This window comes from Siphateles boraxobius, unplaced genomic scaffold, assembly GCF_051911475.1.
Source record: "Siphateles boraxobius isolate OS27281-9 unplaced genomic scaffold, OSU_SipBor_1 26, whole genome shotgun sequence".
Taxonomy (NCBI): Eukaryota; Metazoa; Chordata; class Actinopteri; order Cypriniformes; family Leuciscidae; genus Siphateles; species Siphateles boraxobius.
The window spans coordinates 7,237,389-7,381,567 of NW_027508876.1; the positions used below are offsets into that span (position 1 = coordinate 7,237,389).

The 144,179-nt window shown below is 38.7% G+C and overlaps 6 protein-coding genes and 3 long non-coding RNA genes across 9 annotated transcripts; 2 read left to right on the forward strand and 7 right to left on the reverse strand.

Moving 5' to 3' along the window:
* Positions 1 to 12,618: 12,618 nt before the first annotated feature.
* On the reverse strand, positions 12,619 to 15,667 carry LOC143751457 (uncharacterized). Its single transcript, XR_013207228.1, has 3 exons — positions 15,579 to 15,667; positions 13,656 to 13,702; positions 12,619 to 12,736 (listed from the first exon to the last, which is right to left on the reverse strand). It is a non-coding gene; the product is annotated as an uncharacterized LOC143751457 (long non-coding RNA).
* A 1,040-nt stretch (positions 15,668 to 16,707) lies between these two features.
* LOC143751645 (uncharacterized) lies at positions 16,708 to 18,834 on the reverse strand. The gene is made up of 4 exons (XR_013207282.1): positions 18,733 to 18,834; positions 17,844 to 18,039; positions 16,831 to 17,002; positions 16,708 to 16,737 (listed from the first exon to the last, which is right to left on the reverse strand). It is a non-coding gene; the product is annotated as an uncharacterized LOC143751645 (long non-coding RNA).
* Positions 18,835 to 23,646: 4,812 nt separating this feature from the next.
* Positions 23,647 to 24,420, reverse strand: LOC143751646 (extracellular superoxide dismutase [Cu-Zn]-like). The gene has a single exon (XM_077244265.1). The coding sequence runs from the start codon at positions 24,403 to 24,405 to the stop codon at positions 23,749 to 23,751; it is 657 nt and encodes a 218-aa protein (XP_077100380.1). The 5' UTR covers positions 24,406 to 24,420; the 3' UTR covers positions 23,647 to 23,748.
* Positions 24,421 to 45,255: 20,835 nt separating this feature from the next.
* LOC143751649 (uncharacterized) lies at positions 45,256 to 104,623 on the forward strand. The gene is made up of 7 exons (XM_077244268.1): positions 45,256 to 45,532; positions 103,769 to 103,810; positions 103,877 to 103,938; positions 104,022 to 104,075; positions 104,160 to 104,228; positions 104,357 to 104,498; positions 104,593 to 104,623. The coding sequence occupies exons 1-7, from the start codon at positions 45,493 to 45,495 to the stop codon at positions 104,598 to 104,600; spliced, it is 417 nt and encodes a 138-aa protein (XP_077100383.1). The 5' UTR covers positions 45,256 to 45,492; the 3' UTR covers positions 104,601 to 104,623.
* LOC143751650 (uncharacterized) lies at positions 45,525 to 46,372 on the forward strand. The gene is made up of 5 exons (XM_077244269.1): positions 45,525 to 45,687; positions 45,771 to 45,824; positions 45,909 to 45,977; positions 46,106 to 46,247; positions 46,342 to 46,372. Exons 1-5 carry the CDS (start codon positions 45,652 to 45,654, stop codon positions 46,347 to 46,349), a joined length of 309 nt encoding a protein of 102 aa, XP_077100384.1. The 5' UTR covers positions 45,525 to 45,651; the 3' UTR covers positions 46,350 to 46,372.
* Positions 58,306 to 59,074, reverse strand: LOC143751647 (extracellular superoxide dismutase [Cu-Zn]-like). The gene has a single exon (XM_077244266.1). The coding sequence runs from the start codon at positions 59,062 to 59,064 to the stop codon at positions 58,408 to 58,410; it is 657 nt and encodes a 218-aa protein (XP_077100381.1). The 5' UTR covers positions 59,065 to 59,074; the 3' UTR covers positions 58,306 to 58,407.
* On the reverse strand, positions 77,908 to 79,172 carry LOC143751458 (uncharacterized). Its single transcript, XR_013207229.1, has 3 exons — positions 78,981 to 79,172; positions 78,698 to 78,886; positions 77,908 to 78,589 (listed from the first exon to the last, which is right to left on the reverse strand). It is a non-coding gene; the product is annotated as an uncharacterized LOC143751458 (long non-coding RNA).
* On the reverse strand, positions 88,822 to 90,499 carry LOC143751648 (extracellular superoxide dismutase [Cu-Zn]-like). Its single transcript, XM_077244267.1, has 2 exons — positions 90,355 to 90,499; positions 88,822 to 89,595 (listed from the first exon to the last, which is right to left on the reverse strand). The coding sequence occupies exon 2, from the start codon at positions 89,578 to 89,580 to the stop codon at positions 88,924 to 88,926; it is 657 nt and encodes a 218-aa protein (XP_077100382.1). The 5' UTR covers positions 89,581 to 89,595; positions 90,355 to 90,499; the 3' UTR covers positions 88,822 to 88,923.
* A 3,317-nt stretch (positions 104,624 to 107,940) lies between the features above and the next one.
* Positions 107,941 to 108,647, reverse strand: LOC143751652 (extracellular superoxide dismutase [Cu-Zn]-like). Its single transcript, XM_077244270.1, has one exon. The coding sequence runs from the start codon at positions 108,635 to 108,637 to the stop codon at positions 107,981 to 107,983; it is 657 nt and encodes a 218-aa protein (XP_077100385.1). The 5' UTR covers positions 108,638 to 108,647; the 3' UTR covers positions 107,941 to 107,980.
* Between the last annotated feature and the right edge of the window lie 35,532 nt (positions 108,648 to 144,179).

A 144,179-nucleotide genomic window follows, 5' to 3' on the forward strand; every position in this document is an offset into this window, starting at 1 on the left:
GCAGGCTATATGGCATATTGGTCTTTGTGTGTTGTTGCTGGTTTTGCGTTATATGTATATGGCATGTAGTTTGGTGATCTATTCTTTTTTGATTTGTTCTTCTCTTTCTCTGTAGGTTCCTTAATCCCTGTCCTTTAAAAAAAAACAGCACCTCATTAGATCGAAAAAAAAGGCACTTTTAAGAGCCACATTTGTCTTGTATCTTTACTCTCTCTACTGTTGTATTGTGTTCTCTCTCTCTCTCTGGCTGTCTTACTGTCTCTCCCTCCCCCTCTCTTCCTCCCTCCCCCCCTCTTCCTCCCTCCCCTCTGAGTGAGGTTTTTGTTTGTTTGTTTGTTTGTTTGTTTTGTCTTTTTTTTTGTCCCTGTGTGTTTATAGTGTGTTTATATTTTGTGCCATGTCTGATCCTGAGATGGACCGTCTCCTGAATGAGATGAGTGACCTTGTTGATCAGGCTGAACATCAAGCTCACCTACTAAATTCAGATACGGAGGTATTACTTATTGGTCCAAAAAACTACCCACAAACTCACTTACAATACAACTTTAATATAGAATGATGTCCTGTTACTTTATCCACTACAGTAAAAGACCTGGGTGTTATACTAGACCGCAACTTGTCTTTCGAAAATCATATTTGATATGTTACAAGAACAGCCTTTTTCCACCTTAGAAACATTACAAAACTACGTAACATGCTATCTGTTTCTGATGCAGAAAAGTTAGTTCATGCATTCATGACCTCGAGACTAGATTATTGTAATGCTATATTAGCTGGCTGTCCTGCATCCTCAATAAACAAGCTACAGTTGGTGCAAAATGCAGCTGCTAGAGTTCTTACTAGGTCAAGAAAATATGATCATATAACACCAATTTTATCATCTCTACACTGGTTACCTATCAAGTTCCGTATCAATTACAAAGTACTATTACTGACCTATAAAGCCCTAAATGGTTTAGCTCCTGTGTATTTAATGGACCTTCTATCGCCCTACAATCCATCGCGTTCTTTAAGATCACTAAATTCGAGGCTTCTGGTCATTCCAAGGATATCTAAGTCCACTAAAGGAGGAAGGGCGTTCTCACATTTAGCTCCAAAACTCTGGAATAGCCTTCCTGATATTGTTCGAGGCTCTGACTCGCTGTCCCAGTTTAAAACTAGATTAAAGACGCATCTCTTTAGCCAAGCATTTACATAATGCTTACCTTTTATACCACTGCTGAATCAGATCAAATGCATTTAATATTATAAAACTTGAAGAGTCTGTAGGTTATTTGTATAGGTTGCATAGTATTTACAGTCATTACGTTCCTGTGTATATTGCGTGAATGACGGGTGGTTGGGTAGATATTGTGTTTTGCGGTAGGTGGTATGCCATACGGAAACGTTGCCACTGAACCTGCTTTAACGACGACAGTGGGGCTCGACAGCCTGATGCCGGGCGTACACCAAAGGATTTTCACAGTCCCAGACTAAAGACTGGCAGTCTTTAGGAATCTTACTGGAGTCTCGGCGCGCTCCCGTCGTCTCGATCGTTAAATGTGAGTTGATAATCTGCATTCAGCGACCCGATTTATGCCAGTCTTTCTCTAGTCTTTCATATCAAACATGTTTGATATTATCGCAAGTCTTTAGTCTGAGACTAAAAACTGTGAACCCAAGTCTTTAGATGTGAGCTGATAATCTTATAAAGTCTTTTCTAAATCTTTTCAAAGTCTTTAGGTGTACAGAAAGCATTAGTCAAATGGGTCGGGGCGTATGTTTGGGCTGCGGAGAGATTGTGAGATTGTGGTTGGGTCTCAGCAGCAGGAGGGATGTAGAGGTCAGTAAGAAGGGCTGAGTTGAGTGGGGGACGGAGGGGGGTGACTCTGGGACGCAAGAATCACTGTCTTCATGTTTTTTATCATTTACCCCCGTGTTATGGAAATCATTATGAACAGCAGCTACGCTAATTATTTTCCCTTTTTGCTTTTCTGCTGTTATCTCGGGATGCGAGTCCCGAGAAAAACGGCGTTCGTCAGCTCCAGTTTGTATTCAGCCTTTCACGGAGACTTCAGATACCCCAATCACAAAGCCTGTGAAGAGACGACTCAACACCGGCGATATGGACCCTCTATGGTGGACGGCACTGATCCTCAACAACTCGTCTCAACACCGGCGTGATTACTTGGACTTCCAAAAGATGGAAATGGATAAGTATTCTAAATGTTCCGATCCAATCTGACTTGTAATGCTGCCCGAATCATAAATCATGCACTGTTCCTTCGTTGGCCAGAGGAGAACTGGCCCTCCGACTGAGTCTGGTTTCTCCAAAGGTTTTTTTCTCCATTCTGTCACCTGATGGAGTTTTGGTTCCTTGCCACTGTTGCCTTGGCTTTTGGCTTGCTTAGTTGGGGACATTTATTATTCAATAATATTATTGATCTGCCTTACTTAAGGTGGACGTTGACGCAATTTTCTTTTAGAATCAAACTCTGTTATATTATTTTCATGTTATCACTGTGAAGCTGCTTTGATACAATCTGTATTGTAAAAAGCGCTATATAAATAAAGGTGACTTGACTTGACTTGACCTCAAACAGCTCATTAGCATGCACCAGGAAGCAGAACCATCCACCAGTCAGCCTTCCACCAGTAATCCATCCACCAGTCAGTCATCAAACAGCAAGCAAGATGTTAGGTGGATTAAGAGGGACAGTGATGGAAACATTATTTACGGCAGGCCCAGATCATCCCGGAAACAAGCGGGTATTATTTTATTTTTTTACATTCATGTTAATTAGGAATGGTATACAATATGATCTCAAGTCATGGGTCTGAATTAGAACATATCTGAGGTTATTATTACGTACCTGTGCCTGGCATCAGGTAAAGTTTGTGTCATTGAGTGTAAAAAGCAACAGCTTTTTTGCTACAGCAGGTCCCAGTCAAGCCAGAGTCGAAAGACTGGTGTCGATCATGTCAGGGCTCCGGAAACCAGTGCGGAAATGACCAGTGACTTTCTTTCCGTTACTGCAGGTGTGTTATTTATTTTGACTTCACTGGTTCAAAACTGTATGTTCATTTATTATAAAATGGCCATTGTTCAATGCTATTCTCTTTTGTTAACATAAACTACTGTTTTTAAATATTTTGCATTGTTTTAACAGAGTCCTTCCTTCAAGAGCTTAAAAGCTCACTGGGTGAGGACATACATGAGGATGAAACGGCACTTCAAGCCTCAACAGACTGGTCGACCCGAAAGAGCCTCATATAAGGGTGGTGGGAGAAAGAGAGACCCCGACTGGTCAACACCATGGTGGCTCGACAACATGCGGCAACTCGGATCTGCCAACATTGTGGAAATAGTCCAGCCGTTATCCGTTGTTCTGACTGCCGACCACACCCATTCCTCTGTGGCCAGTGTGATGTCAGGGTCCATCGAGGTCAAGTGTTCCACAACAGGGATTCGATGACACATGCGTTTTTTCATCCATTGCCTCCCACAACTTGTGTTGTGGAGAGAGTTCTAACCCAGTGTGGTAAGTTTTTAAAAGTCACATTCTTAGACTTGACTGAAAAACGAAATACTGTTTTCTGATAGGTCGATGAAGCCGTCAAGTACATCTTGTTTAAAATAGTTGCCAGTAAATAAATGTTATTCTTTAATTCTCATCCATGTTTTTTTTTTTTTTTTTCAAGAGCGTCTTGTACCTTTGGAGATGCCAGAGACAATATGCGGTTGTCTACGAGTATCGTCCAGTGTCATCTTGGAGTCCTGGAGTGGATGACCTGATCCGCAATGACTACTGGCCTGCCACTTCTCACTATTCAACTGTGTACGCAACAGATGTCCTTTTTTCTTTTGAAGAGCTGAAGATGGCAGCACCAGGGATGTCTAGCCAAGCATTTTTTAGAATGCTGGATCAACGCACTGTTCGCTTTGGCCGTGTAAGTATTTGTGGTAATAATTGTGTAACTCCATAAATAATACTATGAGGGCATGATGATGATGGTAGTACACATAAACATTTGCACTGTTTAGGAAAAAAAGTTGTTAAATTTAGACCCTTTATAAACAACCATAAACTCATGGTCTCTCATCAGCAGTTTGCACTGAGACATTTCTGAAAAAACAGGTCATTCTGAAGATCTCAACTTCAACTCCATTGGCTACAGACTTTGACATCTTCTCCCCAATATCATTTCCTGATCCCAGAAGTGATCCCTTGGATTAATGGGCCAAACATTGCACAGGCTTACTTCTAAACAATATGGAAGCTGTTGTAGCCCTCTTTGCATATATATTTAGACTGAATGTCAAACAATATCCTGTATTTTTAATGGCCAGGTCCCCCAAATACGCCAGTGTATAGTGTATGAGTGAAGTCTACACATTGTTTATTTCCTTTGATATGTATTCTAAGGAGTGTTTACGAAGTTAGTACAAACATCCTAAAATGTATCCATTTAGAACATTTTACTTCAGTGTAGTATATTGTTTAATTTGATCCGTTTTACTGTTCTCTTTTGTTATCTTTTACTGAACTCTTCTTTGAAACAGTGTGGAAACATCACAGCGGACAGCGTCCGGAAAAGCTTCTTGGAGTGGGAAGCTGTCCGATTCGAAGTGGACAAATTATGCCAGGTGGATCACTTTGACTGCCCAGCGTGCAGCCCAGATATGCTTGCATTATCTGTTGATGGAAACCGTAAGCACTACAGATTCAAGAGTGCAGCAAGGTACTGTGTGTGCATTGACAGTCCATTACTTTGAAATTAACTGCTGTGAATTAAAAATCATATGAATATTTAAAGTTAATATGTATCTCTTTCTTTTATTCAGATCGGAGGAAAAAGCCATCTTTGATGGCGTGTTCATTGCGAATGATGATGACGTCGCAAGATTCGTGGACTATGTCCATACCTCAACCAGTCATGTAAACTTGCACAACTTCACTATATTTACCTATAAAACACCACGTCCTACAGAGGACTTTGTTTGAACAAGTTTGGACTGTTAACCATCTTCCATGTTTTAGGTCTCTGGAAGAGGTGTCTGTGGAGGGCAATGGTCAGCGGCGCGTGAAACATCTCAGAAGTCCTCAGGAAAAACAGACGAGGAGGGCCTGGCACTCGCTGTATGTTGTCATGGGGTTCTCCTTCGTGCCCTCAATATGTTCAGGGGGGAGATTTTTGCCTACCCCCTGTACCTCCAAAAGCAAATGGCCTGTAAGACAGTTACATTTTTTGCAATGGATGTGGCATGCAATTACTGGCCTTACCTCCGGAGAGTGACAGAGAAATGCCCTGAGCTTCAGGATCTCCTCACCATGAGGCCATTTCTATCTGTTTTTCATGCCAAAGCTCATGATTTCAAATGCGAGGTAAGAGAAAATGATTGTCCATGACATTTTCTTTCCCTGAAATCCTGCATAAGATTGTTGCCACTTAGGTTTTTTTTCTTTTCTCTTTTTTTTAAAGGTAAAATGGAGTGGAGCATATCAGGAGGGGGCTGGTTCGACTCTTGGGGAAGAGGTGGAGCAGTGCAACGCCTTCCTCTCAAGGATTGCTGTTACGACAAAGCACATGTCAAAAGCAGGTAAGGTAACCAGTAAATTTTGATCCTGATGACATGGGTGAGCCACTTTGAGCTCATGCATAAATGCTGACTCTGAAAATATAAAGCTCAGAATATTCAACACAAATGGATGGATCGATTACAATACCATCATCCTATTTTATTTGACGTGAGGATAATAAGGAAAGGCAGTGCGATATAAAAATTACACATCAGAGTACCATTCACCTACCGTCCTGCCATAGTGCTCTATGCCATTCGACTACTGTCCTGCGCCACTGTTTCATGCTATTTCTTGACTATCCTGTGCTATTTACCTAACGCTTTCATGGGACAGTAATCAAATGGCACAAGACAGCAGATTAGTACCATAGTACTGTACTGTAAGTTATTATCTCTGAAAAGTTTGTGATTCAAGTCTGCACAGTTTCTTCTCCTACTGCTACTGGAAAGAAGGGTGATAATCTCATATTTTTTTATTTTTGCAGGACGCATAGACATGCTGACGATCATGGCCATGCGCTGGAACCAACAAAAATTTGACAACTTGGCTTCTACCCTTGCCCGCCGATATCGGAAGGTAAAGACACCAGTTTTCCCTTATACAAAATGCATAGCGATATTGTAAAATAAAGTGGCATATATCACAAAAATATAGAGAAGACATGCCCAGATATTCTTCAATATATATTAAATATACGGATGGTTGCATGTGTAGTGTCAATTGTATTTTTTAGTGCCTTGATATAAAATATTGAATGTTCATACCACATATATTGATATATACGAATACGTATATACGAATATACTGTATTTTTAATTAGTGTTGTATGTGGTTTTTAAATAGTGAAGTTACTTCACAATCCTTATCAACAATAGTCAAAGTGGTAGGCGTTTCCCTCATTGTCATTTATGTTTGAAGGCCACAATAGCCCTGCAATGCCAGTTGCATAACCTGGAGGCCATGAAAAAGGAAATGGACATCTCAGACAATCAACTGGAGAGCTGGATCATTGATATCAATGAGTGGGCAGAAGGTAGGATATACTGTTTTATACTGTTTTATACCTTTACCTATGGTGCTTGATGTATCACTGACTTATATTGACTGCAATTGCAAAGAGGCTCATTGTAATCAAAAAGCACATACTCTGATTGCTGATGACGTGTGGACAAGATTATCCCCATGGAGACAATAAAGAACCTAACTAACCTAACTATACTCAACCTTAGCTACAAGTGTAACCTCTCAGTTACAGAGAAATATGAAAAGATTGTTGAGGCTTTATTTTGCTCGTACACCAGAAATAATATTTTTTCATGGAATCAAGAAGCATATTTCTGATCTCTCCATTTCTTCCTCTCAGCAACAACATCCCCAAATGATGCTGATGTTGCCGCTGTTGCCAGCCGAATTGAGGAGCTGGTGGCAAGTGTTAAGAGGAGGTCCCAGCGTCTTTATAAGGATATCGACGGATGCAAAGGACGTGCCCGAATCCGCCGAAAGATCAGGGAGGAAAAAAAAATCTTAAATTCTGTAGTGGAAAAGTACAACACCTTGGTTCCTAATGCAGAAAAACTGACATTGGACACCATTTTATCTGACGAGATTGTTTGGCCATGGCAGCTTACACACGGTGGTATGTACACAATTCCGTTGACTATGTGAAATAGTCACATAGTGGCACAAAATCTGTCATGCCTCGATTGTAACCCCAGAAATTTTTTAAATACTAATCTTAAATACAACCAACTTATGTTTCATTTATGTATTCCAGACTCTGTAGATCTAAGGACAAAGAGGAAGGCGTTCGACATTGTGATGGCAGTAAGGAGACTTGAGGAGGAGAAGAGGATTCTTATTGCAGAGATGAACAAGCATTGGAAGTCTCTTTGCACCCGTGCAGACACCCTGAAGCAGATGTCATCCCAGCCTTCTAATGTGACATCAGGTATGTATTTGTTATACTTGGCATACATTACAATATTTCTGAATGTTTGTAATTAATAAAGGCTCAATGTGTTTTAACATGTAAGGTGAGACGTGGGGCCTGCTTCAAGATGGTATCCGAGGTCTACAGACCTTGACGACGAAGAACAAGGAAGCAAGCAACAGCCTGGCAAAACATGCAAAGAAATGTTATGTTCAAGTTCTGACTGAAACAGAAATTAACTTTAATAGTAATTCTGAGGAATACCATACCAGTAGTGACTCTGACCAAGATTAAACATGGCCAGAGTCCTTTTTTATGCTGTTGTCTGCATTTAGAAGAGTGCCGCTGGGACAGGTTGGTAAGGAAAGCTGGCTCTGTGTTTGCATGGAGCTGGATTTAATCATTTAACAAACTGAGGATAATTTGCAGTAGCAGTCTTCTGTCATGCTCAACATTGAGGAGGTCCTTTGTCCCCAGGGCAAACCAGCAACTCAATGTCACAGAAAAGGTTAGGGGAGAAATGGACTTTTCAGCATGAGTCTCACCCTGCACCAACCATCACATCACTTTGTCTATTGGACTGTCTTACAGGCTACATTAGCCCCTCTACACATTCTGGACTGTGGTCCCAACATTTACCCCTGTTGGCTTGTATAATCTTTTTTTCTTTATATATATATATATATATATATATATATATATATATATATATATATATATATTTAAGTTTCTGTTGTTCTATTTATTTTATCTTCTTTGTATTGTTTTTGTTACGCAATACTATTATGCTCTCACTCTTTTTTCCATAGTCATATTTAACATGCAAAGCTTTGCACTGATTAAATCCCTGCACTGTTTACTTTTGCACTACCACTACTGCACATCACTCCATAGCTGCCCATCATGTATCACAGGGTCAGTCCCTACCAGGCCTTTGTAATCACTTGACATGCTCTTCACTTTTTACATTTGTGATTTTTGTTATGTGTCTGAGCTATGTGTGTTGTTTTTGTGTTTGTATAAGCTAATAAATGCCTAAAATGTGGTGTGTCGTCTTAAGTAGTTTCTGTACTAGGGGGAAGAAGATATTTCATCATGACAGTTTCCTCCATCTCCTAGATACATCTTACATGGATACACAGATAACATTTATTCACGAGATCATATGGTTTATATGTATTTCTTTTAATGTTAATATTCCTGTCTTATTGCCAGGAAAGCTGGATTGCTTTGTTTATTGATATTTTTAGAACTATAATGCTACATCTATCAACATTTATTTAGATGTTATCATGGTATTCATTACATTATTTTAATAATATCATTTCAGTCTGATTATTGGTGAAACATTACAGTATGCTGTAAGACAGAACACTACAATGTGGGCCGAGCGGGTCCCATGCGAATCCCACATACCGTAGTGATGTGTCGTTCATGAACGATTCGTTCATTTTGAACGAATCTTTAATATGACTCGGGACTACCGAGTTGTCTCAGAGAGTGATTCGTTCATTTTGTGTCGACCGCGCATGCGCATTGCGCAACATATGGGTTCTGAATCTTTACTGGAAACAGAAATGATTAGTTCATCTCTCTCGAGTCTTCGGGTTCGGGACGGGTCCAAGTCTTTCGTTCTTCCTGTCAGTCCATAGAGACTATGCTGTCAGTACCGGAAAGAGAATTGATTAGTTCATCTTTCGAGTCTCGAGTTTGGGTTCGGCGGGGTCCGAGTCTTTCGTTCTTCCTGTCAGTCCAATAGAGGCTATGCTGTCAGTACCGGAAAGAGAAATGATTAGTTCATTTTTTCGAGTCTTCGGGTTTGAGTCCTTCGTTCTTTTGTCACGTGACTTGTCACCGTATTGAATAGCCTACTAATTTACAACCTTTTTACAAACAAGCACATAGTTAAGGTATTAAATATAATAGTACTTAATTAATGTATAATATATAATAAAACATACCACAGATGCACAAGAAACATTTAGAAAAGAAAAGGACAGGGACAATATAAGATGGAACTTTTATTTTACAGATAATGTTTTGCACATATTTTGTATTTTAATTCCTAAATATAAAACAATATACATTCAGACGCAGTCAATAATACGAATATAATGTTGTATTTGATGCGAGATAACAGCGGTCACGTGACAAAAGAACGAAGGATTTAAAACCCGAACTCGAGACTCGAAGAAAATGAACTAATCATTTCTCTGTCCGGTACTGACAGCATAGCCTCTATGGACTGACAGGAAGAACGAAAGACTCGAACCCGAACTCGAGACTCGAGAGATGAACTAATCATTTCTCTTTCCGCTATTGACAGCATAGTCTCTATGGACTGACAGGAAGAACGAAAGACTCGGACCCGGTCGAACCCGAACTCGAGACTCGAAAGATGAACTAATCATTTCTCTTTCCGGCCCTGCTGTATCACACACGGCACCGTCGGCCCAGCAGATAGATCCGAGTCAGACACTGACGAGTCGACAGCTAATGTCTCGAGACATGAGAGGAAAACTAACCTGATAAATATGAAGTTGCAAAGGAAAGAAGGTCTCGGATCAGGAGGTGAGGTGAACTAACAGAATCAGACTGCAATAGCCTGAACTTAAGACCCAACAACTAATCAATTAATAAAACATTTCGGTTTCTTATAATTTGGCTTTGGCTGCATTACCCTATAGTTTATTTTTATTATTTTTACAAATGTAATCAACATTTCCGTAAGTACTAGATGTGTTGGGATATTTAACATGCCATTTTAATTATATTATGCTGAAATGAACGAAATGAACGAAATGACTCGAAAAAAGATTCGTTCTTTTTGCTGAACGAGACTCAAAGATTCGAGTCAGTAAAATGATCCGAACTTCCCACTACTAATATACCGCAATGCAGGTCAGGGGGTCTTTAACGCCAGTATAGCTTCAATGTACATAGTTAATCAGTGGTTTTGTCACAAGCAGCAACACTGCTCAGTTTTGAACTTTTTGAGTGTAGTTTAAGCCCATTCACAGCAGACAGCAGAAAAACAGGAGCCGAACGAGTGCACCCACCCAGCCCGGAAGAACTACAAGTAACACTAGCTTTGTAACTGTGTTCTGTGGTGTGTCTCTAGTGGAAGTTGTAGTTTTAAAATATATTGGAATATTTATCATAAGTAGAAGTTGGCAGTGTAGAATTTTGCATAGCCTATACCCTGTTTTTGGGGGGATGGGGAACACACTGGTGTCATCAGATTTTAACATTTTAATTGTTAAATAGGTCAAAAAAGGTTATTAACATATTTGACAGTGCTTACAGTGGTTAAACATTGGAGACCATATCTGCATGACAGCTAAGGTCCAGAGCTTTCTATAACAGCTGGTCCTATGTGTGTTGCACGTTCTGTTGCTAAATGACAAGCCTTCAAACATGTACTGGGTTCAAGGTTCAGAGCAGAGGTCAATAATTCAAATCAGGAGTAATGTATCCTCTTCAGACTGACATAATGTTACTGTCGAGGTTGAGACCTTTCCAATGATGTGCTTGCTATAGTCCCACGACAACGTTTTAATTGTTACATATCATGAAGACCACTTTGCAGGTGATAGCCTCCTTTATTGTCCCCAGAGGGATATTTGCCTAGAGTTCAAATGCTTTACACATAACACTTAACATATTATTTTATCATACATCCGGCATATACTTTAAACAACATAAACAAAGTGATATGTAGCCAGACTGAAGCACATCAAAGCCACAGTCTATTGCTCATCTTTCAACCTACACACAACCCTATATGCATTATATCATGAAGCTATTGCACAACCGCTGCAGCCTCAAGCATCATTATTTAAATTTTTAATTGAGGTAGGTTTAAATCAGGCCTATAGTTTAGAAATATTTAGTTTACATTGGGGTCCCCTATATCTTATGCCTGAGGATAAGAGCTCATACTTGACATGGAGAATATAGATATAGTTAGGGTTAGGGTTAGAAGAAGTGGGGACTGAGTGCATTTCATGAATAATGCAACATTTTCCTGACAATTAAGACCAGAGGCCTTTGATCATGAAGACATTGGCCAGATTAAACAGCACATCAGGCCACATGTGGCCCACCTTGCACAGCCAGGGCTTATATTTCCTACCACTGTCATAGGCCTTAGTAAACCGCCCACAGTCAAGTCATTCCAGGGACAGGGTGACCAGATTGATGTCCTCAGTGTCCTGGCACATTCCCTATTGTCAGGGAAACATAGGAAACCTACCTCTCTCCCTGGTTTTATGACAAGAAAACATTAGACTTTTAAATTATATTGATGGCCAAGCTGGAAATTTCCCTGGCTATCAGGCTCATGTCTCCGGTCTTTCTGATATCTGAAGTCTGATCACCTTATTTCATGCACATACTGTATGTTGATTGTTGACACAGAGGATGAGGAAATTATTTGTGAAATTTGATACCAATCTGTCTTTGTATGACGCATAGGATATGAAAAAATGGCTTCAGTGGCGCTTCAGACGCTGTGTGATTTCAATTCACTTTCATATTTTTTGTTATAGTTCTTTCCTGACCTGAAAAATCATTGCTGACCCATGTTCCATTGATGATAAATTGATAAATGTACCTCTTCTCTTCTTTGGGAATGTTTGAAATGTCTTAAGAACTCTCATAATTGTTCTGAACAGACAACCACGATAACAAAAACAAACAGTGTTGTGTGCTAGCGATCAGAGTTAAAAAAAGAATGCAGGGATAGGAGCCCATTTACTTTGCTCCAAAATTACCATCAATACTGACTAATATTTTCATGATCAGTTAGTATAATGTCAATTTGGTACTTTTTCTGGTTGCCTTGGCTTTTGGCTTGCTTAGTTTGGCTTGCTAATCTGCCTTAAGGTGGATGAGGATGTAATTTTCTTCTAGAAAGAAACTTTGTTGTATTATTTTCATGTTATCGCTGTGAAGCTGCTTTGATACAATCTGTATTGTAAAAAGTGCTATATAAATAAAGGTGACTTGACTTGACTCTCACTACATGCAACTTTCCACTATCTGACTTTTCCCATCAAATACAGCACAAAGTCATGACACATTAATTATTCAGTGCAGTCAATGATTGACAGACAAATCATAAAATGTAACAATAGTGAATTTAATTATTGACAAATATATACAAAACAAATAGTACAACAGTATTGGTCATCAGGCGAATTTGCTGGCCGGCTCCCAGGTGTCCTCCCAGACTCTGCCACTGTAAATAGTCCACAAGTCATCTTACACGTACAGCCTACAGCTCACAACTAGTCTTCTGGCTCAATTTGGAAGATATGTCATCTGAAGCTGAAAAATAAGGGTTTACCCCCTTTTTCTGTTGGATCATTTATTTTGGTTTATTTTATATGGCGTTTGTCAAACAGCAGTCATTTTGTTCCAAGTGAAAACTACTGGACTCAGTCACTTGGACACTGAGACACCTTCGTCATCCCTACAGTCAACTGAGAAGTTCTGCATCAGGTTAACCGTGTCGCTATGCAAATACTCACCACAACGGGATGAGCACAGAAATGATGTGGTTAAAGGCCTCTATGTCGGGCGCAGAGGGGGTCAGCAAAGACGCAATGGCACCACAAAGGCATCTGCGTCGCATCTGCATGTAACTGTGAATTGGGCTTAAGACCCCATCAGAGCTGAAGTGGACTAGAAAGTGATCTTCATCTTTAAGTGAACTCATAATGTGAACACAGAGACAAGAGTTGTTTTTGGTTCAGTCCACCTCACAGGCCATTTTAATTGGACTACATTTGGTTCATAATGGGAGGTTTCACTTTGTAAAAATAACTGCTGTTTGGCAAACACCATATACAATTACCCAAATAAACAAAATAGAATTAACAAATGTATAGGGCAAACAGGTTAGAATGTATTTTCTTCAGATGTCATATGACCAAACTTGAGCCAGATGACTACTTTAAGGCTAGTGTGCACATGTTCTCATGTGGTCTCAGTTCAGTTCACTTTAAAAGGGATCCGAGTATGCTTAGATAGTTCCTTGTGCCCAAAACAATTATCAGTCCCACTTCAAAGTTCACTTTGAAGGCTGAAAGGGACCAGGTTTTAAAACACTAAGACTGTGTGTAAGTATGGATTAAATTACATCAGCCATCACTTACCACGAAGAGCAAGGTAGCCAGCGCACTTTGACCTCTGCTGCCTTCCCCTGCAGAAACACGCACACACACACATACAGAGACATACAGAGACACACAGACACACACACACTTAATCAGTTTAGTGAAGTTACTGTAATGATTTTAACATTCAAATAATGATGTTTTTACTTAGCTCTCTATACTGGCGTTCTTACTTGGAAAATCATTTAGTTAACAAGAGTACTTACGGTGTGTATTTTTTGTAAGCTCAATAAAAAAATGAGAATCTGTTGTCGTATTCCATTGGCATTGTTGTTTTTGTTTAGGATTTACAGTATGTCCCTTACGAAAAATAAGTTTATTAAAGTGTTCTATTAGTAAACTTATTTTAAACAAACAATAAGAAAGTATACTTTTAGTCTAAATTTTATATAATTCTCAAAAATATACTTTATGTACTTCATAGAAATACAATTAATTACACTTAGGTGTACTTGACTTATACTGAGAGAAAAGTACAATTATATTCGGCCTGTACTTGTACTCTATCTTTTGATCGAGATATACTTAAAAGTATAATTAAGTATTCAAAGTATACTTGGCTTGTAGTTTTGTTAACTGTTTTGATTGAGTAGCCTATTAAATAAACTTTTTTTTTTTACATAGTTTTCTTATACAGTCTTATGAAACTTGTGAAATTATTGTTTAGAATATTGATATAAAACAGATATGTTTCTAATTCTGCATATCTGAAATTTTGTGTAGGCTAGTCCACTGGCATCGGTACATCGGAATTTACTTTAATTCTACTTTACTCTTTCCCCATCATTGACTGAATTTTCCAGCTATCCATGTTTTCACTGTTATATATGGTAGGGGACGTTATGACACATCTTCTAGTACAGATTCTCCGGATCAAAACACAGGAGAGGAAGAGGCTGAACCAAGTGATAGTAGATTACTCACGCAAATGTAAAATAACATGATCATCAAACATTAAACAGCTTGTAAATCAAAACTGCTTAATATTACCAAATGAACCAAATGAAGCGTCACACATGAAGAGAAAATGACGGTGAAGCTTTGGGGTTGTTGGGCTCGACCTACTCCATCTGTGTTTTGATCATCATTCTGAATCTGATAAAGGCGCAGTCTTTGACAAAAATGTGATTTTCTCAACTTCTTTGTTTAAAATGTTGCCTTTATGTAACTTACCGACATTCGTGTCGGTAAAAAAAGTGTTGATAAAAAAGAAAACATGAAGCTGATAAAATGTTTTAAAAATTAAAGTAGTTAAATGTATTTTAAGTATAAAAAATAATATCTACATTTGAACATAGTAGTATACTGCAAGTGCAAAATAATATATAAATAGTATAATGTTATGTTCACTTAAAGAAAACGTACAAGTATACTTGCAGTATAAACTTCTAAACTAGTAGTTTACTGAGAGTACACTTCAGTGTGTACTTTCATAAACTAAAAAATGTATTACTTGTTTTAAAATAGTAAACTACTAGTATACTTATAAGTTCACTTGTAGTAAAGATGCATTAAAAATGAGAAACCTAGTTGTGTACTTAAAGTTTACACTTGTAGTACACTTAAATGTATACTTTTATATACTAAAAGTGGGCCAATTTAGTCCCAAGCAGTATTGAAATAGTCTACTACAAGTACACATCAATTTTAGTATACTTACTACATTAAGTATACTTAAAAATATACTTGAACATTACTTAAGTATACTTCATAAAATGAACTTGAAGTATACTTCTTTTTCGTAAGGGGTAGCACTTGTGAGAGAGTTGATAATTGAAAAAGGTTGATAACTACTGCTCAGTGTTACTGTTTTGTCACATGTGGATTGAAAGATGAGACAGACATGAGTCAAGACAAGAGATAATCAGACAGCCTAATGAAAAATATGGTTCTACATCTTACCCCATTCATCCGTCTTTCCAATATTTGATCGTATTGAAAAACTGTCTGTCGACTGCATTTGCAACCTTAAATGACAAAGGCAAAAAAAAGTTTGGTTCACTTCAAATGGGTCTGAGTTTGCTTGAGGTGTTCATATATCACTATAGTCACTGTTCTTAATTCACTTTGAGGACTGAAAGAGACCAAGTGTGAATACACCCTGAGTTTGGTCCATTTACAGGGGGCTACATGCAAAAACACCTTTACACCCAACATATGGCTGCTGATATACACATGGGGTGCAAAGAATAGAAACAAATATACACATTGGGTGCAAAGAATGTCTACTTGCTTTTCATTTTCTTCTTTTTGGCCAGGGTAGAGGGTGGGGCTTGTGTGGCTCCTGTACCTGTGGCTTAGGGTGCAAGGGGAAAAGATTAAGAATTATATATTCAGTATCTTGGGGAAGTTGCTTAGTTAAAAAAGGGGGTGAAATTCACATTGGTTTACTTATTTTATATTAATACAATGATTACAAAACCATGGGACCAATTTACAGATGGGGTGCAAGGCAAGATTACTTACTTTGTCTTTCCTTTAGTTGAGGTTGGATGGATGGTGGGGCTCGTCTGCCTTGGCCTGGAGTGGATGGTGGGCCCGGGGTGGATTGTGGGGCTTAAGGTGCAAGGGAAAAAGGTTAAGAGTTGTATATTCAGTATCTTGGAGGAGTGGCTTAATTAATTAAAAGAGGTGAAATTCACCATGTGTAACTTGTTTTATATTGTGCACTGATTGCAAAAAAACATAGGACAAATTTACAGATGTGGTGCAATGCAAGATTACTTACTTTGTCTTTTCCTGGGTGGTAGAGGCTCCACATGCTGCTGAGCCTGAGAGTCGATTGTAAATAATTCAAGTGTTATAATTTGCTGAGGCTGGTCTAGGAGTAGGGGCTGCTCTAGGAGTAGGGGCTGGTCTTGCTGAGGCTGGTCTAGGAGTAGGGGCTGCTCTATGAGTAGGGGCTGCTCTAGGGGCTGGTCTAGCTGAGGCTGGTCTAGCTGAGGCTGCTCTAGGAGTAGGGGCTGGTCTTGCTGAGGCTGCTCTAGGAGTAGGGGCTGCTCTAGGGGCTGGTCTTGCTGAGGCTGGTCTAGGGGCTGGTCTTGCTGGGGCTGGGATACATCTGTTGTGAAGTTAGCAAAAATATAAATTCAGTACACATTGTCAAAGAAATCAATGACAAACACTAATGAACTATACATAAAACTTATCTTACCATCCAGTTTGATTAAGAAGTCATATGCCCTCTTCATGCTGGTTAAGAAACGCGTGTTGTTTTGCGTCGGTGGCAGATGCGTGACTACATCTGCCATTAACTTGCCTGTGCCCTTGTGCCTCTGGCTGATAAATAATATGGGCATATAGCCCAAGGCAGAAAGTTTTTGGACCTGAAATGAAACAAAGTAATTAACACATTTCCAATATATTATGTTGCTACATTACTACATATATGGCAGTCTATCTACTATTTAAAGACCTAATCTGGCAAAAAATATTTGTTAACGCTTTCAACAAGTGTTAAGTATGTGATGATTAAAGACATATTGTAAAATTAATACACAGAAATATTCATTCATGAGTATTTCTTAAATTGCCACTGTCAGTGCTCGATTTTGTTTGAAAATAATTAATCAGATGTTGTGAAAGTAATGAAGATGGCATCTACTCCATACTGACTTTGAATCAGAAACAGTTTCTGAATCAGAGGGCAGTTTACTTGGTGTATAAACTAGGTACTACTTGATTCATAATTCATCCCTATCCCTAGTCCCTGCCATCAGTTACACAAGTATTTAAATTAAGTGTATTCTAGAATATTGCCTACTTATGTACATACATCAATGCATTTTCAAAAAAAATATTCACAACAGAAGTACACCTGCATAAAATGAAAGTATCTTTACATATTGTGTATGGGGAGCTTTTTGGCACACTGTTTATCAGAGCAACTTGCATGTGATGTACATTTATCACTTGAGCGTCATGTGTGCTGCAAAAGCAATAGGGATGTATGGTGTGATTTTTAAAGCGATTGTCTGTCTAAAATTTCATACTGACAAGATGTGCCAACTTCCAACATGCAGGCACGCATGTGAAGCCTGGTACACAGCACACAGCATGGCTGCTATGTCTTCTGTCCCTCAACAAACATGGTACCAAATACTGTATGTACTTTGGGCTTAATATTGATAACCACTCAATTAATGAAGCATGAGCATTTTTACTTACAGCTATTTGTGCAGAGGCCACCACCCGAGATGCATTTTTGTTTTTGATGATCCTCTGGCCCCAGTCATCATTAATTTTTTCAGTTTTTAATAACCGCTTGCTTGGCAGTGAGACAAAACAAGCACTGCAGGTTTTGCGGTTGGCCTGCTGACGGACCTGGCAGCTTGGGCAAGGCCTGAATTTTGGCTTTGTCATTCTGAAATGTACACACAAAAAATGTAAATATTAAATATCATACAGGGATCCGAACACACATAAGTACAAGAAAGACAGAGCTAGTCAATCTATTAGCATATGTCATACAGCAGTAGGCTTTGCTTAACGTATCACTTTTCTAACATTATTAAAGGTAATACTAGATCTGGATGTTTGCAAGCTGGCAAATTATTTAAGTGCAGAAAAAGTGTAAAACATAAAGTCGCCAAGCGAGCTGTTTGCTTTCCTGTAGTCATAAACCATCTTTGAACACTGGCATTCCTCACAAAACTTAAGTTTGATTTACTTAGACTTCATGCCAACAGCAATCTTATATTTTAGGTTGGCCTATATTGTGCAGACTACTGCAAATTTCGGTAGCACTTCATTTTACAGTACATGTACTTACAGTGTACTTACCTAAGAAAGTACTGGCTAATATAAGGTAAGTACATGGGCTAAGGTTAGGTTTAGGGGTAGGTTCAAGGTTAGTACATAGTTATTACCCAGTCATTGTAATTACAATAATAAGTACATAATTTTACAGTCCTGTTCCCCATGTACATACTAAGTGCTACCCAAATTTAATTTGGTGCAATAACCAGGTATTATATGCCAGTCTCTATCCATTAAATTGGTATATTGTGCGCTTAAAACAACACCAACAAATTAATCTATATTCTCTGATCACGACCTTTACACTTTCAGTTGATTACAGTGAGTGGAGAAGAGGCAGCAACCCAGGTCCTCTGTCCCTGTTAAAAGCAACCACCACTCAGATGGTAGGGGAGAGAGAGAGAGAGAGAACAATAACAAGACAATAAACAATACAAATAAGACAATAAACAAGACAAATGTGGCTCTTAAAATTGCCTTTTTTTTAAGGAACCTGCAGAGAAAGAGAAGAACAAATCAAAAAAGAATAGATCACCAAACTACATATTACAATATGAATAACTACTAGGCTAAGAAGTTCAGTAAATGCTGCTCTTGTTCATTCATGCAATCACAATATCATTAAAAAAATAAATGACTTTAAAAATAAGTAATAGTGTGAGCAAGGGTTCTATCATGATATTTTGAACACATCCTTGTTCTGCCTTAATTCAAATGGATAAACAAACAGGAATAACATGATCAGGGTACTTGTATAAACTTTGCCTTGCCAGACTTAAGCTGTTTTATATTATATATATATATATATATATATATATATATATATATATATATCCCACTAACCATTCCCCCAGTAATCCCTCAATAAGTTTATTTAAAAAATATATAAAATAAAAAAAAACATGTTGTGTATAGCGTTATATATATATATATATATATATATATATATATATATATATATATATATATGCCTTCAACATGGTGTTTTTTATAAACTTGTAATTTTTTTTATTTTGGACGTGTAAATGCTTATTCATTTATTGCTTTTTAGACTGTTGTAAGCGACTTACCGTGGTGGAATCCATAGGTGGAATCGCGCTGGGCAATGGTTTCTGCGATGGTCGCACACAGTGACGTGTGCACAAAATTGCGCCAAAATATCAATCATAATGAAAAAGTAGTCTTAATATTTTATATCCTTGCTCAATTTTAAAGGGGTCAGCATAAATGCCTAAGTGAAAGAAACACGGGTGTATGTAGCCATTACATTTAAACATCACTTCCCAGAATGCATCCATCTCTTTGCCAAAGGATATGTCCATATTAAGCAATATAAACATTTCTGCAATAGACTATCACAACCTCATAATCAGTATTGAGATGAAAGTTCTATAAAAGTAGGCTATTTTTTTTGTGCAAAAAAAGCAAAGTTGTAGGCCTACTGTTGTAGGCTCACTAAAGCCATTGCAAATTGAAATACCATCGACAATTATAAAATACCCCACCTAAATTAAGGCATGTTTTAAGCCTACAGCAAATAGGCCTATGCAGTCCTGCAATTATGTCGTTTTAATGTAGCCCAAAATTATATAAAAAGAGAAAAATGTTGTGATACCGATTTAATGGTTTCTGCCCCACGAAAATGTACCGCACCAATGAATGATTATAACAGTAGACCTATACGCTACTGCAAAATACACATTTGCAGCATAAAATTAATCGCCTGAAACCATCATTTCCAGCGCAGGCAAACCGCTGGATGGATAACCCCATTTCGTCAAAATTTAAAGATAAGGGATTTGCATTCAAATATCGGACGACCCCTCTACGTTATCAAGCGACGAATAGGGAGTACCCTCAACGTCGGCTTATGGACGTGAGGGGGAAATGACCAAACAGCAGTAGGCTATGTGATCTAAAATTATAAAATATCCCACCGAAATTAAGGCATGTTTTAAGCATACATCAAATATACAGTCCTGTAAATATGTCATTTTAATGTAGCCCAAAATATATTAAAAAAAGAGAGAAAAATGTCGGGATACCGATTTAGACAATGGTTTCTGCCCCACGAAAATGTATGGTCACCGCACCAATGAATGATTATAACAGTAGGCCTATATGCTAACTGTTACTGCAAAATACACATTTGCAGCATAAAATTAATCGCCTGAAACCATAATTTCCAGCGCAGGCAAACCGCTGGATGGATAACCCCATTTCGTCAAAACCAAAGTTGAGGGATTTGCACTCAAATCTATCGGACGACCCCTCTACGTTATCAAGCGAGAAATAGAGGGTACCCTCAACGTCGGCTTATGGACGTGAGGGAGAAATGATCAAACGGCGGCAGTATGTTATCGAAAATTATTAAATATCCCACCTAAATTAAGGCATGTTTTAAGCATACAGCAAATATACAGTCCTGTAATTATGCCATTTTAATGTAGGCCAAAATTATATAAAAAAGTCGTGATACAGATTTAGACAAGGGTTTCTGCCCCACGAAAATGGTCACCGCACCAATGATTGTAACAGTAGCCTATATGCGCCGCACGCTACTGCAAAATACACATTTGCAGCATAAAATTAATCGCCTAAAACCATCCTTTCCAGCGCAGGCAAACCGCTGGACGGATATAACCCATTTCGTCAAAATTCAAAGATGAGGGATTTGCACTCAAATCTATCGAACAACCCTCTACGTTATCAAGCGACGAATAGGGGGTACCCTCAACGTCGGTATATGGACGTGAGGGGGAAATGACCAAACGGCAGTATGTGACGAATAGGGGTGAGACAGTGTTGTTGAAAACATGAAAGGTTTGAAAAAGTGCATTTTTTATGATCTGTTGTGATATTAGCTCTAAGACTTTTTTTCTAAAATTTCTTTTTAGGTAAAATGGGCCAGCTGGTCTGGTAATGTGAGCCATCCCTGATTTATCAAAAATGATTTGTTAACACACATTAATCAAACAAACATTCAATATTTTTAAGAAACCCAAAAGCATGTGGCCTAGACTATGATGAATAAAATTCATGCGATCACTCAATGCATGTGTACAATTCAAAACAACTGATAGAACATGTTATGTTGACATTAAATTTAATGAAATCCGGATATCAGAATATTCAGAAATCTGGATGAAAATTAACTATACAACATTAGAAAAAAAATATGGGACTACAGTAAGTGCAACATCTTCAATAGAAGGAACATTTAAAATGGTAACATTGTAAAACTTCTCTCTGTCGGTTTTCTCTAAACAATTTGAACTCAAATTGTCTCCACATTTTAAAGAGTTATTTTGCATCTACATTTTGCTCCTGTCCTCCTTTCTTCACTCCACAGATTGAACTTAATTCCTAGTCTTAATTTCTGCTTTTTCCTTTCTTCCATCTGACTTGAATTTCCTAACGGCACAATCATTTCTGTTCTCTTAAAAGTAGATTATACTATAAAATAACCAGTGAATGTCAATTTAGAGTATAATTGCTGAAGGTTTAAAGGACACCTATTATGCAAAATTCACTTTTATATGCTGTTTGAACATAAATGTGTGTTGGCAGTGTGTGAGCAAAACCACCCTAGAATGATAAAAATGCACCCAGTGTTTTTTTTACAATCTCAATAATTCATATGCACTCTCTCAGAATGAGCTGTTCTAAGATTCAGCTTTTTGTGACGTAGAACATGGGAAAGGGGTTTGATTGACAGTGTGGTTGGTGGTTGGTACCTCCCTCGGTGATCTGATCCTCCATTGTTGTTTCAACGACAGCCGGACCGCTGTTCTGAAGATTTGCGCTGCCTTCTAGAAAATGCCTCCTAAGAAAAATAAGTGTTTTGTTGTGGGCTGTAATACTTCGCATAGTTGTTTGCACTTGCTTCCGACATCAGAGCCACTGAAAACGCAGTGGGTGGATTTTATTTATGAAGGAAATGCGCCTCTTACACTCCCGAAGTACGTTTATGTTTGCTCAAATCATTTTGAGAGTGACTGTTTTTTGAACGGCGGTCAATTCAAAGCAGGTCTTGCTACAAAATTAATCCTCAAGGGTGGATTGTTGCCTAGTGTTCGCGATCCAACGACAAAGTAAGTGTATTTTATGATTTCTGAGGTAACGTTAACAGTCATCGACAACAAATGTTGTTGTCGTCGTATGATTTATGTAATTTAAACCTTTTAAATAACCACACGTTTTCATATGTTTTTTAAGATATTGTTATTATCGGTATTTGTGTTTGTGTTTTCAAACATTTGCGTCAACGTTATCACAGTTTGTGTGTGTCTGTGTTGCACAGCGATGACAACGCAATGAGTTCATAAATGTATCCAAATAACCATTCTCGATCGTGTTTCTTCAGCCGGAATCTCTTCGTCATCTGGGTCGGACTCTGGTTCAAACATACGGCCGAATGCCATACACAATTGCGGGTGTATCACTCTCGGCCATTATGGTTCTACCGACTGTTAATTGCCATAGTTATGCAAGTTACGCCCACATCCAGCGGCAGGGTGGGGATTAGCAGCTCATTTGCATTTAAGGTCGTCTGCCTCAAAACAGCTTGTTTCAAAACAGGCCCCAAAAATGACACATTCAAATGGTTATAATAAATTAACTGGGGGGTATTTTGTGCTGAAACTTCACAAATACATTCTGGGGACACCCAAGACCAATATTACATCTTGTAAAAAGGGCCATAATAGGTGCCCTTTAAGGTCACCCACTTTACCCAAAACTTTGGGTTCACTTTATCTAACACATTCAGCCAAAGTGGGTCAGCAATATTTAAGCAACAAGCCAGGAACAATCCCACTTTGGTTTACATTTAGTAAGAAACCTTATAATTTAGAAAATAAAATCGTGTCAGAGGGTTTTCTACCTTTAACCATTAGAGTTGCCCACCAGTGTCATATTGCATCAACCAAAGCCATTTTATCATTTAGAGAAATCGTGTCGATGTAAAGACCATTGTCATGCTCTAAAAGTGAAAACCCATTGAGCACAGTACTAAACTGCCCACTTTACCAGATAGTCCACTTTACCTGCATTCACCCTACATATATTTTTAAGAGTGGAGCTACTTACTACTGGAAGCTATGGCCAAAAAGTCTCTGAAAAGACCAAAACAAAAACATGAATTGTTGAATGCCAGGACCTTTTAAAAGCATTGAACGCGTTTGGTATGGCAATAACTCTAGGGATATACTTTCAGGGTATTAAATATCACTTTAATGTAGGACACAGACAAAGATTACACAAGGAAAATCATGATTATCCTATTTGAATCTGCTTTTCGACCATATCCAACTCAGTGTCGTCCTCCACAGCTTTTCTTGGGGGGCAGTTCAGTCTTCTGCCACAGACTTGGACTAGTAATACCAATCACGCCTAGGGCAATTATCTGTCCAGAATTCCCATTCAGTTCACTCTGCTCATCTGACCCCATTCCCAGATCATCCTCCTTCTCATGAACCACCACCGAACGTCCCAGAATGGAATGAGCCCCGAAGAGCTTGGCCTCTGGGAGATTCAGGAACTGCCTTATAACTCCTTGCTCAGAAGCAAAGTTGCCCAGGTCTCCAGGATGATGAGGGTGGTCAACACCATTGGGATTGTAATGAGGACCAACAGTGATGCTGCCTTGACTGAGGTCTCCATACCGATGGATGTCAATGGCACGCTTTTGATGATCGATGGCAGGCAAACCACGGAGGTTGATTTTCACTTCTAAAACTCCATTGGGGAAGAGCTGCTTGAAGAGGATTTGCCCATAGATTTTTGGCTGGTAAGGTGGTAAATTGGGGCTGGGAGTTATTTCACAAGTGGCATAAATTGTGTTGTCGAACTCCACGACTTCCGGCTGTGGAGCAACGGCAATCGAACAAACTGGATTTTTAGAGAACTCTCCTCCTTGTATATGCAGCACCAGCAATATTAGTGGGATTTGTAGAATGATTTTCTCCATGTTGATCTTTAAAGCCTACAATGAAGACTGGATTCAGTGAAATCACGCCGTTTAAGAACTTAGTTTTTTTGATAGAATAAAGTTTAAAGCTTTGTTCCAGGGAGTTTTGAGAGCTGAAGTTGCATTAAGTAAAATAGCACAACCAGATTAGTTTGCAAGGGAAAATCATATAAAAGCAATTGTATATTTTTGAATTGTCATGTACCCTTGTGAAAAACTGTGCTCATTTGTATTGAACATGTACTTGCACTTAAAATCTTGAAAGTATATTAAAACTGTAGGTCTACTTGCAGATAATTTAACACTGATGAATTTATAACAAACCACTTAAGTGTACAAACCATACCTTACATTAGTGCATATGATGGCCACCAGGGGGCTTATACATTAACAAGCCAATGACACACAGGTGGATGTAATCACACTATAATGAATCCAGGCAAAGGTATATGGAAATGGAAAAGGACTAGAGCCCTCTGGTGGCTTTCGTAGCTCTCTGGCTGGCAAGCATGACTGCTTTTAAAAAGGGAACTTTAAAGTAAAACTTTTAGCTTGACATTATTGCAAAGTACATTATTTTAATAATCTTTTTGTTGTGCTTTAAAGTAGACTCATTTTGATGTGTTGACTAACATAATATATAATATCATTATAATTTGAGCTGCCATATGTTATTCAATATTAAATATAAAGTTACACAGAAATTGTATTAAAGTATATTTTAGTTGACCATAAATTCCCAGTAAATTCAGTAACCATATTTCAAAGACATAACAAGTAATTACATATAAAGATGTGCTTGGGCCAAACAAATGACTTTTTCAGCTAACTGCATTTAAACTATAATCCATTTTCAAAATATTCATTCTTTTGATTAAACTAACTTTTTTTTAGTGGTACTAAATTAAGTCAATATTTGCAAGAACGGAGAGAGAGAAAAAACGCACACCAAAAACAGCAAAGGTACCGTATAGCTGAAAAGTTGTCCTTAATCCGTGAGCAGACTGAATATTGCAGCCACAAAAATACTCCAACACTTAATCTTTATGCAATCTTGAATTGGGGTTGAGAGAATGTTCCTTTGCAATCAAACTGTTGGCTGCTTTTCTAGGAACTTGGAGCTACATGTTAACCATGCTAGTCAGTTTGGTCCTAATTAGGTCCACCTGTGTTTCATTTAGCTCCCTTTGTTTGCTTGCCTGTGTATAACACTTTTACATTGCACCATGTGTGCTGCAGTGTAGATTATCTTCATTGTTTTGAGTTTATTAAAAGAAGGACTGCTATAGATTCCTCTCCTCTTCATTTGGTGACTCAACTGTGACACATTCATTCTTAGTTAGTGTACAGTTCCACTTGAAGTTCATGCTTGACACCAATTCTTATAGGAAATATTCATCTCACATAAGTGAATATCTGACAGTTCTTCTTTTTCTACAAATCATTTCTACAGGCTCTGTCCCAAACCGGACAAGCCTATATTTCACATGCAATTGGACTGTTATTTAATTGTCTTTGAAGGCAGAAGTAAAAATGTCTGGAGGACTGGTTCTTCTATGGCATTGATGTTAAAATCCCTGTTTAGTAGCTAAACAAGTGAGAATGAGTAAACAAGCTTCAGCAACTTTCAAAAGATTGATTGATTTATTTACTTTTTTCTTTGGTTAACCATATTTTAGGGACAGACTTGTCCCCAGAAATAAGCTAAACATGAAAAAAATCCCAAAACCTATTTTCACAGACAGTCACAGAAAAATAAAGTGTGAAAGGGCAAATAAACTCTAAAAAGATAAAATCCACCGTATGCTAATGATTGCGAAGTGTGGCAGTGTTTATGCTTCTTAAACCAACTGCTCAAAGGTTTCTACTATAAATTTGACTGTTTATTTTAGACTTTGCTAATTTATGAGATCTTGAGTAATTTCTTTTTGAGAAATATTTATTTTTTCATGCTTTTTGTACAATCTTAAGAGAAGAGCTGACGTTTAATTTTAATTCATTGATTCATTTATCAGCCTATTATCTGCCAAGTTATTCCCATAGCTATATACATAAGTATATATATACACACTTTTTACAACTTTTTACAACTTTACACTTTTTACAACTGTGCCGTCTGTTCCAGAGCCGGTGCCGTCTGTTACGCCCTGGCCGCCCTCTAAACCGTCTCCGCTTCGCCCTGGACGCCCTCTAAACCGTCACCCCCTGTCTCTTTTCCCTTCCATGGACCTGGCCCCCCATCCCTCCCCCTGATCCTCCACCGTTCCACCTCCCTCCTGGGGTGTATTCCAGAAAGCAAGGTTAACTTACCGTCAGATAAACCTTGAACTCTTGGTTGGTTAACCCCAAACTTGCTTACTCTGGGTATGTCGGTTCCAAAACACCTATGTTGAGTTAGTTTAATCAACCTCCTATTGGTAACCCAGAGTTAATGCGCGCGCACGGCGAGTACAGAAAGACATTTTCAATGGATCGCCGATTTCAGGAGTCACCATGGAAACCAAGGGAGAAAAAAAGCGAGCTACATACGATACTTCGGTGAAACTGAGTTGGAGGTTTTAATGCTTGCTTATGAAGACTATAAGCCCATTATAACAAAAAAAAAAAACAAAAAAAGCAATACTGCTGCATCAGCAAAAGAAAGTTGGCTTGGCAAATAATAATGGACAGAGTAAATGCGTGAGTTTAGAAAATTATAAATGGGGTATTTTCCCCTTGTGAGTCACAAAAATATGGGAAAATACCCCATTTGTAATTTGTGACGCAAAAATTCTTTGGGGGCATGTAGTAAAAATAGACAAGTATTTACTTGTTGGCCTCCATACATTTCTTAATATTACAGTAGTAATGTGCATAATTGGCTAGTATATTGTTTTGTCAGGTGTAATCCTTCTGGAGCCAGAAGAAGTGTAAGCCAAGTCAAAATGAAACACAAAAACATTCTCCAGCAAGGTAATATTTTCTAAACTTACTAAACTTGTTACTGACGCCATGTAATTTAGTATTAAATGTAATTTAGTTTTCTATGTAGCCAATAGAAAGAAGGCTGAGGCCAGTAAAACAGGTGGGGGTCCACTCCACCGTCCCTCACCCCAGCTGAGGAGCTGGCACTGTCTCTTAATAAAGGGCGACCTGTGGTCGATGGGATTCCAGGGGGCAGTTCGTCAGACTCAGCTACCAAGACAAGTAGCTTAGTAAAACGTAGGTGTACCATATTAATACTTATGTTTATTGATAATACTTATGTTTACCTACTGTTTTTGTCAGTGTTTTAATAAAGAAAATCATCAACACTGTCACCATTTTAAAAAGGCATTTTGAATTCATTTTACAGTCATTGATTCACTTGTGCAGTATGCATGCTGCTTTGACTGCATATGCTGTATACTGTAATCTTATTACTAGTACTTAGATGTTCCTAATGTCCTTCTTTATTAGTTGTATTTGTTTAAGAATATACATTGAGTATTGAATATGCATGATTATCTTATTGGTTTAATTATCTTGCAGTTGCTGATGGCCACATTGTATTGTTGGATCCTCCTGCAACACCACACTCTGTCACAGTTGTAAGTGATTATTGTCTCAAGGTTTCTGTTTGCTAGACCAAGCATCCTTCCTTATTTTCACTGTAGGATGATGATGAAGAGACCACTTCTGCTGTGACAGAAACAGAAAATGTGGGGAGGCCCATAGAGGTATGATGCATAGAATGCATTCCCCCTTTTTTACATAAGAGAATAAATAAATTGTCATTTTACAGAATATGGCAGGAGATTTTAATACAGATGAGGGTCCATCTACCTCCACACAGAATCTTAGTAGTGTAAGAAATGTTCTGCAGTTCTCCTTCCTCGTTTAAATATTTGTTCTGTGTTTGTATTAAAGTCTTTTCAGTATTTCTAGTTGCCTGCCATAAAACTGTATAAGGTCCACCTTCAAAAGCAAATCAGAAAAAGTGACATGGACATGGAGCTTATACAGCTTCAAATGGCGGAGAAAAGGCTTAACCTAGAAAAGGCCAGACTTGAAATTGTATTGCTGGAGCACCAGCTTAAGGTGGGAAACATATGTGAACATTAATCTGTCATTTATTGTTGAATGAAATCTAAAGCAATAAATAAAAATGTCTTTTGTTACAGGAAATAAAGAAACAATGAACAACACTTGACTGTTAACTGGTTTTAATTAAAGTGATTTTGGCAAATCATGTCTCATACCACCCTGCCATCTCTTTGGTCTACCGGGTCCACTGGGTTCCTCTTGGCCAAATATTACCTAATTAGTGGGGACCAGTAATGAGGGTGATTTAATGGTTCAAACACCCAAACATTTAGCACCCAAAAAATCTATTGTCACCTGCACATTGATGCTATGGATTGACTTCCTATTAACATAGTCTCCTTCATTGACTGAAGGAGCTTTAATGGGAATGTGGATTCCATCAATGCACCCAATCACATTTAGGAACCCTGAAATTGAAAGTTATATAATTAGAAACATTTAAAATTATTGTGACTGTATAAAGTAGGGTTAGATTAAGTAGTGCTAGGTAACTAAAATGGTCAGGGCACGCCATGTTCTGTCACCTCTCTGAAACAAACTAACTCTGGAACATAACCTGCTCCGTAGCAGGTTAAGTTCAGAGAGTGAGTTGCTATGACTACTAACATACCCTGAAAGTTACCTCTGTTTTTGGAACCGAAAGTTGAGGTTATCCATTTACTAACTCTTAAACATACCCGGGTATGTCACATAACCTGCTTTCTGGAATAGACCCCTGGGATGTATTCCAGAAAGCTGGGTTAATTTACTATCAGATTAACCCTGAACTCTGGGTTGATTAACCCATAACCTGCTTACTCGGGGTATGTCGGTTCCAAAACACCTGTGTCGAGTTAGTTTAATCAACCTACTGCTAATAACCTCGAGTGAATGCGCGTGCACGGCGAACATATAAAGGCATTTTCAATGGAACGCCGAATTCAGGAGTCACCATGGAAACTAAGGGTGAAAAGTTGCGTGCCGCCTACTTCTCCAAAGCAGAGTTAGAAGTTTTAATGTTGGCTTATGAAGAGTTCAAGCCCATTATAATGAAAAAAAGCAATACAGCTGCAAATGCGAGGGAAAGACAATTGGCTTGGCAAAAAATAACTGACAGAGTAAATGCGTAAGTTTTTTTTTTATTGCATTTTAAATATGCTTGCCTTTCTTTTGTAAATTTGCAAAGTTGAACAATTGTCTTTTTGAGCATGTGGCATGACTCGACAAGCATTTACTTTTCTCTACATCAGTTTCTTAAGAATACAGTGCAATGTATATTGACAAGAAATATTTAGGCCTCTTGTTTTATAAGGTGTAATCCTTCTGGAGCCAAAAGAACTCTTTCCCAAGTCAAAATGAAACACAAAAACAGTCTCCAAAAAGGTAATATTTTATTTTAACTGTTGTAAGATCAATGTCTTAAGTTACTTTTACAGTATTCTTCCTATATAGCTAATAGAAAGAAGGCTGAGGCCCGTCTAACTGGCGGGGGTCCACCTCAACCTCCTCTCACCCCATCTGAGGAGTTGGCTCTTTCCCTTAATAAAGGTCGCCCTGTGGTCGATGGTATTCCAGAGGGCACTTCGTCAGACTTAGCTACCTCCCACAACAACTCAAGTGACTTGGTACAATGTAGGTATACCATATTAGTACTTATGATTATTTAGTCATACGTTTGGACAAAACGATCATTAACTCTTGTGATTAGGAAGAAGGCTAAATGCTTCCCAAATGCAGTCATTGTGTCACTTGTGCATTATGCATACATATTCTATTTTACAGCATATGCTGTATATAGTCATCTGTTTTTTTTTTATTCTTGCATGTTCCTAATGCCTTTATTCAGTGTCTGTCATACTTTAGTAATTTATACATTGAGTATCTTTATTTTTTCTTGCAATTGCTGACGGACGCATTGTATTATTGGATCCTCCTGAAACCACACAGTCTGTCACAATTGTTAGTGATGCATTTTAAGAACCATTTGCTTTTAGATCTTTCACTTTGTCTGCCAGACAAAGTAACCTTGCATATTTCCACTCTAGGATGATGATGATGAAGAGACCACATCTGCTGTGACAGAATTAGAAAGTGCTGGGAGACCCACAGAGGTATGATGCATATACTGGACAATGCATAGCTTTTTAGATGGAGTGAAAAATGTGTAATTTGTCCTGTGACAGAATCTAGCTGGGGATGTACATGCAGATGATGGTCCATCTACCTCTACACATAATCTTAGCAGTGTAAGAACTTGTCCCTGGTTGTCCTTATTTACATAATGTTACTATGTGGCAGATTTTCTTCTTTAACCATCTTATTTACTTTGCCGTCCTAGTTGTCTGCAAAGGAGCTGTATAAGGTCCATCTATTAAGGCAAATTAAAAAAAAAGAACCTTATACAGCTTCAGATAGAGGAGAAAAGGCTGGCCATTAAAAAGGACAAACTTGAAATAGAACTACTGGAGCATCGCCTTAAGGTGAGAATCATTTGTGAACATGAATCTTTTATTTCTTTTTGTGTGTGTATAAAGCAATAAATACAAATCTGTCATGTCTCTTTTATTTCAGGATATAAAGAAATAGAACACATTAAATAAAGTGATTTTGACAAATCATGTCTCTAAGCCTTCTGCCATCTCTGTGGTCTGCCAGATTCATTGGGTGTTGTTCTAAGTCATCTTCATCAGGACAGGGGGGATGCCTCTCTCCTCTTATTGTGGCAATGTTGTGAAGTACCACACAAGCAACTGTGATGTCACATGCCCTATTTGGAGTGACCCTGAGCCCACGCAGACACTGAAACCGCGCCTTCAGAATGCCTATGGTCATCTCCACCTTGGCCCGTGTTCTGCTGTGAGACCGGTTGAAGCGTGTCTGTGGTCCGGGCTCAGGATCCGGGTAGGGTGACGTCATATAGGGGAGGCAAGGGTATCCTCTATCCCCCAGCAAGTAACCATAGAACTGTCCTGTAATGTTAGAGGTGTTTTGTAAATGTAATAAAGACTACAAGCATTTGTCTAACAAAACGTACCCTGTTGAAATTTGTTGCACAGAGATGACTCTCTAAATATTCGGGCGTCATGTACAGACCCAGGCCATTTTGCCTCAACATTAGTGATGAGGTGGGTTGCATCACATATTACCTGTGGAGAACAATAAGTTTATTAGGCCTATTTATAACACCAATATTAAGGAGCCAAAATATAGCTACCTGTACGTTGATGCTATGCACAGACTTCCTATTAACATAGTCTCCCTCATTGATAGATGGAGCTTTAATAGGAATGTGGGTGCCATCAATGCACCCAATCACGTTTGGGAACCCTGAAATTAAGATTAATTACAAATTTAAGAAGTCTGTGTAGCCTTTATGTGTGTGCAGTCAAAATAAACCTATTAAGAAATGTAATTTAATTGAAGTAGATGACAGAATTTCTGAGAGCAAACCTGCAACCCTGTAGAATTCTTCTTTAATAAAGCGCACAGGTTTATGGCCAGGGAACTGTACAAAAGTGTGTAGAAACCGTTTCAGTGCCATGCATACTGTATGAACGGCTCTACACACGGTTGCCTTTCCCACATGCTCTGCATCGCCCACATTGTAGAGAAAACTCCCCGTAGCGAAAAATCGCAGAGCAATACAAAGAATTTGTTCGGCTCTAAGCGCTGACCCGCGGTTTGTCACGTTTGAGATGTGTGGTTTTAGTAGGTTTGTTAAATAAATTAACGACTCCCTAGAAAAACGATAGCGCTCCTGCAAATATTCGTTAGGATAAGAAAATACATCGATACGTGGTCTTATCACCCTCTCACGGCGGAAAAACCCTCGTATAATCTGTGCCTCTACGTCCACAGGATCCTCATCAAAAGGGCACGCCATGCTCGGAAACCTCTCTGAAACAAACTAACCCTGCAACATAACCTGCCTCGGAGCAGGTTATCCTCAGAGAGTCAGTTGCTATGGTTACTTACATAACCCGAAAGTTACCTCCGTTTTTGGAACCGAAAGCAGAGGTTATCCGCTTACTTACTCCTAAACTTACCCGGGTAAGTCACATAACCTGCTTTCTGGAATACACCCCTGGACTCTTGTTTTGTTTGTTTTTTGTCGTTCTTGGAGCGTTTGGTAGCCGCTCCGTAGAGGGGGGGGGGGGGGGGTTATGTCACAGTGTTAAGTTTGTGTTCCCTGGTGTCCACTAGAGGTCCTCCTTCTCCATGGTGTCATTCACTTTGGAACTTCATTTCCCAGCATTCTGTCTGTCACTCATCAGTTCATTGCACTCAGCTGTTTCCCATCACCTTGTTTGTTCTGTGTGTATATATACCCTTGTCTGTTTTAGTGTTTGTCACAGAGTTGTTGTTCTATGTCCTCACACTTCTGTGCCCTGCCTTTTCCTGAGTCTTGTTGGTGTTTTATGTTTTGGATGGCCTTTTTTGATTTTGAACCTTGCTTGGACTGGATTGTAGTGATGGGCAGATCGAGGCTTCGTGAAGCAATGAAACAGTCGAAGCAAATGTGCCATTTTGTTTCGAGGCTTCGAATCAATCCGAAACCCGTCTCCACGGTGACACCTAGTGGTCACTTGCAGGTGTAGATCTGAAACAACCTTTACAAAGAGCTAATAAAAAAATGTGTTGGTTTTTTTTTTTATTATTGTATTTTTGTAATAAATGAAGCTTGTAACCTGTAGTCTCTTCACATTGCATAATGTGATTTTGGTCATGAAAAATGAATATTAATAAAAATAAATCAAGCCACAATGTCTCCCTTTCTTATAGATTTTTATTCAAAAATATTAATTTCTCTGCTGTTGAAGGACTCAGCCTACTTCTTTTTTTACAGATAATTTCTCCAGCCTTTGAAAAAATTCTCTCACAAGGGACACTTGTTGCTGGCATACAAAGATATTTTTTAGCTAGGACATACAAATGAGGAAAGATTACTGCTCTCTCTTTCCAGTAAGTTAGAGGATCATGAGTTCTGGGCAAAAATGCATCGCTGAGGTATTTTTTCACTTCCACTGTGGCATCAGCTGTAGGATTGTGTATCATCTGGGTCTCACGGATACGATTGTCAAAATGTTCCCATAAACTGTCTTGTGTTTCAACTGGTGTTGATGATGATGGGCCTGATGTTGACATTTGTGGTTCTGAATTAAAAGAAAACGGCAATTAGTAACAAATCATAAACTGACAACACATATGAAGTATAAATTTCATGAATCACATTACATAAGATAACATAGACTGAAACTCACCAGGAGTTGTGTTTGAACGCATCAGTGAAGCACACTCCAGTGTGATGTGCTTTTCAGCATCCAGGGCTTTGGCAGGATTTCCAAAAGCCACATTTTTAAACCTTGGGTCCAGGAGTGTAGCCAGTGCCAAGGCTCTAAAAGTCTCGTACCCTCCACATCTGGAGTGCAGACCTTCTTGTAGATGTGGGCCTATGAGCCAACACAAGAGAAAACCATATTAATTAAAATAATGACAACAATATGAGAGTTATGGCCAATTACACGTATGGTCATAGTGTCCTACCTAATTGTACAGTTGATTCCTGCGTTGCATTTCCTTTTTTCTGTGCAAGCTTGTGCTGCAACATCCTGTACAATGGTATGAGCTTTGAAGCAGACACTCTCTGTTCCTCTGATATCTCTGTTGTTGCTAGTTTGAATGGTTGAAGAAGTGTCAATGACTGTTGAATAATGTCATACTCAAGACTTGTCAGGGGAGCAGCATCACTGTTTAAATTGGCAAGTGCAGCACCCACTGGCTCACGTTGCTCATACAAGCGTTGTAGCATGTCGAATGTGCTGTTCCATCTCGTTTCAACCTCCTGTATCATTTTCAGACTTGGTCTGCCCATCTAGCTCTGCATCTCCACAAGCTTGTCCTTTGCTTTGCAGCTGGATCTGAACAACCCCACTATCTTTCTGGCTTTCTGGCGAATTTCATTGATGACTGGGGTTTGATCCAGGGCCTTTTTCACTATCAAATTCAAATTATGAGCAAAACATGGGACATGGCGAAGGTTGAGTAGCTGGGCACTTAGGATCATGTTGGATGCATTGTCAGTCACCATGCAGTGAACTTTGGAGGTTATTCCCCACTCAGCCATTAGCAAGGCTTTAGCCTCCATGAGATGCTGGGCTGTGTGGGTTTGGTAAAACCTCCTTACACCCAGTAAAACAGTTGCCATTGTTGCCTCTGGTGTTATGTAATGGCATGTTACACCAAGATATCCATCCATATTAATGGAAGACCACATGTCAGCCGTAAGGCTAACAAATTCCGCCTTTTGTAGGTCCTCCATTGTCTTCTCCTTGGTTGTGTTGTACCTTTCGCTGACCATTGTTTTAAGCACCTTCCGGGATGGGAGGACATAGCTTGGATCAAGCTTGTTCACAAAGGCCCTGAAACCCTCATCCTCCACGATGGTGAAGGGCTGCAGATCCTTCACCACCATGTTCAGAAGAGCCTCATCCAATTCCCTCTGTCTGCCTTTTAAAAGAGAAGATAAAACATACTTTCAGACAAATATATTGGAAAAATAGTAGCCTACCGTGAAAGTAGTCTACTGGTTCATTTGGAAACCTTCCTAAACAAAGTTATGTTATGAATATTTATGCTCAGTGTGCAGAGAAAGATAAAGGCATTATAGAAATACAACAATTACAAAAAAACAAAATGATGTCTTGGCTGTAGATTGGGTACTCATATGTAGACATATAAAATGTATATTCACAAAGTATAATATTATATTGACAACATTTGTTTTTAAAGTGATTGGCAGTTGTGATTGGGATGTTAGGCATGTCTTAGTCCATGGCCTTTCTAAACAATGGCCCAACACTTAGTTATTATATTTCACTTATAATTAGCCTATATTTCAAACAATGCATACCTTGCTTAGATGGCCCAGCAGTGTCAGTAGCAGGCCTTGGTACAGGGGGAACACTACCATCCTCTGCACCCTGCAGAATGGCAGGATGAATGCTCCTCAAATGCCGCATCATGGATGATGTATTGTTGCAGTAGGCTAGCTGCCGATCACAATACACACATCTCACTTTATTTGGGGTTTCCAAATGGAAATGCTCCCACACCACAGATGTACGGCATCTCTTCTGTGGAGCCTCCATTTCTATGTATCTATCTATCTATCTATCTATCTATCTATCTATCTATCTATCTATCTATCTATCTATCTATCTATCTATCTATCTATCTATCTATTTTATATGTAGCCTATCTATCTAATAATCTATATGTATCTGTAATATATGTATCTATCTATTAATCTATATATATATATATATATATATATATATTTCTATCAATGCATCTATTAATGTGTCACTATATGTACTCTGTGTGTCTCTAAGTCAATGTGTAAATGTAAATTAAATCCTAAATATAACTAAACAAATCGCACTATAAATGTCACTATATCACCAAAAATCCTCTATCTCAAAACCAAACTCCTCTCACAAAAACCCACGATATGAAAATGCGTTGACAAAACTTTTATACTGTGTGATTGTGTGATTTGTTCCCGAACCGACCAATCAATGAAACCCTGATTCAGAGGAGCACTCCACCTGATGAAACACTTAGACGCTTCATTTAGCCGTTGTCACGTGACGTGGGTGTTTTGAATCACGCTTCGGATCAGTGTTTCGAATCATCTTTGCTTCGGGATCTCGCAAAGCTTCGGAACGTCTGTTTCGCGCCAGCCATCCTTACTGGATTGTGAGTATGGATTACCCTATTAAACATACTGCTAATGGATCTGTCTTTCCCTGTGTGTGTTTGTGACAAGTGAACTGGCAGTGAAATCTGTCTTCATTATGTAACATATATTCACAAAGGCATCAGAGATCACAATATGCATAGATACACATATACAATATAATATTTTAAAAAAAGAATGACCAAACCATCAGTTATCAAATTAAAAAAATTTTTTTGAGTAAAGACCTTTGAATCTGTTTTATTCATTTTCATTCAACGGGTAAAAAATACAGACGGCCCGGCAGCAACAGTTCAAAAGCAGAGGCGAGAAGACGCTCTTATCATTCTTAAAGTCCCTGTAAAATCAAAATGAAGTATGTGTTCTGAGTTTGTCATATCACAGAAAAATGTATTAGCCACCCAGCCAAATTTGAATGATAAAAAAAGCTATCAAAATCTTGAAAAAATTCGCAGTACTACTGCTCTCATATGCTGGGGGCGTGTCCGCTGGCTGCGCTGTAACCACGCCCACGCACGGGACAGCTGCCGTTGCCAAACTCAAGATAGTCAGCGTTTGAAATATTGCTCAATTTTGATGCAACCAAAAATATGTCATTCTTTCTTGAAGATCAAATTCAAAACTTTTAAGTTGACTTGCTGCATCTGGTACTTTTGAATCTGGTCCTTTTGAAACAAAACGCATATACAAACATTTATTTTAAGGTCTTTTTTCATAATATAACTTCAAAAATGCAAAAAAATGAAACATGCCAAGATGGGACCTGCAACTCTGTATGATGTCTACCTATCTAACAGAGGACCTGTGTGTGAACAGTGAAGTGAACTGGCAGTGCAGTCTGTCTTCATTTTGTAACTTTTCTATATATTTAAAAATATATATATGATTTCCATTACACAAGAGTAGATGTTAAAACTTCATGCTGATTTGTACTCGGCTTTTGCCAAGATAAGCACCAACTAAGACATAGCTTTACAGTAATCTATGCTTCTCCGTCCATTTACGCTTCTTTCCATATGGTGATGTAAATCTCCTTCTGTCTAGTGTTAACACGCGTCAGCACACACAACGGCTTCAACCACAGTGCAGTCCCCCCATGACAACCGTCTGGATTGAGCTGAGTAGGGGACATCTCTAGGGTCTTCAAGTGGGCACCTTTCCTTCCTCAGTGTTTCGTCGACTAGCCCACGACACCTCAAGAGGGCTCGACAGTGACTCTGGCGTCCCAGAGTCACCCCCCTCCGCCCCCCACTCAACTCAGCCCAGCTTACTGACCTCTACATCCCTCCTGCTGCTGAGACCTAACCACAATCTCTCCGCAACCCAACCATACGCGCCAACCCGTTTGACTAAGGCTGTCAAGCCCCACTGGTGCGTTAATATGCAGTTTCAGTGGCAACGGTTCCGTATGGCATAGCACCTACCGCAAAACACAATATCTGCCCAAGCACCCGTCATTCACGCAATATACACAGGAACGTAATGACTGTAAATGCTATACAACCTATACAAATGAACCAACAGACTCTTCAAGTTTTCAAGAATTCTACGAAACCGTAGCATGGCGGTCTGTACACAGCCAGCTAGAATCTTTCTGTCTCAACCACAGCCAGTTGCGGCTCCTTTCTGTTGCTTCAGATAAGTTCTTTACTGTGCGACGCAACTCTTGGCCACTGAATCCGACGTCTCTGAGGAACCGGGTTGTAGAGTGTGCCACAAAACCTCGACATATATATATATATATATATATGTTCACACAGTCATCAGAAATCACAATATGCATAGATAAACATATACAATTAAAAAAAATGACCAACCCCATCTGTTATCAAAAAAATTTATTGCTCAAAGAAAGATCAATTAAATAAATACAGACGGCCCGACGGCAACAGTTCAAAAGCAGAGGCGAGAAGACGCCTCTTATCATTCTTAATATTATTTTTCTTATTTAACACTCTCTCTTCATAGATACTTTCTTTGCTTTGTTATGGAGTCCCTAACAATTTACTTGCCATTGTTATGTGCCATTGCACACACACACATACATATCTATATTACTAACAGAGCACTGTCGCTCAAACACTGGCAAAGAGGGGACCTTTGAACGATTTCTATCCAACCAAGTGGGGACTTATAGCCTGCAATGGAACTGTGTGTGTGTGTGTGTGTGTGTGTGTGTGTGTGTGTGTGTGTGTGTGTGTGTGTGTGTGTGTGTGTGTGTGTGTGTGTGTGAACAGTGAAGTGAACTGGCAGTGAAGTCTGTCTTCATTATGTAACTTCATATATATATCAGGCTTGTGCAAATTTCAGAATTGGCCTCCATTCAATTCATGAATTGGAATTTGAATTGAATTGACTCCGCCCCACAGGAAGTTGAATTTTAATTTTAATGACAAGAAGTGAATTTTAATTTTAATGACAAGAAGTGAATTTTAAATTCATGGCAATTCAAAGAAATTCTACACAGTCGCACATAGGGTGACCACCATCAAACAAACCAAATGTGGGACATGTTACCAACACTAAATCATAACCTGAAACTGTTATATAATGTCCATTTAACTTAATAAAAACATTTGTAACATAACATGTCTTTATTTTACTTGCCATTTTAATTAAACATCACTGAGCAAGGCAGCAGCCATCATGCAGATCACTATTTCTGCAACAGTTCTGACTAAGTCCAACTAAAATCCAACAAAATAATGAACAAATAAAATATAAAACAACATGAAATTAGTTTATTGACAGCCTTAAGAATTATATATTCTATATTCTATATATATAATATATTCTTAATAATATATTAAGAATATATTACACCAAACACTTTCATATTTTTAGAAAGGATGTGAATTAAAACAACTACAGCAGGCAATAAGTTGATAAATTCTTTTAAATAAAAATTTTAATTTACCCAATTATCAATTTGTTTTCTGACAGGGAACACATGGAACGAATCCCCGCTCAACATTTTGATTGACAACCTACTAGTGACCGTGTTTACTCCTTTCTTTTCAACCATTGGATATGATTTTAAAAATGGCTGTTGTATTTGTACTTCTGACAAAGCGCTGTTAAATATAGGTGAAAAACTACGGCGCAAAAAGAATAAATAAAATGCTTTCTTAAAAAGGCAAAAGAACGATGCACATTTTCTTAATATGATAATTAAAAACAAACAGACTGATAAAAATGCGGGATATTTTCTCAATATGCGACGTGGGGGACAAGGGGTGAAAATGCTGTGCGGTACAACACAAAGCGTGACGGGTGGTCACCCTAGTCACACAACAGAAAGAATATGTTGAATCTCACATACATTCAGCGTTAGGAAGGTTACTTTGGAAATGTAATTGCTTACTGTTATAAGTTACCCTTTATGAATGTGGTTTGGATTATTTTATTTGGATTACTATATCAATGTGAATCAATTTCCTTTTAATTTGATTAGTAACTAATTAAATTACACATTTAACCTCAGTAATAGGCTACAACTAAATACAATTACATTCATTTTGTCATTCAATAACATAATTTCATTACAGTTAACTCACTCCTCAACCCTGCATACATTTTGTTCTAATATATATATATATATATATATATATATATATATATAGCCTAACCCTATATAACAAATGTCGACCTAAAATTGTTTTTTTTTCCTTCTAAAGATTTACTACAGTAATTTTGGGAGTCATGTTTTATCATGTTCTGAGTCATGTTCTATCATGTTCCACAAAATTACAATTACAATAAATCAAACTTAATTATTTGTTCTGTGACTAGAGCTTTTAACATTCATTGCTGGGGGAAAATATTTCCTGTTAATGTAATCTGTACAAGTAGTTCAAACTAATATAATTTATAGAATATGTAATGCAATCATATGTGACATATACTGTAAAGCTTCATTGTTAAACACTTCACTTAAAATATCTATATGAATTTCTTAGAATTTGTTTTGAATTGCAATTCTGCTTCCTTTAATTCAAATTTGAATTGTACTTGTAGATCATGTTTTTGACATCAATTCAAATTCAATTCAAATTCAAGAATTGAATTTGAATTTAGGAGTCATTCTCAATTCAATTCTGAATTGTGCACAAGCCATATATATATATATATATATATATATATATATATATATATATATATATGTTCACACAGGCATCAGAGATCACAATATGCATAGATAAACATATACAATATAATATTAAAAAGAGAATGACCAAACCATCAGTTATCAAAAATTTAAAAAATAATTTTTTTTAGGAAAGACTTTTGAATCTTTTTTTACATATAACGGGTAAAAAATACAGACAGCCCGGCGGCAACAGTTCAAAAGCAGAGGCAAGAAGACGCCTCTTATCATTCTTAATATTATTTGTCTTAATTAATGCTCTCTCTTCAAAGATACTTTCTATGCTTTGTTATGCAGTCCCTTTAGGGATTATGACAAAAAATAGCTCTTTAAGGTAACGATTTCTATGATTTAATGCAGAATAATTATTTTATTAATCAAAATGAACTCGGTCCCCAGTTGGATGGTAAAGAACGATACCAGTGTGGCTGCTTTGTACATTTCTTGCCATCACAAACACACTGTAAAGATTTTGGAGGTCAATCTCAAAATGTTATGTTGACTTGCTGCACTGAACATTTTTAGTTGGTTCAGTTGAAATATATGAAGTAGGGATGTTCATTTAACATGTTTTTCTGACTGACAGCTGATGCTTGTTAACCAGTAATCATCAGTTAACTTACATGATTTGAATGTTAGATTATAATTAAATGGAATGAAGTGTCTGTGACCCATTCAAATACCTCAAAAATGTAGATTTACATGTGCAAATAGCAGGATAAACAACAGAACATGCGGATTCACACACCGTTACATGAAGCACCCGCAGTGCTTCTGTGAACACAGTAAACCAGAAAAAAGTGTATATATGATAAAAAGGCCTACTCAAATGAACAATTAACAAAACTAAAGTGGGATAAATAGTACACGCTTTAGGGTCTGTTTACACGACATCATTTTCAACTGAAAAACTTTTCATGCGTTTTGGCCGTTTATTTACACGAAAATGCCATTTTGGCCTTTAAAAAGCCTTTAAAAACGAGTTTAAAAGTGCAAGGTTTTGAAAACGATGCCTTTACTATCTGCATGTAAACAACATAAATGTGAATTTGTGAAAATGGTACGTCATTCCACGTCTCTATAGCACGTATTGTGTTCATCGTGCAAGTTATATGTGAAAAGGAGTTTTTACATGCATATGATTCGCATGGGTAGGTTTAGAGTAGGTTTAGTAGTGGTGTGGGTTACGCATGTATTATACGTTTGGTTAGGATTAGTGGTCTGGTGTGTGTGTGTATTATACGCAATAAAGTGCGTATCATATGCACGTAAAATAAGAATTTTCGTGTAAAAATTGTACGATAAACAATGCGTGCTATAGAGATGCATTTTCATGAGATCAGGCTGGTCAAGCACAAGCATATAACATGTTCACATGCGTACTTATGATCATATTTGCACACGTTCATGAGTATTACGTGTTTGCGGGGTTTTTTTTTTTTGATAAAGTGACATCAACTACTGGCCTGGCTTGCATAATACAGCCCTTTTAGTGTTTATAGGGTTTGTTTGTGAACAAGGTTGTAGTTGTATTTAACAATATTTTACATTTTACACTGAGTTTTGACTGATATGTGTAGTGTGTTACTTTAGTTTGAAAATTAATTAAATTATCTTTTTAACTGTTAACTGGTTTCAATCTTATTTATGGGCAAGAAAGTTTTTGGTCAGGATAGGTAATTTCTCCTCTTCTGTCGCTCACCTCCACAAGGATCGATCTTGGCGCCCTCCCTTTACTCATTGTAAATGTTACGACAAAACTAAAAACCCTGATACGTCAAATAGACTCTAAAAATAAAAGATATTCAAGACTGTGGTATAAATTATTGAATGATTTGACCATAACTCATTACTATCCTTGAAATTCTAACATAGGTCACTTCATGTGTGTGTGGATTGAGCTCATCCCCCCACAGTCATTTACATCTCAATGCAGGACGGCTTGAAAGGTATTTTAGGTGAACCAGCCTGAGAGCTCACAAAAATACAGTTTCCAATGTCCAAGAATCTGTGGAACTTCTCAAATAAACTAGAATAAACTAGAGAAAACGCTGGGATTTACCCATACAAATTTATTTTGTAACGTTTTCTTTTGTTAAAATGTATTTAAAAAAATGAATAAAAACAAGAATTACACTATCTACTGTTAACTGCAGTTTGTTACATTATCCATGTATACAATACTGTACAAAATTATTCCTAATTTCCCCTAGCAACATTGCTGGGATCAGTCCCGGAATAGACCCTGTGTGAAATAAAGGCAGAATGAATGCCATGTCACATGTATTAACGGTATCTTTACAGGATATGTGTGAACACACACTGACCCCAGAAAATCCCTGGTAGTGTGGATGAACAAAAATCAAATGATCCCAGGAAAAATTATAAGTGTATTTTCCAGAATCTTTGTGTGAAAGGGGCTTATGTGACCGGGTGAATCAGCCTGAATTTCCAGCAACTTTGCTTTCAAGTAAACCTTTTAAACTTCCCGCGAACGACGCGCTCTCCGGAAGAACTGAAAGAACGCTTCAAACTCACGGACCCAGCGAGGATCATCACACACACACACACATTCTTGCTCAGCATCAACGATCCAGGATGCAAGTATTATTTCTATCAAGATTTAGTTTAACAAACCACTTACTGGTGTATAATTTATAAGGCGTTTTCCTTATGGGCCTACAGTATATGTCCCCACAAGGACAAGGATTTTGGATATTGCCATCTTTGTAGAGACATTTTGTCCCCATAATGTATAGTTTACCAGGACACACACACAACAAAGTGGTTATAATCTAAGAAAAATCATTTATGTAAAAAGAATTCATTACATTTGGTATCTGTATCAGAAACTGCAAACAAAGTAGAAACTACATCAGAATCTGTATATAAAAATCTATAGATGTACCAAATGATCGATTAACCATTAAGATCAGTTGGATTAAATAATAGACAAATGTATTAAACTGAATGAAAAGAGATGCAAATGAAAAGTTTGAGAGTAATAGCATTATGAAAGGCAGCTACTGTGAATGAAACATTTATATAGATGAAACCGTTATTTTGTGTGGTGAAAAGTATACTTTCTGATTTTGATTATCTTACAAACACAATTGAAAACATGAAAGGCTTGAAAAAAAGTAAATTTTTTATGATCTGTTGTGATTTTAGCTCTAAGACTTGTGAAAATAGTACCAAAGCGAATAAACTAATAATTAAATGTCAACAGTTGATATGCATTATTTTCAAAGTGTACCAATAAACATTTTGAGATCATGCACTCAAGACAAATTTCGTTTTAGGTAAAATGGGCCAGCTGGTCTGGTAATGTGACCCATCCCTGATTTATCCAAAATGATTTGTTACACACATTATCAACCAAACATTCAATATTTTTAAGACACCCGAAAGCATGTGGCCTAGACTATGATGAATAAAATTCATCTGTTCACTCAATGCATGTGTACAATTCAAAACAACTGATAGAACATGTTATGTTGACATTAAAATTTAATGAAATCCGGATGAAAATTAACTATACAACATTAGAAAAAAAATATGGGACTACAGCAAGTGCAACATCTTCAATATAAGGAACAATTAAAATAGTAACATTGTAAAACTTATGTCAGTTTTCTCTAAACAATTTGAACTCAAAATTGTTTCCACATTTTAAAGAGTTATTTTGCATCTAAATTTTGCACCTGTCCTCCTTTCTTCACTCCACAGATTGAACTTAATTCCTAGTCTTAATTTCTGTTTTTCCTTTCTTCCATCTGACTTGAATTTCCTAACGGCAAAATCATTTCTGTTCTCTAAAAAGTATATGATACATGTCAACTATAAAATAACCAGTGAATGTCAATTTAGAGTATAATTGCTGAAGGTTTAAGGTAACCCACTTTACCCAAAACTTTGGGTTCACTTTATCTAACACATTCAGCCAAAGTGGGTCAGCAATATTTAAGCAACAAACCAGAAAGAGTCCCACATTGGTTTACATTTAGTAAGAAACCTTATAACTTAGAAAATAAAATCTTGTGTCAGAGGGTTTTCTACCTTTAACCATTAGAGTTGCCCACCAGTGTCATATTGCATCAACCAGAGCCATTTTATCATTTAGAGAAATCGTGTCAATTTAAAGACCATTGTCATGCTCTAAAAGTGAAAACCCATTGAGCACAGTACTTAAACTGCCCACTTTACCAGATAGTCCACTTTACCTGCATTCACCCTACATATATTTTTAAGAGTGGAGCTATTTACTACTGGAAGCTATGGCCAACAAGTCTCTGAAAAGACCAAAACAAAAACATGAATTGTTGGATGCCAGGGGCCTGTACCATGAAGGTAGCTGAACAAACTCGGGGTTACAGGATTAGTTTTGAGTTGACAAAACCGAACCGATGCAATCAGGCTTTATTGGTACCATGACGCAGCTCATCAACTTTCTCTGTCAACTCAGGCTTTGATCTTAACTTATGATTAATCCACGAGCGCGTGCACATAAAAGAGTGACGTCGGCACTGAACAACCAATCGCGTTCGAAATGGATAGAGCGAGAGCTATATATTTTTCCGCGCAGGAGCAAGAGATAATTATTCAAAAATATGAAGAATATAAAAGTGTTTTTCAAGCACGCAGTAACACTGTATCTGCTGCCAAAGCAAGAGAAGATTCTTGGAGGAAGATTGCTGATTGCGTTAATGCACAAGTTAAACAATTAATGTAAAATGATGTAATCATATTAAAAATGTATTAGATGCTAAAATAAACATGTGTGTATTCGTGTTGATATACATGCATGCATGCATACTGTACATACGTGTGTGTAGATGTATGTAAAATGTGAATGTATAGGCTATTCCTAAGAAAGATTGATATTCATATATTTTTAGATGCAACCCCAACTCCAAACGTTCTTGGCAGCAGATCAAGACAAAATATAAAAATATAATTCAAAGTGGTGAGTATTTACCACAACATTTTATTATTTTTGTGAACATTTATTCATAAAAACTTGTTTGCAGCAAACAGAAAAAAATGTGAAATCAGGAAAACTGGGGGAGGGCCACCTCCTCAAAATTACACTGTGGCCGAGGAGTTGGCGCTGAGTAATAATAAGGGACGGCCGATTATGGATGGCATTGCAAGTGCTGTACAGTCTGACCCTGGTGCTGGCTCCTCGAAGCAAGTGACACTGGGTATGTGTGTGCAATGCATTACTAATGTTTTAAAAAGGGTTAAATTTGGCTGACTCTGTTCTGCAGTAGAGGGAAATACAGTGTCCCTGTTGATGCCAGCACACATGCACACAGTCTCCCACACAGAGGTCAGTATATGCAGCAGACAGAACACCATGAACATAGCCTGCTTTATAACAGTTATGCTTTATATTTGCCTTTTATTTATTAGGGTGAACCAAATGATGAAGACACTCTGTCTGTGTGTTCTGAGACAGTTGCTGAGGTGAATGCACTGGGCTTTTTATTACGGCACACATTTGAATTTCATAATTAAGTGACTGGCCCTTACACATCTCTTTTATTGTAGGATTTTTCACAACCTGCCCCAGAAACTGAAGCCTCTACCTCAATGGGCTACAGAAGGAATGTGAACAAGGTAATGCTTTAAACCCTTGACATAAATTACAGTCAGTCCTATGTTTGTAGATAGTCATGCCACTTTTTGTGATTTGATCAACCTCCAGAAAACTTGTAATGATCATGTTTGTGGTGGAATTGTTTCAGGTGGAAACAGACTCAGTCAGGGCCCTTTATAAAAGGAGCCTAGAACTAGACTGTGAGCTAAAGGAGCTAGACTGTGAGCTGAGGAGGCTCCAAATTAAAAAAATTAAATTGGAGATCAAACAGCTGGAAAAAACAGATCTCCGTTTGTGAACTTTTTTTTAAACAAGTAACGCTTTAGTATGAACACTATGAATGTCTATTAATGTAATTTTCTTGCTCTCTTTCTTCCTCCCTAGCCACATGACCAATAAAACAGTTTGAGTCCTATCTGCAGTGTCAGTGTGCTTTTATTAAGTAAAATATTGTGTTGTGATCACATCTCTGACAGCTGCCCCAGCTGGGTGGTCAAGTGTGATGGGGTCAATTTCATCAGGGAGAAGCTGGTTTTGTGGTGGTTCTCGCTCCTTTCTGATAGTGGCTATATTATGCAGAATGGCACATGCAGCCACTATCTGTGATGCCCGCTCTGGTGACACTCTTAAACGCCTAAGACAGTTGAAACGTGCCTTTAGGATGCCAAAGGTCATCTCGATCTTGACCCTGGTTTTACTGAGGGCCACATCGAAGCGGTTTTGTGGCCCTGTCTAGGGGTCAGGATAGGGCGTTAGCAAAAACCTCTGGCATGCATAACCTCTATCTCCTACCAACAGGAGATCAAAAAGCCCTGTCATAGAACAGAAAAGGGGAAAAATTTGTAAGTTTTGCCATTAAAATAAAAAATGTAAAGTGTACTGTACCAAATTTAACTTGCCTTCCTCAAAGCGCTGACACAAAATAGACTCACGGAAAATGCGTGAGTCATGCACTGAGCCAGGCCATTTGGAATCCAAGCTTGTGATCATGCATTCATGATCACAAGTCATCTGCAGATGAAATGTACAGTAAATCATTGTCCTATCTGTTAGTTACTATTTATTTAAAGATTGATCTCAATGCAAATAAAAATAATTTCACATAGGGTATAGTAGCCCTACCTGAACATTAAGGCTGTGAAAGGACTTTCTGTTCACATAATCTGCCTCATGTTCTCCTAGAGCTGTGGAGATTGCAACGTGTGCAGTCTATTGCTCCTATGACTCTAGGGAATCCTATCATAGGAATTAAACATATATATTTAAAACATTTCTTAACAGGTAGCTACTGCAGACTATTGTATAATAGATTTCTAAGTGTGATTTTTTTTTTTTTTTGAAGAAAAAAAAAATTGTGTGAAAGGCTACATTTGTTCATGTGATGTCACCCTATCAATATATCTTACCGGCAATTTTATAAAAGCCCTCTTTTATGGACATGGTGGATAAATGTCCAGGGAACACAATGAAGCTATTTATGTACCCCTGCAGAGCGAGGACCACCTTGCGAATTGTTCGACAGACCGTGTTTTTCCCTAGATTCTCTGCATCACCGACCGCATACAAGTATGTACCACTTGCAAAAAACCGCAACGCAATACATACCATTTGTGGTACAGTAAGTGCATGGCTTCGACGAGTCACATTTGTTCTGTGCGGCTCAAGAAGTTCGCAAAGATAAGACATTCCTTCCGCGGAAAATCTGTATCTTTCATACAAGTAAATATCAGGAAAGTCAAAGGGATTTTGTCTGTCCCTAAAAACTCTTTCTCTACGAAGTGCTCGTCTAACAATTTGCGCGGAGAGGTCCACGGGATTTGGGAGAAAAGGTGAAGCCATTGCAACAGAGAACAGACGCTGGGAATCAGTTACGTCACCTATATGTTTCTTTGCTCACAGCTGATTGGTCAAACTTCAGTCTGAGCTCTCGAATCCAGAACTTAACCTGCCCCGGAGCAGGCTAGCCGTGCAGCGTAAGATACCATGGCAACGAACACCGATTAAAGCCGAGCTGCTTTCATAGTACCTAAAACCCAGAGTTGGCGGAAACTAAGCTGAAACATAGCTGGCTAGCCACCTAAACCGGCTTCATGGTACAGGCCCCAGGACCTTGTAGGGTATGGACCAATCAGACACATACTATTTATTCATTATATACAAAGGTTTATGAAACTCCTCACACAGCCCAAATGAACAAACACAAGTGAAAGAAACAGTGTCATGTTACAGGGCATGATAAGGAGATTTTACGACCTCCGAGGAATGTGGCCACATACTCAAGAGAGAGACTATGAAACAGAAACCCTCTTTAAAACAGACTTTGCTGCGTTAATCATAGACTAACTGATCTATAAATGAACATGCATAAAACTGTGAAAGAAACAGTGTAAATGGTTTACTGTCTCGTGTACTATTAGGTATATATTATGGTATGTATCCTGGTATACAACCAACTAACGATCAATGTAACCTCACCTGTATAATGCCTCCTACCTAAATAATCCTCATTTGATGACTCAAACTTTGATGTACATCACCTTCTTCTAGAATGCAGTGTGGATGTGTTGTAGCTATTTTAGCATTAATGAAGGTATAATCATATTATGGGACAAAGATCCGTAAATCAACTAAGAGCCACTTTCCCTCTCAGACATGTCCCCTTTCTGATTGGTCGAGTTCAACCCTTAGGGGAGGATCTTCTCCAGGCCTTATTAGAGACAGTCCACATGTGACCTCCCTCTCTTAGTTTTTTCATCCAGCCGCAACACTGTTCTGGTGAGACTGGGGAGCCCCCTCCCCCTCCACGGGGGCCCCAGGGCCCAGCAGGCCTCGATTCCAACCAGATCCGGCCTCATGGAAAAGAGAGAAGACTCTCTCACAAAGAACCAAGGACAATCTCAGGAGTTTTGGAACAAAGACTCCAACCAACAAAGACTCCAACCAACAACGACTCCAACCAACAACGACTCCAATCACCCATCCTTCCGACTTCCTCACTTCTCCTGGGTGCTCGGCGTGGCCTCAACAGAGTCCCAGGCCTTCACCAAACCAGTCATGCGTTCCTGGAGAAAGAGAACGCTCAACCAACTTCCACTTGACACTGCCGGAACCATCAACGACTCCAATTTTCAACAACTTCAAGAATTGTTCCCATTACAAATGCAAGTATTCAATTCAATGAAATGTGAAAATGAAATTCTGATGGTTCTTCTCATAGACCCTCTTCCGGTTTCCAATTTCATCCTATCACTAACCTATTTATGTATTCATGTGTGTATGTTGTTTAGTTTATTTATATTCATATAAATATCTATATTTAGTTAATAAAACTTGTACATAATATGTATTTGGTTCTGTTTTGTTTGCAATACAAGTCACTTTACGATCACGGTTTTTGCTACTGGCTCAAAGTACTGTACAGGCGAAGAAATAATTATTCTTCGGTGGCCATGGAAGATACCCTTTATTAGAATAAATTAATAATCAAAATAGTTCGTTGGAAGAACTGATTAATTGATTGTAATATTAATTCAGCCACATCAAGTTAATCCAATTAACTGACCCAAATATTTTTAATTAATAATAACAAGATATTATTGATTATTAATATTTCCAAACAGCTGAGTTCCTTACATAATGGTGGAGAATGCAGGCATCGTATTAAACATTGTATGCAAGCAGACAGTAATCAATCATATGTTGTCCCATAAGTTTTATTAACATCTCATACATGCGCGTACAAGTTTCTGAGTAAATCAGCAAAACTATAGCTTGAATATGCCTTCCTACGAATGGCAGAAAGTTCACAAATGCTATAATGCATATTTAAATCGTACGATAAGAAACTCCTGATATTAGCGAAGAAAGCCTAATTTCAGATATAAATCGAGCATAAGCCTTCTCTGACGAAGAAATCTCAGATTAGCCGCGCGCATAAATGGTACCAGAACTAATTAACCTGATATGGACGAAGAAATCTCCATTTTCAGCATTTTTGAATGTGATCTGAGCGATGTTCCTCAATCACTGATTAAGGCCTTATTATGCGTTACGTCATTGTATTCATATTAAACCGCTGAAGCGCTCATATGAAACAATCGCGTCGAATTAGTGGTATAAATTCTAGCTTAGCTAACTAGTAATTTGCCATTGTCTGTGAAAGAACGGTGCTGTTTTGATTTGTTAAAAAGAGTCACTCACACGCAACGTCGTGTCTAAGCGAGAGACTCAGTGCAAACTGTCAGCACAGCTCGATCGCTGCTCCGAACGATCTGTGTTGTTGTTTGGCATTGCGTCCGGAACGCGAGCAGGCGTTCCTATCTAGTTTTTCTGACAACAGCACCAATCTCACAGACCCTCGTGTAAACAAGCGACGGTTGTAGCCAATAGCTCCCTCAATCCTAACTTACACGCATGACTTACAAGTAAAACCCTCTACCTCGAGTGATAGTTTTAGCACCGCCTAAAAACTTAGAAACGTTAGAGCGTAAAGTGTAACCTTAAACCAAAGACTATAGATTTTGCGTGATTTGAACTGAGTGATTTGAACACGAGTAATGAGAGTCAAAGCTCTTCGAGGCTTTGAATCAAAGGAGTCAACTGAGTCACAAATGACTCTTTGTTTGAAGCGCCCTCGCTGGCGACCCCTGCTGGTCAAAACAGTGGAAGTGTAGCGGAAACTCAAATCAACGGAACACCTTTTACAAACCAATCGCAAAGGTTTTATCAAAAGGTGTAATCAGGTAATGGCAATCCGCGAGCAACCTAATATCGTTTAATATGAGGTGTCTTTCAAGGCATAATATCTTAGTAAACCGTAGGGCTCGTTTTATGAAAGCTTGACTTGAAAGTCAATCAGACCCTTTATCAAATGCGTCATTAAATGTGTACGAATCTATAAAGTGATACGAGATCACATAGAGACCAGATACACAATGGTTCACGAACCGTTGAAATTTAAAACAATTTCGAAACAGCTATGACGCGTAACGAAGCCCAGTTTAATAAAATCACGTGACCTTAGCAGTGATACACTCCGAATGATTTGAGACGAATGATTCACCCTGGTGTCAGAGCTTTACGAAGCACATCTCATAAGAGGGTTAAACCACCCTCTTCTCTCTCTCTTTCTCTCTCTCGACCCCTTCCTCTTGGTTTCACTTTCAGATTGAAACCCAGATACTTTGGGTTTTTATTTGTGTTTCTTTTATTTTTACTTAAATCTACCCCTATTTTATTTTGTGTATTTACACCTGTTGAGCCTGAATAGTCCTATTCAGTTAAATTGAATTTAATTAAATTGGGAATTTAATTAAATCAATTTGCTTAGTCAAGTTCCCCTCTAGTTACCAGAGCTATGAGAACACACAATGTTTACATACATTTTTTTATTTTTTATTTTTTTATTTCAATTTAGTTTGAAATAAGTTTACGTTTGTTTCAGCCTGAATTCTTATATTCAGCTAAAGAAAAAAAGAAGGGCTTAACTAAATTTGAAATTTAATTAAATTACTTGATACGCTTCCCTTTCCTTTTAGTTTTCTTAGAGCTAAAAGGACGTTCTAACTTTACCTTTACCTTATTTTAGATCACTAGTCACTATCCTCATCTTCTCTCTCTCTATAGGATTACAATATCTAGCGACTGTTGTTTCCATAGCGAGTTACACAGGTCATTAATATCCTACTTCCTGTCTGTGTTTTCCCCATCCTCACTCCTTAGCACCAAGCTAAGTACATGAAGTACGGCTAAACACAAACGCACAGTAGGCCCCAGACAGAACTGGAAACACTTCCCATTGTTTCTTCTTCTTTTGGACCTTGAGATGTCTGATGTGTCCCTGGTAGCTTAGTCTAACAGCAGCATAACCCATAAGTGACTCCTGTTTACCTATGTCTCCTAGCTAAACCTAAATAGGTAAAACACTCCTTTCTTCCTCTTCTTTTCTGGTTTCATCCCATTGTTTTATTTTGGTTTTGCTCTATCTGTTACTCTCGTAGCACAACATGTGAGAAGAACCATCAGCATTTTTGAGTAATAGGTTATGACATGTAAGAGCCCAGTCATCAGTCGATGCTTCTTAAAGCACGTCAACTAAGATACTCAAAACTTTTTTGTTGTTGTTGTGTGTGCTCACCAACACTAAATTTTAGCTGCTCGACATAGCCATTCTCCCACACAGATAGCTCACCACCTCTGTAGAAACTTGCATTTGCCTGTGCCATTTCTCTCTCGTGTTCCCACAAGTGTGCCAGTAGGCCTCAGACACCCGGCCCTGCCACCAGGACCACCTGAAGACCCGGCAGAGCAGTGTCATGGACATCCTTCAGCCTGAAGCAGGCAACGACCTGCCACGGCAGAGGAAGGAACAGTTAGGCAACAATGAAAGCAGACGTCTGACACCCAGCCTGAGCCACCAAGAGCTGACCAGCATTATTTCTCCTTGGCCATGCTCCCGCAGGCCTCAAACAGGAGGTAAATGAACTAACGCTGCCAGCCACAGGACTCCACAGAGAACGAACCCTGCTCAACGGGAGAAGGCACAGGACAGATGCAAGGACCCTGACAGAGCAGAGCAACTGAAAGAGATCATCAGTTTTCAGGCGGACGACAGCTCTGAGCACCTGCAAACCGACGGGTAAAGAACTGTTTCACTCAAAGAACTTAAAGAAATGGTTGAACTCAAAGAGAGCTAAAGCCATCAATGTGCAGCGGAAGTCCGAACACTGACTTAGCGATGCTGTAACATTATTGACGCACTCCATGTGGTCCAAAGAGAGCTGCAACAGTCCAACCCACTGCAAATGGACCACACAAGAAAGATGGACCCTGCTGACCTTCACATTAGCAGCGTAAGCTTCCCCAGCCCTGCACAAAGGGGGGGGGAGGAGCCAAAGCCCTCGGCTTAACACTTCACCAGACAGTGTCCTGAGAGCCCCTGCAGCTGCAGGAGGAAAAGGTAACTCAGACAATCCCTGAAATGGCACATGAAGTGACACTCAACAATCTCAAGTGAAAGGTCAGAGACATCCCTGCCAATCCACGAGACATTGATTTTCACCTGCAGTCTGCACCTGCAGCCGGTGTGGCACACCGAGACAGACTCCATCTGATCTAGACACATCCAGCCCAGCTGGGCCCTGCCCAAACACCAAGCAGGACAGACCTAGAAGGGCCTGTGCTACCACCACCGACTCCGAACGAGTTTTCTGTGGAACTTACAACGAACCTGTGACGGAGGAGGACACCAGCTTCAAGAAACTTTTCCTCCAAAACCAGTTAGTCACCATATTTTCACCTGCCCCCACGCAATGCCCACTCAACGATGCGTGACCTGATGCAGAAGGCCTCTAACACAGAAGGCCTCCCCAGAAAAGGTTCCTAAGACCCCATTGATTCTGAACTGCAAAGCCAGAAGGCACACAGCATGAAAACAATGCAAGACTCTGCCAAAAAGTCCCTGGTCAACATAGGACATAAAACTTTTAAAGTAGATGAAAATGTGTGCTCAAAGAGCAGCAAGACTCTGCATTAGTAAAAGTAGAATTTTACTGATATAAAGAAAATCTTGAATGGACGTGTAAGCCTCACCTGCCAACAGACTATGCACGACTCTTTTGAAACAAACATTTGCTACATGCTGGTTGAATTGGCACTGCTACACATTAGTTTCCATGACAATGAAGGGTTACAGGAAACACTAGCTCCAAATAGGGCATACCTTGACGCCATAGTGTAGGAAAACCACCTGAGTTTTAAACTACTGTTAACCTACAGGCGTGCATTTGACCATTGCGGTCCAACTGGAACACAAAGTGCGATACGCATTTTGATCACTGGTTGCTGGCTTGTCTAAATGCACATAAAACGATAGCGGGAATTGACATCTCTACTGTAAGTGAAAGAGTCTTAGATTTCCAACTGGTATCAGTAAGTTCAGCATTAAAGCGTAAGTCTGTTTGACAAAGGAATCTCATCTCAGCAGCTTGTAAACTGTACCGATATCTATCCTGCTTTGGTTAAAGAAATCCAAATTGCAGTATTGCTAAACCTGTTCCTGACAAAGAAAGCTCAGGACAGTGTTATATATACGTAGACCTGGGTGATGCTCCCCTTTCTACAATGTAAAGGCCTTACAAATTATTGTTAGATTGATGTAATTCACCTAAATTTTTAGCTGCATCCACAAGCAGAGAGCTACCTAGTGATCAAAACTGTTCACTCGCTGAAAAGTCAGCATTTATGCATGAGAGGGACGTAACTATATAGACTTAGACAAGCTTTGACTTACAGCAAATCTATTTCCTTACTCTGTAAACAAATAGAATAAGTTGTGTAAAGTAAAGAGAAGAGTTCCATGAGTAAAATTAGCAATGCCAAAACACATTAGCATTTTACTGAATGTAACATCAAGTTCTTGAAAGACTTAAAGTATAGGTGCCCCCTTTTAAACCGTTTAAACATTCATAACTCACTAAAATGTGAAGACATTCTTCAGGTACTGTTGAATTGTTCTGACATGCACTGGTTCCCATGACAACGGCTTGTCACAGGAAGTGCTAACTCGTGACGTCATTTTGTAAACAAACCAGCCTAGGTGGCTAAGCTAACTTAACCTAGCGTCCATCCAGCTTAGGCTAAGCTAAGCTAACCTAGCATCAATCCAGCTTAGGCTAAGTTACATAATAACTTCTACAGTTAGCGGTTAGCATCATTTACTTGAAGCCTTAATTACAGCTTTTATGTATACAGCGCAAAGTATTCTAAAATACTTTCTTTAACCCCATTTAGGGTTTCTAATTTTTCTCTTTCCTTACTTTCAATTCTTCTCAGCTGAATTTCACCTTCACTAGTTTAGGCATAGTCTTTGCTGAGCGCTGTAGGCTAAATTTGCAGATGCCCTGTCAATTAAACCCAAGTTTAATTACATGTAAGCTGTGTAGCTAGAGAAGAATTCTTATAGTTATGAGAATTTTCATCAGCATGTTGACTAAACCTTTGGAGGGACACACACGGTGTGGTCTTAAACACGCAACAGCTGTGACCCACTATGGAGTGTTGGTCCAGGCAAATCTAAAGGTTAGTCACTAGTGCTATTGATTACTCTCAATTTCAGATCATTCCGGCTGTTTTGATCACTTACTTAAGTCCTTTTTATTTTTATTTTACTTTGATAATAATAGCAGTCAGCTATTCACTTGTCTATACTGTCATGTATATGATTTATTTCCATTTCTTCTCTTGTTCAAATGTGGTTCCATTTCCCATAGGGCCCAAAAAGGAACCAGAGACACCTTTATTTGTGATTTTGTTTATTTTCAACAAGTGCACTAATTTTTATGACCCTGCAACACAAGTAACTTCAACGATTACTAGGGCATAACTATAGTCCTGAGGATTGATAATAAGCATAATTTGAATAGGAAAGCTGTCCTTTTTCCTCCTATTCTTCACTTCGTCAAGCCGTAGTGAACCACCAGTTAAGTCCAGAGAAAAAGTTTAGTCATAAGAACCATCTTAAGTCATTTATTTCATCTCGGCTATGCCCTTTCCAGGAAATACTCTCGGAACCACACAAGTCTTAGCCTCCTAACATTCACAGCTAAGATGATAAGGATACAATACACACTTCACTAGCTAGCTACACATGAAATACCTAGCTTTATGCTACATATCTAGCGAACCCATTAAACCGTGGCTCTGAACTTTCTAGCGTCATGCATTAGTCTCTCACCACAGGTGTGCCAAAATGTTGCAGATCCTCTGCTTAACCTGACCTTAACCGGTTAGGAGAACGAAAAGACTGAAAAGCCATCGCGAGGAACACTGTTCCACCCATGGCTGCTGACATCCGACCCATGACCCAAGCCAGAGTTACAGCCACACCGGGGTGATCAAGATTCTCATCTCCTTACCCCACCTTATGGGTATAAAACAGAAGGTAAACAACCTCACATAATAGATCACAGCGTCCCACAAGGAGCGGACCTGTGCCCAAAGCCTTACAGACCAGCTAGACACTGAGGTTCGAACCAGATTCAATGCAGCTGGACTGAGCATGCCCAGGACCAGCACAGAACTGTCACCATGGCAACAACCCAGGTACCAGCCAAGCCCCTTGGAGAAGCCATGGAGGACAGCACCCTCATCCTGCAAACACCACAGGAAGACCACGGCTGTCAACGACAGCATCCTCTTCCATACCCTTCACACAGGTGTCAATCTGAGGCTCCGCAAGGACAGCTGGACGCACCTGCCTCAGAGTTACTGGAGCCGCTGACACACGCAAAATAGCTCCCTGCACAGGACTCACCCGAGGAGTCCTGTAAGGTACAAGCTTCCGACTCCTTGCCCACCCCAGCTTAGGCAAGCTTGCGTCGGCACCACCATAAGGACAGAACAACACTTCAATCCTTCAGACCTCTCGTGACTGAGAGGCTAACAACCACCTTCTGACCTCCGGCCACCAGCACCATGTCAGCTTGAAAACCTCTCTATGCTACATAGAGGCCTAACCACTTCCTGCAACCACAAAGAAACACCTGCCCCAAAACTAATGAACTTCAGAATGTCCCAACACCTGCTGCCTCAACACCTGCTGCAGAGACCTGGACTTGGCTACTGTCCACATCACCAGCCGTGGAACGACCACCGCTCCAGAAGACACGAGCAACCAGAGGCCACCATGGCCTTCCAGCCTTCTATGACAAGTGTGTGTCCGATCTCTCTGCACTTCCAACTTCGCTCGTGGTTGTCCTTGAGGGGGGACAACAACGATCGAGAGGGGGGGATCTGTAGGGTATGGACCAATCAGACACATACTATTTATTCATTATATACAAAGGTTTATGAAACTCCTCACACAGCCCAAATGAACAAACACAAGTGAAAGAAACAGTGTCATGTTACAGGGCATGATAAGGAGATTTTACGACCTCCGAGGAATGTGGCCACATACTCAAGAGAGAGACTATGAAACAGAAACCCTCTTTAAAACAGACTTTGCTGCGTTAATCATAGACTAACTGATCTATAAATGAACATGCATAAAACTGTGAAAGAAACAGTGTAAATGGTTTACTGTCTCGTGTACTATTAGGTATATATTATGGTATGTATCCTGGTATACAACCAACTAACGATCAATGTAACCTCACCTGTATAATGCCTCCTACCTAAATAATCCTCATTTAATGACTCACACTTTGATGTACATAACCTTCTTCTAGAATGCAGTGTGGATGTGTTATAGCTATTTTAGCATTAATGAAGGTATAGTCATATTATGGGACAAAGATCCGTAAATCAACTAAGAGCCACTTTCCCTCTCAGACATGTCCCCTTTCTGATTGGTCGAGTTCAACCCTTAGGGGAGGATCTTCTCCAGGCCTTATTAGAGACAGTCCACATGTGACCTCCCTCTCTTAGTTTTTTCATCCAGCCGCAACACTGTTCTGGTGAGACTGGGGAGCCCCCTCCCCCTCCACGGGGGCCCCAAGGGCCCAGCAGGCCTCGATTCCAACCAGAGGTGGGCTCAGGCAGGAGAGAGAAGACTCTCTCACAAAGAACAAAGGACAATCTCAGGAGTTTTGGAACAAAGACTCCAACCAACAAAGACTCCAACCAACAACGACTCCAATCACCCATCCTTCCGACTTCCTCACTTCTCCTGGGTGCTCGGCGTGGCCTCAACAGAGTCCCAGGCCTTCACCAAACCAGTCATGCGTTCCTGGAGAAAGAGAACGCTCAACCAACTTCCACTTGACACTGCCGGAACCATCAACGACTCCAATTTTCAACAACTTCAAGAATTGTTCCCATTACAAATGCAAGTATTCAATTCAATGAAATGTGAAAATGAAATTCTGATGGTTCTTCTCATAGACCCTCTTCCGGTTTCCAATTTCATCCTATCACTAACCTATTTATGTATTCATGTGTGTATGTTGTTTAGTTTATTTATATTCATATAAATATCTATATTTAGTTAATAAAACTTGTACATATGTATTTGGTTCTGTTTTGTTTGCAATACAAGTCACTTTACGATCACGGTTTTTGCTACTGGCTCAAAGTACTGTACAGGCGAAGAAATAATTATTCTTCGGTGGCCATGGAAGATACCCTTTATTAGAATAAATTAATAATCAAAATAGTTCGTTGGAAGAACTGATTAATTGATTGTAATATTAATTCAGCCACATCAAGTTAATCCAATTAACTGACCCAAATATTTATAATTAATAATAACAAGATATTATTGATTATTAATATTTCCAAAAAGCTGAGTTCCTTACAACCTTTTAAAACCATTGAAAGTTTGTTATGGCAATAACTCTAGGGATATACTTTCAGGGTATTAAGGATCACTTTAATGTAAAACACAGACAAAGATTACACAAGGAAAATCATGATTATCCTATTTGAATCTGCTTTTCCACCAGATCCAACTCAGTGCCGTCCTCCACAGCTTTTCTTGGGGGGCAGTTCAGTCTTCTGCCACAGACTTGGACTAGTAATACCAATCACGCCTAGGGCAATTATCTGTCCAGAATTCCCATTCAGTTCACTCTGCTCATCTGACCCCATTCCCAGATCATCCTCCTTCTCATGAACCACCACCGAACGTCCCAGAATGGAATGAGCCCCGAAGAGCTTGGCCTCTGGGAGACTTAGGAACTGCCTTATAACTCCTTGCTCAGAAGCAAAGTTGCCCAGGTCTCCAGGATGATGAGGGTGGTCAACACCATTGGGATTGTAATGAGGACCAACAGTGTTGCTGCCTTGACTGAGGTCTCCATACCGATGGATGTCAATGGCACGCTTTTGATGATCGATGGCAGGCAAACCACGGAGGTTGATTTTCACTTCTAAAATTCCATTGGGGAAGAGCTGCTTGAAGAGGATTTGCCCATAGATTTTCGGCTGGTAAGGTGGTAAATTGGGGCTGGGAGTTATTTCACAAGTGGCATAAATTGTGTTGTCGAACTCCACGACTTCCGGCTGTGGAGCAACGGCAATCGAACAAACTGGATTTTTAGAGAACTCTCCTCCTTGTATATGCAGCACCAGCAATATTAGAGGGATTTGTAGAATGATTTTCTCCATGTTGATCTTTAAAGCCTACAATGAAGACTGGATTCAGTGAAATCATGCCGTTTAAGAACGTAGTATTTTAGATAGAATAAAGTTAAACCTTTGTTCAAGGGAGTTTTGAGAGCTGAAGTTGTGTTAAGTAAAATAGCACAACAAGATTAGTTTGCATGGGAAAATCATATAAAAGCAATTGTCTATTTTTGAATTGTCATGTACCCTTGTGAAAAACTGTGCTTATTTGTACAAGCAAAGTACATGGTTTTAATAATCTTTTTGTTGTGTTTTAAAGAAGTAGACTCATTTTGATGTGTTGACTAACATAGTACATTATAATTTGAACTGCCATATGTTATTCAATATTAAATATAAAGTTACACAGAAATTATATTATAGTATATTTTAGTTGACCATAAATGCCCAGTAAATTCAGTAACCATATTTCAAAGACATAACAAGTAATTACATATAAAGATGTGCTTGGGTCAAACAAATGACTTTCAGCTAACTGCATTGAAACTATAATCCATTTTCATTTAATTGGATAGGCCTACACATGCAATTAAGTCTGAAAACACTACATTCTTGCACTTATGTAGATTTTAAAGTTTTATTTCTATAAAAGCATGCTAAAGTTTACTTTTTCACAAGGGCAGGTAAAATAAAAGACAAAATATTCATACTTTTGATTAAACTTACTTTTTTTTAGTTGTACTAAATTCAAGTCAATATTTGCAAGAATGGAGAAAGAGAAAAAACACACCAAAAACAGCAAAGGTAAATTACCGTATAGCTGTAAAGTTGTCCTTAATCCGTGAGCAGACTGAATATTGCAGCCACAAAAATACTCCAACACTTAATCCGTGTGCAATCTTGAACTGGGGTTGAGAGAATGTTCCTTTGCAATCAAACTGTTGGCTGCTTTTCTAGGAACGTGGAGCTACATGTTAACCATGCTAGTCAGTTTGGTCCTAATTAGGTCCACCTGTGTTTCATTTAGCTCCCTTTGTTTGCTTGCCTGTGTATAACACTTTTACATTGCACCATGTGTGCTGCAGTGTAGATTATCTTCATTGTTTTGAGTTTATTAAAAGAAGGACTGCTATAGATTCCTCTCCTCTTCATTTGGTGACTCAACTGTGACACATTCATTCTTAGTTAGTGTACAATTCCACTTGAAGTTCATGCTTGACACCACTTCTTATAGCAGATATTCATCTCACATAAGTGAATATCTGACAGTTGTTCTTTTTCAAGAAACCATTTCTACATGCTCTGTCCCAAACCGGACAAGCCTATATTTCACATGTAATTGGACTGTTATTTAATTGTCTTTGAAGGCAGAAGTAAAAATGTCTGGAGGACTGGTTCTTCTATGGCATTAATGTTAAAATCCCAGTTTATTAGCTAAACAAGTGAGAATGAGTAAACAAGCTTCAGCAACTTTCAAAAGATTGATTGATTTATTTACTTTTTTCTTTGGTTAACCATATTTTAGGGACAGATTTGTCCCCAGAAATAAGCTAAACCTGAAAAAAATCGGAAAGGTGTGAAAGGTCAAATAAACTCTAAAAAGATAAAATCCACCGTATGCTAATGATTGCGAAGTGTGGCAGTGTTCTATGCTTCTTAAACCAACTGCTCAAAGGTTTCTACTATAAATTTGACTGTTTATTTTAGACTTTGCTAATTTATGAGATCTTGAGTAATTTCTTTTTGAGAAATATTTATTTTTTCATGCTTTTTGTACAATCTTAAGAGAAGAGCTGACATTTAATTTTAATTCATTGATTCATTTATCAGCCTATTATCTGCTAAGTTATTCCCATAGCTATGCACATAAGTATATATATACACACTTTTTACAACTTTTTACAACTTTACACTTTTTACAACTGTGCCGTCTGTTCCGGAGCCGGTGCCGTCTGTTCCGCCCTGGCCGCCCTCTAAACCGTCTCCGCTTCGCCCTGGCCGCCCTCTAAACCGTCACCCCCTGTCTCTTTTCCCTTCCATGGACCTGGCCCCCCATCCCTCCCCCTGATCCTCCACCGTTCCACCTCCCTCCTGGGGTGTATTCCAGAAAGCAAGGTTAACTTACCGTCAGATAAACCTTGAACTCTTGGTTGGTTAACCCCAAACTTGCTTACTCTGGGTATGTCGGTTCCAAAACACCTATGTTGAGTTAGTTTAATCAACCTCCTATTGGTAACCCAGAGTTAATGCGCGCGCACGGCGAGTACATAAAGACATTTTCAATGGATTGCCGATTTCAGGAGTCACCATGGAAACCAAGGGAGAAAAAAAGCGAGCTACATAGGATACTTCGGTGAAACTGAGTTGGAGGTTTTAATGCTTGCTTATGAAGACTATAAGCCCATTATAAAAAAAAAAAAAAAAAAAGCAATACTGCTGCATCAGCAAAAGAAAGTTGGCTTGGCAAATAATAATGGACAGAGTAAATGCGTGAGTTTAGAAAATTATAAATGGAGTATATTCCCCTTGTGAGTCACAAAAATATGGGAAAATACCCCATTTGTAATTTGTGACGCAAAAATTCTTTGGGGGCATGTAGTAAAAATAGACAAGTGTTTACTTGTTGGCCTCCATACATTTCTTAATATTACAGTAGTAATGCGCATAATTGGCTAGTATATTGTTTTATCAGGTGTAATCCTTCTGGAGCCAGAAGAAGTGTAAGCCAAGTCAAAATGAAACACAAAAACATTCTCCAGCAAGGTAATATTTTCTAAACTTACTAAACTTGTTACTGACGCCATGTAATTTAGTATTAAATGTAATTTAGTTTTCTATGTAGCCAATAGAAAGAAGGCTGAGGCCAGTAAAACAGGTGGGGGTCCACTCCACCGTCCCTCACCCCAGCTGAGGAGCTGGCACTGTCTCTTAATAAAGGGCGACCTGTGGTCGATGGGATTCCAGGGGGCAGTTCGTCAGACTCAGCTACCAAGACAAGTAGCTTAGTAAAATGTAGGTGTACCATATTAATACTTATGTTTATTGATAATACTTATGTTTACCTACTGTTTTTGTCAGTGTTTTAATAAAGAAAATCATCAACACTGTCACCATTTTAAAAAGGCATTTTTAATTCATTTTACAGTCATTGATTCACTTGTGCAGTATGCATGCTGCTTTGACTGCATATGCTGTATACTGTAATCGTATTACTAGTACTTAGATGTTCCTAATGTCCTTCTTTATTAGTTGTATTTGTTTAAGAATATACATTGAGTATTGAATATGCATGATTATCTTTTGGGTTTAATTATCTTGCAGTTGCTGATGGCCACATTGTATTGTTGGATCCTCCTGCAACACCACACTCTGTCACAGTTGTAAGTGATTATTGTCTCAAGGTTTCTGTTTGCTAGACCAAGCATCCTTCCTTATTTTCACTGTAGGATGATGATGAAGAGACCACTGCTGCTGTGACAGAAACAGAAAATGTGGGGAGGCCCATAGAGGTATGATGCATAGAATGCATTCCCCCTTTTTTACATAAGAGAATAAATAAATTTTCATTTTACAGAATATGGCAGGAGATTTTAATGCAGATGAGGGTCCATCTACCTCCACACAGAATCTTAGCAGTGTAAGAAATGTTCTGCAGTTCTCCTTCCTCATTTAAATATTTGGTCTGTGTTTGTATTAAAGTCTTTTCAGTATTTCTAGTTGCCTGCCATAAAACTGTATAAGGTCCCCCTTCAAAAGCAAATCAGAAAAAGTGACATGGAGATGGAGCTTATACAGCTTCAAATGGCGGAGAAAAGGCTTAACCTAAAAAAGGCCAGACTTGAAATTGTATTGCTGGAGCACCAGCTTAAGGTGGGTGTCACAATCCCGGACTCCGCAACCTCCCTCCCTGGCCAGCAGAGGGAGCCCTCACCCGAATATTGACTTTCATACTCGCACTACATTTCCCATAAGCCTCATCACTGACTCTGATCACCATGCCCAGCTGCAGCCCATCTACCGGGCTATTTAACTGCACCATGCACAGCTCTCAGTGCGAAGTTTTGTTTTGCTTTTGTGAACACTACCGAGCATTATTACCCTGTGACTGCCTGACTGTTTATCGACCCCTTTTGTCTTGGATTTCTCCTTGCCTGCTGCCTGCCCACGTTACCACTGCCTGGTTCACGGACTCTGCCTGTTTTCTGCCTGCCCTGATCTTCTGCCTGGTAATTCGACCTCGATTAAGCCTTGTCTCCAGTGCTGTGTTTGCTGTCTTTGACCCCTGCCTGTCTGACTAATCTGTTATTAAACTTTACGCTGCATATGGATGTCTCTGAGTCTGGTGATTCACAACAGAAAACTTCGCCACAACCAGATCCAGCAGCAATGTCAACCTTGTCTGCCGTCTATTCAGCCCAAGCTGACCAAATCGCTGCCCACCATCATCAGCTAAGTCATCTCACCTCACTGATGGATGAGCTGGTCAAAGCTGTTCGAGGTCTCCAAGCCTCGTCACCAGTGCCACCACCCACACAAGCCGTTGCCGCTGCTGTCAGCCCCGCACTGGCCCCGCCCACCGCGACTCCTCGTCTAGCGCTCCCAGAAAAGTTTGACGGGGATCCCGACAAATGTAAGGGCTTTATTCTCCAATGCTCACTGTACATCGAGCAACAACCAGCGCTGTATTCGAACGATGCAGGGAAGATTGCCTTCATGTGTTCGTTACTGACGGGGAGGGCGTTGGAATGGATGACGGCCGTATGGAGAGTCGATGGTTCAGCATTTCCGTCCTTTCCAGTGTTTCTTCTACGCCTCAGGGAGGTCTTCGAGCACTCCAGGGAGGGAAAGAGCGCGGGCGATCGCTTACTGGAGCTCATGCAGGGAAAATTAACCGCTGCCGAATATGCTCTCACGCATCGCACCCTGGCCGCACAAACTTCCTGGAATGACGACACGCTCAAGGTAATCTTCAGAAGAGGCCTGAACCATGATCTGCAGTCTGAATTAGCCTGTCGTGATGAGGGCAGGAACCTCGACCAGATCATAAATCTCACGATCCAGATTGACAATCTCATGCGATCTCGCAGAGCGAGTCACCGCGCCATCCCTGCTCATCGCACTGTTCAAGCCACTCGGGCCGCGACCCCCGTTCGCGCTGATGAACCCGAACCTATGCAGATCAACGCCTACCATCTGCCCACGGAGGAGAGAGACCGAAGAGTCCGGCTTCACCTGTGTCTATACTGTGGCGAGGCTGGTCACCTCCGCATCTCCTGTCCATCCAGACCTCGTTCCACCGCTTCTCGACCGGTGAGTCCAGACCTCGAAGCACTACACCCCACCTCGTCTGTGTTTGTGCCCATTGTGATCATGACGAACGGCAAGCGGGTTCCCACCAGAGCTCTGGTAGACTCTGGTGCCGCCGGGAACTTTATTTCTGCAGATTTTGCCCGACAACACAACGTTCCACTAGTCCGTTGCCCTTCTTCTCTTGCAGTCGAAGCCATCGACGGAAGGCCATTAGGCTCCGGTCACATTTCCCATCTCACCCAAGAGCTCCAGCTGCAGACAGGGGCGCTCCACTTCGAGGTTATTCAGTTCTATGTCTTCCACGGTCCACGCACCCCTGTGATCCTAGGCCTGCCATGGCTCCGTAAACACAATCCTCAGATCCATTGGAGAACCAACCAGATTGTCCGTTGGGGCGCACACTGTCACTCTAAGTGCCTCGCTCCTGTTGCTCCTTCTTCCATCCAAGTCATCTCTGTGCCCGTGGAGAGGGCTAACCTGAACGACCTCCCTTCCGAATACCACGATCTGGCAGAGGCCTTTAGTAAAGCAGGAGCCTCACAGCTCCCACCTCATCGTGACAGTGACTGTGCCATCGATCTGCTACCCGGATCCGTACCTCCCAAGGGTCGTATCTTTCCTCTCTCCCAACCAGAGTCCGAAGCTATGAGGAGATACATTGAGGAGGAGCTTGCAAAGGGCTTCATTCGATCTTCCACGTCTCCGGCATCCGCCGGTTTCTTCTTTGTCCAGAAGAAGGACGGAGGCCTCCGACCCTGCATTGACTACCGTGCCCTGAATGACATCACTGTAAAGTTTCGCTATCCGCTCCCGCTGGTACCAGCCGCCTTGGAATTACTCCGTACGGCCAAGTACTACACCAAGCTCGATCTACGTTGTGCGTACAATCTCATCCGCATCAGGGAGGGGGACGAGTGGAAGACGGCCTTCTCAACCAACACAGGGCACTACGAGTACTTGGTCATGCCGTTTGGCCTGGCGAACAGTCCGTCCGTCTTCCAGTCATTCATCAACAACGTCTTCAGAGACATGCTCCACCGTACAGTAATAGTGTATATTGATGACATCCTGATTTACTCTGACACCTTCACAAACCATGTGCAGCACGTTCGGGCCGTCCTTCAGAGACTCATTCACCACCATCTGTACGCCAAACTGGAGAAGTGTGAGTTCCACCAGACCTCCGTTTCGTTCTTGGGGTATGTCATCAGCCCGGACGGAGTTGCTATGGACGAGGGCAAGGTCAGGGCAGTCCGTGATTGGCCACGACCCGCAACCCTGAAAGAGCTGCAACGCTTTCTAGGGTTTGCCAACTTCTACCGGCGGTTCATAAGGAACTTCAGTGCCGTGGCAAATCCACTCACCTCTCTGGTGAAGAAAGGAACACATCGTCTTCCGTGGAATGAGCCTGCCACCCAGGCATTTAACCAGCTCAAACAACGCTTTACCACAGCACCCATCCTGCACCATCCTGACCCCGGTCTACCGTTCCTAGTCGAGGTGGACGCCTCAAACACCGCTCTAGGGGCCATCCTTTCACAACGCCAAGGTTCGCCACCCAAGTTGCACCCCTGTGCATACTACTCCCGTAAGTTGAATGCCGCCGAAAGAAATTATGATGTGGGTGATCGGGAACTCCTGGCCATGAAGGCAGCCTTCGAAGAGTGGCGGCATTGCCTCGAGGGTGCTGTCCATCCGTTCATCGTTCTCACCGACCATAAGAACCTGGAGTATCTACGTACCGCTAAGAGGCTAAATCCCAGGCAAGCTCGTTGGTCGCTCTTCTTCACCCGTTTCCACTTCACTGTCACTTATCGTCCAGGCTCCAAGAATACCAAGGCAGATGCCTTGTCACGCCTAGACGACCTAGAATTCACACCACAAGACCCCAAGACAGTACTGGCTCCCAACCTCATTGTCGCTCCCATCCAGTGGGACATTGAGACCGAGATTGAACAGATCAACTCCCGTGCTGATATCCCATCCGGCTGTCCGCCCAACCGAGTCTTTGTCCCCGAGTCCCTCCGGAACCAGGTCCTGGAACTCGTTCATGCTCTACCTAGCTCGGGGCATCCAGGAATCACGGCCACCGTCCAGCTACTCCAAAACCGTTATTGGTGGCCTTCCTTAGCCTCCGATACCACAACCCACGTCCAACGCTGCAGGATCTGTAATACCCAGAAGTCGTCACGTCAACTACCTGCCGGTCTGTTACAACCGCTTCCCATTCCACAGCGCCCATGGTCGCACATTGCCATCGACTTCATTACCGATCTCCCTGTTTCCGAAGGTCACACCACCATCCTCACCGTTATCGACCGGTTCTCCAAGGCCTGTCGCCTAATTCCCCTCGCAAAACTCCCCACAGCGCTGCAGACCGCCGAACACCTCTGCAATCAAGTGTTCCGATTCTACGGCCTGCCAGAAGACATAGTCTCCGATCGAGGACCCCAGTTCACATCTCAAGTTTGGTCAGCCTTCTTCACGACCCTTCAGGTCAACATCAGTCTAACGTCTGGGTATCATCCTCAATCCAACGGGCAGGCCGAACGCATGAACCAGGAGGTAATCCGATTCCTGCGCTCCTATTGCCATCAGCACCAACAGGATTGGAGTCGTTACCTGTTCTGGGCAGAGTACGCCCAAAATTCTATCCGGAAGCACTCCTCCGGCCTTACACCCTTTCAGTGTGTCCTGGGTTTTCAACCACCACTCTTCCCGTGGTCAGGAGAACCCTCAAATGTTCCAGCCGTGAACGATTGGCTACAGCGCAGCGAGGAGACCTGGAACCAAGCCCATACCCATCTCCAACGAGCGGTTCGCCGTCAGAGGGAACAGGCTAACCGTCGTCGTCGGCCGGGGCCGGAATACCACCCGGGCCAGTGGGTCTGGCTGTCGACCCGAGATCTCCGCCTGCGACTCCCCTGCAAAAAACTCAGTCCCAGGTATGTGGGTCCATTTAAGATCACACAGCAGATCACACCAGTCTCTTTCCGTCTCGACTTGCCTAATCACTATCGTCTCGCTCCTACCTTCCATGTCTCTCTACTCAAACCCGCTGATGGGCCCAACGAGAGGGAGGAGGGGAGATCCCGAGACCAGAGCCCCCAGCCCATCCAAGTGGAGGGCGATGAGGTCTATCAAGTTCAGGAGCTCGTGGATTCCAGACGTCGGGGCAGGTCCCTGCAGTACCTGGTTCATTGGGAAGGATATGGCCCTGAGGAACGTTCGTGGGTAGACGCCACAGACATCCTGGACCCCAGCCTGATTACAGACTTCCACCAGGCCCATCCCACCAAACCGGCTCCACGACCACGTGGAAGACCCCGACGTCGTCAGGCGCCTCACGCCAGGAGTCGCTCGCAGGGAGGGGGCTCTGTCACAATCCCGGACTCCGCAACCTCCCTCCCTGGCCAGCAGAGGGAGCCCTCACCCGAATATTGACTCTCATACTCGCACTACATTTCCCATAAGCCTCATCACTGACTCTGATCACCATGCCCAGCTGCAGCCCATCTACCGGGCTATTTAACTGCACCATGCACAGCTCTCAGTGCGAAGTTTTGTTTTGCTTTTGTGAACACTACCGAGCATTATTACCCTGTGACTGCCTGACTGTTTATCGACCCCTTTTGTCTTGGATTTCTCCTTGCCTGCTGCCTGCCCACGTTACCACTGCCTGGTTCACGGACTCTGCCTGTTTTCTGCCTGCCCTGATCTTCTGCCTGGTAATTCGACCTCGATTAAGCCTTGTCTCCAGTGCTGTGTTTGCTGTCTTTGACCCCTGCCTGTCTGACTAATCTGTTATTAAACTTTACGCTGCATATGGATCTCTCTGAGTCTGGTGATTCACAACAGTGGGAAACATATGTGAACATTAATCTGTCATTTATTGTTGAATGAAATCTAAAGCAATAAATACAAATGTCTTTTGTTACAGGACATAAAGAAACAATGAACAACACTTGACTGTTAACTGGTTTTAATTAAAGTGATTTTGGCAAATCATGTCTCATACCACCCTGCCATCTCTTTGGTCTACCGGGTCCACTGGGTTCCTCTTGGCCAAATATTACCTAATTAGTGGGGACCAGTAATGAGGGTGATTTAATGGTTCAAACACCCAAACATTTAGCACCCAAAAAATCTATTGTCACCTGCACATTGATGCTATGGATTGACTTCCTATTAACATAGTCTCCTTCATTGACTGAAGGAGCTTTAATGGGAATGTGGGTTCCATCAATGCACCCAATCACATTTGGGAACCCTGAAATTGAAAGTTATATAATTAGAAACATTTAAAATTATTGTGACTGTATAAAGTAGGGTTAGATTAAGTAGTGCTAGGTAACTAAAATGGTCAGGGCACGCCATGTTCTGTCACCTCTCTAAAACAAACTAACTCTGGAACATAACCTGCTCCGTAGCAGGTTAAGTTCAGAGAGTGAGTTGCTATGACTACTAACATACCCTGAAAGTTACCTCTGTTTTTGGAACCGAAAGTTGAGGTTATCCACTTACTTACTCTTAAACATACCCGGGTATGTCACATAACCTGCTTTCTGGAATAGACCCCTGGGATGTATTCCAGAAAGCTGGGTTAATTTACCATCAGATTAACCCTGAACTCTGGGTTGATTAACCCATAACCTGCTTACTCGGGGTATGTCGGTTCCAAAACACCTGTGTCGAGTTAGTTTAATCAACCTACTGCTAATAACCTCGAGTTAATGCGCGCGCACGGCGAACATATAAAGGCATTTTCAATGGAACGCCGAATTCAGGAGTCACCATGGAAACTAAGGGTGAAAAGTTGCGTGCCGCCTACTTCTCCAAAGCAGAGTTAGAAGTTTTAATGTTGGCTTATGAGGAGTTCAAGCCCATTATAATGAAAAAAAGCAATACAGCTGCATATGCGAGGGAAAGACAATTGGCTTGGCAAAAAAATAACTGACAGAGTAAATGCGTAAGTTTCTTTTTTTTTTATTACATTTTAAATATGCTTGCCTTTCTTTTGTTAATTTGCAAAGTTGAACAATTGTCTTTTTGAGCATGTGGCATGACTCGACAAGCATTTACTTTTCTCTACATCAGTTTCTTAAGAATACAGTGCAATGTATATTGACAAGAAATATTTAGGCCTCTTGTTTTATACGGTGTAATCCTTCTGGAGCCAAAAGAACTCTTTCCCAAGTCAAAATGAAACACAAAAACATTCTCCAAAAAGGTAATATTTTATTTTAACTGTTGTAAGATCAATGTCTTAAGTTACTTTTACAGTATTCTTCCTATATAGCTAATAGAAAGAAGGCTGAGGCCCGTCTAACTGGCGGGGGTCCACCTCCACCTCCTCTCACCCCATCTTGGAGGAGTTGGCTCTTACCCTTAATAAAGGTCGCCCTGTGGTCGATGGTATTCCAGAGGGCACTTCGTCAGACTTAGCTACCTCCCACAACAACTCAAGTGACTTGGTACAATGTAGGTATACCATATTAGTACTTATGATTATTTAGTCATACGTTTGGACAAAACGATCATTAACTCTTGTGATTAGGAAGAAGGCTAAATGCTTCCCAAATGCAGTCATTGTTTCACTTGTGCATTATGCATACATATTCCAGTTTACAGCATATGCTGAATACAGTAATCTGTTTTTTTTATTCTTGCATGTTCCTAATGCCTTTATTCAGTGTCTGTCATACTTTAGTAATTTATACATTGAGTATCTTTATTTTTTCTTGCAGTTGCTGACGGACGCATTGTATTATTGGATCCTCCTGAAACCACACAGTCTGTCACAATTGTTAGTGATGCATTTTAAGAACCAGTTGCTTTTAGATCTTTCACTTTGTCTGCCAGACAAAGTAACCTTGCATATTTCCACTCTAGGATGATGATGATGAAGAGACCACATCTGCTGTGACAGAATTAGAAAGTGCTGGGAGACCCACAGAGGTATGATGCATATACTGGACAATGCATAGCTATTTAGATGGAGTGAAAAATGGGTAATTTGTCCTGTGACAGAATCTAGCTGGGGATGTACATGCAGATGATGGTCCATCTACCTCTACACATAATCTTAGCAGTGTAAGAACTTGTCCCTGGTTGTCCTTATTTACATAATGTTACTATGTGGCAGATTTTCTTCTTTAACCATCTTATTTACTTTGCCTTCCTAGTTGTCTGCAAAGGAGCTGTATAAGGTCCATCTATTAAGGCAAATTAAAAAAAAAACTGACATGGACCTTATACAGCTTCAGATAGAGGAGAAAAGGCTGGCCATTAAAAAGGACAAACTTGAAATAGAACTACTGGAGCATCGGCTTGAGGTGAGAATCATTTGTGAACATGAATCTGTTATTTCTTTTTGTGTGTGTATAAAGCAATAAATACAAATCTGTCATGTCTCTTTTATTTCAGGATATAAAGAAATAGAACACATTAAATAAAGTGATTTTGACAAATCATGTCTCTAAGCCTTCTGCCATCTCTGTGGTCTGCCAGATTCATTGGGTGTTGTTCTAGGTCATCTTCATCAGGACAGGGGGGATGCCTCTCTCCTCTTATTGTGGCAATGTTGTGAAGTACCACACAAGCAACTGTGATGTCACATGCCCTATTTGGAGTGACCCTGAGCCCACGCAGACACTGAAACAATGCCTATGGTCATCTCCACCTTGGCCCGTGTTATGCTGTGAGACCGGTAGAAGCGTGTCTGTGGTCCGGGCTCAGGATCCGGGTAGGGTGTCGTCATATAGGGGATGCAAGGGTATCCTCTGTCCCCCAGCAAGTAACCATAGAACTGTCCTGTAATGTTAGAGGTGTTTTGTAAATGTAATAAAGACTACAAGCATTTGTCTAACAAAACGTACCCTGTTGAAATTTGTTGCACAGAGATGACTCTAAATATTCGGGCGTCATGTACAGACCCAGGCCATTTTGCCTCAACATTAGTGATGAGGTGGGTTGCATCACATATTACCTGTGGAGAACAATAAGTTTATTAGGCCTATTTGTAACACCAATATTAAGGAGCCAAAATATAGCTACCTGTACGTTGATGCTATGCACAGACTTCCTATTAACATAGTCTCCCTCATTGATAGATGGAGCTTTAATAGGAATGTGGGTGCCATCAATGCACCCAATCACGTTTGGGAACCCTGAAATTAAGATTAATTACAAATTTAAGAAGTCTGTGTAGCCTTTATGTGTGTGCAGTCAAAATAAACCTATTAAGAAATGTAATTTAATTGAAGTAGATGACAGAATTTCTGAGAGCAAACCTGCAACCCTGTAGAATTCTTCTTTAATAAAGCGCACAGGTTTATGGCCAGGGAACTGTACAAAAGTGTGTAGAAACCGTTTCAGTGCCATGCATACTGTATGAACGGCTCTACACACGGTTGCCTTTCCCACATGCTCTGCATCGCCCACATTGTAGAGAAAACTCCCCGTAGCGAAAAATCGCAGAGCAATACAAAGAATTTGTTCGGCTCTAAGCGCTGACCCGCGGTTTGTCACGTTTGAGATGTGTGGTTTTAGTAGGTTTGTTAAATAAATTAACGACTCCCTAGAAAAACGATAGCGCTCCTGCAAATATTCGTTAGGATAAGAAAATACATTGATACGTGGTCTTATCACCCTCTCACGGCGGAAAAACCCTCGTATAATCTGTGCCTCTACGTCCACAGGATCCTCATCAAAAGGGCACGCCATGCTCGGAAACCTCTCTGAAACAAACTAACCCTGCAACATAACCTGCCCCGGAGCAGGTTATCCTCAGAGAGTCAGTTGCTATGGTTACTTACATAACCCGAAAGTTACCTCCGTTTTTGGAACCGAAAGCAGAGGTTATCCGCTTACTTACTCCTAAACTTACCCGGGTAAGTCACATAACCTGCTTTCTGGAATACACCCCTGGACTCTTGTTTTGTTAGTTTTTTGTCGTTCTTGGAGCGTTTGGTAGCCGCTCCGTAGAGGGGGGGTTATGTCACAGTGTTAAGTTTGTGTTCCCTGGTGTCCACTAGAGGTCCTCCTTCTCCATGGTGTCATACACTTTGGAACTTCATTTCCCAGCATTCTGTCTGTCACTCATCAGTTCATTGCACTCAGCTGTTTCCCATCACCTTGTTTGTTCTGTGTGTATATATACCCTTGTCTGTTTTAGTGTTTGTCACAGATTCCTCGAGGTTCCCTGTATTCCCGCACTCACTGAAGGAGTTTGAATCGTAGGCGGTAGGATTTGATTTGAATTTGGCGGATTGCATAAACTGTTCATTGAATGTAGCAACATGGCTTCTACATCAGGAGGAAATAGTGGTAATGATGAGATGGAGTGGATGATTTCAAGATCATCACGAATGAAAAGAATGATGAGGAAGAGACAAGAAAGGGCAAAAAGTTGGTCGGAAGAGAGCGAGACAAGAGCAGAAGTTAGCAAAAGGACAAAAACAAACGAACGGGCGAGTTCACGAGAAAAGGATGACTTAAACATGGAAGAGGAATATAAATTAATGGTGGAATTTAAGGAGGAGGGTGGATTTATTCACCCGATAAAGCTGACTAAAGCAATAGAGGAAGAAATAGGGAAAATCAAAATGGCTAGAATCATGAACAACAGAAAAGTGCTAATTCATGCTGTCAGTGAATCACAACAACAGAAGATACTCAAAATGCAAACCTTGATGGGGGAAAGGATTAAAGCATATGTTCCAGGAGCTATAGCAAGGTTGAGGGGAGTAATATCAGGAGTTCCAATTTAAATGACAATGGAGGATGTGAAAAAAGAAATTCGAGGAGGGAAAATAACAGACGCTATCAGGATTAAAAGTAAAAGAGATGGGGAACTTAAAGATACAATGGCAGTGATTCTTCAATTCGAAAATACCATGCCAGAAAATATCCAGCTAGGATATATGAATTACAGAGTCAGAGACTACATCCCTAAACCCCTCAGATGTTTTACTTGCCAAAGAATGGGACACATTGCAAAGGAATGTAAAGGAAAAGCTAGATGTGCACGATGCGGAGGACCGCATGAATTTGGTAAATGTGATAAAGATGCTAAGGTTAAGTGTTGTAATTGCGGAGGAGAACACAGCGCAGCATATGGTGGATGTGTTGTACAAAGGGAAGCCAGAGAAGCGCAAAGAATCAAAATAACAGAAAGAGTTTCATATGCTGAAGCTTTAAAAAGAGTGAGGAAAGATAGCACAGGAGGAATGAGGTTGGGAGAAGCAGGTCAAAGAAACTCGGCTGGGAATACAAAGCAAAGGCAGATTTATCAAAGACAAACCTTGGTACCAACAACAAATAGTCAAAACACATGTTTGCATAAATGTAAAGTGGATGAAAATACAATGGTGGTGAAAAAAGAAAACTTTGTAGCATTCATGTGTCATATTGTTAATATCACAGTACAAATGAAGAAGAAAAGTGACAAAATCAAAGCAGTTGTAACAGCAGCTGGAAGGTTTTTAGATATGAAAGAAATTCAAGCAGAACAGATCCATTCCATTCTGAGTACCACTGAAACAATAGAGAATGTTCAGGATTAGGATCATAGCTGTTATCATGGTTTTACACATACTTCAATGGAATGCCAGAAGTTTAATTGCCAATGGACAAGAATTTAAAAAGTTTGTTTATGAATTAGAAATAATTCCAGATATAATATGCGTTCAAGAAACATGGTTAAAACCTAATTTAGAATGTAAGATTCCTGGATATAGCGTAGAAAGACAGGATAGAAGTAATGGTAGTGGAGGAGGATGTGCTATTTTTTATTAAAGATGGAATAGCTTATGAGAAAAATCTCATGAATAAAGAATTAGAATGTGTTATTATAGAAATATTTAATGTAAGAAAATATGGAAATATTAAAATTATTAATTATTATAATCCATGTAAAAATCTTGAAAGTGATATATTTAGGGAGATGGCGGGGAAAATACATAGAAGAGAAATATGGTGTGGTGATTTTAATGCCCACAATAGTCTTTGGGGTAGCAGGAAGACAGATCATAATGGTAGCATAGTGGAAGAAATAATGGATGAAAGGTCATTAGTTTGTCTTAATAATGGAAAAGGTACAAGAGTAAATATACATAAAAATACAGTTTCATGTCTTGATATCACATTAATATCTGATTGTCTGGTTAGTTCATGTAAATGGGATGTCAACTGGGAGTCTACAATAGGAAGTGATCATTTTCCAGTAAGTACAATAATTGATGACAATATAAACAGGCAAGAAGATTTTATATTAACAAGATGGTGCTTTAATAAAGCTAATTGGCAAAAATTTAAAATTAAATGTGAGGAAACCAGTCATATGGTTACCTTAAAAGGCAACATTGAAGAGTGTGCAAGGGAGATAACAGAACATATTTTAAATGCAGCAAGTTATAGCATACCAAGGAAAAAAATCATAAAAGGTAAGAAAAAGGTAGTGCCTTGTTGGAATGATGAATGTAGCAAAGTGGTTATAAGGCATTTAAAATATTACAGAAAAATTTAACAACCGAAAATCTTATTGAATATAAAAGGAAAAGAGCAATGGTTCGTAAAACTATTAAGGAAGCAAAAAAGAAAACATGGAGAGAGTATTGTTCCTCAATAGGTTCAGAAATAAAATTAAAGAATGTTTGGTCAATGTTTAGGAAAATGACGGGGAAAAGGGATGATGTTAAAATACCAGCTTTAGCTAGAGAACAGGAGATAGTAGTTTTAAATAAAGAAAAGGCAGATTTATTAGGCGAGACATTTGCTGCAGTTCATAATGGTGATCATCTAACAGAGATTCATAGAAGGCAGAAGCTACAAAAACTTGGAAAGCATAAAAATATATTGGGAAAATGTAAAAAATGTACATCAACATTAGACATGAATATAACTGTGAAAGAAATTAAAACAGTATTGAAAGGGACAGGATATTCAGCTCCAGGGGAGGACCAATTATGCTATGCTATGTTTCGGCAGATACCGGAAGTTACATTGGAATTAATATTAAAATTATTCAATAAAATATGGAAAGAAGGTACAATACCAAATAGTTGGAAAAGGGCAACAATTTTACCATTTAATAAACCAGGGAAAGATCCAATCAGTCCAAATAATTACAGACCAATAGCTTTAACTTCTCATTTAAGTAAATGGATGGAGAAAATAGTGGTCAGTAGATTAGGGTTTGTTCTTGAACATAAGAAATTAATTAATGGATACCAGTGTGGATTTAGAATAGGGAGATCAACAATGGATGCATTAATTAGAGTCAGTAATGATATAGAGAAAGCGTTAAAAATGAAGGAGATAATGGTTGTAGTATTTTTTGATATAGAAAAAGCATATGATTCATTATGGAGAGAAGGGTTACTTATAAAAATAAAGCAGATGGGAATAGGTGGGAAGATGTATAATTGGATAGCAAATTTTTTGATGGATAGAAAAATAAGGGTGAAGATGGGGAACGATTATTCAAAAGAATTCAATGTGGAAAATGGAATACCTCAAGGTAGTGAAATAAGCCCAATTTTATTTAATATCATGATTAATGACATCTTTTCAGATACTGACAAATGTATTAAATCTGCATTATTTGCAGATGATGGGGCCATATGGATGAGAGGAAAGAATATAAAACATGTAGTAGGAAATATTAAGAAAGCAATTAATAAAGTAGAAAAATGGTCTTATGAATGGGGTTTTAAATTATCAGCAAACAAGTCTTGTTTTATGGTATTCACAAATAAGAGAAATATTGATATAGGAACAATGACATTATATGGACAGACGTTGGAAAGGGTTACAGAATTTAAATACCTAGGACTATGGTTAGATAGCTCTTATACATGGAAAACACATATAGATAACTTGGAAACTAAATGTAAGAAAGTTATAAATCTCTTAAAGGCTGTGGCTGGAAATAACTGGGGTGCAGATAGACAGTCATTATTAAACATATACAGGGCTCTTATGAGATCAATAATAGATTATGGCAGTTTTATTTATGGAGCAGCAGCTAAAACAACACTACAAAGGATAGATAGATTACAGAGTAGAGCTTTACGTATATGTACAGGAGCAGTGAAAACAACACCTATCAATGCTCTTTTAGTAGAGACTGGAGAAACTCCACTGGAAATGAGAAGAATGAAATTATAGGTTTAGTATATTGGATGAAAATTAAAAGTAGTATGGATGAAAATGTAACTTCAACAATTCTAAAAACTTGTTGGGAATATTCAAAGTTCCATGGTAATGGATTTGGATGGGTTATAAGCAAATTGATTAAAGAGTTTGGATTAGAGGATAAGGAAATAGCACAATGTAATCCAATTAGTGTTGTTCCTCCATGGTTATTTCTTGAGATAAATGTAGACATGAGACTTCTTAAAATGAAAAATGAATGGAATTTAAACGAAATAGGGATACAGACTGATATATATTTAAGAAACTCTTATTATAATTACCTTAAAATATATACAGATGGGTCTAAGAATTTAAAAGGGTGTGTGGGAATGGGAATATATATTCCTGAGTTCAAAATACACATTTCTAAAAGAATGTCAGATCAACTATCAGTTTTCACAGCAGAGATGGTGGCAGTTATATTGAGTTTACAATGGGTTGAGGAGGTTAGACCAGATAGGGTGGTGATATGCACGGATTCCAAAGCAGCTTTAGAAAGTATTCAGGGAGAAGGAAATAATAGGAAAGATTTAGTATTAGAAATTCAGCACAGTTTATTTAGATTATACAGGGTTGGCATTGATATTTGGTTTTGTTGGGTACCAGCACATGAAGGGGTAAAAGGAATTGAAAAGGCAGACAAATTAGCAAAAAGGGCTTTAGAGGAGGCAATAGCAATTACAATTCCTTTAGGGAAAGGGGAAGGAAAATCATTTATTAAGAGGAAAGAAATTGAAAATTGGAAAAAAAGGTGCAATGAAGATAAAAAAGGAAGAAGATTATATAAAGTACAAAAGTCAGTAGTAAAGAGAAATATTAATGAGAGAAACCGAAGGGAAGAAATAATAATGATCAGATTAAGAGTAGGTCATACTTATTTAAATGACAATTTATATTTAATAGGGAGGAAAAATAATGATAAATGTGAAGGATGTAGAGAGATAGAAAATATAGAACATGTATTGATGAACTGTAAAACATATGAACCTGAAAGGGAGAAATTGAGAAGAGTAGTTGAAAGGACAGGCCAAGAATGGAGTCTTAAAGGATTATTGGGAAATAAAGGAAATATAAAAGATATTTATAGATTAAGGAAAGCATTATTTATTTATCTTCAGAATACAAAATTAAAAAATAGAATTTAATAGATGTAAAACAATGTTGCTACACACTCATGAACAGTAGGTGGCGGTATGCACCTTAAGTTGCTTGCAATCCGCCATGATAGAAAAGAAGAAGAAGAAGAAGTGTTTGTCACAGAGTTGTTGTTCTATGTCCTCACACTTCTGTGCCCTGCCTTTTCCTGAGTCTTGTTGGTGTTTTATGTTTTGGATGGCCTTTTTTGATTTTGAACCTTGCTTGGACTGGATTGTAGTGATGGGCAGATCGAGGCTTCGTGAAGCAATGAAACAGTCGAAGCAAATGTGCCATTTTGTTTCGAGGCTTCGAATCAATCCGAAACCCGTCTCCACGGTGACACCTAGTGGTCACTTGCAGGTGTTGATCTGAAACAACCTTTACAAAGAGCTAATAAAAAAATGTGTTGGTTTTTTTTTTTTATTATTGTATTTTTGTAATATATGAAGCTTGTAACCTGTAGTCTCTTCACATTGCATAATGTGATTTTGGTCATGAAAAATGAATATTAATAAAAATAAATCAAGCCACAATGTCTCCCTTTCTTATAGATTTTTATTCAAAAATATTAATTTCTCTGCTGTTGAAGGACTCAGCCTACTTCTTTTTTTACAGATAATTTCTCCAGCCTTTGAAAAAATTCTCTCACAAGGGACACTTGTTGCTGGCATACAAAGATATTTTTTAGCTAGGACATACAAATGAGGAAAGATTACTGCTCTCTCTTTCCAGTAAGTTAGAGGATCATGAGTTCTGGGCAAAAACGCATCGCTGAGGTATTTTTTCACTTCCACTGTGGCATCAGCTGTAGGATTGTGTATCATCTGGGTCTCACGGATACGATTGTCAAAATGTTCCCATAAACTGTCTTGTGTTTCAACTGGTGTTGATGATGATGGGCCTGATGTTGACATTTGTGGTTCTGAATTAAAAGAAAACGGCAATTAGTAACAAATCATAAACTGACAACACATATGAAGTATAAATTTCATGAATCACATTACATAAGATAACATAGACTGAAACTCACCAGGAGTTGTGTTTGAACGCATCAGTGAAGCACACTCCAGTGTGATGTGCTTTTCAGCATCCAGGGCTTTGGCAGGATTTCCAAAAGCCACATTTTTAAACCTTGGGTCCAGCAGTGTAGCCAGTGCCAAGGCTCTAAAAGTCTCGTACCCTCCACATCTGGAGTGCAGACCTTCTTGTAGATGTGAGCCTATGAGCCAACACAAGAGAAAACCATATTAATTAAAATAATGACAACAATATGAGAGTTATGGCCAATTACACGTATGGTCATAGTGTCCTACCTAATTGTACAGTTGATTCCTGCGTTGCATTTCCTTTTTTCTGTGCAAGCTTGTGCTGCAACATCCTGTACAATGGTATGAGCTTTGAAGCAGACACTCTCTGTTCCTCTGACATCTCTGTTGTTGCTAGTTTGAATGGTTGAAGAAGTGTCAATGACTGTTGAATAATGTCATACTCAAGACTTGTCAGGGGAGCAGTATCACTGTTTAAATTGGCAAGTGCAGCACCCACTGGCTCACGTTGCTCATACAAGCGTTGTAGCATGTCGAATGTGCTGTTCCATCTCGTTTCAACCTCCTGTATCATTTTCAGACTTGGTCTGCCCATCTAGCTCTGCATCTCCACAAGCTTGTCCTTTGCTTTGCAGCTGGATCTGAACAACCCCACTATCTTTCTGGCTTTCTGGCGAATTTCATTGATGACTGGGGTTTGATCCAGGGCCTTTTTCACTATCAAATTCAAATTATGAGCAAAACATGGGACATGGCGAAGGTTGAGTAGCTGGGCACTTAGGATCATGTTGGATGCATTGTCAGTCACCATGCAGTGAACTTTGGAGGTTATTCCCCACTCAGCCATTAGCAAGGCTTTAGCCTCCATGAGATGCTGGGCTGTGTGGGTTTGGTAAAACCTCCTTACACCCAGTAAAACAGTTGCCATTGTTGCCTCTGGTGTTATGTAATGGCATGTTACACCAAGATATCCATCCATATTAATGGAAGACCACATGTCAGCCGTAAGGCTAACAAATTCCGCCTTTTGTAGGTCCTCCATTGTCTTCTCCTTGGTTGTGTTGTACCTTTCGCTGACCATTGTTTTAAGCACCTTCCGGGATGGGAGGACATAGCTTGGATCAAGCTTGTTCACAAAGGCCCTGAAACCCTCATCCTCCACGATGGTGAAGGGCTGCAGATCCTTCACCACCATGTTCAGAAGAGCCTCATCCAATTCCCTCTGTCTGCCTTTTAAAAGAGAAGATAAAACATACTTTCAGACAAATATATTGGAAAAATAGTAGCCTACCGTGAAAGTAGTCTACTGGTTCATTTGGAAACCTTCCTAAACAAAGTTATGTTATGAATATTTATGCTCAGTGTGCAGAGAAAGATAAAGTGCATTATAGAAATACAACAATTACAAAAAAACAAAATGATGTCTTGGCTGTAGATTGGGTACTCATATGTAGACATATGAAATGTATATTCACAAAGTATAATATTATATTGACAACATTTGTTTTTAAAGTGATTGGCAGTTGTGATTGGGATGTTAGGCATGTCTTAGTCCATGGCCTTTCTAAACAATGGCCCAACACTTAGTTATTATATTTCACTTATAATTAGCCTATATTTCAAACAATGCATACCTTGCTTAGATGGCCCAGCAGTGTCAGTAGCAGGCCTTGGTACAGGGGGAACACTACCATCCTCTGCACCCTGCAGAATGGCAGGATGAATGCTCCTCAAATGCCGCATCATGGATGATGTATTGTTGCAGTAGGCTAGCTGCCGATCACAATACACACATCTCACTTTATTTGGGGTTTCCAAATGGAAATGCTCCCACACCACAGATGTACGGCATCTCTTCTGTGGAGCCTCCATTTCTATGTATCTATCTATCTATCTATCTATCTATCTATCTATCTATCTATCTATCTATCTATCTATCTATCTATCTATCTATCTATCTATCTATCTATCTATCTATTTTATATGTAGCCTATCTATCTAATAATCTATATGTATCTGTAATATATGTATCTATCTATTAATCTATATATATATATATATATATATATATATATATATATATATATTTCTATCAATGCATCTATTAATGTGTCACTATATGTACTCTGTGTGTCTCTAAGTCAATGTGTAAATGTAAATTAAATCCTAAATATAACTAAACAAATCGCACTATAAATGTCACTATATCACCAAAAATCCTCTATCTCAAAACCAAACTCCTCTCACAAAAACCCACGATATGAAAATGCGTTGACAAAACTTTTATACTGTGTGATTGTGTGATTTGTTCCCGAACCGACCAATCAATGAAACCCTGATTCAGAGGAGCACTCCACCTGATGAAACACTTAGACGCTTCATTTAGCCGTTGTCACGTGACGTGGGTGTTTTGAATCACGCTTCGGATCAGTGTTTCGAATCATCTTTGCTTCGGGATCTCGCAAAGCTTCGGAACGTCTGTTTCGCGCCAGCCATCCTTACTGGATTGTGAGTATGGATTACCCTATTAAACATACTGCTAATGGATCTGTCTTTCCCTGTGTGTGTTTGTGACAAGTGAACTGGCAGTGAAATCTGTCTTCATTATGTAACATATATTCACAAAGGCATCAGAGATCACAATATGCATAGATACACATATACAATATAATATTTTAAAAAAAGAATGACCAAACCATCAGTTATCAAATTAAAAAAAAAATTTTTTGAGTAAAGACCTTTGAATCTGTTTTATTCATTTTCATTCAACGGGTAAAAAATACAGACGGCCCGGCAGCAACAGTTCAAAAGCAGAGGCGAGAAGACGCTCTTATCATTCTTAAAGTCCCTGTAAAATCAAAATGAAGTATGTGTTCTGAGTTTGTCATATCACAGAAAAATGTATTAGCCACCCAGCCAAATTTGAATGATAAAAAAAGCTATCAAAATCTTGAAAAAATTCGCAGTACTACTGCTCTCATATGCTGGGGGCGTGTCCGCTGGCTGCGCTGTAACCACGCCCACGCACGGGACAGCTGCCGTTGCCAAACTCAAGATAGTCAGCGTTTGAAATATTGCTCAATTTTGATGCAACCAAACATATGTCATTCTTTCTTGAAGATCAAATTCAAAACTTTTAAGTTGACTTGCTGCATCTGGTCCTTTTGAATCTGGTCCTTTTGAAACAAAAAGCATATACAAACATTTATTTTAAGGTCTTTTTTCATAATATAACTTCAAAAATGCAAAAAAATGAAACATGCCAAGATGGGACCTGCAACTCTGTATGATGTCTACCTATCTAACAGAGGACCTGTGTGTGAACAGTGAAGTGAACTGGCAGTGCAGTCTGTCTTCATTTTGTAACTTTTCTATATATTTAAAAATATATATATGATTTCCATTACACAAGAGTAGATGTTAAAACTTCATGCTGATTTGTACTCGGCTTTTGCCAAGATAAGCACCAACTAAGACATAGCTTTACAGTAATCTATGCTTCTCCGTCCATTTACGCTTCTTTCCATATGGTGATGTAAATCTCCTTCTGTCTAGTGTTAACACGCGTCAGCACACACAACGGCTTCAACCACAGTGCAGTCCCCCCATGACAACCGTCTGGATTGAGCTGAGTAGGGGACATCTCTAGGGTCTTCAAGTGGGCACCTTTCCTTCCTCAGTGTTTCGTCGACTAGCCCACGACACCTCAAGAGGGCTCGACAGTGACTCTGGCGTCCCAGAGTCACCCCCCTCCGTCCCCCACTCAACTCAGCCCAGCTTACTGACCTCTACATCCCTCCTGCTGCTGAGACCTAACCACAATCTCTCCGCAACCCAACCATACGCGCCAACCCGTTTGACTAAGGCTGTCGAGCCCCACTGGTGCGTTAATATGCAGTTTCAGTGGCAACGGTTCCGTATGGCATAGCACCTACCGCAAAACACAATATCTGCCCAAGCACCCGTCATTCACGCAATATACACAGGAACGTAATGACTGTAAATGCTATACAACCTATACAAATGAACCAACAGACTCTTCAAGTTTTCAAGAATTCTACGAAACCGTAGCATGGCGGTCTGTACACAGCCAGCTAGAATCTTTCTGTCTCAACCACAGCCAGTTGCGGCTCCTTTCTGTTGCTTCAGATAAGTTCTTTACTGTGCGACGCAACTCTTGGCCACTGAATCCGACGTCTCTGAGGAACCGGGTTATAGAGTGTGCCACAAAACCTCGACATATATATATATATATATATGTTCACACAGTCATCAGAAATCACAATATGCATAGATAAACATATACAATTAAAAAAAATGACCAACCCCATCTGTTATCAAAAAAAATTATTGCTCAAAGAAAGATCAATTAAATAAATACAGACGGCCCGACGGCAACAGTTCAAAAGCAGAGGCGAGAAGACGCCTCTTATCATTCTTAATATTATTTTTCTTATTTAACACTCTCTCTTCATAGATACTTTCTATGCTTTGTTATGGAGTCCCTAACAATTTACTTGCCATTGTTATGTGCCATTGCACACACACACATACATATCTATATTACTAACAGAGCACTGTCGCTCAAACACTGGCAAAGAGGGGACCTTTGAACGATTTCTATCCAACCAAGTGGGGACTTATAGCCTGCAATGGAACTGTGTGTGTGTGTGTGTGTGTGTGTGTGTGTGTGTGTGTGTGTGTGTGTGTGTGTGTGTGTGTGTGTGTGTGAACAGTGAAGTGAACTGGCAGTGAAGTCTGTCTTCATTATGTAACTTTATATATATATATATATATATATATATATATATATATATATATATATATATATATCAGGCTTGTGCAAATTTCAGAATTGGCCTCCATTCAATTCATGAATTGGAATTTGAATTGAATTGACTCCGCCCCACAGGAAGTTGAATTTTAATTTTAATGACAAGAAGTGAATTTTAATTTTAATGACAAGAAGTGAATTTTAAATTCATGGCAATTCAAAGAAATTCTACACAGTCGCACATAGGGTGACCACCATCAAACAAACCAAATGTGGGACATGTTACCAACACTAAATCATAACCTGAAACTGTTATATAATGTCCATTTAACTTAATAAAAACATTTGTAACATAACATGTCTTTATTTTACTTGCCATTTTAATTAAACATCACTGAGCAAGGCAGCAGCCATCATGCAGATCACTATTTCTGCAACAGTTCTGACTAAGTCCAACTAAAATCCAACAAAATAATGAACAAATAAAATATAAAACAACATGAAATTAGTTTATTGACAGCCTTAAGAATTATATATTCTATATTCTATATATATAATATATTCTTAATAATATATTAAGAATATATTACACCAAACACTTTCATATTTTTAGAAAGGATGTGAATTAAAACAACTACAGCAGGCAATAAGTTGATAAATTCTTTTAAATTAAAATTTTAATTTACCCAATTATCAATTTGTTTTCTGACAGGGAACACATGGAACGAATCCCCGCTCAACATTTTGATTGACAACCTACTAGTGACCGTGTTTACTCCTTTCTTTTCAACCATTGGATATGATTTTAAAAATGGCTGTTGTATTTGTACTTCTGACAAAGCGCTGTTAAATATAGGTGAAAAACTACGGCGCAAAAAGAATAAATAAAATGCTTTCTTAAAAAGGCAAAAGAACGATGCACATTTTCTTAATATGATAATTAAAAACAAACAGACTGATAAAAATGCGGGATATTTTCTCAATATGCGACGTGGGGGACAAGGGGTGAAAATGCTGTGCGGTACAACACAAAGCGTGACGGGTGGTCACCCTAGTCACACAACAGAAAGAGTATGTTGAATCTCACATACATTCAGCGTTAGGAAGGTTACTTTGGAAATGTAATTGCTTACTGTTATAAGTTACCCTTTATGAATGTGGTTTGGATTATTTTATTTGGATTACTATATCAATGTGAATCAATTTCCTTTTAATTTGATTAGTAACTAATTAAATTACACATTTAACCTCAGTAATAGGCTACAACTAAATACAATTACATTCATTTTGTCATTCAATAACATAATTTCATTACAGTTAACTCACTCCTCAACCCTGCATACATTTTGTTCTAATATATATATATATATATATATATATATATATATATATATATAGCCTAACCCTATATAACAAATGTCGACCTAAAATTGTTTTTTTTTCCTTCTAAAGATTTACTAAAGTAATTTTGGGAGTCATGTTTTATCATGTTCTGAGTCATGTTCTATCATGTTCCACAAAATTACAATTACAATAAATCAAACTTAATTATTTGTTCTGTGACTAGAGCTTTTAACATTCATTGCTGGGGGAAAATATTTCCTGTTAATGTAATCTGTACAAGTAGTTCAAACTAATATAATTTATAGAATATGTAATGCAATCATATGTGACATATACTGTAAAGCTTCATTGTTAAACACTTCACTTAAAATATCTATATGAATTTCTTAGAATTTGTTTTGAATTGCAATTCTGCTTCCTTTAATTCAAATTTGAATTGTACTTGTAGATCCTGTTTTTGACAATCAATTCAAATTCAATTCAAATTCAAGAATTGAATTTGAATTTAGGAGTCATTCTCAATTCAATTCTGAATTGTGCACAAGCCATATATATATATATATATATATATATATATATATATATATATATATATATATATGTTCACACAGGCATCAGAGATCACAATATGCATAGATAAACATATACAATATAATATTAAAAAGAGAATGACCAAACCATCAGTTATCAAAAATTTAAAAAATAATTTTTTTTAGGAAAGACTTTTGAATCTTTTTTTACATATAACGGGTAAAAAATACAGACAGCCCGGCGGCAACAGTTCAAAAGCAGAGGCAAGAAGACGCCTCTTATCATTCTTAATATTATTTGTCTTAATTAATGCTCTCTCTTCAAAGATACTTTCTATGCTTTGTTATGCAGTCCCTTTAGGGATTATGACAAAAAATAGCTCTTTAAGGTAACGATTTCTATGATTTAATGCAGAATAATTATTTTATTAATCAAAATGAACTCGGTCCCCAGTTGGATGGTAAAGAACGATACCAGTGTGGCTGCTTTGTACATTTCTTGCCATCACAAACACACTGTAAAGATTTTGGAGGTCAATCTCAAAATGTTATGTTGACTTGCTGCACTGAACATTTTTAGTTGGTTCAGTTGAAATATATGAAGTAGGGATGTTCATTTAACATGTTTTTCTGACTGACAGCTGATGGTTGTAGTTGTATTTAACAATATTTTACACTCAGTTTTGACTGATATGTGTAGTGTGTTACTTTAGTTTGAAAATTAATTAAATTATCTTTTTAACTGTTAACTGGTTTCAATCTTATTTATGGGCAAGAAAGTTTTTGGTCAGGATAGGTAATTTCTCCTCTTCTGTCGCTCACCTCCACAAGGATCGATCTTGGCGCCCTCCCTTTACTCATTGTAAATGTTACGACAAAACTAAAAACCCTGATACGTCAAATAGACTCTAAAAATAAAAGATATTCAAGACTGTGGTATAAATTATTGAATGATTTGACCATAACTCATTACTATCCTTGAAATTCTAACATAGGTCACTTCATGCGTGTGTGGATTGAGCTCATCCCCCCACAGTCATTTACATCTCAATGCAGGACGGCTTGAAAAGTATTTTAAGTGAACCAGCCTGAGAGCTCACAAAAATACAGTTACCAATGTCCAAGAATCTGTGGAACTTCTCAAATAAACTAGAATAAACTAGAGAAAATGCTGGGATTTACTAATGCAAATTTATTTTGTAACGTTTTCTTTTGTTAAAATGTATTTTAAAAAATGAATAAAAACAAGAATTACACTATCTACTGTTAACTGCAGTTTGTTACATTATCCATGTATACAATACTGTACAAAATTATTCCTAATTTCCCCTAGCAACATTGCTGGGATCAGTCCCGGAATAGACCCTGTTTGAAATAAAGGAAGAATGAATGCCATGTCACATGTATTAACGGTATCTTTACAGGATGTGTGTGAACACACACTGACCCCAGAAAATCCCTGGTAGTGTGGATGAACAAAAATCAAATGATCCCGGGAAAAATTATAAGTGTATTTTCCAGAATCTTTGTGTGAAAGGGGCTTATGTGACCGGGTGAATCAGCCTGAATTTCCAGCAACTTTGCTTTCAAGTAAACCTTTTAAACTTCCCGCGAACGATGCGCTTTCCGGAAGAACTGAAAGAACGCTTCAAACTCACGGACCCAGCGAGGATCATCACACACACACGCATTCTTGCTCAGCACCAAAGATCCAGGATGCAAGTATTATTTCTATCAAGATTTAGTTTAACAAACCACTTACTGGTGTATAATTTATAAGGCGTTTTCCTTATGGGCCTACAGTATATGTCCCCACAAGGACAAGGATTTTGGATACTGCCATCTTTGTAGAGACATTTTGTCCCCATAATGTATAATTTACCAGGACACACACACAACAAAGTGGTTATAATCTAAGAAAAATCATGTAAAAAGAATTCATTACATTTGGTATATGTATCAGAAACTGCAAACAAAGTAGAAACTACATCAGAATCTGTATATAAAAATCTATAGATGTACCAAATGATTGATTAACCATTAAGATCAGTTGGATTAAATAATAGACAAATGTATTAAACTGAATGAAAAGAGATGCAAATGAAAAGTTTGAGAGTAATAGCATTATGAAAGGCAGCTACTGTGAATGAAACATTTATATAGATGAAACCGTTATTTTGTGTAGTGAAAAGTATACTTTCTGATTTTGATTATCTTACAAACACAATTGAAAACATGAAAGGCTTGAAAAAAAGTACATTTTGTATGATCTGTTGTGATTTTAGCTCTAAGACTTGTGAAAATAGTACCAAAGCGAATAAACTAATAATTAAATGTTAACAGTTGATTTGCATTATTTTCAAAGTTCATTTTGAGATCATGCACTCAAGACAAATTTCGTTTTAGGTAAAATGGGCCAGCTGGTCTGGTAATGTGACCCATCCCTGATTTATCAAAAATGATTTGTTAACACACATTATCAACCAAACATTCAATATTTTTAAGACACCCGAAAGCATGTGGCCTAGACTATGATGAATAAAATTCATCTGTTCACTCAATGCATGTGTACAATTCAAAACAACTGATAGATCTGGATGAAAATTAACTATACAACATTAGAAAAAAAATATATGGGACTACAGCAAGTGCAACATCTTCAATAGAAGGAACATTTAAAATAGTAACATTGTAAAACTTATGTCGGTTTTCTCTAAACAATTTGAACTCAAAATGGTTTCCACATTTTAAAGAGTTATTTTGCATCTACATTTTGCACCTGTCCTCATTTCTTCACTCCACAGATTGAACTTAATTCCTAGTCTTAATTTCTGTTTTTCCTTTCTTCCATCTGACTTGAATTTCCTAACGGCAAAATCATTTCTGTTCTCTAAAAAGTATATGATACATGTCAACTATAAAATAACCAGTGAATGTCAATTTAGAGTATAATTGCTGAAGGTTTAAGGTCACCCACTTTACCCAAAACTTTGGGTTCACTTTATCTAACACATTCAGCCAAAGTGGGTCAGCAATATTTAAGCAACAAACCAGGAAGAGTCCCACATTGGTTTACATTTAGTAAGAAACCTTATAACTTAGAAAATAAAATCTTGTGTCAGAGGGTTTTCTACCTTTAACCATTAGAGTTGCCCACCAGTGTCATATTGCATCAACCAAAGCCATTTTATCATTTAGAGAAATCGTGTCAATTTAAAGACCATTGTCATGCTCTAAAAGTGAAAACCCATTGAGCACAGTACTTAAACTGCCCACTTTACCAGATAGTCCACTTTACCTGCATTCACCCTACATATATTTTTAAGAGTGGAGCTATTTACTACTGGAAGCTATGGCCAAAAAGTCTCTGAAAAGACCAAAACAAAAACATGAATTGTTGGATGCCAGGACCTTTTAAAACCATTGAAAGTTTGTTATGGCAATAACTCTAGGGATATACTTTCAGGGTATTAAGGATCACTTTAATGTAGAACACAGACAAAGATTACACAAGGAAAATCATGATTATCCTATTTGAATCTGCTTTTCCACCAGATCCAACTCAGTGCCGTCCTCCACAGCTTTTCTTGGGGGGCAGTTCAGTCTTCTGCCACAGACTTGGACTAGTAATACCAATCACGCCTAGGGCAATTATCTGTCCAGAATTCCCATTCAGTTCACTCTGCTCATCTGACCCCATTCCCAGATCATCCTCCTTCTCATGAACCACCACCGAACGTCCCAGAATGGAATGAGCCCCGAAGAGCTTGGCCTCTGGGAGACTTAGGAACTGCCTTATAACTCCTTGCTCAGAAGCAAAGTTGCCCAGGTCTCCAGGATGATGAGGGTGGTCAACACCATTGGGATTGTAATGAGGACCAACAGTGTTGCTGCCTTGACTGAGGTCTCCATACCGATGGATGTCAATGGCACGCTTTTGATGATCGATGGCAGGCAAACCACGGAGGTTGATTTTCACTTCTAAAATTCCATTGGGGAAGAGCTGCTTGAAGAGGATTTGCCCATAGATTTTCGGCTGGTAAGGTGGTAAATTGGGGCTGGGAGTTATTTCACAAGTGGCATAAATTGTGTTGTCGAACTCCACGACTTCCGGCTGTGGAGCAACGGCAATCGAACAAACTGGATTTTTAGAGAACTCTCCTCCTTGTATATGCAGCACCAGCAATATCAGAGGGATTTGTAGGATGATTTTCTCCATGTTGATCTTTAAAGCCTACAATGAAGACTGGATTCAGTGAAATCATGCCGTTTAAGAACGTAGTATTTTAGATAGAATAAAGTTGAAACCTTTGTTCAAGGGAGTTTTGAGAGCTGAAGTTGTGTTAAGTAAAATAGCACAACAAGATTAGTTTGCATGGGAAAATCATATAAAAGCAATTGTATATTTTTGAATTGTCATGTACCCTTGTGAAAAACTGTGCTTATTTGTATAAGCAAAGTACATGGTTTTAATAATCTTTTTGTTGTGTTTTAAAGAAGTAGACTCATTTTGATGTGTTGACTAACATAGTACATTATAATTTGAACTGCCATATGTTATTCAATATTAAATATAAAGTTACACAGAAATTATATTATAGTATATTTTAGTTGACCATAAATGCCCAGTAAATTCAGTAACCATATTTCAAAGACATAACAAGTAATTACATATAAAGATGTGCTTGGGTCAAACAAATGACTTTCAGCTAACTGCATTGAAACTATAATCCATTTTCATTTAATTGGATAGGCCTACACATGCAATTAAGTCTGAAAACACTACATTCTTGCACTTATGTAGATTTTAAAGTTTTATTTCTATAAAAGCATGCTAAAGTTTACTTTTTCACAAGGGCAGGTAAAATAAAAGACAAAATATTTATACTTTTGATTAAACTTACTTTTTTTTAGTTGTACTAAATTCAAGTCAATATTTGCAAGAATGGAGAGAGAGAAAAAACACACACCAAAAACAGCAAAGGTAAATTACCGTATAGCTGAAAAGTTGTCCTTAATCCGTGAGCAGACTGAATATTGCAGCCACAAAAATACTCCAACACTTAATCCGTGTGCAATCTTGAACTGGGGTTGAGAGAATGTTCCTTTGCAATCAAACTGTTGGCTGCTTTTCTAGGAACGTGGAGCTACATGTTAACCATGCTAGTCAGTTTGGTCCTAATTAGGTCCACCTGTGTTTCATTTAGCTCCCTTTGTTTGCTTGCCTGTGTATAACACTTTTACATTGCACCATGTGTGCTGCAGTGTAGATTATCTTCATTGTTTTGAGTTTATTAAAAGAAGGACTGCTATAGATTCCTCTCCTCTTCATTTGGTGACTCAACTGTGACACATTCATTCTTAGTTAGTGTACAATTCCACTTGAAGTTCATGCTTGACACCACTTCTTATAGCAGATATTCATCTCACATAAGTGAATATCTGACAGTTGTTCTTTTTCAAGAAACCATTTCTACATGCTCTGTCCCAAACCGGACAAGCCTATATTTCACATGTAATTGGACTGTTATTTAATTGTCTTTGAAGGCAGAAGTAAAAATGTCTGGAGGACTGGTTCTTCTATGGCATTAATGTTAAAATCCCAGTTTATTAGCTAAACAAGTGAGAATGAGTAAACAAGCTTCAGCAACTTTCAAAAGATTGATTGATTTATTTACTTTTTTCTTTGGTTAACCATATTTTAGGGACAGATTTGTCCCCAGAAATAAGCTAAACCTGAAAAAAATCGGAAAGGTGTGAAAGGTCAAATAAGCTCTAAAAAGATAAAATCCACCGTATGCTAATGATTGCGAAGTGTGGCAGTGTTCTATGCTTCTTAAACCAACTGCTCAAAGGTTTCTACTATAAATTTGACTGTTTATTTTAGACTTTGCTAATTTATGAGATCTTGAGTAATTTCTTTTTGAGAAATATTTATTTTTTCATGCTTTTTGTACAATCTTAAGAGAAGAGCTGACGTTTAATTTTAATTCATTGATTCATTTATCAGCCTATTATCTGCTAAGTTATTCCCATAGCTATGCACATAAGTATATATATATACACACTTTTTACAACTTTTTACAACTGTGCCGTCTGTTCCGGAGCAGGTGCCGTCTGTTTCGCCCTGGCCGCCCTCTAAACCGTCTCCGCTTCGCCCTGGCCGCCCTCTAAACCGTCGACCCCCTGTCTCTTTTCCCTTCCATGGACCTGGCCCCCCATCCCTCCCCCTGATCCTCCACCGTTCCACCTCCCTCCTGGGGTGTATTCCAGAAAGCAAGGTTAACTTACCGTCAGATAAACCTTGAACTCTTGGTTGGTTAATCCCAAACTTGCTTACTCTGGGTATGTCGGTTCCAAAACACCTATGTTGAGTTAGTTTAATCAACCTCCTATTGGTAACCCAGAGTTAATGCGCGCGCACGGCGAGTACATAAAGACATTTTCAATGGATTGCCGATTTCAGGAGTCACCATGGAAACCAAGGGAGAAAAAAAGCGAGCTACATACGATACTTCGGTGAAACTGAGTTGGAGGTTTTAATGCTTGCTTATGAAGACTATAAGCCCATTATAACAAAAAACAAACAAAAAAAGCAATACTGCTGCATCAGCAAAAGAAAGTTGGCTTGGCAAATAATAATGGACAGAGTAAATGCATGAGTTTAGAAAATTATAAATGGGGTATTTTCCCCTTGTGAGTCACAAAAATATGGGAAAATACCCCATTTGTAATTTGTGACGCAAAAATTCTTTGGGGGCATGTAGTAAAAATAGACAAGTATTTACTTGTTGGCCTCCATACATTTCTTAATATTACAGTAGTAATGCGCATAATTGGCTAGTATATTGTTTTATCAGGTGTAATCCTTCTGGAGCCAGAAGAAGTGTAAGCCAAGTCAAAATGAAACACAAAAACATTCTCCAGCAAGGTAATATTTTCTAAACTTACTAAACTTGTTACTGACGCCATGTCATTTAGTATTAAATGTAATTTAGTTTTCTATGTAGCCAATAGAAAGAAGGCTGAGGCCAGTAAAACAGGTGGGGGTCCACTCCACCGTCCCTCACCCCAGCTGAGGAGCTGGCACTGTCTCTTAATAAAGGGCGACCTGTGGTCGATGGGATTCCAGGGGGCAGTTCGTCAGACTCAGCTACCAAGACAAGTAGCTTAGTAAAATGTAGGTGTACCATATTAATACTTATGTTTATTGATAATACTTATGTTTACCTACTGTTTTTGTCAGTGTTTTAATAAAGAAAATCATCAACACTGTCACCATTTTAAAAAGGCATTTTGAATTCATTTTACAGTCATTGATTCACTTGTGCAGTATGCATGCTGCTTTGACTGCATATGCTGTATACTGTAATCTTATTACTAGTACTTAGATGTTCCTAATGTCCTTCTTTATTAGTTGTATTTGTTTAAGAATATACATTGGGTATTGAATATGCATGATTATCTTATTGTTTTAATTATCTTGCAGTTGCTGATGGCCACATTGTATTGTTGGATCCTCCTGCAACACCACACTCTGTCACAGTTGTAAGTGATTATTGTCTCAAGGTTTCTGTTTGCTAGACCAAGCATCCTTCCTTATTTTCACTGTAGGATGATGATGAAGAGACCACTTCTGCTGTGACAGAAACAGAAAATGTGGGGAGGCCCATAGAGGTATGATGCATAGAATGCATTCCCCCTTTTTTACATAAGATAATAAATAAATTTTCATTTTACAGAATATGGCAGGAGATTTTAATACAGATGAGGGTCCATCTACCTCCACACAGAATCTTAGCAGTGTAAGAAATGTTCTGCAGTTCTCCTTCCTCATTTAAATATTTGGTCTGTGTTTGTATTAAAGTCTTTTCAGTATTTCTAGTTGCCTGCCATAAAACTGTATAAGGTCCACCTTCAAAAGCAAATCAGAAAAAGTGACATGGAGATGGAGCTTATACAGCTTCAGATGGCGGAGAAAAGGCTTAACCTAAAAAAGGCCAGACTTGAAATTGTATTGCTGGAGCACCAGCTTAAGGTGGGAAACATATGTGAACATTAATCTGTCATTTATTGTTGAATGAAATCTAAAGCAATAAATACAAATGTCTTTTGTTACAGGAAATAAAGAAACAATGAACAACACTTGACTGTTAACTGGTTTTAATTAAAGTGATTTTGGCAAATCATGTCTCATACCATCCTGCCATCTCTTTGGTCTACCGGGTCCACTGGGTTCCTCTTGGCCAAATATTACCTAATTAGTGGGACCAGTAATGAGGGTGATTTAATGGTTCAAACACCCAAACATTTAGCACCCAAAAAATCTATTGTCACCTGCACATTGATGCTATGGATTGACTTCCTATTAACATAGTCTCCTTCATTGACTGAAGGAGCTTTAATGGGAATGTGGGTTCCATCAATGCACCCAATCACATTTAGGAACCCTGAAATTGAAAGTTATATAATTAGAAACATTTAAAATTATTGTGACTGTATAAAGTAGGGTTAGATTAAGTGGTGCTATGTAACTAAAATGGTCAGGGCACGCCATGTTCTGTCACCTCTCTGAAACAAACTAACTCTGGAACATAACCTGCTCCGTAGCAGGTTACGTTCAGAGAGTGAGTTGCTATGACTACTAACATACCCTGAAAGTTACCTCTGTTTTTGGAACCGAAAGTTGAGGTTATCCACTTACTTACTCTTAAACATACCCGGGTATGTCACATAACCTGCTTTCTGGAATAGACCCCTGGACTCTTGTTTTGTTTGTTTTTTGTCGTTCTTGGAGCGTTTGGTAGCCGCTCCGTAGAGGGGGGGTTATGTCACAGTGTTAAGTTTGTGTTCCCTGGTGTCCACTAGAGGTCCTCCTTCTCCATGGTGTCATACACTTTGGAACTTCATTTCCCAGCATTCTGTCTGTCACTCATCAGTTCATTGCACTCAGCTGTTTCCCATCACCTTGTTTGTTCTGTGTGTATATATACCCTTGTCTGTTTTAGTGTTTGTCACAGAGTTGTTGTTCTATGTCCTCACACTTCTGTGCCCTGCCTTTTCCTGAGTCTTGTTGGTGTTTTATGTTTTGGATGGCCTTTTTTGATTTTGAACCTTGCTTGGACTGGATTGTGAGTATGGATTACCCTATTAAACATACTGCTAATGGATCTGTCTTTCCCTGTGTGTGTTTGTGACAAGTGAACTGGCAGTGAAATCTGTCTTCATTATGTAACATATATTCACAAAGGCATCAGAGATCACAATATGCATAGATACACATATACAATATAATATTTTAAAAAAAGAATGACCAAACCATCAGTTATCAAATTATTTTTTTTTTTTTTTTGAGTAAAGACCTTTGAATCTGTTTTATTCATTTTCATTCAACGGGTAAAAAATACAGACGGCCCGGCAGCAACAGTTCAAAAGCAGAGGCGAGAAGACGCTCTTATCATTCTTAAAGTCCCTGTAAAATCAAAATGAAGTATGTGTTCTGAGTTTGTCATATCACAGAAAAATTTATTAGCCACCCAGCCAAATTTGAATGATAAAAAAAGCTATCAAAATCTTGAAAAAATGAGCAGTACTACTGCTCTCATATGCTGGGGGCGTGTCCGCTGGCTGCGCTGTAACCACGCCCACGCACGGGACAGCTGCCGTTGCCAAACTCAAGATAGTCAGCGTTTGAAATATTGCTCAATTTTAATGCAACCAAACAGATGTCATTCTTTCTTGAAGATCAAATTCAAAACTTTTAAGTTGACTTGCTGCATCTGGTCCTTTTGAAACAAAAATGATATACAAACATTTCTTTTAAGATCTTTTTTTCATAATATAACTTCAAATATGCAAAAAAAATGAAACCTGCCAAGATGGGACCTGCAACTCTGTATGATGTCTACCTATCTAACAGAGGACCTGTGTGTGAACAGTGAAGTGAACTGGCAGTGCAGTCTGTCTTCATTTTGTAACTTTTCTATATATACATAAATATATATGATTTCCATTACACGAGAGTAGATGTTAAAACTTCATGCTGATTTGTACTCTGCTTTTGCCCAGATAAGCACCAACTAAGACATAGCTTTACAGTAATCTATGCTTCTCCGTCCATTTACGCTTCTTTCCATATGGTGATGTAAATCTCCTTCTGTCTAGTGTTAACACGCGTCAGCACACACAACGGCTTCAACCACAGGGCAGTCCCCCCATGACAACCGTCTGGATTGAGCTGAGTAGGGGACATCTCTAGGGTCTTCAAGTGGGCACCTTCCGTCCTCAGTGTTTCGTCAACTAGCCCACGACACCTCAAGAGGGCTCGACAGTGACTCTGGCGTCCCAGAGTCACCCCCCTCTGTCCCCCACTCAACTCAGCCCAGCTTACTGACCTCTACATCCCTCCTGCTGCTGAGACCTAACCACAATCTCTCCGCAACCCAACCATACGCGCCAACCCGTTTGACTAAGGCTGTCAAGCCCCACTGGTGCGTTAATATGCAGTTTCAGTGGCAACGGTTCCGTATGGCATACCACCTACCACAAAACACAATATCTGCCCAAGCACCCGTCATTCACACAATATACACAGGAACGTAATGACTGTAAATGCTATACAACCTATACAAATGAACCAACAGACTCTTCAAGTTTTCAAGAATTCTACGAAACCGTAGCATGGCGGTCTGTACACAGCCAGCTAGAATCTTTCTGTCTCAACCACAGCCAGTTGCTGCTCCTTTCTGTTTCTTCAGATAAGTTCTTTACTGTGTGACGCAACTCTTGGCCACTGAATCCGACGTCTCTGAGGAACCGGGTTTTAGAGTGTGCCACAAAACCTCGACATATATATATATATATATATATGTTCACACAGTCATCAGAAATCACAATATGCATAGATAAACATATACAATTAAAAAAAATGACCAACCCCATCTGTTATCAAAAAAATGTATTGCTCAAAGAAAGATTAATTAAATAAATACAGACGGCCCGACGGCAACAGTTCAAAAGCAGAGGCGAGAAGACGCCTCTTATCATTCTTAATATTATTTTTCTTATTTAACACTCTCTCTTCATAGATACTTTCTATGCTTTGTTATGGAGTCCCTAACAATTTACTTGCCATTGTTATGTGCCATTGCACACACACACATACATGTCTATATTGCTAACAGAGCACTGTCGCTCCACACTGGCCAAGAGGGGACCTTTGAACGATTTTTATCCAACCAAGTGGGGACTTATAGCCTGCAATGAAACTGTGTGTGTGTGTGTGTGTGTGTGTGTGTGTGTGTGTGTGTGTGTGTGTGTGTGTGAACAGTGAAGTGAACTGGCAGTGAAGTCTGTCTTCATTATGTAACTTTATATATACATATATATATATATATATATATATATATATATATATATATATATATCAGGCTTGTGCAAAATTCAGAATTTCAGAATTGGCCTCCATTCAATTCATGAATTGGAATTTGAATTGAATTGACTCCGCCCCACAGGAAGTTGAATTTTAATTTTAATGACAAGAAGTGGATTTAAATTCATGGCAATTCAAAGAAATTCTACACAGTCGCACATAGGGTGACCACCATCAAACAAACCAAATGTGGGACATGTTACCAACACTAAAACATAACCTGAAACTGTTATATAATGTCCACTTAACTTAATAAAAACATTTGTAACATAACATGTCTTTATTTTACTTGCCATTTTAATTCAACATCACTGAGCAAGGCAGCAGCCATCATGCAGATCACTATTTCTGAAACAGTTCTGACTAAGTCCAACTAAAATCCAACAAAATAAATAATGAACAAATAAAATATAAAACAACATGAAATTAGTTTATTGACAGCCTTATATATTAAGAATATATTACACCAAACACTTTCATATTTTTAGAAAGGATGTGAATTAAAACAACTACAGCAGGCAATAAGTTGATAAATTCTGTTAAATTAAAATTTTAATTTACCCAATTATCAATTTGTTTTCTGACAGGGAACACATGGAACGAATCCCCGCTCAACATTTTGATTGACAACCTACTAGTGACCGTGTTTACTCCTTTCTTTTCAACCATTGGATATGATTTTAAAAATGGCTGTTGTATTTGTACTTCTGACGAAGCGTTGTTAAATATAGGTGAAAAACTACGGCGCAAAAAGAATAAATAAAATGCTTTCTTAAAAAGGCAAAAGAACGCATGCACATTTTCTTAATATGATAATTAAAAACAAACAGACTGATAAAAATGCGGGATATTTTCTCAATATGCGACGTGGGGGACAAGGGGTGAAAATGCTGTGCGGTACAACACAAAGCGTGACGGGTGGTCACCCTAGTCACACAACAGAAAGAATATGTTGAATCTCACATACATTCAGCGTTAGGAAGGTTACTTTGGAAATGTAATTGCTTACTGTTATAAGTTACCCTTTATGAATGTGGTTTGGATTATTTTATTTGGATTACTATATCAATGTGAATCAATTTCCTTTTAATTTGATTAGTAACTAATTAAATTACACATTTAACCTCAGTAATAGGCTACAACTAAATACAATTACATTCATTTTGTCATTCAATAACATAATTTCATTACAGTTAACTCACTCCTCAACCCTGCATACATTTTGTTTTAATATATACATATATATATATATATATATATATATATATATATATATATATATATATATATATATATATATATATATATATATATATCCTAACCCTATATAACAAATGTCGACCTAAAATTGTTTTTTTTTCCTTCTAAAGATTTACTAAAGTAATTTTGGGAGTCATGTTTTATCATGTTCTGAGTCATGTTCTATCATGTTCCACAAAATTACAATTACAATAAATCAAACTTAATTATTTGTTCTGTGACTAGAGCTTTTAACATTCATTGCTGGGGGAAAATATTTCCTGTTAATGTAATCTGTACAAGTAGTTCAAACTAATATAATTTATAGAATATGTAATGCAATCATATGTGACATATACTGTAAAGCTTCATTGTTAAACACTTCACTTAAAATATCTATATGAATTTCTTAGAATTTGTTTTGAATTGCAATTCTGCTTCCTTTAATTCAAATTTGAATTGTAATTGTAGATCCTGTTTTTGACATCAATTCAAATTCAATTCAAATTCAAGAATTGAATTTGAATTTAGGAGTCATTCTCAATTCAATTCTGAATTGTGCACAAGCCTTATATATATATATATATATATATATATATATATATATATATGTTCACACAGGCATCAGAGATCACAATATGCATAGATAAACATATACAATATAATATTAAAAAGAGAATGACCAAACCATCAGTTATCAAAAATTTAAAAAATAATTTTTTTTAGGAAAGACTTTTGAATCTTTTTTTACATATAACGGGTAAAAAATACAGACAGCCCAGCGGCAACAGTTCAAAAGCAGAGGCAAGAAGACGCCTCTTATCATTCTTAATATTATTTGTCTTAATTAACGCTCTCTCTTCAAAGATACTTTCTATGCTTTGTTATGCAGTCCCTTTAGGGATTATGACAAAAAATAGCTCTTTAAGGTAACGATTTCTATGATTTAATGCAGAATAATTATTTTATTAATCAAAATGAACTCGGTCCCAAGTTGGATGGTAAAGAACGATACCAGTGTGGCTGCTTTGTACATTTCTTGCCATCACAAACACACTGTAAAGATTTTGGAGGTCAATCTCAAAATGTTATGTTGACTTGCTGCACTGAACATTTTTAGTTGGTTCAGTTGAAATATATGAAGTAGGGATGTTCATTTAACATGTTTTTCTGACTGACAGCTGATGCTTGTTAACCAGTAATCATCAGTTAACTTACATGATTTGAATGTTAGATTATAATTAAATGGAATGAAGTGTCTGTGACCCATTCAAATACCTCAAAAATGTAGATTTACATGTGCAAATAGCAGGATAAACAACAGAACATGCGGATTCACACACCATTACATCAAGCACCCGCAGTGCTTCTGTGAACACAGTAAACCAGAAAAAAGTGTATATATGATAAAAAGGCCTACTCAAATGAACAATTAACAAAACTAAAGTGGGATAAATAGTACACGCTTTAGGGTCTGTTTACACGACATCATTTTCAAATGAAAAACTTTTCATGCGTTTTGGCCGTTTATTTACACGGAAATGCCATTTTGGCCTTTAAAAAGCCTTTAAAAACGAGTTTAAAAGTGCAAGGTTTTGAAAACGATGCCTTTACTATCTGCATGTAAACAACATAAATGTGAATTTGTGAAAATGGTACGTCATACCACGTCTCTATAGCACGTATTGTGTTCATCGTGCAAGTTATATGTGAAAAGGAGTTTTTACATGAATATGATTCGCATGGGTAGGTTTAGAGTAGGTTTAGTAGTGGTGTGGGTTACGCATGTATTATACGTTTGGTTAGGATTAGTGGTCTGGTGTGTGTGTGTATTATACGCAATAAAGTGCGTATCATATGCACGTAAAATAAGAATTTTCGTGTAAAAATTGTACGATAAACAATGCGTGCTATAGAGATGCATTTTCATGAGATCAGGCTGGTCAAGCACAAGCATATAACATGTTCACATGCGTACTTATGATCATATTTTCACACGTTCATGAGTATTACGTGTTTGCGAGTTGTTTTTTTGTTGATAAAGTGACATCAACTACTGGCCTGGCTTGCATAATACAGCCCTTTTAGTGTTTATAGGGTTTGTTTGTGAACAATGTTGTAGTTGTATTTAACAATATTTTACACTGAGTTTTGACTGATATGTGTAGTGTGTTACTTTAGTTTGAAAATTAATTTTCTGTTAACTGGTTTCAATCTTATTTATGGGCAAGAAAGTTTTTGGTCAGGATAGGTAATTTCTCCTCTTCTGTCGCTCACCTCCACAAGGATCGATCTTGGCGCCCTCCCTTTACTCATTGTAAATGTTACGACAAAACTAAAAACCCTGATACGTCAAATAGACTCTAAAAATAAAAGATATTCAAGACTGTGGTATAAATTATTGAATGATTTGACCATAACTCATTACTATCCTTGAAATTCTAACATAGGTCACTTCATGTGTGTGTGGATTGAGCTCATCCCCCCACAGTCATTTACATCTCAATGCAGGACGGCTTGAAAGGTATTTTAGGTGAACCAGCCTGAGAGCTCACAAAAATACAGTTACCAATGTCCAAGAATCTGTGGAACTTCTCAAATAAACTAGAATAAACTAGAGAAAACGCTGGGATTTACCCATACAAATTTATTTTGTAACGTTTTCTTTTGTTAAAATGTATTTAACAAAATGAATAAAAACAAGAATTACACTATCTACTGTTAACTGCAGTTTGTTACATTATCCATGTATACAATAATGTACAAAATTATTCCTAATTTCCCCTAGCAACATTGCTGGGATCAGTCCCGGAATAGACCCTGTGTGAAATAAAGGCAGAATGAATGCCATGTCACATGTATTAACGGTATCTTTACAGGATATGTGTGAACACACACTGACCCCAGAAAATCCCTGGTAGTGTGGATGAACAAAAATCAAATGATCCCGGGAAAAATTATAAGTGTATTTTCCAGAATCTTTGTGTGAAAGGGGCTTATGTGACCGGGTGAATCAGCCTGAATTTCCAGCAACTTTGCTTTCAAGTAAACCTTTTAAACTTCCCGCGAACGACGCGCTCTCTGGAAGAACTGAAAGAACGCTTCAAACTCACGGACCCAGCGAGGATCATCACACACACACACACATTCTTGCTCAGCATCAACGATCCAGGATGCAAGTATTATTTCTATCAAGATTTAGTTTAACAAACCACTTACTGGTGTATAATTTATAAGGCGTTTTCCTTATGGGCCTACAGTATATGTCCCCACAAGGACAAGGATTTTGGATATTGCCATCTTTGTAGAGACATTTTGTCCCCATAATGTATAGTTTACCAGGACACACACACAACAAAGTGGTTATAATCTAAGAAAAATCATTTATGTAAAAAGAATTCATTACATTTGGTATCTGTATCAGAAACTGCAAACAAAGTAGAAACTACATCAGAATCTGTATATAAAAATCTATAGATGTACCAAATGATCGATTAACCATTAAGATCAGTTGGATTAAATAATAGACAAATGTATTAAACTGAATGAAAAGAGATGCAAATGAAAAGTTTGAGAGTAATAGCATTATGAAAGGCAGCTACTGTGAATGAAACATTTATATAGATGAAACCGTTATTTTGTGTGGTGAAAAGTATACTTTCTGATTTTGATTATCTTACAAACACAATTGAAAACATGAAAGGCTTGAAAAAAAGTACATTTTGTATGATCTGTTGTGATTTTAGCTCTAAGACTTGTGAAAATAGTACCAAAGCGAATAAACTAATAATTAAATGTTAACAGTTGATATGCATTATTTTCAAAGTGTACCAATAAACATTTTGAGATCATGCACTCAAGACAAATTTCGTTTTAGGTAAAATGGGCCAGCTGGTCTGGTAATGTGACCCATCCCTGATTTATCCAAAATGATTTGTTACACACATTATCAACCAAACATTCAATATTTTTAAGACACCCGAAAGCATGTGGCCTAGACTATGATGAATAAAATTCATCTGTTCACTCAATGCATGTGTACAATTCAAAACAACTGATAGAACATGTTATGTTGACATTAAAATTTAATGAAATCCGGATGAAAATTAACTATACAACATTAGAAAAAAAATATGGGACTACAGCAAGTGCAACATCTTCAATATAAGGAACAATTAAAATAGTAACATTGTAAAACTTATGTCGGTTTTCTCTAAACAATTTGAACTCAAAATTGTTTCCACATTTTAAAGAGTTATTTTGCATCTAAATTTTGCACCTGTCCTCATTTCTTCACTCCACAGATTGAACTTAATTCCTAGTCTTAATTTCTGTTTTTCCTTTCTTCCATCTGACTTGAATTTCCTAACGGCAAAATCATTTCTGTTCTCTAAAAAGTATATGATACATGTCAACTATAAAATAACCAGTGAATGTCAATTTAGAGTATAATTGCTGAAGGTTTAAGGTAACCCACTTTACCCAAAACTTTGGGTTCACTTTATCTAACACATTCAGCCAAAGTGGGTCAGCAATATTTAAGCAACAAACCAGAAAGAGTCCCACATTGGTTTACATTTAGTAAGAAACCTTATAACTTAGAAAATAAAATCGTGTGTCAGAGGGTTTTCTACCTTTAACCATTAGAGTTGCCCACCAGTGTCATATTGCATCAACCAGAGCCATTTTATCATTTAGAGAAATCGTGTCAATTTAAAGACCATTGTCATGCTCTAAAAGTGAAAACCCATTGAGCACAGTACTTAAACTGCCCACTTTACCAGATAGTCCACTTTACCTGCATTCACCCTACATATATTTTTAAGAGTGGAGCTATTTACTACTGGAAGCTATGGCCAACAAGTCTCTGAAAAGACCAAAACAAAAACATGAATTGTTGGATGCCAGGGGCCTGTACCATGAAGGTAGCTGAACAAACTCGGGGTTACAGGATTAGTTTTGAGTTGACAAAACCGAACCGATGCAATCAGGCTTTATTGGTACCATGACGCAGCTCATCAACTTTCTCTGTCAACTCAGGCTTTGATCTTAACTTATGATTAATCCACGAGCGCGTGCACATAAAAGAGTGACGTCGGCACTGAACAACCAATCGCGTTCGAAATGGATAGAGCGAGAGCTATATATTTTTCCGCGCAGGAGCAAGAGATAATTATTCAAAAATATGAAGAATATAAAAGTGTTTTTCAAGCACGCAGTAACACTGTATCTGCTGCCAAAGCAAGAGAAGATTCTTGGAGGAAGATTGCTGATTGCGTTAATGCACAAGTTAAAAAATTAATGTAAAATGATGTAATCATATTAAAAATGTATTAGATGCTAAAATAAACATGTGTGTATTCGTGTTGATATACATGCATGCATGCATACTGTACATACGTGTGTGTAGATGTATGTAAAATGTGAATGTATAGGCTATTCCTAAGAAAGATTGATATTCATATATTTTTAGATGCAACCCCAACTCCAAACGTTCTTGGCAGCAGATCAAGACAAAATATAAAAATATAATTCAAAGTGGTGAGTATTTACCACAACATTTTATTATTTTTGTGAACATTTATTCATAAAAACTTGTTTGCAGCAAACAGAAAAAAATGTGAAATCAGGAAAACTGGGGGAGGGCCACCTCCTCAAAATTACACTGTGGCCGAGGAGTTGGCGCTGAGTAATAATAAGGGACGGCCGATTATGGATGGCATTGCAAGTGCTGTACAGTCTGACCCTGGTGCTGGCTCCTCGAAGCAAGTGACACTGGGTATGTGTGTGCAATGCATTACTAATGTTTTAAAAAGGGTTAAATTTGGCTGACTCTGTTCTGCAGTAGAGGGAAATACAGTGTCCCTGTTGAAGCCAGCACACATGCACACAGTCTCCCACACAGAGGTCAGTATATGCAGCAGACAGAACACCATGAACATAGCCTGCTTTATAACAGTTATGCTTTATATTTGCCTTTTATTTATTAGGGTGAACCAAATGATGAAGACACTCTGTCTGTGTGTTCTGAGACAGTTGCTGAGGTGAATGCACTGGGCTTTTTATTACGGCACACATTTGAATGTCATAATTAAGTGACTGGCCCTTACACATCTCTTTTATTGTAGGATTTTTCACAACCTGCCCCAGAAACTGAAGCCTCTACCTCAATGGGCTACAGAAGGAATGTGAACAAGGTAATGCTTTAAACCCTTGACATAAATTACAGTCAGTCCTATGTTTGTAGATAGTCATGCCACTTTTTGTGATTTGATCAACCTCCAGAAAACTTGTAATGATCATGTTTGTGGTGGAATTGTTTCAGGTGGAAACAGACTCAGTCAGGGCCCTTTATAAAAGGAGCCTAGAACTAGACTGTGAGCTAAAAGAGCTAGACTGTGAGCTTAGGAGGCTCCAAATTAAAAAAATTAAATTGGAGATCAAACAGCTGGAAAAAACAGATCTCCGTTTGTGAACTTTTTTTTAAACAAGTAACGCTTTAGTATGAACACTATGAATGTCTATTAATGTAATTTTCTTGCTCTCTTTCTTCCTCCCTAGCCACATGACCAATAAAACAGTTTGAGTCCTATCTGCAGTGTCAGTGTGCTTTTATTAAGTAAAATATTGTGTTGTGATCACATCTCTGACAGCTGCCCCAGCTGGGTGGTCAAGTGTGATGGGGTCAATTTCATCAGGGAGAAGCTGGTTTTGTGGTGGTTCTCGCTCCTTTCTGATAGTGGCTATATTATGCAGAATGGCACATGCAGCCACTATCTGTGATGCCCGCTCTGGTGACACTCTTAAACGCCTAAGACAGTTGAAACGTGCCTTTAGGATGCCAAAGGTCATCTCGATCTTGACCCTGGTTTTACTGAGGGCCACATCGAAGCGGTTTTGTGGCCCTGTCTAGGGGTCAGGATAGGGCGTTAGCAAAAACCTCTGGCATGCATAACCTCTATCTCCTACCAACAGGAGATCAAAAAGCCCTGTCATAGAACAGAAAAGGGGAAAAATTTGTAAGTTTTGCCATTAAAATAAAAAATGTAAAGTGTACTGTACCAAATTTAACTTGCCTTCCTCAAAGCGCTGACACAAAATAGACTCACGGAAAATGCGTGAGTCATGCACTGAGCCAGGCCATTTGGAATCCAAGCTTGTGATCATGCATTCATGATCACAAGTCATCTGCAGATGAAATGTACAGTAAATCATTGTCCTATCTGCTAGTTACTATTTATTTAAAGATTGATCTCAATGCAAATAAAAATAATTTCACATAGGGTATAGTAGCCCTACCTGAACATTAAGGCTGTGAAAGGACTTTCTGTTCACATAATCTGCCTCATGTTCTCCTAGAGCTGTGGAGATTGCAACATGTGTGCAGTCTATTGCTCCTATGACTCTAGGGAATCCTATCATAGGAATTAAACATATATATTTAAAACATTTCTTAACAGGTAGCTACTGCAGACTATTGTATAATAAATTTCTAAGTGTGATTTTTTTTTTTTTTGAAGAAAAAAAAAAATTGTGTGAAAGGCTACATTTGTTCATGTGATGTCACCCTATCAATATATCTTACCGGCAATTTTATAAAAGCCCTCTTTTATGGACATGGTGGATAAATGTCCAGGGAACACAATGAAGCTATTTATGTACCCCTGCAGAGCGAGGACCACCTTGCGAATTGTTCGACAGACCGTGTTTTTCCCTAGATTCTCTGCATCACCGACCGCATACAAGTATGTACCACTTGCAAAAAACCGTAACGCAATACATACCATTTGTGGTACAGTAAGTGCATGGCTTCGACGAGTAACATTTGTTCTGTGCGGCTCAAGAAGTTCGCAAAGATAAGACATTCCTTCCGCGGAAAATCTGTATCTTTCATACAAGTAAATATCAGGAAAGTCAAAGGGTTTTGTCTGTCCCTAAAAACTCTTTCTCTACGAAGTGCTCGTCTAACAATTTGCGCGGAGAGGTCCACGGGATTTGGGAGAAAAGGTGAAGCCATTGCAACAGAGAACAGACGCTGGGAATCAGTTACGTCACCTATATGTTTCTTTGCTCACAGCTGATTGGTCAAACTTCAGTCTGAGCTCTCGAATCCAGAACTTAACCTGCCCCGGAGCAGGCTAGCCGTGCAGCGTAAGATACCATGGCAACGAACACCGATTAAAGCCGAGCTGCTTTCATAGTACCTAAAACCCAGAGTTGGCGGAAACTAAGCTGAAACATAGCTGGCTAGCCACCTAAACCGGCTTCATGGTACAGGCCCCAGGACCTTGTAGGGTATGGACCAATCAGACACATACTATTTATTCATTATATACAAAGGTTTATGAAACTCCTCACACAGCCCAAATGAACAAACACAAGTGAAAGAAACAGTGTCATGTTACAGGGCATGATAAGGAGATTTTACGACCTCCGAGGAATGTGGCCACATACTCAAGAGAGAGACTATGAAACAGAAACCCTCTTTAAAACAGACTTTGCTGCGTTAATCATAGACTAACTGATCTATAAATGAACATGCATAAAACTGTGAAAGAAACAGTGTAAATGGTTTACTGTCTCGTGTACTATTAGGTATATATTATGGTATGTATCCTGGTATACAACCAACTAACGATCAATGTAACCTCACCTGTATAATGCCTCCTACCTAAATAATCCTCATTTGATGACTCACACTTTGATGTACATCACCTTCTTCTAGAATGCAGTGTGGATGTGTTGTAGCTATTTTAGCATTAATGAAGGTATAATCATATTATGGGACAAAGATCCGTAAATCAACTAAGAGCCACTTTCCCTCTCAGACATGTCCCCTTTCTGATTGGTCGAGTTCAACCCTTAGGGGAGGATCTTCTCCAGGCCTTATTAGAGACAGTCCACATGTGACCTCCCTCTCTTAGTTTTTTCATCCAGCCGCAACACTGTTCTGGTGAGACTGGGGAGCCCCCTCCCCCTCCACGGGGGCCCCAGGGCCCAGCAGGCCTCGATTCCAACCAGATCCGGCCTCATGGAAAAGAGAGAAGACTCTCTCACAAAGAACCAAGGACAATCTCAGGAGTTTTGGAACAAAGACTCCAACCAACAAAGACTCCAACCAACAACGACTCCAATCACCCATCCTTCCGACTTCCTCACTTCTCCTGGGTGCTCGGCGTGGCCTCAACAGAGTCCCAGGCCTTCACCAAACCAGTCATGCGTTCCTGGAGAAAGAGAACGCTCAACCAACTTCCACTTGACACTGCCGGAACCATCAACGACTCCAATTTTCAACAACTTCAAGAATTGTTCCCATTACAAATGCAAGTATTCAATTCAATGAAATGTGAAAATGAAATTCTGATGGTTCTTCTCATAGACCCTCTTCCGGTTTCCAATTTCATCCTATCACTAACCTATTTATGTATTCATGTGTGTATGTTGTTTAGTTTATTTATATTCATATAAATATCTATATTTAGTTAATAAAACTTGTACATAATATGTATTTGGTTCTGTTTTGTTTGCAATACAAGTCACTTTACGATCACGGTTTTTGCTACTGGCTCAAAGTACTGTACAGGCGAAGAAATAATTATTCTTCGGTGGCCATGGAAGATACCCTTTATTAGAATAAATTAATAATCAAAATAGTTCGTTGGAAGAACTGATTAATTGATTGTAATATTAATTCAGCCACATCAAGTTAATCCAATTAACTGACCCAAATATTTATAATTAATAATAACAAGATATTATTGATTATTAATATTTCCAAAAAGCTGAGTTCCTTACAACCTTTTAAAACCATTGAAAGTTTGTTATGGCAATAACTCTAGGGATATACTTTCAGGGTATTAAGGATCACTTTAATGTAGAACACAGACAAAGATTACACAAGGAAAATCATGATTATCCTATTTGAATCTGCTTTTCCACCAGATCCAACTCAGTGCAGTCCTCCACAGCTTTTCTTGGGGGGCAGTTCAGTCTTCTGCCACAGACTTGGACTAGTAATACCAATCACGCCTAGGGCAATTATCTGTCCAGAATTCCCATTCAGTTCACTCTGCTCATCTGACCCCATTCCCAGATCATCCTCCTTCTCATGAACCACCACCGAACGTCCCAGAATGGAATGAGCCCCGAAGAGCTTGGCCTCTGGGAGACTTAGGAACTGCCTTATAACTCCTTGCTCAGAAGCAAAGTTGCCCAGGTCTCCAGGATGATGAGGGTGGTCAACACCATTGGGATTGTAATGAGGACCAACAGTGTTGCTGCCTTGACTGAGGTCTCCATACCGATGGATGTCAATGGCACGCTTTTGATGATCGATGGCAGGCAAACCACGGAGGTTGATTTTCACTTCTAAAATTCCATTGGGGAAGAGCTGCTTGAAGAGGATTTGCCCATAGATTTTCGGCTGGTAAGGTGGTAAATTGGGGCTGGGAGTTATTTCACAAGTGGCATAAATTGTGTTGTCGAACTCCACGACTTCCGGCTGTGGAGCAACGGCAATCGAACAAACTGGATTTTTAGAGAACTCTCCTCCTTGTATATGCAGCACCAGCAATATTAGAGGGATTTGTAGAATGATTTTCTCCATGTTGATCTTTAAAGCCTACAATGAAGACTGGATTCAGTGAAATCATGCCGTTTAAGAACGTAGTATTTTAGATAGAATAAAGTTAAACCTTTGTTCAAGGGAGTTTTGAGAGCTGAAGTTGTGTTAAGTAAAATAGCACAACAAGATTAGTTTGCATGGGAAAATCATATAAAAGCAATTGTATATTTTTGAATTGTCATGTACCCTTGTGAAAAACTGTGCTTATTTGTACAAGCAAAGTACATGGTTTTAATAATCTTTTTGTTGTGTTTTAAAGAAGTAGACTCATTTTGATGTGTTGACTAACATAGTACATTATAATTTGAACTGCCATATGTTATTCAATATTAAATATAAAGTTACACAGAAATTATATTATAGTATATTTTAGTTGACCATAAATGCCCAGTAAATTCAGTAACCATATTTCAAAGACATAACAAGTAATTACATATAAAGATGTGCTTGGGTCAAACAAATGACTTTCAGCTAACTGCATTGAAACTATAATCCATTTTCATTTAATTGGATAGGCCTACACATGCAATTAAGTCTGAAAACACTACATTCTTGCACTTATGTAGATTTTAAAGTTTTATTTCTATAAAAGCATGCTAAAGTTTACTTTTTCACAAGGGCAGGTAAAATAAAAGACAAAATATTCATACTTTTGATTAAACTTACTTTTTTTTAGTTGTACTAAATTCAAGTCAATATTTGCAAGAATGGAGAAAGAGAAAAAACACACCAAAAACAGCAAAGGTAAATTACCGTATAGCTGTAAAGTTGTCCTTAATCCGTGAGCAGACTGAATATTGCAGCCACAAAAATACTCCAACACTTAATCCGTGTGCAATCTTGAACTGGGGTTGAGAGAATGTTCCTTTGCAATCAAACTGTTGGCTGCTTTTCTAGGAACGTGGAGCTACATGTTAACCATGCTAGTCAGTTTGGTCCTAATTAGGTCCACCTGTGTTTCATTTAGCTCCCTTTGTTTGCTTGCCTGTGTATAACACTTTTACATTGCACCATGTGTGCTGCAGTGTAGATTATCTTCATTGTTTTGAGTTTATTAAAAGAAGGACTGCTATAGATTCCTCTCCTCTTCATTTGGTGACTCAACTGTGACACATTCATTCTTAGTTAGTGTACAATTCCACTTGAAGTTCATGCTTGACACCACTTCTTATAGCAGATATTCATCTCACATAAGTGAATATCTGACAGTTGTTCTTTTTCAAGAAACCATTTCTACATGCTCTGTCCCAAACCGGACAAGCCTATATTTCACATGTAATTGGACTGTTATTTAATTGTCTTTGAAGGCAGAAGTAAAAATGTCTGGAGGACTGGTTCTTCTATGGCATTAATGTTAAAATCCCAGTTTATTAGCTAAACAAGTGAGAATGAGTAAACAAGCTTCAGCAACTTTCAAAAGATTGATTGATTTATTTACTTTTTTCTTTGGTTAACCATATTTTAGGGACAGATTTGTCCCCATAAATAATTTAAACCTGAAAAAAATCGGAAAGGTGTGAAAGGTCAAATAAACTCTAAAAAGATAAAATCCACCGTATGCTAATGATTGCGAAGTGTGGCAGTGTTCTATGCTTCTTAAACCAACTGCTCAAAGGTTTCTACTATAAATTTGACTGTTTATTTTAGACTTTGCTAATTTATGAGATCTTGAGTAATTTCTTTTTGAGAAATATTTATTTTTTCATGCTTTTTGTACAATCTTAAGAGAAGAGCTGACATTTAATTTTAATTCATTGATTCATTTATCAGCCTATTATCTGCTAAGTTATTCCCATAGCTATGCACATAAGTATATATATACACACTTTTTACAACTTTTTACAACTTTACACTTTTTACAACTGTGCCGTCTGTTCCGGAGCCGGTGCCGTCTGTTCCGCCCTGGCCGCCCTCTAAACCGTCTCCGCTTCGCCCTGGCCGCCCTCTAAACCGTCACCCCCTGTCTCTTTTCCCTTCCATGGACCTGGCCCCCCATCCCTCCCCCTGATCCTCCACCGTTCCACCTCCCTCCTGGGGTGTATTCCAGAAAGCAAGGTTAACTTACCGTCAGATAAACCTTGAACTCTTGGTTGGTTAACCCCAAACTTGCTTACTCTGGGTATGTCGGTTCCAAAACACCTATGTTGAGTTAGTTTAATCAACCTCCTATTGGTAACCCAGAGTTAATGCGCGCGCACGGCGAGTACATAAAGACATTTTCAATGGATTGCCGATTTCAGGAGTCACCATGGAAACCAAGGGAGAAAAAAAGCGAGCTACATAGGATACTTCGGTGAAACTGAGTTGGAGGTTTTAATGCTTGCTTATGAAGACTATAAGCCCATTATAAAAAAAAAAAAAAAAAAAAGCAATACTGCTGCATCAGCAAAAGAAAGTTGGCTTGGCAAATAATAATGGACAGAGTAAATGCGTGAGTTTAGAAAATTATAAATGGAGTATATTCCCCTTGTGAGTCACAAAAATATGGGAAAATACCCCATTTGTAATTTGTGATGCAAAAATTCTTTGGGGGCATGTAGTAAAAATAGACAAGTGTTTACTTGTTGGCCTCCATACATTTCTTAATATTACAGTAGTAATGCGCATAATTGGCTAGTATATTGTTTTATCAGGTGTAATCCTTCTGGAGCCAGAAGAAGTGTAAGCCAAGTCAAAATGAAACACAAAAACATTCTCCAGCAAGGTAATATTTTCTAAACTTACTAAACTTGTTACTGACGCCATGTAATTTAGTATTAAATGTAATTTAGTTTTCTATGTAGCCAATAGAAAGAAGGCTGAGGCCAGTAAAACAGGTGGGGGTCCACTCCACCGTCCCTCACCCCAGCTGAGGAGCTGGCACTGTCTCTTAATAAAGGGCGACCTGTGGTCGATGGGATTCCAGGGGGCAGTTCGTCAGACTCAGCTACCAAGACAAGTAGCTTAGTAAAATGTAGGTGTACCATATTACTACTTATGTTTATTGATAATACTTATGTTTACCTACTGTTTTTGTCAGTGTTTTAATAAAGAAAATCATCAACACTGTCACCATTTTAAAAAGGCATTTTTAATTCATTTTACAGTCATTGATTCACTTGTGCAGTATGCATGCTGCTTTGACTGCATATGCTGTATACTGTAATCGTATTACTAGTACTTAGATGTTCCTAATGTCCTTCTTTATTAGTTGTATTTGTTTAAGAATATACATTGAGTATTGAATATGCATGATTATCTTTTGGGTTTAATTATCTTGCAGTTGCTGATGGCCACATTGTATTGTTGGATCCTCCTGCAACACCACACTCTGTCACAGTTGTAAGTGATTATTGTCTCAAGGTTTCTGTTTGCTAGACCAAGCATCCTTCCTTATTTTCACTGTAGGATGATGATGAAGAGACCACTGCTGCTGTGACAGAAACAGAAAATGTGGGGAGGCCCATAGAGGTATGATGCATAGAATGCATTCCCCCTTTTTTACATAAGAGAATAAATAAATTTTCATTTTACAGAATATGGCAGGAGATTTTAATGCAGATGAGGGTCCATCTACCTCCACACAGAATCTTAGCAGTGTAAGAAATGTTCTGCAGTTCTCCTTCCTCATTTAAATATTTGGTCTGTGTTTGTATTAAAGTCTTTTCAGTATTTCTAGTTGCCTGCCATAAAACTGTATAAGGTCCCCCTTCAAAAGCAAATCAGAAAAAGTGACATGGAGATGGAGCTTATACAGCTTCAAATGGCGGAGAAAAGGCTTAACCTAAAAAAGGCCAGACTTGAAATTGTATTGCTGGAGCACCAGCTTAAGGTGGGAAACATATGTGAACATTAATCTGTCATTTATTGTTGAATGAAATCTAAAGCAATAAATACAAATGTCTTTTGTTACAGGACATAAAGAAACAATGAACAACACTTGACTGTTAACTGGTTTTAATTAAAGTGATTTTGGCAAATCATGTCTCATACCACCCTGCCATCTCTTTGGTCTACCGGGTCCACTGGGTTCCTCTTGGCCAAATATTACCTAATTAGTGGGGACCAGTAATGAGGGTGATTTAATGGTTCAAACACCCAAACATTTAGCACCCAAAAAATCTATTGTCACCTGCACATTGATGCTATGGATTGACTTCCTATTAACATAGTCTCCTTCATTGACTGAAGGAGCTTTAATGGGAATGTGGGTTCCATCAATGCACCCAATCACATTTGGGAACCCTGAAATTGAAAGTTATATAATTAGAAACATTTAAAATTATTGTGACTGTATAAAGTAGGGTTAGATTAAGTAGTGCTAGGTAACTAAAATGGTCAGGGCACGCCATGTTCTGTCACCTCTCTAAAACAAACTAACTCTGGAACATAACCTGCTCCGTAGCAGGTTAAGTTCAGAGAGTGAGTTGCTATGACTACTAACATACCCGAAAGTTACCTCTGTTTTTGGAACCGAAAGTTGAGGTTATCCACTTACTTACTCTTAAACATACCCGGGTATGTCACATAACCTGCTTTCTGGAATAGACCCCTGGGATGTATTCCAGAAAGCTGGGTTAATTTACCATCAGATTAACCCTGAACTCTGGGTTGATTAACCCATAACCTGCTTACTCGGGGTATGTCGGTTCCAAAACACCTGTGTCGAGTTAGTTTAATCAACCTACTGCTAATAACCTCGAGTTAATGCGCGCGCACGGCGAACATATAAAGGCATTTTCAATGGAACACCGAATACAGGAGTGACCATGGAAACTAAGGGTGAAAAGTTGCGTGCCGCCTACTTCTCCAAAGCAGAGTTAGAAGTTTTAATGTTGGCTTATGAGGAGTTCAAGCCCATTATAATGAAAAAAAGCAATACAGCTGCATATGCGAGGGAAAGACAATTGGCTTGGCAAAAAAATAACTGACAGAGTAAATGCGTAAGTTTCTTTTTTTTTTTATTACATTTTAAATATGCTTGCCTTTCTTTTGTTAATTTGCAAAGTTGAACAATTGTCTTTTTGAGCATGTGGCATGACTCGACAAGCATTTACTTTTCTCTACATCAGTTTCTTAAGAATACAGTGCAATGTATATTGACAAGAAATATTTAGGCCTCTTGTTTTATACGGTGTAATCCTTCTGGAGCCAAAAGAACTCTTTCCCAAGTCAAAATGAAACACAAAAACATTCTCCAAAAAGGTAATATTTTATTTTAACTGTTGTAAGATCAATGTCTTAAGTTACTTTTACAGTATTCTTCCTATATAGCTAATAGAAAGAAGGCTGAGGCCCGTCTAACTGGCGGGGGTCCACCTCCACCTCCTCTCACCCCATCTTGGAGGAGTTGGCTCTTTCCCTTAATAAAGGTCGCCCTGTGGTCGATGGTATTCCAGAGGGCACTTCGTCAGACTTAGCTACCTCCCACAACAACTCAAGTGACTTGGTACAATGTAGGTATACCATATTAGTACTTATGATTATTTAGTCATACGTTTGGACAAAACGATCATTAACTCTTGTGATTAGGAAGAAGGCTAAATGCTTCCCAAATGCAGTCATTGTTTCACTTGTGCATTATGCATACATATTCCAGTTTACAGCATATGCTGAATACAGTAATCTGTTTTTTTTATTCTTGCATGTTCCTAATGCCTTTATTCAGTGTCTGTCATACTTTAGTAATTTATACATTGAGTATCTTTATTTTTTCTTGCAGTTGCTGACGGACGCATTGTATTATTGGATCCTCCTGAAACCACACAGTCTGTCACAATTGTTAGTGATGCATTTTAAGAACCAGTTGCTTTTAGATCTTTCACTTTGTCTGCCAGACAAAGTAACCTTGCATATTTCCACTCTAGGATGATGATGATGAAGAGACCACATCTGCTGTGACAGAATTAGAAAGTGCTGGGAGACCCACAGAGGTATGATGCATATACTGGACAATGCATAGCTATTTAGATGGAGTGAAAAATGTGTAATTTGTCCTGTGACAGAATCTAGCTGGGGATGTACATGCAGATGATGGTCCATCTACCTCTACACATAATCTTAGCAGTGTAAGAACTTGTCCCTGGTTGTCCTTATTTACATAATGTTACTATGTGGCAGATTTTCTTCTTTAACCATCTTATTTACTTTGCCTTCCTAGTTGTCTGCAAAGGAGCTGTATAAGGTCCATCTATTAAGGCAAATTAAAAAAAAAAAAACTGACATGGACCTTATACAGCTTCAGATAGAGGAGAAAAGGCTGGCCATTAAAAAGGACAAACTTGAAATAGAACTACTGGAGCATCGCCTTGAGGTGAGAATCATTTGTGAACATGAATCTGTTATTTCTTTTTGTGTGTGTATAAAGCAATAAATACAAATCTGTCATGTCTATTTTATTTCAGGATATAAAGAAATAGAACACATTAAATAAAGTGATTTTGACAAATCATGTCTCTAAGCCTTCTGCCATCTCTGTGGTCTGCCAGATTCATTGGGTGTTGTTCTAGGTCATCTTCATCAGGACAGGGGGGATGCCTCTCTCCTCTTATTGTGGCAATGTTGTGAAGTACCACACAAGCAACTGTGATGTCACATGCCCTATTTGGAGTGACCCTGAGCCCACGCAGACACTGAAACAATGCCTATGGTCATCTCCACCTTGGCCCGTGTTCTGCTGTGAGACCGGTAGAAGCGTGTCTGTGGTCCGGGCTCAGGATCCGGGTAGGGTGTCGTCATATAGGGGATGCAAGGGTATCCTCTGTCCCCCAGCAAGTAACCATAGAACTGTCCTGTAATGTTAGAGGTGTTTTGTAAATGTAATAAAGACTACAAGCATTTGTCTAACAAAACGTACCCTGTTGAAATTTGTTGCACAGAGATGACTCTAAATATTCGGGCGTCATGTACAGACCCAGGCCATTTTGCCTCAACATTAGTGATGAGGTGGGTTGCATCACATATTACCTGTGGAGAACAATAAGTTTATTAGGCCTATTTGTAACACCAATATTAAGGAGCCAAAATATAGCTACCTGTACGTTGATGCTATGCACAGACTTCCTATTAACATAGTCTCCCTCATTGATAGATGGAGCTTTAATAGGAATGTGGGTGCCATCAATGCACCCAATCACGTTTGGGAACCCTGAAATTAAGATTAATTACAAATTTAAGAAGTCTGTGTAGCCTTTATGTGTGTGCAGTCAAAATAAACCTATTAAGAAATGTAATTTAATTGAAGTAGATGACAGAATTTCTGAGAGCAAACCTGCAACCCTGTAGAATTCTTCTTTAATAAAGCGCACAGGTTTATGGCCAGGGAACTGTACAAAAGTGTGTAGAAACCGTTTCAGTGCCATGCATACTGTATGAACGGCTCTACACACGGTTGCCTTTCCCACATGCTCTGCATCGCCCACATTGTAGAGAAAACTCCCCGTAGCGAAAAATCGCAGAGCAATACAAAGAATTTGTTCGGCTCTAAGCGCTGACCCGCGGTTTGTCACGTTTGAGATGTGTGGTTTTAGTAGGTTTGTTAAATAAATTAACGACTCCCTAGAAAAACGATAGCGCTCCTGCAAATATTCGTTAGGATAAGAAAATACATTGATACGTGGTCTTATCACCCTCTCACGGCGGAAAAACCCTCGTATAATCTGTGCCTCTACGTCCACAGGATCCTCATCAAAAGGGCACGCCATGCTCGGAAACCTCTCTGAAACAAACTAACCCTGCAACATAACCTGCCCCGGAGCAGGTTATCCTCAGAGAGTCAGTTGCTATGGTTACTTACATAACCCGAAAGTTACCTCCGTTTTTGGAACCGAAAGCAGAGGTTATCCGCTTACTTACTCCTAAACTTACCCGGGTAAGTCACATAACCTGCTTTCTGGAATACACCCCTGGACTCTTGTTTTGTTAGTTTTTTGTCGTTCTTGGAGCGTTTGGTAGCCGCTCCGTAGAGGGGGGGTTATGTCACAGTGTTAAGTTTGTGTTCCCTGGTGTCCACTAGAGGTCCTCCTTCTCCATGGTGTCATACACTTTGGAACTTCATTTCCCAGCATTCTGTCTGTCACTCATCAGTTCATTGCACTCAGCTGTTTCCCATCACCTTGTTTGTTCTGTGTGTATATATACCCTTGTCTGTTTTAGTGTTTGTCACAGATTCCTCGAGGTTCCCTGTATTCCCGCACTCACTGAAGGAGTTTGAATCGTAGGCGGTAGGATTTGATTTGAATTTGGCGGATTGCATAAACTGTTCATTGAATGTAGCAACATGGCTTCTACATCAGGAGGAAATAGTGGTAATGATGAGATGGAGTGGATGATTTCAAGATCATCACGAATGAAAAGAATGATGAGGAAGAGACAAGAAAGGGCAAAAAGTTGGTCGGAAGAGAGCGAGACAAGAGCAGAAGTTAGCAAAAGGACAAAAACAAACGAACGGGCGAGTTCACGAGAAAAGGATGACTTAAACATGGAAGAGGAATATAAATTAATGGTGGAATTTAAGGAGGAGGGTGGATTTATTCACCCGATAAAGCTGACTAAAGCAATAGAGGAAGAAATAGGGAAAATCAAAATGGCTAGAATCATGAACAACAGAAAAGTGCTAATTCATGCTGTCAGTGAATCACAACAACAGAAGATACTCAAAATGCAAACCTTGATGGGGGAAAGGATTAAAGCATATGTTCCAGGAGCTATAGCAAGGTTGAGGGGAGTAATATCAGGAGTTCCAATTTAAATGACAATGGAGGATGTGAAAAAAGAAATTCGAGGAGGGAAAATAACAGACGCTATCAGGATTAAAAGTAAAAGAGATGGGGAACTTAAAGATACAATGGCAGTGATTCTTCAATTCGAAAATACCATGCCAGAAAATATCCAGCTAGGATATATGAATTACAGAGTCAGAGACTACATCCCTAAACCCCTCAGATGTTTTACTTGCCAAAGAATGGGACACATTGCAAAGGAATGTAAAGGAAAAGCTAGATGTGCACGATGCGGAGGACCGCATGAATTTGGTAAATGTGATAAAGATGCTAAGGTTAAGTGTTGTAATTGCGGAGGAGAACACAGCGCAGCATATGGTGGATGTGTTGTACAAAGGGAAGCCAGAGAAGCGCAAAGAATCAAAATAACAGAAAGAGTTTCATATGCTGAAGCTTTAAAAAGAGTGAGGAAAGATAGCACAGGAGGAATGAGGTTGGGAGAAGCAGGTCAAAGAAACTCGGCTGGGAATACAAAGCAAAGGCAGATTTATCAAAGACAAACCTTGGTACCAACAACAAATAGTCAAAACACATGTTTGCATAAATGTAAAGTGGATGAAAATACAATGGTGGTGAAAAAAGAAAACTTTGTAGCATTCATGTGTCATATTGTTAATATCACAGTACAAATGAAGAAGAAAAGTGACAAAATCAAAGCAGTTGTAACAGCAGCTGGAAGGTTTTTAGATATGAAAGAAATTCAAGCAGAACAGATCCATTCCATTCTGAGTACCACTGAAACAATAGAGAATGTTCAGGATTAGGATCATAGCTGTTATCATGGTTTTACACATACTTCAATGGAATGCCAGAAGTTTAATTGCCAATGGACAAGAATTTAAAAAGTTTGTTTATGAATTAGAAATAATTCCAGATATAATATGCGTTCAAGAAACATGGTTAAAACCTAATTTAGAATGTAAGATTCCTGGATATAGCGTAGAAAGACAGGATAGAAGTAATGGTAGTGGAGGAGGATGTGCTATTTTTTATTAAAGATGGAATAGCTTATGAGAAAAATCTCATGAATAAAGAATTAGAATGTGTTATTATAGAAATATTTAATGTAAGAAAATATGGAAATATTAAAATTATTAATTATTATAATCCATGTAAAAATCTTGAAAGTGATATATTTAGGGAGATGGCGGGGAAAATACATAGAAGAGAAATATGGTGTGGTGATTTTAATGCCCACAATAGTCTTTGGGGTAGCAGGAAGACAGATCATAATGGTAGCATAGTGGAAGAAATAATGGATGAAAGGTCATTAGTTTGTCTTAATAATGGAAAAGGTACAAGAGTAAATATACATAAAAATACAGTTTCATGTCTTGATATCACATTAATATCTGATTGTCTGGTTAGTTCATGTAAATGGGATGTCAACTGGGAGTCTACAATAGGAAGTGATCATTTTCCAGTAAGTACAATAATTGATGACAATATAAACAGGCAAGAAGATTTTATATTAACAAGATGGTGCTTTAATAAAGCTAATTGGCAAAAATTTAAAATTAAATGTGAGGAAACCAGTCATATGGTTACCTTAAAAGGCAACATTGAAGAGTGTGCAAGGGAGATAACAGAACATATTTTAAATGCAGCAAGTTATAGCATACCAAGGAAAAAAATCATAAAAGGTAAGAAAAAGGTAGTGCCTTGTTGGAATGATGAATGTAGCAAAGTGGTTATAAGGCATTTAAAATATTACAGAAAAATTTAACAACCGAAAATCTTATTGAATATAAAAGGAAAAGAGCAATGGTTCGTAAAACTATTAAGGAAGCAAAAAAGAAAACATGGAGAGAGTATTGTTCCTCAATAGGTTCAGAAATAAAATTAAAGAATGTTTGGTCAATGTTTAGGAAAATGACGGGGAAAAGGGATGATGTTAAAATACCAGCTTTAGCTAGAGAACAGGAGATAGTAGTTTTAAATAAAGAAAAGGCAGATTTATTAGGCGAGACATTTGCTGCAGTTCATAATGGTGATCATCTAACAGAGATTCATAGAAGGCAGAAGCTACAAAAACTTGGAAAGCATAAAAATATATTGGGAAAATGTAAAAAATGTACATCAACATTAGACATGAATATAACTGTGAAAGAAATTAAAACAGTATTGAAAGGGACAGGATATTCAGCTCCAGGGGAGGACCAATTATGCTATGCTATGTTTCGGCAGATACCGGAAGTTACATTGGAATTAATATTAAAATTATTCAATAAAATATGGAAAGAAGGTACAATACCAAATAGTTGGAAAAGGGCAACAATTTTACCATTTAATAAACCAGGGAAAGATCCAATCAGTCCAAATAATTACAGACCAATAGCTTTAACTTCTCATTTAAGTAAATGGATGGAGAAAATAGTGGTCAGTAGATTAGGGTTTGTTCTTGAACATAAGAAATTAATTAATGGATACCAGTGTGGATTTAGAATAGGGAGATCAACAATGGATGCATTAATTAGAGTCAGTAATGATATAGAGAAAGCGTTAAAAATGAAGGAGATAATGGTTGTAGTATTTTTTGATATAGAAAAAGCATATGATTCATTATGGAGAGAAGGGTTACTTATAAAAATAAAGCAGATGGGAATAGGTGGGAAGATGTATAATTGGATAGCAAATTTTTTGATGGATAGAAAAATAAGGGTGAAGATGGGGAACGATTATTCAAAAGAATTCAATGTGGAAAATGGAATACCTCAAGGTAGTGAAATAAGCCCAATTTTATTTAATATCATGATTAATGACATCTTTTCAGATACTGACAAATGTATTAAATCTGCATTATTTGCAGATGATGGGGCCATATGGATGAGAGGAAAGAATATAAAACATGTAGTAGGAAATATTAAGAAAGCAATTAATAAAGTAGAAAAATGGTCTTATGAATGGGGTTTTAAATTATCAGCAAACAAGTCTTGTTTTATGGTATTCACAAATAAGAGAAATATTGATATAGGAACAATGACATTATATGGACAGACGTTGGAAAGGGTTACAGAATTTAAATACCTAGGACTATGGTTAGATAGCTCTTATACATGGAAAACACATATAGATAACTTGGAAACTAAATGTAAGAAAGTTATAAATCTCTTAAAGGCTGTGGCTGGAAATAACTGGGGTGCAGATAGACAGTCATTATTAAACATATACAGGGCTCTTATGAGATCAATAATAGATTATGGCAGTTTTATTTATGGAGCAGCAGCTAAAACAACACTACAAAGGATAGATAGATTACAGAGTAGAGCTTTACGTATATGTACAGGAGCAGTGAAAACAACACCTATCAATGCTCTTTTAGTAGAGACTGGAGAAACTCCACTGGAAATGAGAAGAATGAAATTATAGGTTTAGTATATTGGATGAAAATTAAAAGTAGTATGGATGAAAATGTAACTTCAACAATTCTAAAAACTTGTTGGGAATATTCAAAGTTCCATGGTAATGGATTTGGATGGGTTATAAGCAAATTGATTAAAGAGTTTGGATTAGAGGATAAGGAAATAGCACAATGTAATCCAATTAGTGTTGTTCCTCCATGGTTATTTCTTGAGATAAATGTAGACATGAGACTTCTTAAAATGAAAAATGAATGGAATTTAAACGAAATAGGGATACAGACTGATATATATTTAAGAAACTCTTATTATAATTACCTTAAAATATATACAGATGGGTCTAAGAATTTAAAAGGGTGTGTGGGAATGGGAATATATATTCCTGAGTTCAAAATACACATTTCTAAAAGAATGTCAGATCAACTATCAGTTTTCACAGCAGAGATGGTGGCAGTTATATTGAGTTTACAATGGGTTGAGGAGGTTAGACCAGATAGGGTGGTGATATGCACGGATTCCAAAGCAGCTTTAGAAAGTATTCAGGGAGAAGGAAATAATAGGAAAGATTTAGTATTAGAAATTCAGCACAGTTTATTTAGATTATACAGGGTTGGCATTGATATTTGGTTTTGTTGGGTACCAGCACATGAAGGGGTAAAAGGAATTGAAAAGGCAGACAAATTAGCAAAAAGGGCTTTAGAGGAGGCAATAGCAATTACAATTCCTTTAGGGAAAGGGGAAGGAAAATCATTTATTAAGAGGAAAGAAATTGAAAATTGGAAAAAAAGGTGCAATGAAGATAAAAAAGGAAGAAGATTATATAAAGTACAAAAGTCAGTAGTAAAGAGAAATATTAATGAGAGAAACCGAAGGGAAGAAATAATAATGATCAGATTAAGAGTAGGTCATACTTATTTAAATGACAATTTATATTTAATAGGGAGGAAAAATAATGATAAATGTGAAGGATGTAGAGAGATAGAAAATATAGAACATGTATTGATGAACTGTAAAACATATGAACCTGAAAGGGAGAAATTGAGAAGAGTAGTTGAAAGGACAGGCCAAGAATGGAGTCTTAAAGGATTATTGGGAAATAAAGGAAATATAAAAGATATTTATAGATTAAGGAAAGCATTATTTATTTATCTTCAGAATACAAAATTAAAAAATAGAATTTAATAGATGTAAAACAATGTTGCTACACACTCATGAACAGTAGGTGGCGGTATGCACCTTAAGTTGCTTGCAATCCGCCATGATAGAAAAGAAGAAGAAGAAGAAGTGTTTGTCACAGAGTTGTTGTTCTATGTCCTCACACTTCTGTGCCCTGCCTTTTCCTGAGTCTTGTTGGTGTTTTATGTTTTGGATGGCCTTTTTTGATTTTGAACCTTGCTTGGACTGGATTGTAGTGATGGGCAGATCGAGGCTTCGTGAAGCAATGAAACAGTCGAAGCAAATGTGCCATTTTGTTTCGAGGCTTCGAATCAATCCGAAACCCGTCTCCACGGTGACACCTAGTGGTCACTTGCAGGTGTTGATCTGAAACAACCTTTACAAAGAGCTAATAAAAAAATGTGTTGGTTTTTTTTTTTTATTATTGTATTTTTGTAATATATGAAGCTTGTAACCTGTAGTCTCTTCACATTGCATAATGTGATTTTGGTCATGAAAAATGAATATTAATAAAAATAAATCAAGCCACAATGTCTCCCTTTCTTATAGATTTTTATTCAAAAATATTAATTTCTCTGCTGTTGAAGGACTCAGCCTACTTCTTTTTTTACAGATAATTTCTCCAGCCTTTGAAAAAATTCTCTCACAAGGGACACTTGTTGCTGGCATACAAAGATATTTTTTAGCTAGGACATACAAATGAGGAAAGATTACTGCTCTCTCTTTCCAGTAAGTTAGAGGATCATGAGTTCTGGGCAAAAACGCATCGCTGAGGTATTTTTTCACTTCCACTGTGGCATCAGCTGTAGGATTGTGTATCATCTGGGTCTCACGGATACGATTGTCAAAATGTTCCCATAAACTGTCTTGTGTTTCAACTGGTGTTGATGATGATGGGCCTGATGTTGACATTTGTGGTTCTGAATTAAAAGAAAACGGCAATTAGTAACAAATCATAAACTGACAACACATATGAAGTATAAATTTCATGAATCACATTACATAAGATAACATAGACTGAAACTCACCAGGAGTTGTGTTTGAACGCATCAGTGAAGCACACTCCAGTGTGATGTGCTTTTCAGCATCCAGGGCTTTGGCAGGATTTCCAAAAGCCACATTTTTAAACCTTGGGTCCAGCAGTGTAGCCAGTGCCAAGGCTCTAAAAGTCTCGTACCCTCCACATCTGGAGTGCAGACCTTCTTGTAGATGTGAGCCTATGAGCCAACACAAGAGAAAACCATATTAATTAAAATAATGACAACAATATGAGAGTTATGGCCAATTACACGTATGGTCATAGTGTCCTACCTAATTGTACAGTTGATTCCTGCGTTGCATTTCCTTTTTTCTGTGCAAGCTTGTGCTGCAACATCCTGTACAATGGTATGAGCTTTGAAGCAGACACTCTCTGTTCCTCTGACATCTCTGTTGTTGCTAGTTTGAATGGTTGAAGAAGTGTCAATGACTGTTGAATAATGTCATACTCAAGACTTGTCAGGGGAGCAGTATCACTGTTTAAATTGGCAAGTGCAGCACCCACTGGCTCACGTTGCTCATACAAGCGTTGTAGCATGTCGAATGTGCTGTTCCATCTCGTTTCAACCTCCTGTATCATTTTCAGACTTGGTCTGCCCATCTAGCTCTGCATCTCCACAAGCTTGTCCTTTGCTTTGCAGCTGGATCTGAACAACCCCACTATCTTTCTGGCTTTCTGGCGAATTTCATTGATGACTGGGGTTTGATCCAGGGCCTTTTTCACTATCAAATTCAAATTATGAGCAAAACATGGGACATGGCGAAGGTTGAGTAGCTGGGCACTTAGGATCATGTTGGATGCATTGTCAGTCACCATGCAGTGAACTTTGGAGGTTATTCCCCACTCAGCCATTAGCAAGGCTTTAGCCTCCATGAGATGCTGGGCTGTGTGGGTTTGGTAAAACCTCCTTACACCCAGTAAAACAGTTGCCATTGTTGCCTCTGGTGTTATGTAATGGCATGTTACACCAAGATATCCATCCATATTAATGGAAGACCACATGTCAGCCGTAAGGCTAACAAATTCCGCCTTTTGTAGGTCCTCCATTGTCTTCTCCTTGGTTGTGTTGTACCTTTCGCTGACCATTGTTTTAAGCACCTTCCGGGATGGGAGGACATAGCTTGGATCAAGCTTGTTCACAAAGGCCCTGAAACCCTCATCCTCCACGATGGTGAAGGGCTGCAGATCCTTCACCACCATGTTCAGAAGAGCCTCATCCAATTCCCTCTGTCTGCCTTTTAAAAGAGAATATAAAACATACTTTCAGACAAATATATTGGAAAAATAGTAGCCTACCGTGAAAGTAGTCTACTGGTTCATTTGGAAACCTTCCTAAACAAAGTTATGTTATGAATATTTATGCTCAGTGTGCAGAGAAAGATAAAGTGCATTATAGAAATACAACAATTACAAAAAAACAAAATGATGTCTTGGCTGTAGATTGGGTACTCATATGTAGACATATAAAATGTATATTCACAAAGTATAATATTATATTGACAACATTTGAAGAGCTCTTTTCCAAAACGCGATAAACGCCATTTTAAAAAAAAATGAGTTTGTCATATCATTTTGCTGTGTACTGAACCTATTCACTGCTCCATCAACGTTTCATGACAAATCGCTATATTTCCTTGTTTAAAATGTACTGCAAGATGCAGTTCTTTTCCAAAACGCGATAAGCGCCAAACCTATTTTTAGTCTAAACGCGATACATCCTCTCGACCAATCAGAATTCAGTGAGCGTTCTACGCAATCCAACACGGCGGCGCTCTGAGCAGTGGTTTGTTTATGTTCATTCATTCATCAAAATGAGTGATAACACTTTTGATGGCCTTGATGAGCCAGTGAGACCTTTTCCTGGGGGTAGAAAACGCAGACTGGACAAAGAAAATCACCAAAAAGAACAAAAAAAGAAGGCCCGTCACTCGGGTGCCGCGATAATACCGACAATAGGATGTCAACACAAAGCTGCCGCAAAAGGTTTCTGTCAGGCCGAGAGGCTGTCGCTGGACGATCTGATAAAAAATGTAAACTATTTTTACGAAAAACCAATCAAGGTTGACCAGGACCAGGCCATACTTCATCTCCTGGACATCACGCAAGTGACAAGAAAGCGTCCGAAAGTCCAGGAGGTAAACAAACAAAAAGACCGGAACATATCTGTTAAGTACAGTCTTTTGTGCAACAGTCATCCGGAGAAGGTGCCCGTTTGCAAGGCGACCTTCATAAAAGTTTTTGGTGAGTAATTGTTACAACTTGCGCCTCAGAATAGGCGAGTTTAATATTGTTTTGTATGTTTCTCCCTCGCGAAAAAATATATTTTCTTGTAAAGAAGCCTGCTAACGTGACATGAAAAGTACTGTATACTTGTACAAGCCTACTGATAGATAAACTGGCCTTTATTGACCATGATAAGGTGCTATGGTAGATTGTGTGTAGTGATGGTAGTGCAAAAGTACAAAATGTGGCCAGTTAACGGTGGATTCTTTTATTTATTTACATATTTATTTTTATTACGCAGTAAACAGTGGGTGCTGTAAAAAGCTGTGCGTATTGTTACAGAGGACATGATGTGCTTGTTGTTACATGGTATGTCATTGCTATAGAGCAGGGCTAGGGGAGCAGAGAGAGAGAGAGAGAGAGAGAGAGAGAGAGAGGGGGGGGGGGAGGGAGTAATAGCAAGTTAGTTGTGTGTAATTCTGTTTATTTCATTTTGGCTCCAAATGTATATGACAATCTAAATAATTTACTTTCACAGGCATCAGCAAAGACCGTGTGTCCCGGGTGGCTCAATATTACGCTGAGACTGCTGAGGCTCGTCCAGAGAGAAGAGGTGGTGCACGACACAGTGAGGAGCATGCAAGGAGAAGGCAACTCATTGTTGAGCACATACAGACTTTCACCTGCAGGGCCAGCCATTATGGCCGGAGAGGAGCACCAGGCCGCAAGTATCTCCCCAGTGACCTGAGTGTGCGCAAGATGCATGAGCTCTTTGAAGCTCAGAGCCATGCTCAAACCAGCTATTCCCTCTTTTATTCTGTGTTTTCAAAGGAATTCAATCTTGGCTTCGGTCACCCAGCTACAGATGCATGTGCTGATTGTGCCAAGTACAAGATCAGGATAACAGACCCAAACCTGACTGACACAGAGAAGAAGATGGAATCAGCATCATTTATCTTGCATCGTCGCAGAGGGCGCTTTTTTTATGACATGTTAGGCAGGGTTGCTGAAGGTCATATTACCCTTTGTTTTGATATGATGCAAAACCTGGTCCTTCCAAAAACCGCAATAGGACAGGCCTATTACTCACGGCAGATGTATATGTACCTGTTTGCTGTGGTTGTGCACCACGGGGAGAACAGCTGTCAGGCAAAAGATGATGTCCATCTGTATGTGTGGCAGGAGAATGAGGGTAGCAAAGACAGCAATATGATTACTTCTGCGCTGAATGACTGCCTCAAGGTTCAACTGCAGGACAAAGTCAGCAGATCCAGGGGGCTTCGGCTGTTTAGTGACTCTTGTTTTGGGCAGAACAAGAACGTGAGCATGGTGTCCATGCTGATGGAACTTCGGCAGCTTTTCCCCAACCTCAGCATAGAGCACACATTTCCAGTACGGGGCCACAGTTATCTACCTGCAGACAGAGTCTTTGGTAGAATTGAGCAGAAGGTAAGGAAGATGGACACAATTCTGCTACCACAGGAATACCACGCCATCCTGCAGCAATTCGGCAATGTTCATGTTTATGGCACTGATTGGGAGGCGTTTGATTACAGGTCAGCCTCAAAAGACTGTGTTAAGGCTCAGAGGAGCTTTAAAATCAGTGAAGCAAGAATGCTGGACTTGAGTACCAACAAGCTGGGTGTAAAAACAACTTACAATGGGGAGTATTGTTTCCATAGTGTGTTAAAGCGTGGCAAGCGGTGGGCTGACCTTAAACCTGAGGTACTTCCAAAGCAGACCTCTGTTAAGGCTGCAAAAAAGAGAGATGTGCTGGCACTATTAGGAGCAATAGGTGTGTCTGATGCTGTGAGGAATTTTTATGATGATGCACTGTATCAGGTGACTGACAATGCAGTCCTGAGTGATGAAGAGTGATCCATGCTAGTGATGAAGATCTCCCTCTCTCTCTCTCTCTCTCTCTCTCTCTCTCTCTCTCTCTCTCTCTCTCTCTCTCTCTCTCTCTCTCTCAAACACACACTCAAAGCACATCTCACACACAGACACTATGTGATTTTTTTTATGTTTAGCAGACAATAGTCCTACTGTTTTACAGGTTTGACACTTTACTGTATGTCTTATGCATTATTGAATATTGAATGTTTCTCATGCATATTTGTTGGACAAATTGTCCTACTTGTTACAGGCTTGACAAATTGCCTTTACCATTACTTTCTCTCTCACACACACACACACACACACACACTCTCTCTCTCTCTCTCTCTCTCTCTCTCTCTCTCTCTCTCTCTCTCTCTCTCTCTCTCTCTCTCTCTCTCTCTCTCTCTCTCTCTCTCTCTCTCTCTCTCTCTCTCTCTCTCTCTCTCTCTCTCTCTCTGGCACACACACTGGCGCTCTCTCTCACACACACTCTCTCACTCTCTCTCTGTCCAGTCACATACTCAAATGACATCTCATACACACACCCTATGTGATTTGTTTTATTTAAAGCGGACAATAATTCTACTTTTTCTGGGTTCGACACTTTACTGAATGCCAATGCATTTATTACCAACTGACTTGCCTATTGAATATCGTTTTCGTTATTGAATATTTAATGTATAAAAATTAGTTTATGTAGTGGACAAATTGGTCCTACTTGTTACAGGTTTTTTAAATAACTTATTGTATATTGTTATCATTATTGAATATTTTTATTAATTCGTTTTTTCATGCATATGTAATGGACAAATTGGTCCTACTTGTTACAGGTTTATTAAATAACTTATTGAATCTTGTTATCATTACTATCTGTGTATATCACCAATCAAACATGAACATTGCCGAATTGCTGCAGGATGGCGTGGTATTCCTGTGGTAGCAGAATTGTGTCCATCTTCCTTACCTTCTGCTCAATTCTACCAAAGACTCTGTCTGCAGGTAGATAACTGTGGCCCCGTACTGGAAATGTGTGCTCTATGCTGAGGTTGGGGAAAAGCTGCCGAAGTTCCATCAGCATGGACACCATGCTCACGTTCGTGTTCTGCCCGAAACAAGAGTCACTAAACAGCCGAAGCCCCCTGGATCTGCTGACTTTGTCCTGCAGTTGAACCTTGAGGCAGTCATTCAGCGCAGAAGTAATCATATTGCTGTCTTTGCTACCCTCATTCTCCTGCCACACATACAGATGGACATCATCTTTTGCCTGACAGCTGTTCTCCCCGTGGTGCACAACCACACCAAACAGGTACATATACATCTGCCGTGAGTAATAGGCCTGTCCTATTGCGGTTTTTGGAAGGACCAGGTTTTGCATCATATCAAAACAAAGGGTAATATGACCTTCAGCAACCCTGCCTAACATGTCATAAAAAAGCGCCCTCTGCGACGATGCAAGATAAATGATGCTGATTCCATCTTCTTCTCTGTGTCAGTCAGGTTTGGGTCTGTTATCCTGATCTTGTACTTGGCACAATCAGCACATGCATCTGTAGCTGGGTGACCGAAGCCAAGATTGAATTCCTTTGAAAACACAGAATAAAAGAGGGAATAGCTGGTTTGAGCATGGCTCTGAGCTTCAAAGAGCTCATGCATCTTGCGCACACTCAGGTCACTGGGGAGATACTTGCGGCCTGGTGCTCCTCTCCGGCCATAATGGCTGGCCCTGCAGGTGAAAGTCTGTATGTGCTCATACCTTGCACATTCTCCTTGCATGCTCCTCACTGTGTCGTGCACCACCTCTTCTCTCTCTCTCTCTCTCTCTCTCTCTCTCTCTCTCTCTCTCTCTCTCTCTCTCTCTCTCTCTCTCTCTCTCTCTCTCTCTCTGCTCCCCTAGCCCTTTTCTCTCTCTCTCTCTCTCTCTCTCTCTCTCTCTCTCTCTCTCTCTAGCAACAAGCTAAAAAGCACATCATGTTTTAACAACAAGCACAGCTGTTTACAGAATCCACTGTTTACTGCATAATAAAAAAAATAAAAGAATCCATTGTTAACTGGCCACATTTTGTTTTTTTTTGCACTACCATCACTACACACAATCTACCATAGCACCTTATCATGGTCAATAAAAGGCCAGTTTATCTATCAGTAGGCTTGTACAACTATACAGTACTCGTGTCATGTTGGCTTGACTAATTGACTATTAGCCTAAATGTGTTACAAAATTTTATTCATATTAATTTATATGAGTCCCTGATAATATGTTGCATGTTCTATTTTTTTTTTTCTTCTTTTTTTTTTTTTTAAAGACAAACCATACAAATTTGGGAAAAAATGGATTTATAGCGTTTTGGGGAAAAATTGATGGATTTATAGCGTTTTGGAAAAAAATAAAATTAACTTTGAATTTATCATAAACAATATTGTTGTTTGATTTAATAATCATTGTTCAACATGTTCAGACTGAGCCTAAAAACATATTTTAGCAGAATAAAATGAATATTCACAAAATGTGTGGGTTTAGGTAAAAAATGTCATTTTCCTGAAAACTACTGAAATGGATTTATAGCGTTTTGGAAAAGAACTCCTCATTTGTTTTTAAAGTGATTGGCAGTTGTGATTGGGATGTTAGGCATGTCTTAGTCCATGGCCTTTCTAAACAATGGCCCAACACTTAGTTATTATATTTCACTTATAATTAGCCTATATTTCAAACAATGCATACTTTGCTTAGATGGCCCAGCAGTGTCAGTAGCAGGCATTGGTACAGGGGGAACACTACCATCCTCTGCACCCCGCAGAATGGCAGGATGAATGCTCCTCAAATGGCGCATCATGGATGATGTATTGTTGCAGTAGGCTAGCTGCCGATCACAATACACACATCTCACTTTATTTGGGGTTTCCAAATGGAAATGCTCCCACACCACAGATGTACGGCATCTCTTCTGTGGAGCCTCCATTTCTATCTATCTATCTATCTATCTATCTATCTATCTATCTATCTATCTATCTATCTATCTATCTATCTATCTATCTATCTATCTATTTTATATGTAGCCTATCTATCTAATAATCTATATGTATCTGTAATATATGTATCTATCTATTAATCTATATATATGTCGTAATGTGGGTTTTGTGTCTTGTCTTGTTTTGTCATGTTCAGTGGTTCCCTGTCTTGTTTATTAGTGATCCCAAGTGTTTCTCGTTCTCCACGCCCCCTGGTTATCCTGTTAGCTCATTTGTACTTCATTATTTAAGCCCTGTGTTTCTGCCCTGTCCTTGTGAGTTGTTGCATGAATGTATGTATGCTAACGTTGGTGATTCCTGGTAACCTGTTCCCGAGTCCTTGTAACCTGTTCCTGTCTGAGTTTATAGTTTGTTATTAAAGCCACACTGCATTTGGATCCAGCCTCCTCCATTTCTACATCACCAGCATTACAGGACATTACAGAACAACTCACCCTCAACATGGATCCAGCAGTCGCTCCAGCAGTCTCTGCTATAGTCGTCAACAACCGGGCCCTGAGAAAATATCTCTCGGTAATGTTTCAAGAGAACCAGTCCGTCCAAAGCTACGCTAACGACTTCCTCTCCATTTGCCATCTAGGAACGCTCGATGAAATCCAGCTCATAGGCCTGTTTCGGAACGGGCTGAATTACCGGATCGCTCGATGGATGCCGAGTGACATTACCGATTGGACTCTGGACCGGTACATTGCTGAGGCTTGCTTCGTGGACAGTCCCATATCCACGTTCCCGTCCTATCCGGCCGAGCCAGCTCCTCACTGCAGCTTTGCCAAACCCGCGACTCACGTATGCCCACTCGAGCCCGTATTCCGCACTGGTCCTGTTGGATTTGCCAATCCGGAGACCGCGGAGGTTTCGCCGAATCCCGAGTCAAGTACTGAGTCAAGTGAATCTAGCCCTGAGTCAAGTGAATCTAGCCCTGAGTCAAGTACTGAGTCAAGCACCGAGTCAAGTGAGTCAAGTACCGAGTCAAGTGAGTCAAGTGCCGAGTCAAGTGAGTCAAGTGCCGAGTCAAGTGAGTCAAGTGCCGAGTCAAGTGAGTCAAGTGCCGAGTCAAGTGAGTCAAGTGCCGAGTCAAGTGAGTCAAGTGCCGAGTCAAGTGAGTCAAGTGCCGAGTCAAGTGAGTCAAGTGCCGAGTCAAGTGAGTCAAGTGCCGAGTCAAGTGAGTCAAGTGCCGAGTCAAGTGAGTCAAGTGCCGAGTCAAGTGAGTCAAGTGCCGAGTCAAGTGAGTCAAGTGCCGAGTCAAGTGAGTCAAGTGCCGAGTCAAGTGAGTCAAGTGCCGAGTCAAGTGCCGAGTCAAGTGCCGCCGAGTCAAGTGAGTCAAGTGCCGCCGAGTCAAGTGAGTCAAGTGAGTCTACTGAGTCAAGTGAGTCTACTGAGTCAAGTGAGTCTACTGAGTCAAGTGAGTCTACTGAGTCAAGTGAGTCTACTGAGTCAAGTGAGTCTACTGAGTCAAGTGAGTCTACTGAGTCAAGTGAGTCTACTGAGTCAAGTGAGTCTACTGAGTCAAGTCCAGTGAAGCGCCGTCGCAGAAGGAGAAGGAGGACTCGCTCGGCTCGTCAGGCTCCAGTGAGCGTACCCAGACTTCTCGCCCTGCCGGCCCCGCCTCTGCGCCTCGCCCTGCCTGCGCCCTTCAAGCTCCGGAAGGCCTTTCCTGAACCCGTGGATTTCCCCAAGTATTTTTTGGGGGGGGGCCAAGGGTCCGGTGAGGAGACCATGAGGGCTGCGCCGCCACGGTCGTCTGCAGGGGCTTCACCACCCTGGCCTTCGCCTCGTCCGGCTCCGCCCTGGACGCCCGAGGGTCCGACAGCTCCGCCCTGGACGCCCGAGGGTCCGACAGCTCCGCCGTGGCCACGCCGTCATCCAGCTCCGCCGTGGCCACGCCCGCATCCAGCTCCGCCGTGGCCACGCCCGCATCCAGCTCCGCCGTGGCCACGCCCGCATCCAGCTCCGCCGTGGCCACGCCCGCATCCAGCTCCGCCGTGGCCACGCCCGCATCCAGCTCCGCCGTGGTCTCCTGGTCTGTCAGGTCTGCCCACGCTCCACGGCCCAGGCCCGCCTTGCCTAGGTCCAGGTCCTGTTCCCCTGTATGGGCCTGGCCCCCCATCCCCACCCAAGACCGCCCTCCTGGACTTTTTTGGTGTTATTGGGCGTCAGGAGCCGCCCTTAAGGGGGGGGTTATGTCGTAATGTGGGTTTTGTGTCTTGTCTTGTTTTGTCATGTTCAGTGGTTCCCTGTCTTGTTTATTAGTGATCCCAGGTGTTTCTCGTTCTCCACGCCCCCTGGTTATCCTGTTAGCTCATTTGTACTTCATTATTTAAGCCCTGTGTTTCTGCCCTGTCCTTGTGAGTTGTTGCATGAATGTATGTATGCTAACGTTGATGATTCCTGGTAACCTGTTCCCGAGTCCTTGTAACCTGTTCCTGTCTGAGTTTATAGTTTGTTATTAAAGCCACACTGCATTTGGATCCAGCCTCCTCCATTTCTACATCACCAGCATTACAGGACACTACAATATATATATATATATATATATATATATATATATATATATATATATATATATATATATATATTTCTATCAATGCATCTATTAATGTGTCACTATATGTACTCTGTGTGTCTCTAAGTCAATGTGTAAATGTAAATTAAATCCTAAATATAACTAAACAAATCGCACTATAAATGTCACTATATCACCAAAAATCCGCTATCTCAAAACCAAACTCCTCTCACAAAAACCCACGATATGAAAATGCGTTGACAAAACTTTTATACTGTGTGATTGTGTGATTTGTTCCCGAACCGACCAATCAATGAAACCCTGATTCGGAGGAGCACTCCACCTGATGAAACACTTAGACGCTTCATTTAGCCGTTGTCATGTGACGTGGGTGTTTTGAATCACGCTTCGGATCAGTGTTTCGAATCATCTTTGCTTCGGGATCTCGCAAAGCTTCGGAACGTCTGTTTCGCACCAGCCATCCTTACTGGATTGTGAGTATGGATTACCCTATTAAACATACTGCTAATGGATCTGTCTTTCCCTGTGTGTGTTTGTGACAAGTGAACTGGCAGTGAAATCTGTCTTCATTATGTAACATATATTCACAAAGGCATCAGAGATCACAATATGCATAGATACACATATACAATATAATATTTTTATAAAAAGAATGACCAAACCATCAGTTATCAAATTAAAAAAAAAATTTTTTGAGTAAAGACCTTTGAATCTGTTTTATTCATTTTCATTCAACGGGTAAAAAATACAGATGGCCCGGCAGAAACAGTTCAAAAGCAGAGGCGAGAAGACGCTCTTATCATTCTTAAAGTCCCTGTAAAATCAAAATGAAGTATGTGTTCTGAGTTTGTCATATCACAGAAAAATGTATTAGCCACCCAGCCAAATTTGAATGATAAAAAAAGCTATCAAAATCTTGAAAAAATGAGCAGTACTACTGCTCTCATATGCTGGGGGCGTGTCCGCTGGCTGCGCTGTAACCACGCCCACGCACGGGACAGCTGCCGTTGCCAAACTCAAGATAGACAGCGTTTGAAATATTGCTCAATTTTGATGCAACCAAACATATGTCATTCTTTCTTGAAGATCAAATTCAAAACTTTTAAGTTGACTTGCTGCATCTGGTCCTTTTGAATCTGGTCCTTTTGAAACAAAAAGCATATACAAACATTTCTTTTAAGGTCTTTTTTCATAATATAACTTCAAAAATGCAAAAAAATGAAACATGCCAAGATGGGACCTGCAACTCTGTATGATGTCTACCTATCTAACAGAGGACCTGTGTGTGAACAGTGAAGTGAACTGGCAGTGCAGTCTGTCTTCATTTTGTAACTTTTCTATATATATAAAAATATATATATGATTTCCATTACACGAGAGTAGATGTTAAAACTTCATGCTGATTTGTACTCGGCTTTTGCCAAGATAAGCACCAACTAAGACATAGCTTTACAGTAATCTATGCTTCTCCGTCCATTTACGCTTCTTTCCATATGGTGATGTAAATCTCCTTCTGTCTAGTGTTAACACGCGTCAGCACACACAACGGCTTCAACCACAGTGCAGTCCCCCCATGACAACCGTCTGGATTGAGCGGAGTAGGGGACATCTCTAGGGTCTTCAAGTGGGCACCTTCCATCCTCAGTGTTTCGTCGACTAGCCCACGACACCTCAAGAGGGCTCGACAGTGACTCTGGCGTCCCAGAGTCACCCCCCTCCGTCCCCCACTCAACTCAGCCCAGCTTACTGACCTCTACATCCCTCCTGCTGCTGAGACCTAACCACAATCTCTCCGCAACCCAACCATACGCGCCAACCCGTTTGACTAAGGCTGTCGAGCCCCACTGGTGCGTTAATATGCAGTTTCAGTGGCAACGGTTCCGTATGGCATAGCACCTACCGCAAAACACAATATCTGCCCAAGCACCCGTCATTCACGCAATATACACAGGAACGTAATGACTGTAAATGCTATACAACCTATACAAATGAACCAACAGACTCTTCAAGTTTTCAAGAATTCTACGAAACCGCAGCATGGCGGTCTGTACACAGCCAGCTAGAATCTTTCTGTCTCAACCACAGCCAGTTGCGGCTCCTTTCTGTTTCTTCAGATAAGTTCTTTACTGTGCGACGCAACTCTTGGCCACTGAATCCGACGTCTCTGAGGAACCGGGTTGTAGAGTGTGCCACAAAACCTCGACATATATATATATGTTCACACAGTCATCAGAAATCACAATATGCATAGATAAACATATACAATTAAAAAAAAATGACCAACCCCATCTGTTATCAAAAAAATTTATTGCTCAAAGAAAGATCAATTAAATAAATACAGACGGCCCGACGGTAACAGTTCAAAAGCAGAGGCGAGAAGACGCCTCTTATCATTCTTAATATTATTTTTCTTATTTAACACTCTCTCTTCATAGATACTTTCTATGCTTTGTTATGGAGTCCCTAAAAATTTACTTGCCATTGTTATGTGCCATTGCACACACACACATACATATCTATATTACTAACAGAGCACTGTCGCTCAAACACTGGCAAAGAGGGGACCTTTGAACGATTTCTATCCAACCAAGTGGGGACTTATAGCCTGCAATGGAACTCTGTGTGTGTGTGTGTGTGTGTGTGTGTGTGTGTGTGTGTGTGTGTGTGTGTGTGTGTGTGTGTGTGTGTGTGTGTGTGTGTGTGTGTGTGAACAGTGAAGTGAACTGGCAGTGAAGTCTGTCTTCATTATGTAACTTTATATATATATATATATATATCAGGCTTGTGCAAATTTCAGAATTGGCGTCCATTCAATTCATGAATTGGAATTTGAATTGAATTGACTCCGCCCCACAGGAAGTTGAATTTTAATTTTAATGACAAGAAGTGAAATTTAAATTCATGGCAATTCAAAGAAATTCTACACAGTCGCACATAGGGTGACCACCATCAAACAAACCAAATGTGGGACATGTTACCAACACTAAAACATAACCTGAAACTGTTATATAATGTCCATTTAACTTAATAAAAACATTTGTAACATAACATGTCTTTATTTTACTTGCCATTTTAATTCAACATCACTGAGCAAGGCAGCAGCCATCATGCAGATCACTATTTCTGGAACAGTTCTGACAAAGTCCAACTAAAATCCAACAAAATAAATAATGAACAAATTAAATATAAAACAACATGAAATTAGTTTATTGACAGCCTTAAGAATTATATATTCTATATATATAATATATTCTTAATAATATATTAAGAATATATTACACCAAACACTTTCATATTTTTAGAAAGGATGTGAATTAAAACAACTACAGCAGGCAATAAGTTGATAAATTCTGTTAAATTAAAATTTTAATTTACCCAATTATCAATTTGTTTTCTGACAGGGAACACATGGAACGAATCCCCGCTCAACATTTTGATTGACAACCTACTAGTGACCGTGTTTACTCCTTTCTTTTCAACCATTGGATATGATTTTAAAAATGGCTGTTGTATTTGTACTTCTGACAAAGCGCTGTTAAATATAGGTGAAAAACTACGGCGCAAAAAGAATAAATAAAATGCTTTCTTAAAAAGGCAAAAGAACGATGCACATTTTCTTAATATGATAATTAAAAACAAACAGACTGATAAAAATGCGGGATATTTTCTCAATATGCGACGTGGGGGACAAGGGGTGAAAATGCTGTGCGGTACAACACAAAGCGTGACGGGTGGTCACCCTAGTCACACAACAGAAAGAATATGTTGAATCTCACATACATTCAGCGTTAGGAAGGTTACTTTGGAAATGTAATTGCTTACTGTTATAAGTTACCCTTTATGAATGTGGTTTGGATTATTTTATTTGGATTACTATATCAATGTGAATCAATTTCCTTTTAATTTGATTAGTAACTAATTAAATTACACATTTAACCTCAGTAATAGGCTACAACTAAATACAATTACATTCATTTTGTCATTCAATAACATAATTTCATTACAGTTAAGGGACGTTTGCCACTATATATTTAAAACAATAATATATTAGTAAAAACCTAAAGTAATATTGACAAACTATATATCATTTGAAAGCTTAAAATCTCTAGTTTTCATATTTGGTGGCTGTTTTCTAAAATAAATTACAGAGGAGCAGTAATTTATCAATTTGCAACAAGAATATTTCATATTAATTAGGAGTATTTAGGCCTTTATTTTGAAATAGCAATAAACATGAAAAATTATGAAGGATTGGTAGAAACCTCAGTTTGTTTTCATGCCAAGAGTTCAAAAGATAACACCAATTCCATTTTATGAGAAAAAAAGGTCTGAAAACGTTTTAAATATAAAGAAAAATTTTATGGATTCTCGATTTGTGATGCGGCTGCGAGCTATAACGCACATATGTGGTCTTTTTTTATGCATTTATTAGAGGTTGAATTCAAATCAAATACTGCCAAACCACCCATACTACTTCTGAATAGGATGTCTACTTCATAAATTGTATGACAATTATGGAAATACATGGTTCAGACCACTCAAAACATATATGAAAATGGAGGCGCCCTTATATGGGCAGTAATGGAGTCTGGTGTTCACCTAGTGAAAAAGTTGGGTACTGCGCCTGAATAAAATCTTACTGAAAACTCATTTTTTGAGATATCAACCTAAAATTTGGAACACAACTTGTTCAGATTTTTGGCTTTAATTTTCTTGCAGTTTTAGAGTAAAACATGTTTTGTAATATATATATATTTTATATAAAATATTAATGATTATATTTTACATTAAATAATTTCATAAACTTAAACTTATATAACTTTTTTTCTATTTCATTTTTAATAATTTCTACACTTCTACAATAATCTGGAAAATGTCTGGAAAAAAAACAAGACCAACCATAGGTCAATATTCCAAAGCATTCTTGAATTACAACCATTTAAGTTTGGATAATGATTTTTATGTCTATGCAAAAAAAGGGGGGAGGGGGGGGGGGTGACAGTTAAGGGGTTAACTCACTCCTCAACCCTGCATACATTTTGTTCTAATATATATATATATATATATATATATATATATATATATATAGCCTAACCCTATGTAACAAATGTCCACCTAAAATTGTTTTTTTTCCTTCTAAAGATTTACTAAAGTAATTTTGGGAGTCATGTTTTATCATGTTCTGAGTCATGTTTTATCATGTTCCACAAAATTAAAATTACAATAAATCAAACTTAATTATTTGTTCTGTGACTAGAGCTTTTAACATTCATTGCTGGGGGAAAATATTTCCTGTTAATGTAATCTGTACAAGTAGTTCAAACTAATATAATTTATAGAATATGTAATGTAATCATATGTGACATATACTGTAAAGCTTCATTGTTAAACACTTCACTTAAAATATCTATATGAATTTCTTAGAATTTGTTTTGAATTGCAATTCTGCTTCCTTTAATTCAAATTTGAATTGTAATTGTAGATCCTGTTTTTGACATCAATTCAAATTCAATTCAAATTCGAGAATTGAATTTGAATTTAGGAGTCATTCTCAATTCAATTCTGAATTGTGCACAAGCCTTATATATATATATATATATACAGGGACGTGCACAGGGGGGTTGCTCAGGTTGCCCGGGCAACTGCCCATATGCCCTTCTCGACTCAGGTTGCCCTTCCGAGAAAAAAATTATAAAATCGTACAATGGCTGCAGAATTTCACATAGGCCTAGATAAATTTTTTATTTATTTTTTTTAAATCGCAAAGCCTCATTCACTTCCATTCGTGCACCGAAAGTGAAAGTCAGTAAGGGAAGGGCAAACTGTTTACGTGGCTGCAGCGCAAATTACTTAAGGCCCCGCCTCCATCTCATGTCATAGCGTGTCAATTAATGTGTACAACATCCATGACAAAATGAAGCGAAACTATCCTTCTGGTCACGAAAAGATGAAGAAGAAAAAACCCATGAGAGTGAATTGCGGGAACAACAATCAGGTAAACTTGTGTTCTCTCCTCTCTAAGTTTGATGTCAGCAAAGTTTGAGATTTTTCGGTCTTGCTAACCTAGCTGGGCAGGCAGTGCATCTCTTGCATCACTTTGTGCCTGACAAAAGTGAGAGTAAAATAAAAAAAATTATTACGTTTGTTTTTGATAAACGACAAAGTGCAACGGTGTTTGTTTACTGCAGCTCGGAAAACATAACCGCGTCGCGTGTGTTATCGTGCGTTCATATGCGCGTGCACGAAATGAAACTCGCATTTTTCAAGCAGAAATATGTGGAGACCAGACATACTGTACAATACATGCACGTGAATGATGGCACTCCCAATCAAAGTCACATTTATAAAACAAGAAACTGATTATCTAGTCTCAGTGTAGTTAAAAACTCTAAACAACTGCACTAATTATGCAAGATAGAAATCAATGTATTGACAATTTGACATTGATTGACTATTGATTTATAGGCTATATTGAATTTAAAATGTTGATTAGCTGGACATACTGGTCAATATGGATGCACATCCCTCAGTAAATAATAACCATAAATCAAGAATTGCTTCAACATGCATAATAATAAATAAATAAAAATCATACTGATGCCAAAAATACCCAGGCTGTAGAGAGAACCAAAGTTAATCCCAAAAGCCAAAGCTCAGGGTTATAATTTATTATTTTCTTCTTATTTATGTTTACGTTAATATTCACTTGTTATGTCAACATTCTATAGAAAATACTCTATTCAAAAAATATTGTTTGTTTGAACCTCATTCTGTTCTATATTGTTGTACTTATTCTTTGACTGTTTTGTTTCAAGGAGGGAGGATTGTATTGGGAGCACTGAAGTGTCAGGTGTGATTGTGTGGCAATGGCAAATGGTTTACATAGCTCACGGCGTCACAGGTCAGGTAGAGGGCCCCTTTTGCTTAGGGCCCCAGGGGGAGTTCAGGATCGGCCCTGGGTTTAGCAGTCGATTCTGTTCCCTACCGGAATTCCTGTTCCCTTTACGCAATCATACCTCAAATCATGCGTAGTTGCCCGTAGCCTACCATCAGAACTGAATACGAGCAAGAAGCACAACTGAATGTACAGGAAGCCCTTTTTTCAGGTCAGAGCAACTGCCCCTCATAATTCCTGTGCACGTCCCTGTATATATATATATATATATATATATATATATATGTGTGTGTTCACACAGGCATCAGAGATCACAATATGCATAGATAAACATATACAATATAATATTAAAAAGAGAATGACCAAACCATCAGTTATCAAAAATTTAAAAAATCATTTTTTTAGGAAAGACTTTTGAATCTTTTTTTACATATAACGGGTAAAAAATACAGACAGCCCGGCGGCAACAGTTCAAAAGCAGAGGCAAGAAGACGCCTCTTATCATTCTTAATATTATTTGTCTTAATTAACGCTCTCTCTTCAAAGATACTTTCTATGCTTTGTTATGCAGTCCCTTTAGGGATTATGACAAAAAATAGCTCTTTAAGGTAACGATTTCTATGATTTAATGCATAAATAATTATTTTTTTAATCAAATTGAACTCGGTCCCCAGTTGGATGGTAAAGAACGATACCAGTGTGGCTGCTTTGTACATTTCTTGCCATCATAAACACACTGTAAAGATTTTGGAGGTCAATCTCAAAATGTTATGTTGACTTGCTGCACTGAACATTTTTAGTTGGTTCAGTTGAAATATATGAAGTAGGGATGTTCATTTAACATGTTTTTCTGACTGACAGCTGATGCTTGTTAACCAGTAATCATCAGTTAACTTGCATGATTTGAATGTTAGATTATAATTAAATGGAATGAAGTGTCTGTGACCCATTCAAATACCTCAAAAATGTAGATTTACATGTGCAAATAGCAGGATAAACAACAGAACATGCGGATTCACACACCGTTACATCAAGCACCCGCAGTGCTTCTGTGAACACAGTAAACCAGAAAAAAGTGTATATATGATAAAAAGGCCTACTCAAATGAACAATTAACAAAACTAAAGTGGGATAAATAGTACACGCTTTAGGGTCTGTTTACACGACATCATTTTCAACTGAAAAACTTTTCATGCGTTTTGGCCGTTTATTTACACGAAAATGCCATTTTGGCCTTTAAAAAGCCTTTAAAAACGAGTTTAAAAGTGCAAGGTTTTGAAAACGATGCCTTTACTATCTGCATGTAAACAACATAAATGTGAATTTGTGAAAATGGTACGTCATTCCACGTCTCTATAGCACGTATTGTGTTCATCGTGCAAGTTATATGTGAAAAGGAGTTTTTACATGAATATGATTCGCATGGGTAGGTTTAGAGTAGGTTTAGTAGTGGTGTGGGATACGCATGTATTATACGTTTGGTTAGGATTAGTGGTCTGGTGTGTGTGTGTATTATACGCAATAAAGTGCGTATCATATGCACGTAAAATAAGAATTTTCGTGTAAAAATTGTACGATAAACAATGCGTGCTATAGAGATGCATTTTCATGAGATCGGGCTGGTCAAGCACAAGCATATAACATGTTCACATGCGTACTTATGATCATATTTTCACACGTTCATGAGTATTACGTGTTTGCGGGGTTTTTTTTTTGATAAAGTGACATCAACTACTGGCCTGGCTTGCATAATACAGCCCTTTTAGTGTTTATAGGGTTTGTTTGTGAACAAGGTTGTAGTTGTATTTAACAATATTTTACATTTTACACTGAGTTTTGACTGATATGTGTAGTGTGTTACTTTAGTTTGAAAATTAATTAAATTATCTTTTTAACTGTTAACTGGTTTCAATCTTATTTATGGGCAAGAAAGTTTTTGGTCAGGATAGGTAATTTCTCCTCTTCTGTCGCTCACCTCCACAAGGATCGATCTTGGCGCCCTCCCTTTACTCATTGTAAATGTTACGACAAAACTAAAAACCCTGATACGTCAAATAGACTCTAAAAATAAAAGATATTCAAGACTGTGGTATAAATTATTGAATGATTTGACCATAACTCATTACTATCCTTGAAATTCTAACATAGGTCACTTCATGTGTGTGTGGATTGAGCTCATCCCCCCACAGTCATTTACATCTCAATGCAGGACGGCTTGAAAGGTATTTTAGGTGAACCAGCCTGAGAGCTCACAAAAATACAGTTACCAATGTCCAAGAATCTGTGGAACTTCTCAAATAAACTAGAATAAACTAGAGAAAACGCTGGGATTTACCCATACAAATTTATTTTGTAACGTTTTCTTTTGTTAAAATGTATTTTAAAAAATGAATAAAAACAAGAATTACACTATCTACTGTTAACTGCAGTTTGTTACATTATCCATGTTTACAATACTGTACAAAATTATTCCTAATTTCCCCTAGCAACATTGCTGGGATCAGTCCCGGAATAGACCCTCTGTGAAATAAAGGCAGAATGAATGCCATGTCACATGTATTAACGGTATCTTTACAGGATGTGTGTGAACACACACTGACCCCAGAAAATCCCTGGTAGTGTGGATGAACAAAAATCAAATGATCCCGGGAAAAATTATAAGTGTATTTTCCTGAATCTTTGTGTGAAAGGGGCTTATGTGACCGGGTGAATCAGCCTGAATTTCCAGCAACTTTGCTTTCAAGTAAACCTTTTAAACTTCCCGCGAACGATGCGCTTTCCGGAAGAACTGAAAGAACGCTTCAAACTCACGGACCCAGCGAGGATCATCACACACACACGCATTCTTGCTCAGCACCAAAGATCCAGGATGCAAGTATTATTTCTATCAAGATTTAGTTTAACAAACCACTTACTGGTGTATAATTTATAAGGCGTTTTCCTTATGGGCCTACAGTATATGTCCCCACAAGGACAAGGATTTTGGATATTGCCATCTTTGTAGAGACATTTTGTCCACATAATGTGTAGTTTACCAGGACACTCACACAACAAAGTGGTTATAATCTAAGAAAAATCATTTATGTAAAAAGAATTCATTACATTTGGTATCTGTATCAGAAACTGCAAACAAAGTAGAAACTACATCAGAATCTGTATATAAAAATCTATAGATGTACCAAATGATCGACTAACCATTAAGATCAGTTGGATTAAATAGACAAATGTATTAAACTGAATGAAAAGAGATGCAAATGAAAAGTTTGAGAGTAATAGCATTATGAAAGGCAGCTACTGTGAATGAAACATTTATATAGATGAAACCGTTATTTTGTGTAGTGAAAAGTATACTTTCTGATTTTGATTATCTTACAAACACAATTGAAAACATGAAAGGCTTGAAAAAAAGTGCATTTTTTATGATCTGTTGTGATTTTAGCTCTAAGACTTGTGAAAATAGTACCAAAGCGAATAAACTAATAATTAAATGTTAACAGTTGATATGCATTATTTTCAAAGTGTACCAATAAACATTTTGAGATCATGCACTCAAGACAAATTTCGTTTTAGGTAAAATGGGCCAGCTGGTCTGGTAATGTGACCCATCCCTGATTTATCCAAAATGATTTGTTACACACATTATCAACCAAACATTCAATATTTTTAAGACACCCAAAAGCATGTGGCCTAGACTATGATGAATAAAATTCATCTGTTCACTCAATGCATGTGTACAATTCAAAACAACTGATAGAACATGTTATGTTGACATTAAAATTTAATGAAATCCGGATATCAGAAATCTGGATGAAAATTAACTATACAAAATTAGAAAAAAAATATATGGGACTACAGCAAGTGCAACATCTTCAATAGAAGGAACATTTAAAATAGTAACATTGTAAAACTTATGTCGGTTTTCTCTAAACAATTTGAACTCAAATTGTTTCTACATTTTAAAGAGTTATTTTGCATCTACATTTTGCACCTGTCCTCATATCTTCACTCCACAGATTGAACTTAATTCCTAGTCTTAATTTCTGTTTTTCCTTTCTTCCATCTGACTTGAATTTCCTAACGGTAAAATCATTTCTGTTCTCTAAAAAGTATATGATACATGTCAACTATAAAATAACCAGTGAATGTCAATTTAGAGTATAATTGCTGAAGGTTTAAGGTCACCCACTTTACCCAAAACTTTGGGTTCACTTTATCTAACACATTCAGCCAAAGTGGGTCAGCAATATTTAAGCAACAAACCAGGAAGAGTCCCACATTGGTTTACATTTAGTAAGAAACCTTATAACTTAGAAAATAAAATCTTGTGTCAGAGGGTTTTCTACCTTTAACCATTAGAGTTGCCCACCAGTGTCATATTGCATCAACCAAAGCCATTTTATCATTTAGAGAAATCGTGTCAATTTAAAGACCATTGTCATGCTCTAAAAGTGAAAACCCATTGAGCACAGTACTTAAACTGCCCACTTTACCAGATAGTCCACTTTACCTGCATTCACCCTACATATATTTTTAAGAGTGGAGCTATTTACTACTGGGAGCTATGGCCAAAAAGTCTCTGAAAAGACCAAAACAAAAACATGAATTGTTGGATGCCAGGACCTTTTAAAACCATTGAAAGTTTGT

Excerpts from the sequence above, each read along its gene's own strand:
- LOC143751646 (XM_077244265.1), bottom strand. The coding sequence starts at position 24,405 with ATGGAGAAAATCATTCTACAAATCCCACTAATATTGCTGGTGCTGCAT.
- LOC143751649 (XM_077244268.1), top strand. The coding sequence starts at position 45,493 with ATGGATGGCATTGCAAGTGCTGTACAGTCTGACCCTGGTG. Across the intron at positions 104,076-104,159 it reads GTTCTGAGACAGTTGCTGAG|GATTTTTCACAACCTGCCCC; the intron begins GTGAATGCACTG and ends CTTTTATTGTAG. Across the intron at positions 104,229-104,356 it reads ACAGAAGGAATGTGAACAAG|GTGGAAACAGACTCAGTCAG; the intron begins GTAATGCTTTAA and ends GAATTGTTTCAG.
- LOC143751650 (XM_077244269.1), top strand. The coding sequence starts at position 45,652 with ATGCCAGCACACATGCACACAGTCTCCCACACAGAG. Across the intron at positions 45,825-45,908 it reads GTTCTGAGACAGTTGCTGAG|GATTTTTCACAACCTGCCCC; the intron begins GTGAATGCACTG and ends CTTTTATTGTAG. Across the intron at positions 45,978-46,105 it reads ACAGAAGGAATGTGAACAAG|GTGGAAACAGACTCAGTCAG; the intron begins GTAATGCTTTAA and ends GAATTGTTTCAG.
- LOC143751647 (XM_077244266.1), bottom strand. The coding sequence starts at position 59,064 with ATGGAGAAAATCATTCTACAAATCCCTCTAATATTGCTGGTGCTGCAT.
- LOC143751648 (XM_077244267.1), bottom strand. The coding sequence starts at position 89,580 with ATGGAGAAAATCATCCTACAAATCCCTCTGATATTGCTGGTGCTGCAT.
- LOC143751652 (XM_077244270.1), bottom strand. The coding sequence starts at position 108,637 with ATGGAGAAAATCATTCTACAAATCCCTCTAATATTGCTGGTGCTGCAT.